Source organism: Diospyros lotus, chromosome 1 (genome assembly GCF_014633365.1).
Source record: "Diospyros lotus cultivar Yz01 chromosome 1, ASM1463336v1, whole genome shotgun sequence".
Lineage (NCBI taxonomy): Eukaryota > Viridiplantae > Streptophyta > Magnoliopsida > Ericales > Ebenaceae > Diospyros > Diospyros lotus.
In genome coordinates, this window is record NC_068338.1 from 33114918 (window position 1) to 33259096 (window position 144179).

Here is a 144179-nt window from a genome sequence, read left to right on the forward strand (position 1 = left end):
GGGTCGAGAAGGTATCGAATTGATTGATTGCACAGAAGGGTTTGAAGGAACAGATATAGAAAGATTTAATATATGTCTATCTAATGTACATCCGAACCAAAATTGAATGTCAAATCCGGGGATATGATCGAGACGAAAACTAGCCGATGGGTGCTTGAATTGAAGCCAAAACACAACAAAAAAAACTTCCTCTCTTCCTCTTCCTCTTCCTCTTCCTCTTTCTCCTTCACCCTCTCTCTACATGTACGTTTCTTCGATGTTCGTTCGTCTCACTCTCTCTACCGCTCTGAACTCTCGCTCGCTCGCTCCCTCTCCCGTGCCTGCCAAGAGAGAAAGAAAGAGACGCGACGCGGAGAAAATGAAACCGAATTGGAATACTCAATTTCACTTGCGTTGGTTTCTCTGATGAGAGGAGCCCATTGTTTCATCATGATGACAATACGACAATGCAAGGGCAATGGACTCTCTCCCTCCCAACGCTTTCGTTTCGTTTCAGGATTTGCCACCTTAAATAAAGGCTGTATTTTTCATTTCTTTAGCTGGTTGTTGCTTAATTAATTAATTAATGGTTAACATTTAAGTTCTTCGAATATTATTATTATTATTTATATTAATTAATACACTTAAATCACACCTCTTTTCTTAATTAATTGCACCCTATTATGTTTCCGTTTCCTCAAATCTTTTTGCTTTTTTTTTTTTAAGTTATAAAATTAATATTAATTAAAATCATAAGATATTTATCGTAGAGTTATGAGTAAATGAAAATCAAACATATTTTATAAGTTTAAGAAAGAGAAAAATGACACTTGTTATGACTTAGAATAAGGCCGCGTTTGATAGTCACTTTTTTCTTGGAAAAATACATTTTTTTCACCTAATTTTTCATTTGCGTAGTGTTTGATAGTCAAATTTTTTCAAGGAACTCATTTTTTAATTTCTTGTCACGTGATAGTCTTTTCCTTCAAATTATGAAAAACAAATTCTATGGGAGAGGAGTTCCAATTTTTCAGGCAATTGGAGCAGCAATTCACTGTGCTCCCGTCTTCATCCCCTCCAACTTCCCTGAAAACTGCAGCGAGAGAGGGACAAAGAGCAAACGAGAGGGAGGCAAGCAAGCGAGCGGCGATGGGTGGATGAGCGGAGAGGCAACGAGAGAGATGGCATATATATGTGTATTTGTGTGTGAACGAGAGGGAGAGCAAGCGAGCGAGAAAGAAAGAGGGCAAGCGAGTGAGCGGCGATGGGTGGGTGAGCGAGAGGCAGCGGCGGGTCTATGTGTGTATATATATATATTTATGTATATATCTATCATTGTATGCGAAGATGTGTATATTTGTATGTGTGATAGTGTATATATATATATATATGTGTGTGTATATATATAATTTTATATATATAAGTTTGGAAAACAAAAAAAATTAATTTTGTGATTTGATTTATCTGATAAAATGATTTAGTTAACTTAAAATAGGTTATTATTTTAATTTTTTAGTATTTTTCAATACAACTTCTTCATTGAATTCCACGAGAAATGTGTCATTTTCTATAGAAAATAATACGTATCAAACATGAAATGTCAAAAAAATGATCAAATTCTATAAAAAATATTACTAATCAAACACCAAAAGATAGAAATTAATATTATTTTTCAAGCAAAAAATTATACCAACCAAACAGATTAAACTTTCAATTTTCAAGAATTTATTTTCTCAGGAATTCAATTCATTGGAATTCATTTTCTTTCCACCCAAATTATACCCTTAGAATCAAACGCACCCTAAATAATTAAACAAATTAATAAATATAACCAATTTTAGATAAATAATGTTACTAGTCTTCACAAATTATAAAAGATTTATCACCCATCAAATCTAGCCAAATTTTACTTACAAGTGAGATGGAACCTTCTTATGGTCACTACTACTGAGACATTGGCAGAGATCCATTGTTGATTGTTGCATGTCTTACCATTGATTAAAAGATTGGAGATAAAGTCTTTTTTGTCTTCTTAAATAAAAGTTTATGCTCAAATCAAATATCAGTGTGATAATTCAATTAATGGAGATGTCCAAAATTGGAGACATTTTAAATGGATACGGTCACAGGAATCATAGAATGGAATTGGAATTGAAAGGTACAAGTAGTAAGTAGTAGGTAGGCAGTGGCTACTGGGTACTGGGTACTGGGCCCTGGCTAGCTAGCTACTGGCTTCTTCTGATGGGAAAATTCTCGTACAAACTCGACGACGCGGACATGTAAGGTGTGGGGGTTATGTTCGATCGGGCCCATCTATTCTCTAATTTTATCTACCTCAAATAAATATATTATCAACATAACAATTTTTTTAATACCATATGTAAATATATAAACTAAATGGCATTTTTTTTCCTATAAAAGCTTATACTCCTCAACACGAAAACATCTCATAGGAGTCATTTCTTCGTTTCTAAAACGTTTTCAAAACATTTTTTATTCCCATCTCGAACCCTATTTATGTTTTTTTTTTTTAAATATTTATTTCTATATTTTTATTTTTTATTAAAAATATTTTTTATTTTAATTTCCGTGCAACCTAACTCCTCACATCCCTCTCTTTGACTGAATCGGGGGGGTAGGTAGCAGTGTCATTCACAAATGTTTTTGGTGCGTAATTGCAATGAACATGAGTGGTCTGACCTGACCCGTGCACCAATGATATTGGAATATTCACTTTTTTTAATGCTTTCCAAATCTAAAATCTATTTCGTATGTTTAATGAAATCGGACTGCTTATTATTATTATTATTATTATTATTATTATTATTATTATTATGCTTCATTTAGTTGAGAGTTTTTGTTACTCATACTCTTTATTGTGCATTATTTAATAATTAATTAATTACGTAACGCGTTCAAAGAAGATGGCCTAAAAAAAAAACAATAGTAGTTACATGTACTAGAAGAATTATTTGATAAAATAATAAATATTTAAATTTATTGACAAATAAATAAATTATAACTGAAATCGATTAATCATAACTTATCATACATGAATTCAGTCGGTTTAAAAAAAAAATGTGTTATTAATGCATTAAATACTTATTTATAAGCATGGGTAGGTTATGAACAAAATTTATATACATATTAATGAAAAATTAAACTTGTTAATTTATATATACACATGTGTACATAATGAGAACAAATTCATGTTAATTTAGCAGAATAATTAGAAAGCGGACAAATTTACATTTCTCTATTTTACTAGACGAGATCCTAATATCAATAATAACCAAAGTTGCAACAAGAAATCTCGAAACATAAAAAGGAATAATAATAATTTTTAGATATGATAGTCTTTTGTCTACCACATGTTTAGGTATTATTTATTTTTTTAACGATGAATGCAAATGGATATTCTCTTCCTTATTTACTAACTCTTATTAATTTAGATATTAATTATATGATCTATTGTCGGAAAAAAAATCTAATTTAATTGAACATGTTTAATTTTATGTAAAAAAATTTAAAGAACAAATTTTATACACTATTTTTGATGTTGATTTAAAACAACCCACTGGGGTTTACCATCCACTTTATAATTAAAGCATGCTTAATTTCTCTCAGTGATAATGGGTTAATGCATAATAATCAAGGTTTGTTTGTTGGTAAGTCCACTCTTTGAGATTAGGTATTTTTAATATTTTATATATTTAAACGAATTGATTTAATTAAAACAAGAGTAACATAATTTAAAAAAAAATATAAAAGTACATACTATAATTTAAAAAATATTGAGTGATATTCATTCTATTAAACATGTGGGGCACATCCCCTGTTGTGCCCTTAATATGAAATGCTGCCAAAGTTAGTTTAATTCAAAAGAGGATTTAAAAAAAAAAAAAAAGTCAGATTTTAACGAACTTAAGAATAGACAACAAATTTAGGAATTGTTATTGTGATGTGTGAAATTAATGAATTAATTATTGGGGGCCAAACCCAAATGTAGAATTGCTTGTCAGTGGACCTAATAATTCCTTTATGAATGTGAAGTCTATTATTGGGACTGGTTGGCGGTTGCACGCAAACGAAATTGGATGCAATTTAAAAATGGAAATGGAGAAATCACACTTCTCAAACAACTAAGAAACGAAAAGGTGAGAAAATAAGTAAATAAATAATATATAAGGGTATTTTTGTAAATATATTTTTAATATAAAAAATAATTATTTAATTAAATTTAAATATAAATTATATCATCTGCTCAAATAAATATAAATACAAGTTCTATTATCTATGAATTATGACTTAATAATTAAAAATAAATAATAAATCTAAAAAAAAAAAACAAACATAATATAATCTATAAAAAAATTTCCACTTCATCATACTTCTCTTTTTCTACACACACACACACATATATATATATATACATATATTTGTAAAATCACAGCTAATATGTAGATATAATTACAATTAAAGATATACACATACATTCACAAAATATATATACATTTATAATATATTCATAGTCTAAAGAGTTAGGAATAGGAATATATATATATATATACATAGTGGAGGTGAGAAGATGGGCAGTATAGCCAAGACAAGAAACATGCTTCTAAATTAGAAATGCATTTTCAACATTGCCGAAAGGCCCCATAGCATTTTTAAAATTATGAAAATAGCCCTTCTCTTTGTTTTTTTTTTAATATTTCGTGATGTTTTAAAATAAAAATATTTTGAAAGTGCTGAAACAAAATTGTTTCCGAAAGGGAGGCCTTGGCCTTGTGGGTAGTTGATTAATGATGGGTTTTGTTGGTTTTGTGTTTCTTAACGAGGCTCAAGGTTGTGACGATTTTTTCGGGTGGATTTTAGCTTCATAGGCTTCGGCCTAGAATTGAAGAATTCAAGTCCGTCACTACTTTTAGGCAGCCCATTTTAGAAGTCGGGCCACAAGCCCTATTCCCACTTTAGAGAAGAAATGGGCCTTAGCCCATTTGCTCAAGTGGGGGAAAGCCCATTATTCTAAGCCCAAAAGCCCATTATCTCCTAAGCCCTAAGCCCACATATAAAAGGCTCTTTGTGTGGCCCATTTCTTGTTTCTTTCCCTCGGCTGAACCCGTGTCTCTCTCTCTCTCTCTCTCTCGTTTCCTTGCTTGGCTGATTGCTTCCTTCGTGATTTTCTTTTGCGGCTGATCTTCAATGGCTCTGTTTCCATGTCGGTCCGATGCTTCTTTCCATGTTGAGAGACAACATCTGTCCTTGTTGATCTTGGTCGATTTGTTGGTGTCGCATGCCCTATTTAAGGGGTTTCGATCATCCATTCTCGATAAACTTTTCTCTTTACTTCGTGCTTTCTACTCTCTGTCTTTGTGACCGATCTACCTTATGTGGTAACCTACTGTGTGTGGCTTTAATCGTTTGGGTGAGAGAGGACTTCGGTTGAGTTCGACCGAGAGGTGTTGGGGTTTTCTGGGCTTTCAATTTGAGGGCTTCGTTGTGGCTTGTGGTTCCTATTTGTTGGAGTTACCAAAGTGGTGAACGGACTTTTCAAATCTGAGCCTTGAACGTGTTTAAAAAGGAAGTTTGTATTTTTTGATCATCTTCTTGTTGTTGTTTTCAGTATTTGTGTATTGTCGTTATGTTCAATTAAATCTGGTTCGATGTTATTGCACTAACCCTTTCTGTTTTGAAGAGATTTTCCGCAACAAGTTTGGCCTTGTCTGTTGTCTTTTGGTTGAGGCTGTGTGCTGTGTTGCTTTTGTTAGTCATGGCATTTCTAAGCTGTTTTTCTGTCCTCATCCCAACTCGTTTCTTGGCTCTGGTCTGTATTTCTCTCTATAAATTTGTCTTCCTTTGTATTGTTTTCAATGAATGCTATGGAATAAAAAGAAACCCACTCGAGTATAATGGAGAAAAGGAAGAAGAAACCATAACCAGGCAACTGATAATATGTTTGGATAAATGTGATTTTAAACTATTAGCGTAAAGTTATGTGTTTGATTTATAAAAATTGATAAACTGTTAGAATTTGATAAAAAGACTAAAATGGACATAATATTGAATAATGTAAATAAAATTTAAAAAAATATATTTTTCAAAAAAAAATTAAACTTATGCCCAATTGTTAAAATACTTACAATTATATTTAATAAATTATAAAAAAATTAAAAATATATAATTTTTAAACTTTATGTATAAATTTAGATTTAATTTATAAAAATCTTCCACATATATATATATATGGAAGGAGGAGGCGACGATGGTAGCTTGCAGCACTAGAGGCAATGGCAACGATGGGTGACGTTGGGCGACAATGGCAACGTTGTGAGTCGCAGTTCAACAATGAAGGATTTTTTGGGTGGCGCTAGGTGGGGATAGTAGTGATGGGCAATGGCTAACGACAACAACCATTGTGGGAGGAGATCCAGTGATGGCAGAGGTAGAAGATAAAGCAATCGACGAGAAGAAACAATTGAAGAAGAAGGTGGGAGGCAAAGGTAGATGAAAGGTATGTCTGAAAATTAACAAAAAAGATAAAGAGTTAAAATAGTAAATTACTTGATCAACTTAGCTTTTAAATAAGTAACTTTTTACAAACATTATCTCCCAATAGCTTTTGCAAAACGCTATATCAGTAGCGTTTAAGTCGGTGAGATGTATTCAAACCAATATTTTAAAAATTAGACCAGAGAGCGAATCGGTCTATTAATTGGGTCACGGGTCAGTTGGTCCGACCAATTAGATCGGAGTGGTCCGACCGGATGATGTCATATATATATTTTATAATTAAATAATATATATTAAATATATATTTAAAATACTAATATTCTATATATTATTATGAGAAATGCTATTATTAACTAATATACAATTAATATTTTATATATGTTATTAAAGAATTAATTAAGAATTAAAATTTTAAAAATAAGTGAGAGGGTGAAAAAAATTAGGGTCAACCCGGTTCCCGATTCATCGGTCTGACCGAATTTTGACCGGGTTAAAGAAGATTTGACTTTTTATATCAAATCGGACCAGATAAGCCACCGATTCCCAATTAAACTGGTCCAGTCCGATTTTTAAAACAATGATTCAAATACCTCACCAACTTTTTTTAACAGCTTATAAGTTATTAATATAGCTTATAAGCGGTTAAACCGCTTTCATAAATGAAACCTTAGCATTTAGATGAGATGAGACGAGACTTAACCTCGCTTAACTTAAAAAAAGATTCTAGGCACCGATGAAAAACACCACTTAATCAAAGTTCAAAGACCCGGGATAGCACTGACAACCCCTTAAATCCAATTAATAATAGCAATGAATCATACAAGACTTAAAAGGAATACATTTAAAAATCAGAAAATTTTAATATGAGGTATAACTGAACTGATGACCCGTGATGGTCCTTTACACAATGAAAGTTCCACCGGGACCAACAACTCCTTTCCAACAACAATGAAAAGTTACTTTTGAGGCATGGATATGAGGACATTTCCTTGCATGCGGAATTGGCTCTTCCAATTTCAGGAGGGCGGGCGCATTGTTCGCCGATGAATGATTACAGCTGCTACATGCTCGTACTGCAGAGAGCGACATATTCAGAGAGAGAGAGAGAGAGAGAGAGAGAGAGAGCTGCGCCCCGCCCCCCCCCCCCCCCCCCCCGGGCGGGCGGCCCAACCTATAATGACATCTGACACCAACTATTTCCGAAACTGGGGGGTTGGCAATTGCGGGTTAAACCCCCCTGCAATAAGAAAACCAGTGGGCTTCGGCTTAGAATTTGAGAGATGAAAGGATGAGCTTACATAACAAATTATGTAAACTGTCACCCCTTTCATTTTCATGCCAATGGGAGAGGATTAACCGTGCATTTGGTATATCGATCCATAAGATTTATATTTATTTTTTCTTTTCATGATTCTAGATCATGTATTCTCATTGATAAAAAAAAGTACGAACTTTAATCAAAATAATATTGCTACATCTATTGCAACATTCGCTACTATGGAATAAAGAACTAATTATGGTATAATTTCCGTTAAATACACACACACACACACACAACCGATAAAGATCTTGAATTAACCCAGAAAAGGGATCGTTGTAATACTACATCGTTGTGTTAACGTGCTATCCCAATCCAAACATAATCCAACATTGTGAATATCACGTAACACTAAATATTTTCTCAAATACACAAGGTTTCAACATTCTTGGACAATACCATTCAGCACATCCGCCATCCACGTAAGTACTAAGATAAATAGAATACCTGGAGTTACACACGGCTAAGGATGATATTAACCATTAACTAGTAGCATCTTCATAGGGTTGATAAAAAAAAAACTAGTAGCATCCCCTAGTACTCCAATTCCAATATGCCTTCCACTTTTAATACACCACTGACCAAGTGACCTTTCTACAGCAGTAGAGATGACAATTTTACTGAATCCTAAGTTTCTTAACTTGTCAAATTCCGAGGGAACTATTTCTCATAATCACACAATACTTTCTTATAATTTATAAATCAAAAGGTGAAATTTTAATCAAGTCCAAAGCTCCGATGGAAATGCATAACCCTTAGATCTCATCAAATTCAGTACAATTGTACGGTACTAACCCAGATAAAACTATAACAAAATTAATGCTTGAAGTCACAGCATTCAACCTAGAAAAGATATGATGAACTCCGCAGCAAACAAATCCAAAACCTAGTTGTACTAGAGCAAAATGAGAACAGCATTTTTCAAGTACGAGGAGGGATTGCGGCTCCAGCAGGGCGTCCTTGACCTGGCTTGGACAGATCATCCTGACATCAAATAAGCACCAAAAAAATCATATAATACAAAGCTAAACATCAATTAAACCACTGAAACCAAGACAAAGCTAGCAGGTTATCATAACTAGACTGGAATTGCAACACAAAAAATCATTGTACAATCCTTCATTGGTGAAACATATATAAATTTCATTTGAAGTGTATGGTAAATTACCAATATCTGAGAGATAGAGATGGCACTCATGAATTCAACTTTAAAGCTCATTCATTGTATATTCAGATGCAGGAACAAAACAAAACTAACCTCAAAAAGGAATTGAAGTAAGAAAAATCATCCTAGATATAAATAACCTAATATGTATCTTGGTTACAATATGTTAAATCAGCACTCAGATATGTATCTACTGCTAGATAAAATATGGATGCCCAGAGAAAATAGAATTAAGTAGCAAAATGATGGTGCAACAATCAAAATATAAGCAGGGAAAACAAAGCCAATTCTCAAAATTGAGGACCCAGCATGATATATATCCACTACTCCTTAAATAAAATATGGCATGATTACCATGTAAACATAAAAATGAATATTCAAATGGATGATTAATCTTGAAATAACAAAAATGTTGCTACAACTGTCATAGAAGCTGCTAAAACATGTCTTTCCAGAAAAATATTATTTTTACAAGGGAATCCCCACACAAGAGGTTCCCCACTTTGTGATGAACGTTTCCACCACTCAAACTCTTACTTTGCAAAGAGGAGGGTTTGTGTATGGTATCTTACCATTGTTTTACAAAGAGACAGCTTCCACAATTTAAACCTATGACCTTCCATTTACAAAAAATATGCATATGCATATTACTTTTATAAAGGAGATAACATTCGATAGAATTATACTCTTTTCCAATGTTGGCAAGCTACAATAAGATTGATGATAGTGGATGGGTCTGCCATGAAATACTCCTAAGCAAAGAAAAGATTAAGCAATTTTGAGAAAATATCCTGTTTCAAATGTCCGTTAGACAGCTTCTTTTCAGTCAACTAGTTAAAAAAATGCAAAATTATGCACAATACAAATCGGCACAAGAATAGTGGGCCAATTTCCCTAACACAATAATAGATATTATGGGAATGACTTAAGAATTGTGTCAGGCCAAATAGCTTACACAATAAAACCATCTATGCCAACAGCTAGAACAAAAAACTAAGATAGCATAAGATTTCAATGAATATATCAGGTGATTGAAACATACCCTGCGTCTGAAGCGTTGTGGAGGCTCACGGTTCCTCCTATCAGTGCGAGAGCGAACTCTGACAACTTTAGAGTGAATGGCACAAGATACACAGTGCTGCATCTTCACATACAGCTTGGGGAGTGTGTAACCTTAAAAATAAAGATGGCAGCAAATGCAATCAATAACCAAAATCACATTGATCATATTAAATATTAGAAAGAATGTAGAATCAGGATAGAAGGGGAAAAGGAAAGGTTACTTTCAAAAGCACAAGCTTCTTGGACATCCCTAACAGCAGCCTGCTCAACTATGTTCCTCACAAGAAACCTCTTGATGGCCTTGTCCTAACAAACAGACCCAAATTAAACACATCAACTATAGTTTTAATCAACAGATAGAAACAACATAATAATAATAATGCTTAATGCCACTAAGTAGGATCAGCTATACAAATTCTAGCTCAGCAAATATTTTTATGTATGTCGAATGCATACCCTTCTTTTTTTTTTTTTTTTTCCCTGAGCGGGTTGGAGTGCAAAAACAAGTACATGAAGTAGCTTTGGAAATTAGGCAGTGATTATTCAAGATTAAATGAATATCAACCCAGATTCAAACCATTTAGCCAGACCATTCCCAATTACACATTTGCAAAAGACAGTTAACAACAAAGCAATTCCAATCACTTAATAAGATACAAAAACAACGTGCAGCTACTACATATGCACTCAGAGGATATGATCTCAAAAATAGTTTTTCCTTCCTAACAATGAGATCTGAAACTGAACATATATATCAACCATGGTGGCAAACACCAGCACAAAAAATGGTAAACTTATGTCAACTATGGTCTCAGACTCTCAATCACAAGGACAACTAAATACAAGGCACCAATCAGGTTAGCTTGTCCTTTTAGAAGGTAAAAATACAAGAAAAAGGTAACACTAGCAAAAGTGATCACGCCAATATAATATCTAATCCTGAAGTAAATCCCAAACCAAATCACTACAATCATTCCCCATCACAAACGTACCTACTAAAATCAATGCAATTGAAAACATGTAAATAAACATATAGTTGTATGCATAAACAAATTCATAAACATTCCTATACATGAACGATAAAATATAAACATATATATTTACATATAGAGAGGACCTTGGGGCAGCATTTGCCGCAATTTGAGCAGCGGATGAAGTTAACATGGCCACGGCCATGCTTGTTGCGGCCACCGTTCCTTCGCTTGAATGTCTGCAAAAATTGACAGATACATAGATATGAATTTGGTGAGATAAGAGATCGATTACAATTTAAAAAGCAGATTCGAGAAATCTCTCTCACCATCTTGATGGCAAAGCCTCTCGAATCCGATGAAACGTGCTCAGAGACTTCGCCTCGACGGCCCTCTCTCTCTCCCTAGGGCTTCTGTATTCTAAGTGCGACAATACATAAACTGGAGTGAGATCGATCTTATATAGGGGGTTGTTTGAAGCCCTAGCTAGGCTAGTCCTTCAGGCAGGCCCAGTCGGGCAGAATAGCCCAATCGGTTCTCTTCTCCTTTGCCAGCCCGTTAATAAGCTCAGCCCATGCGGGTTAAAACGAAAAAGTTTTTTTTTTTTTTTAATAAAAATGTCTTAATCTGTTGTATAATTTTAAAACTTAATTTGAGCATATAACTATTAATAAAATAAATTTAATAATTGTAATTGAATTTTTATACTAAAAAAATTAAAATTAAAGTCTATAATTAACTTAATATTGAATTTATCCCCTCCTAGAAATCGAGCAAATTTTAGATAACCGTTAAATATGTAACTTTATATTGTATATTCCTCTCGCAAACAGTGCAGCTCACAATATTTATAGGCTTAATTAAGCATTTGTTATTCATCCACGACAACAATTAAACTTCAATTGTGAACAAACTTTTATTCAATGGCTTCAGCCTTTTTCCATAGCAGTGAAGAAAATAATTCTCGCATGCTTTGAAGCCTTGTTTCGGAAATAATTCTCATAACGTCCTAAAAATTGTGACAAAATTTATGATTATTAGCGTTCATATCAAAAAATGAAAAAAGAAAAAATAATACAATGTGTACAAAAAGATATTGGACAATAGACAAACAGAGGCAAATATCTTGGGGAAATTCGTACCTGCAACTAAATACAAATGATGGGGGAAAGATATACGTAACATATATATATATATATATAAACTAGCAAAAACAAGTAACTCTCAAGCCAAAGAAAGTGTTGGGAAGATGAAAATTACAAAGAATTAAGAAATATGCGATGAAAAGAGATGAGAGAAGTATTTGTTGAAATTATTTTTATGATATAATTTTAAAACACCATGATATGCGCTCAAATAAGATAAAACAAAGTTTGATGTCAACCTAAGAAAATGATCAGGTCGAATATTTTAGATTAATTGTCTAAAATTGTGATAAAAAAAATAATTAACCAATTAGCATTCATACAACTAACTCTATACAATGCGGTTAAAACTTACATACCTGTTCCCTAAAAACAACATATTCAATTTTACAAGAATATATTATGGTCGAAACTTATTCTTAGTAATAATTTAAAAATAACATCAAAATCCGAGACATAATTACACCCATATCAAGACAACAATTACCCGCAGAGAAAAAGCAAAATCTTGAGCCGAAGATTATAAATCCTCTTCAAGGCTTAGGTCTTAATTTTTCAAGGGAACAATCTCAAGAATTGCAGTCAAGGAAGGGGCTTTTTATAGGTGGTATAATATTTGGACAGCAATAGCCCACAAAAAATATGCATTTATATGGCACACCTAAGTCTTACGAAGGTAGTAAATGACTAAAACTGCTATAAAAGGGATGCTTTTTTTTTTCTTTTTTTGGGTTTAATCACTAGAACAGAATCTGTAGTCTCCTCAAAAAGGGCAAACGCGGTGTAGAGATCCTACCAGCCGCAGCGACATCTTCATACCGCTGGAGACTCAGGGACTAGGCTGAATAACAGGGACTAATAAAAATGGAGAAAAATATTCATGCAAGCAGGTCCTTGTTTTTACTCCACATTGGGGCTTTCTGAACCACTCCATCATTTATGATGCCAGCTTCGCTTTCCGCGCTTATTAGAGGATCAGATTCACTTTCCTTCACCTTGAATCATTCAAAGGGAAGGGGATTAGCAGTGGATCATTTCTTTAGAATATATTATAGTGACAACAACAACAATGATATATTAAGCATTTATAGCATTATGTGGAGCCGATTAAATGAATTATATTTCTCTAGTCATTTCTATTTATGACATTATCTTCTAAAAAGCCCAAGGATGAAAAGGACACCGACTTGGGGGAAAAGAAAAGAACATGAAAATACCTGGGACATCTGTGCTGATGCTTCACTAGCCTTTTGCTGGTTCTCAACGGTACAGTAGTAGGAATAGAGTACCATCCCAATCACAGCAATGAGGATCCCTAGAATGTTCCGCCAGCTGAATGGATCATGAAGCAGAACATAGCCAAAGGCCAATACTAGGCATGTTTTCAGATGTCCGAGGACCTGATAGGTGACTGGAGACGTCTTTCCTATGACCAGAAAGGTACTGAAGTTCACAGAGACTGAGATGAGGCAGGATAGAACGATAAATGCCTGCAAATGAAAGATAAAATAATATTTGAGACAACATCTAGGGAAGAAATGGTACAGAAAAACAGTCTTTCAAATCTCACCAGCACTTGAGGGGTATATTTGAAAGCAAACACATTCTGATTTGTCAACAGCCCATCAACAAATGGACCGGTGATGAATAAAGTGATTGCCTGATACGGACAAGATTGATACAACAGTTGGGTTGAAGAAACTTTGAACTTCTTCTGGATGGTATTGGTCATCTAGAAACAACTGATTAAGGTTTTCAAACAACAGCACAAGCTATATCAATATGTAGGCAAAATAAGAAAAAAGCACAGGTGTAATACCTCAATAATGGATGCATATCTAACCTAGAAACAAGAAGAAGTGCAATTTCTTTTCCCGCAACAAAAATAATTACTTAACTTGCTTAGATTTAAACTCAGCACATGTAAAAGGGAGACGAGCAAGAAAAAAATAAAGGCAGCTGAGGATACAATCTGAGCAACACAGGTAGTAACAACTGCAAGAAGGGATAAGACAGAACCCAGGACATTTAGCTGAAGATCGGTCACAGTTGCAATTCCAACACCCAAAAGAAGGATGGCAAGCGATAGCTGGACCTTTCGACTGCACATCATTATTAATAAAGAGTCATAACACAGAATTGTGACTGCATGCATTATAAACAAAGAGATTAAAAGGAAAAAAGGGAGATTGAAATTACAAATTTATAACCTGTAGTTTTGAATAAAATATTAAGCATGGAAACAAAAATTTTGGAGCACATAGGATTCATGGATAAGTTCAGAATTCCAAAAATAAAGACAGGTGAGTGTTAAAATAACAAAACCTCTCCCCAAGAAACCATAAAAAGCCAACGATGCATATGCAGGTTTAGAAAAATTTTGCATCCTTTTTCCTCTTTCTTCTCTCCCACCTCTTGCCCCCAAGGACTGGCCCTCGGGGGGATGGAGGGGGTATTTGCAGTCATCAGGGAAGCTTCTGAATGCATCCTTCTATCTATTAAAAGGGCCTTCACTTGAAAGATCCCCAAAAACATTGTCCTTCAGCTAGGCAGATGTACTTGCATACAGCAGTCATGTGTTTGTGTGTGTGTGTGCGCGTGTGCATATTAAAGATTTGTTGGATTGAAGCAATAATTGAAGATATATAATCTCCATCCAGTTGTAGCAACTTCTAGTTGTCAATCCTTTCAATTGAAACATTTTCTCAAAAAGACATGATTAAGAGTTTAGTTATGTGAAAAGCAGACTGACAGATGCTCCTATGAGAGTGCAGAAGATATGATGACTGTAGATAGAGATGATTAGCAAGCTAGAATCCATTTAACCGACAACTCCACCCAGTGGGATTAAGGCTTGTTGTGTTTTTTTATTAGATATAGAATGTAACAATAGAAAGCAGCCTAAACTTCCTCCAAATTAATCACATGAAATGATAAAAAATATTTCCTGTAACATGATTTATGATTTTTTTTTGGTTTACATTATCTTGTCAAAAGTCCACTCTCTATATAGTAGTTCATTCTGTTTGCACCTTTCCCTCTTTAGTCTTTAGAATTCTTTTAAGGAAACAAAATAAATATAGAAAACTTTTGGATCATGAAGTTCGTCATTCTGGAGTGAAAGTATACCATGTTTTGCAGTGAGGGTACCAATCTGCAAATTGCTAGGTCATTATTCTTTTCTGGTAATAATTGACCTGCTGCAGATCCATGTCTATATCTTAACCATTCCGTATAAAGACTACCCAAAACTCCATCTTGTCATTCAGATGTGCATAAACAATCATTTCACATTATTTTGGTAAGTCTGACAAGACAACAATAAAAGCAAAATAGCCAGTCAATAGAATCATTCCTGTGCTATCAAAAAACACTAAGATATAAGGCCCTAGCGATTCATGTTTTTGGAATATACATTATAAAAGTATGGAATATTTTCATTTCAAAATATAGATTTAGCAATTAATATTTTCCCTGTTTATCTCCTGGACATTTTTTATTAGAAAAAGAAAAAATTGTCATAGACCAAGGGTGTGATTGTAATTAGAGTGGAGTAGTGGCATTGATGTACTAAAATAGTGAAGGAATAATTTGAATTCCTTAAGGCGTGCGCATGGGCAGTCTCTAACTGCCGCGCCAGCCGTGTAAACCCTCTATAAATACCAGATAAGTCGAGGATGGGGGATTATGTGAGGATTATTCCACAAATTACTTTCCCTCTCATTTCTCAACTCTTCCTCTCTAGCTCTATTCTCTCATTTCCCTCTATTTCTCCTTCTAAATCCTCTCTCGCCTCTGGCCGTTCTTCCAAATTATGGAAGAATCCTAGTCAGACCAACATCTGACATTTGGTATCAGAGCTGACGACCTAGTATAGGAGATGGTCGACGGTACGCGTGCGAAGCAGATGGAGAACAGATTGGATGCGATCGAAATAGGGTTGCGCCAACACCAAGAGCAGGTGGATGACAAATTGGAGACGATAGAGTTGGGAATTTGGAACACTCAAGAGGAGATCCACCGGAGTAGATCGGAATACTCGACCACGTTGGATCGCACAGTGAACGAAATTCCAGAAGAATTTGCTGGGCTCAACCAGCAATTGACAGCAACTTTGAGCATGTTTGCTCGACAGCCATATGTCAGTTTGCCAACTGATTTTCCCCCAAGGACAACATCGGCACCTATCCTGACTTCACTAGTAAACAGATTGCGACCTCTAGAGCCAAGGGGTGGAGGAGATCAAGCTAAATTAGGAGAAGGAGTGAATTATAGGTATTATGGAGGGATCAATCCACCCCATTCCAATCCAAGAATGGAGATTTCGGCCTTTGACCAAGACAGGCCGAGGTGGTGGATACACCGATGTGAGCGGGTGTTCAACATCGTGTTGCTAAAGGTGGGTATGTATGGTTGCTTCCTACTTAGATGATGTGGCAGATGCATGGTTCCAAAATTGGAACCATGGTAGGTTGGATCTGAGTTGGCCAGAGTTTGTTACCCAAATGTGCCGAAGGTTTGGAGAGAAGACCAGATCCAATGTAATTGAGGAGTTTAACAAATTGAAACAGAATGGAACAGTGGAGGAATACCAAACTAGATTTGAGGAGTTGAGGTCCTTACTCTCATTGTCTCATCCCTACTTAGATGAGGAATATTTTGTTTCAAGTTTTATCAGTGGGTTGGAGGAGTTAATTAAGCCGATAGTTAAGATGTTGTACCCCACAACTGTGGCACAAGCAGCTGAACAAGCTCGGCTACATGAGCTCTCAATGGAAACCTTTGCTAGGAGGCATAGGTTGTCGTCTAAAAGCAGCCAGGAGGATCACACCAATGGGAGGTATCACAAGGGTAACAATTCACAATGGCTGAGAGGATGACCCACAGGGAAGGCCATTCAACCTACCGTACAGCCCAGGAACCTAACGATGGACCAAAAGAGACAATTAGGGCTATGTTTTCGTTGCGAAGATAAGTATGGGCAAGGTCATCAGTGTAAGAAACTCCTCCTAACTATGGAAGGACAGGAGGAAGCGGGGACAGAAGGAAATGAAGAGGTTCTTGAGGGGGATGAAGGGGGTGAAATTTCCATGCATGCTCTGCAAGGCCAAGCAGATGGTAGGGTCATTAAGGTGAAAGGGTTGGTCCGCCAAAGGAATCTAGTAGTGCGACCTGCCGCCCTTAGCCTACAATGCGACCTACAAGAAACGCCTCCACTCTCAATCTTAATAGCCAATGGGACTAAGATGGTAAGTTAACTCAAGTGTAGGGGATTCAAGTGGCTAATGAGTGGGCGTGAATTCTTGGTTGATCTGAGAATACTCAAACTGGGAGGGTGTCATGTTATTTTAGGGATAGATTGGATGAAGACAGTAAGCCCCTTGGTGTTTGATTTCAACACCCTGGAGGTCACATTTAATTGGGAGGGCCAACAAGTGACTTTACATGGTAGTCAGGAAACTGGGGAATGCAAGGCTGTATCAGGGAAAAAAATTTAGAAGTTGCTGGAATAGGGGAGTACAACCGTGGGACAATTACATTCCATATATGTTGTGGACGTTGGGGTAAGGGCTGCTGGAGATCAATAGCATGCCTCACACATGGACAATCCCTTGGAAGCTGTGGACAGTCAAGTACATCCTCTTAGACCCATTCACAATTTGTTAATGGAATTTGAGGATCTGTTTGCCACACCCCAAACCCTTCCACCCCATTGAATCCTTGACCACTCCATTCACCTTAAACCCAACAGTGAACCAGTAAACCTAAAAGCCTACCGATACTCTCTTATACAAAAGGTAGAAATAGAAAAACTCATAAGAGAAATGTTGTCCAAAAACCTGGTACAACCGAGCCAAAGCCCATATGCCTCACCAGTCCTCCTAGTCAAGAAAAAAGATGGCACTTGGAGGTTTTGTGTAAATTATAGGCAGCTTAACTAACCATCAAGAATCAATTCCCTATCCCCATTATTGAGAATCTATTGGACGAATCAACCGGAACATCCATTTTTTCTAAGCTTGATTTGACCTCCAGTTACCACCAAATTCGAATGAACCAGGTTGACTGCCCTAAGACTGCTTTTAGAACCCATCAAGGGCATTGCGAATTCTTGGTAATGCCCTTTGGCCTAACAAATGCTCCTACTACATTTCAAGCATTAATGAACCACATCTTTGCTCCCTATTTACGTAAATTCGTATTGGTATTCTTCGATGACATCCTCATATATAACTCCACCCTAAACCAACACCTCTCCCATCTCAAGCTGGCATTCCAGATCCTTAGATTCCATAAATTGTATGTGAAAAGGTCTAAATGTCCATTCGCAGAAGAGACGGTTGAGTACTTGGGTCATGTCATATCCGGACAAGGAGTTAATACTGATCCTCACAAGATTGAAGCTATGAAGTGTTGGCCTCGGCCGAGGACATAGGAACTAAGAGGATTCCTAGGCCTTACCGGGTACTATAGATGGTTTATAAAAGGCTATGGGGTGATTAGCAAGACGCTGACCGATCTGCTAAAGAAGAATAGTTTCAGTTGGGGATCGGAAGTAGAGAAAGCATTTGAATCTCTTAAAGCAGCCATGACTCAGGCCCCAACATTAGCTCTACCAGATTCTTCCAAGGAGTTTTTTTTGGAAACGAATGCATGTGACACGGGTATAGGGGTTGTGCTTAGCCAAGAAGGAAGACCGGTGGCCTATCTAAGCCAAGCCTTGGCCCCAAGGCACATGCGATTGAGTACATATGACAAGGTGTTGCTGGCAGTATTGATGACTGTGGAGAAAAAGAGATATTACTTAGAAGGTAAAAAATTCACCATTAAGACAGACAGACTATGAGAGTCTGAAATTCTTATCCCAATAAAGAGTACACAATCAGTTACAAAGAAAGGGGATCACCAAACTCATGGGATTTGACTTCATCATTCTCTATCGTAAAGGGAAAGAGAATAGAGCAGCTGATGCTCTATCAAGGAGAGATGGCTCAGCCTCCTGTCAGGCCATCTCGGCCTTAGTTCTGGATTAAGTGCTAGATATTACCCACAGCTATGACCAGACTTGTTGGATCAGAGATTTGCTTACTAAGATTGCAGTGCAGGCAACTTCTAACCCTAACTACCAATTAAAAGGTGGACTATTGAGGCTCCAAAACAGAGTGGTTATTGGAAATGACAACCAGTTGAAGAAAAAGATCCTCCAGTGCCTGGATGACTCCCCCATAGGGGGACACTCAGGACTCAATGTAACTTGCTGGAGGGTCAAACAACTTTTCTACTGGAAGGGGTTAAAGAAGGATGTGATCAGATTTGTCATGGAATGCACTACATGCCAAAGGTGCAAACATGAGCAAATCCCTTATCTGGGTCTCCTACAACCATTGGAAATACCGTCCCAAGCGTGGGAACTGATTTCAATGGACTTTGTCGAGGACTTACCAAAATCAGAGGGGGCTAACACTCTATTGGTGGTGGTGGACAAACTGACTAAATTCAACCATTACCTCACGCTGACTCATTCGTTCACAGCTACTGAAGTAGCTAGGAAATTGATGAATTCAGTCTTTAAAATACATGGCTTACCTAAGGCAGTAGTGTCTGATCGTGATAAGGTCTTTACCAGCCAATTTTGGAAGACCTTATTCCAAGGGCTAGGAGTCAAGCTACATCTTTCCTCTGCCTATCATCCTGAAACAGACGGCCAGACGGAGAGAGTCAATCAATATCTCGAAACCTATCTTAGGTGCCTGTGTATCTCCAAACCATGAAGCTGGAGTAGATGGGTAGCTCTAGCCCAATGGTGGTATAACACCAACTATCATACAACACACAAAAGAACTCTTTTCGAAGCTCTGTTTGGATACATGCCCCCCATCATTCCAACAGTAATGCACTATTCCCCCACAGAAACGTCAGTTGATTAGTACTTGAAGGACCGACAAGAAGCTCTACTAACCATTAAGCAGGAATTGGCCCTAACAAGTCAAAGAATGAAGCAGTTGGTGGATAAACACTGAACAGAAAGGCAATTTGAAGTAGGAGAGGAGGTCTACCTAAAGGTCAGGAGGTTCCAACAGCACATTTTCCGCAAGGGCCCCATATCTAAGCTCAGCCCCAAGTTCTATGGGCCATTTAAAATCTTGGCTAAGGTGGGTCCTGTAGCTTACCGTCTCCAGTTGCATGAAGGAATGGGACTTCACCCGGTGTTCCACGTTTCCCTCCTGAAGAAGCCTATTGGGTCGGCAGATGTAGCCAGTAATGCACTGCCAGTACCAGTTGAAGACATAGAGGATGAGGGTGAGCCCTTGGCAGTGCTTGACAAAAGGGTGATCTACAACGACACTGCTCCGTTGACTCAAGTTCTTGTGCAATGGTCTCACCTACACCCGAACAACACCACGTGGGACTATCTCCCTGATCTCCTGCAACAGTTTCCCCGGTTGACAAGGCTACTTTAATTTCTTGGGGACAAGAAATGTTTTAAGGGGGGGAAAATTGTCATAGACCAAGGGTGTAATTGTAATTAGAGTGGAGTAGTGGCATTGATGTAATAAAATAGTGAAGGAATAATTCGAATTCCTTAAGGCACGCACATGGGCAGTCTCTAATTGTTGCGCCAACCGTGTAAACCCTCTATAAATACCAGATAAGTCGAGGATGGGGGATTATGTGAGGATTATTCCACAAATTCCTTTCCCTCTCATTTCTCAACTCTTCCTCTCTAGCTCTATTCTCTCATTTCCCTCTATTTCTCCTTCTAAATCCTCTCTCGCCTCTGGCCGTTCTTCCAAATTACGAAAGAATCCCTATTGTCAGACCAACATCTGACAAAAATATAATGGATAACATCTAATAAGAGTTGAGATTTTGGAATAGCTAAATGCAGGTCAAATAAGAGCTTAGGTTTTACATGATTAAGTTGAACACTAATACAAAATTGTATTGTAGGATTTTTAAGTATTACTAGAATATTGCTTTTACATTAGCATAATGTATATCAACTATCTAAAGATGTGGTGTGGTCTAGCTTGCTCCTATTCTTGTTTACTGTAACATGGTTCCCTTTCCAGAAAGGGATAATCACTCCAAAAAGACTGGTGGTCCTTATTAGTTGGCCAACATTGCCACATCTTATTCACTTGAACTGTTACAGAGTTCATATGTTTTGACGCAAAAAGAGAAAAAGAAGCAGATTCAATATTGAAGGATATGCATAGCCTCGCTAATAGAAATATAGGATTCTTCTTTAGAATAAGAAATTGATAAAAACACAGCCTGCTCAATTAATAGAAGAATGATTAAAACTTGCCTGAATTTCTTCCTGAAGAAGATAGTCTCCAAAATAACTGTGCAGGGAATAATTGCCAGTTTTGTCATCTAAAATGACAAATTAAGAGAGAAAAATTTCAGTAACAGACATAATAGAGTTTTAAAAGCAGAAATACCAACCTCAAGGACATGGAATTGAGCAGGATAAAATCAAGGCAAAGAAAATCTAATGACAAAATATCCAGTACCATTTTCATGCAAGATTGAATTAAAAGGGGTTTGTCCTCGTAACACGAAAATCTTGATAAGACTTTTTCATATTATCTTTACCAAGTATATGCTTGCATAAATGATATTTCCAATAAGCAGTTGGTTCATATGTGATGCCTCTGACAAATCTAGTCGTACTTGTAGCTCCATAATGCAAACAGATTTTTTTTCTCCAGCAAAGAATGAGGGAAATATAAACAGTAGTAAAACAACATTCCATCATTGATGCAGTCAGAAGGTCAAAAGAGTAGTTTCAAACGATAACTTTACCTGGTAGAAACCAACGGAGTTGAAACCCAAGCTAAGATTTAGAAGTCCAATGGAAGTCCCATTTAGGACACCAAAGGCCATCACAGCTCTTGGATCAAAAGGCTTGTGCTCAAACAATTTCATCCATAAAGCCACATGGAGGGAACAAAATGTGACCAAAAGATGCCAGCTTGTCAAAGTTGTAGCTGGAGAAACAAGAATAAAGTTAACGAAAGAGTTTATAGGAAACAGAAATTAAGGTCTAGATGAAATGAATTACAACTAATGAAAAATTTCAAGGGAAAAAAATATCAATGAGGTTTTAATGCTTAAACAGAAACCATTCCTCAAAAAATCTGGTAGGGCTTCTTGGGATGAACTAAGAATATGAAGAAATTGTTGATGAAAGAAATAAAAAATACAACATATTTCTTCTTCAGATAAACTTTATATCTTGAAAAAATATTGAACCATCCATGTATGAAAATGACCTACAAAAAGGCTATCAAATGGATCTTGTAACAAATAAAGAAATTTTAAATTATTTAATTTCTATCCCATGTTCATTGATAGCAACAGTAAAGTTGTTCCTTTGTGACAAAGTCAATGGTTCAAGTTGTGGAAACAGCTTCTTTGAAAAAAAAAAAAGTACAAATGGATTCATTTTCCTTTTTCTTCCTATGCACATATGTTATAATTTGCTAATTCCATTTACATATTTCAACTGTTATTTGAGTTGACTATTCCTTTGATCAATGAGCATGGGATGAAGAAAAGGCATCACCAATGCATAAGACTCCCTGCTTTGCAAGGTTCGGGGGAGGGTAGAATGTAAATTATTAAAAAGTTAAATTCATAAGTTAAATTCATATTTATTAACATGCTGTATTAAAAAAGATAGTTATTAACATTCATTTTCAAAAGTTAAATTCATATTTATTAACATAAATTATTATAGAACAAGCAGACTGTTATCTTGTGATCATTGACAGTTCACAATAACTGATGCACATATACAGCAAAGGAAAAATCAAATACCATAGAACTTCTTCATTTTGAGGATACATTGTAGAATCTAGAACATTAAATACATTCAGCACTCACAATTCAGATTTATCAACATAAAACTATTAAGGAAAGTATGGTGTGTTTAAGAGATATACCTATTCAATAATTCTAAAACCTTTTACTCTCCAGATATTTAAGTGTAACCAAAAAATTAATGATATTCTTTTGTCAGTAAAAAAAAAAAATACATTCAATGCAGGTAAAAAAAAAAACACTTGTTCATTTATTTCTATTTTTGTATAAAAAAATAAAAATGTATCTTACAATGTAAAAAAGGAAGAGATATCCATACTAACGTACAAAATATATAAGTAACTTTAGTATTATGGTATACAATATACAATATGAATATATATAACAACAACAACCCCAAGCCTTAATCCCATCAAGTGGGTCAACTACATGAATTCTAGATCTCCATGCATAGACCTATGACTATATCCTCTTTGGGGCCATTATATCATATATCATGTCCAAGAGTTTCCTTCCTTAACTTTACTTTAGTCTTTCTCTCCCACTTTAACTACAAAGTTCCTTCACTTCATCCATTCACTTCACATGTATTGGTCTTCTTCTCATATTTTCAAACCATCTTAATCGTGAGCCTCACATCTTATCTTTGAAGGAGCCACTCCAGTGTTATCATGTATGAACTCATTTCTTATTTTGCCTTTTCTTTTATGGTTGCACATTCATCTTAATATCATTACATCAACAACACTCATATTTTGTATATCTTGGCATTTAACAACCCAATATTCTGAGCCATACAACAAAGATGGTCTTATAACTATTCGATAAAATTTTCCTTTTAGCCTTAAAAGAATTTTATGATTGCATAATATGCCAAATGAATTTCTCTACTTTGACCATCATGCCTTGATGCTATGAGTAACATCGTCCATATCTACCCTTCTTTTTAAACAATAGATCCAAAACTGATAATTTTTTTGGAATAACTTAATCTCCAAGTTTCCCAATAAAATCATCCACACTTCTATCTTTACTGAACGCACATTCCGCATACTTAATTTTTGACCTACCTAACTTAAAACCTTTGAAATTGTCTAAAATTTAAGGCGTTTGATATAAGAGTTTTAAGCTGGTTGTTGACTACCTAATGCAACCCCCAACACAATATTTGGGCTTCAGACCAATTATGAACAGAAGGAATGCCTTCGACTGTTTGACACTTTTAAGTGTCGAGGGAATTGCTTAGTTTAGTTTTCCATGTATTAACTTCTTGTCACAGGATCAAAATGTTAGGTGGTAAAGCACCAACATGTGCAACATATGGATACAACGAAGATTATGATGTAATGATGGATGTACAACTATACAAAAGGGATAGAATAAAATTGAGGTTATTTGTTGTAATAAGGTTGGAGTGCTCCTATTAAAAATAAGAGTGTTGACACAATTAAGATGACTTAGGCTCTGTTTGCTTGGATGTCAAACATTTTACATTGGAAAATATTTTTTTAATGTAAAATGTTTTACACAAGCTATTTTTTATATTCTTTTCTGGTGTTTGTTTTCTGTGTAAAATATTTTCCAAAAATTAGTTATATGTATATATAAACACACACACACACATATATATATGTGTATGTATAAATCATGTATGTGCATTTGTGTGCACATGTGTGCGTATGTATATGCATGCATATCTATGTATATATGTATATCTGTGTGTGCATGTGCATGTGCATGTATATATATGTGTGTGTGTATATGTATATGAAAGTATATGTGTGTGTGTATATCTCTGTGTGCATATATATGTATGCGTACCTGTATGTAAGCACATGTATGCATATATATGTGTATGTGTGTATGTATATGTATGTATGTATGTATTTATATATATGCATACATATTGTGTATATATATATTTATTTATATATATATACACGTATACATATATGTAAAGATATTTTGACAAAAGAAAAAACAGTTTATTAGCTTTGGTATAAATAGGAAAATGATTTGTGGATTTTAAATTAGCAAGTTACTTTACATCCTACAGTGTAAAATATTTTCATTATAAAAATAATTTCCTATCTTTTTTGTCAACCAAATACCAAAAAGTAGGAAAACATTTTCCACCTAAACAAATGGAGCACTAGTCATGTGAAAAGAAGACCAATAAAAGCTTTTGTAAGGAGAGTGGATGAACGAAAAAGTTTCTAGCCAAAAAAGGTAAGGAAGACCAAGAAAAACTTAATAAAAAACATTTGGGTCTGATATGAATTATAAGGGTCTTACAGAATATATGGTCATAGATAGAGACCATTGACGAGCTAGAATTCACGTAGCTACACTCACTTTGTAGGATTAATGCTTAACATCTTGTTGTATATTAACTTTGTTGCAGTTCATATAAAATTTCCAATATTCCCGACTTTACTATTGCGCCATTTTCATTAGAAAGCGTCATAGTGCTGACACAAAAAAGAATGGATATCCTCCTTGAATAAAATGCAGGCTCACTATAAGTCCACACAGTTTCCATTTTCTGCTAGAAACCTCTCTAAGAAAATATTTGGAACATGCACACGAATAATTTGGTAACAAAGTGACGTGAAGCTACAAGGATACTTTATTGCAAGCTATTAGATAAGATAATTTCCTTTCATCCTACAGACTTTATGACAGGTTCTCAGCTCATGTAAATTGTGTGGCATTATAAGCACAATTGATTTGTCTCAAGGATGGGGGTAGGGAGGTGGAAATAAAGCAACTACATAGAGGATTAACAGTTGTCTAGGTTTTACAATAAGACTAGTTAATACATAGATTAACACAAAACTGTAGACATATACAATAAAATCCTTGATGAATAATCTTCAATAGTAGTCAATTATCAAAATGTACATATATGTGTGTGTGTGTCTAATTAATGATATGACACCCTTTTGCTGCCAACTGCTTGGTCACCTAGGGTCCAACTGCCTTTGCCTAGATAGAACAGAAGTAGTAGTTAAATGAGAATAGCCATGCAAGCATAATATACTGAAATCATAAGCACAATCCATGCTTCCATCAGATTCAAAGAAGTTGCTTGTCAACTCTTTGTTTGAGATATGGTGCTTGAGTCTCGATCCATGAACCATGGCAGTTACTGGCAAAAGTTTATAACCATAAAGTGGAAGCTTCACCCAGGTAGTTACCCTCTTCCTCCTATCACCATACCTAACAATACTAAATCTAGGTATCATCCCCTTTACGATGATAGGAATCACCATCATCATGTTGACGGTGATAACATTCTACATCAAGATGGTGATGCTAGCATTATGAGGAGACATAAGTGAAAAGAGAAACCTTATGGTCTGCCCTTGCTCTTATTGAGAAAAGACAGCACCACTAAAATTATCTTGCTAAAATATAAGCCGCAGGCTGTCTAACGAGATTTTGTATTTGGTGGACACAATAAATGTATCTTGACATTTTAAGAAAACATGTCCATTAGACACAATATCCAGTACAAACAATGTAGGAAAATATAAATGCATAAGTAGAGAATGTTTGCACCATCGGCCCACATGAGAAGATGTGTCTAGTTATAAATTATCTCCTCTAACTACAAATTACAACTTTTCACTCACTTCTCTCCATGTATATCAAGAAGGTGGCCACCATCAGGGTTTGTGAACCTTAATACAGAAACTCCATATGAAACTGATGCACCATGAATTGAAGAAATTTATTTCATCGTCAGTTAATCTCATACTTGTGAGTGAAAATTCTTAAATAGCATTCAGTCCTTTGTTCCTAAATGAAGTTTAATACAAAAATAGAAATGGTACTTTATTCACACATAAGCATGCTTAAATTTGTCTTAATGAATTAAACGGACCACTTAACTTTCTGCTCAATCATTATAGGATGCCAACATAAAGCATGAAATAAATATAATCAGATCAATACAAATTACCAAATCAATAAAAAGGATAGGGAAGATAAAAACCCAAACCCAAACCTAGTAGCATCTGTACAGCTAAAATGATTGATCACTCACCAAAAGTGAAGCCAAGCGTGCTAATAAGCGCCTTGTTGCAAATCACAATCGACACGGATGAAACCACTGACAAACTCAGTGCCCCAGCAGTTCCCAGCTGAAACCGCTGCCCTTCACTCATCTTCAACCTTCTATGCAATAACCCTCTCTCCGATCCGTCTCAGAATCTACTCATGAAACAGCACATCGACTATCAATCAGCACCATCCAAAAAGGACAAAAAGAAAACGATGTACACGGACAGGCAGGAGCACAATTAAACACGAAAACAAACATTACGACCTCATTATCCAAATTTAGCGTCCAGTAATACGCGAACCAGCTCGACTGCAATAGTAAAAACGAGAAATGAGACAGAGAGGAAGAAGACTTTCGCAACTTCAGCATCCAGAAGAATCAAAACCCTAGATCTGCTAGATTTGCTACTCCATCAGCATATATATAACCATCTAACCACACGAGTATGTACATACAAAGACACAATGTGCATACAAATGAGAGAGAGAGAGAGAGAGAGAGAGAGAGGGAGAGACCTGAGATCAGTGATTACAGAGCAAATTGAGGATATTGGTGATTGATCTAAACCGCGTGAGGACGCAGAGGTTAAAGAATTTCTAGGAATGTAAGAATGGTGTAAAATAAAACGCGAATGCGCAGACGCATCCCTCGCGTGTGTGTGTGTTTCCAGCGTGAAATGTGGGGTACGTTCGTAAATATGTTGAAATCGGAGGGCCTCTTAAATTCTGAGACGGGCCTTGGGGTCTGTTCTGTTGAAGGAAGATTCGCCCACCCAAGTTAGCTCCGAAGTCAATACCAAGTGCGATCCTCACCTCCTCACCAATTTACATTATACTATTCGTTATATATAGCATAAGAAAACGAGACGGATAATTGGATGTGCCTACTTCTGCCTAACATTTTTTTTATTATTATTATGATCAAGGTTTGTATGTCAAATTTTATGATTTTATTCATAATTAAGGTTCAAATCTTGATATACTTGCTAGTATGTGCAATTACAGAAGAGAGTAGCAAAGAATTCTATTAGAACAAAAAGATGGAAAGGGAAGCAGTGGTCGGTCAGCTAGCTCTTATTCACCTTCAATGCTGCGTCATGCACCAATGGAGCCAGCCACGCCTCATGCACCAAACCAATGGGTCAAGATATTTTCCACTTTTGCTGGAGGGAGCTGGCATGTGACATTGATCGAGCTTATTTGGTTGCTTGGATTGCGATGTCCGACGCCGACATTACTTGTACTCCCCACGATTTTTTCTTTGGCGTTTTCCAAACATCGCCAGCCTGAGCCCCTCATTTTGCCCAGTCCAGCGAGTTGTCGACAAAAACACTCGCCTTTATATTTATACAATGTTGAAGTTTGGTTTTGCAGCTTAGCGGGAATGGTTTAAGAATTAATGTATTCGTTTGATTTGTTTATCTTCCGAATTTTGATCACACTAAGCTCGAGTTGCTTACGCGACCATGCATGTCACATACTTTACAATTTATTCAACTAATTAAGTTAAAAGTCAAGTTTAAAGAATCACTTGTATCTGTTAATCCACCTAATTTAAAAAAAAAATGAATTTAATACAACACCGACAGGGTTTGATAGTTGATGTGACAATTTAAAATACCATATTATATTGTTTCCTGGTATGGAAATGTCGAGTGGGTGAAGCTGACATCAGAGGAAATGGGTTTCGGTTTGGATTGGGGACTGATATTATCATTAATTAATGTTAAAATTCTAAAGTAGTAGTTCAGATCGGGGAAATGCTGACGTGACGTGTCGGTGTAGCACAATTTTTTTTTTTTTTGTCAAGGTTTGAATTGTGAAGGAGCGCATTGGGCTGATGGTCGAAGCCCAAGCCCATAAGTTCAAGGGCCGAACACTGCATCTCGTAAAGCAATGGACAATGCTTAAGATGCCCAATATGGCAAAGCTCATCATTTTATTATCATAATTTTATTTTAGTGTTCAAATTTATAGGTGTTTATATTGGTGAATGTAATTTGAGAGTTATTTTTTACGTTACGTTGATAGAAAAAGAAAAGGCAAAAATAAATAAAAACCAAGAGTAAGAGAGAGACAATAAGGGATTTATAATAGATTATTATGCTACAATTATTATTAAGAAATTATTAAGCTACAGCAATAAGGCCGGCCTCGCGGGTGCCACTTAGCCATCACAGCTTAAGAATTACAGACCTCAGCTACCACCCTTACACGTGTAAAACAAAAGCACATAAAAAAAAAATGTACATTTTTCGCTTAATTAATCACGCATCCCCTTAATTTAATTGTCTTTAACAGGAAAAAAAAATGGTTTCCTCTTAGAACTGACCCCCTTCAAAAGTCTGGCCAAACTGCCAATTGGAAGGCACCACGTTGTAGCTTGTCACGGTCCTACCGTCACTGGCTGTCAACCGGAAGGACAAGCTTTGGCCATTAAGATAGGAGTTGCTTTGCCAGTTTTGCCCCCAGTTCCTCGACATGGCTTGCCACCCCGTTCGAGACCCCTTGATTGACACCGCATGGACATCTCCTGCTCCGGCGACGTTGGTGATCAAAACCAAGTTGAAGTAAGAGTGGCCGTTGATCGTGAACCTAATCCCTCCTTTCTTCACACACGGCACCCTGCACTCACGGGCGACCAACAAACACCTCCATTAATATTACATGAAGAATTAATGAAATATGGGAGACACGATAAAGATGAGTCGATCGATCATTACCTTCGGAAAGCGACGGGAACAATTCCGGCACGGTACTGGGCTATTTGGAGGAAAGCGGGCTCGGCCAGGTCGAAGTGTTGGAGGGGAGGGTTGCACCAGCCGCCATTGTTGTTGGGGAGGGCGAAGTTGGGGGGGCAGAAGTTGGTGGCGGTGACGGTGATGGTGCCAGGGTGGCACCACCTGGGATCGTCATTGCATCGCATCTCGTAGCAAGCCCCGCAACTGAAGCCATTGTTGAACAACGCCGTGCTCAGCGCTGCAGTGTTCGTTCCGTATCCCTGGCTGTACAAGTTTCCGTATCCGCACGCTCCCCCTGCAAAACCCACAAAATTAAAATGATTTTAAGTAAATAACCAAAGCCGTCTTATGCCAAATTAAGTGATGTTTTTGAAGATAATATGACACGTACCCATCGTGCCTGAGGCGTCGCCGCCGCCGTAGAAGGTGGCGTGGGCGCTCTGCCAGCCGCCGTAGTCGGCATTGGTGGCTTGCCACTGCAGGTGGAGGAGGAAGACGAAGAGAAGAAGCGTCGAGAAAGAGATTTGCTGAGCGGCCATTGGGGCAGCGATGAGCTGAGTTTGTTATTGTGAGGCTTTAGCTGGGGATGGGGAAGTTCAAGTGGCAGCGGCCGCTATTTATAGCAAAAGCAGGAGAGCCCCAAGCGAACTGTGACTCTGTGAGGGGAAGGGGGAGAAACACGTGCACCGGCTCTGGTTGGGTAGCCACCAACCGTGGGTCCCATATTGCACATGCATTTCTCAATGAATTCCCCTCTCCACGTCGCTTAATTTGTCCAATATATATTAATAAACTTTTAACATTTATAAATATTGAGATGACATAATTTCATTATTATAAGATATATATATAACGTAAGAGTTTGAGAAAGATTACATATTTAATCTCCCATTCCAAAATACCATCTTTTATACAATTATTACAAATATCCATATATCAAGATGGATAAGGCTTCAATTTTATATAAAAAAAAAATGGGGTGGAGATAGGATATACATATATATATATATAACATGCTTAATTTATATATATATAGATAGATAGAGAGAGAGGGGGGGTAAATGTGTCTTTTTACGGTGTCATTGGATTATTTATTTGACACCTTTTTGGAATATAAATTTCATTTTCCACCGAAATGCGAAAGGAACCCTTCCTTTGAAGAAAGAATTGGAGGATTCAAAAGATAAAAAAGGCAGATTCGGATATACATATAGAAGATAAGAGGGAGGGAGGGGTTGGGAAATGACGTGGGCAATACTATTATGCGCCGGGGGGGGGAGACATCAAAACGTGATCTGCCCGGTCCGTGCCAGACACTGACTCGCGTCCTCGACCGACTTGCAGCATTAATTAGTCCTGCTTACGTGGACTGACTCTCCCGCAGCAGCTGCACATTCAGCCACGCTGACATGGCCTTTTATTTTTAAATAAAAAAATAATATTTAACATTAGGGGCTTATCATAATTTAAGCTAGATTTACGGCTTAAATTAGGGGGAGGCTGAGGTGAGGTGAGGTGAGCGAGAGAGAGAGAGAGCTCAACAAATTCCATGCATTGGCAGAGAGTTTGAAACTGACGAGCATGGAGTGAGTGAATGATGCCAATTGCAATTGCCAAGAAAGGGGTCCATATTTGCGGCGCCAAGGGTATATGAATTCGTGCCTCATCATCTTCCTCTATCCCAAAATTAAATTTAAAATATTGAATTTCATCTTGATTTATTTATTTGAATTTAAAAAAAAAATTAATTAAAACGTTGTCACCATACCAAACCTGATTTACCCGTTTGTGGTAGTAATTTCATTTCGGAAGACTGTTTTAAGGGCACCTATTCCTTCCACCCCTGCATTTGTTTGTCTTCGTTATAATGGATTACCCGCCAAATGAGCTAAATTAATTAATTAGACGTAATGAAGAAGAAGATGGGGTGATGATAGTGACGCCCATAAACCTTGTTTGGAAATTAGTTAGTAAATTAAGGGTGCGGTGCAGTGCAGAGCAGAGCAGAGCGACATTTGGCACAGATTGTGATATCAATCAATCAAACACACACATATCCATCTCTGCCTAGCCTAGCCCAGTCTACTCATCGTTGGACGCGTGTTCTAAATCTAATCCACTAGTATTTTAACTCACTCGGGCCAATATTTTAGCTAATTATTTTTCAACTTTTTCTTTTCCTATTTATAATAATGTCATGCATTGCATATCCATGAAGAAAGAAGTAACTCCAACCGCATATCAATGTCCAAATAAATATGAATACTAAAACATATGTAAAATTAGTGATTATCATTATAATTTATTCTATATATATATATAGGTATTTACGTTGAGAATCAGTTGATTATAATTTGTAAGTCCGTAATGAAAAAATTAACACACAAATGCAGAGAACATGAACAAATACAAAGACAAATAAAAAATAAGACAATACCCAAAAGAGTTTTTACGTGATTTAACTAGAACGATGCCTATTTCATGATTATTTTATGGGTATTCCGACAAAATAACAGTATTGTATTCTTCTTATCCACCTTATAATGATATTTTGACTCCTATTTATAGTGATGGGCATTTACAATTACATAAAATTTGTTAAATGAAAGGATAATAACAAATGGAACAAAGTGTCCGCATCAATTCCATAAAAACGGGAATGGGGCTCCATATTATCGAGGATTTGGTTTGCTTTAGATAAAATAGATAGGTCCCAGCCTCCGATTGTTCTATGATTTTATTGTTATGCGAACTGAAGGGTTAGGCCAGCGAGCTGAAAGTATCACTGGATTTTCCTTGGTCCCGCGACTTGAGCTCGGGTTAAAGCGATGTGCAACCTTATTTTGACAAGCTCAGCTTTGGGCTTATTGAGCTTCTGGCGATTAGGCCAACCCGCTAGGCCAGTCCATAACAATAGGCATCTAATATTCAACTAAAAATTTTCTTGAATATTAAAACTATTTACATTCTTTCTTTATGGATTCAAGCTATTTGTTTTGGAAATGGATCTCTGATCTATGTTGTTAGGTTTGAATCACACATACTGTAAGTTTTGTTGGTGTATCAAGATAGTTTTATATAGAATTTTGTGGCTTATATGTATGTCTTTTATGAAGTTACTTGCTAGGCTATTTGTTATTTGTGTGGTGTCCCTTCTTAATCTTTATAAGGTTTTTATATTATATTGTATTGTATCAAACTATGTTCTTATTTATACTTTATAGATGGTAATTATATTCTGTATCAATTCCCTATAGTCAAATTGAATTTTATGAAAAATCATATTTGAAATTTAGATGTAATTTTAATGAAGAGACTTGATGCATAGCATTAGTTTATTACAATGACAAAAAATGTTTTGTTTGATTTATATTTTGAGGAAGAAATAAAGATTGGAGGAGGATGGGCGTACTATGTTAACAATACATGGGGCTTATGACTTTGTTGTGTTTCGAAGTCTCTCTACTGTATTCATGAACGTATCACTTTTATTTCATATTTAAAAGTATCATCAAATCCCTGACAAATTTAGAGAAAGATGCTAAAAATCGATACAGAAAAATGACATTATTATTTTAGGTAGCCCTAAGATTACAAAGCAAACAACTCTTGATTAATTAGATTTTTTGTTCATCGAATCTTCATTGCTCTCAAGCAAGATTTGGTTCTTGTCAACATTGAAGAGAATATTCCAAAGCTGCAACTCCTAATCGCATGTTCAATGATAAGGGGGGATCTTTCCAAGATTGTGCTCAAAGGATCTTGATGATGTTAGCAGCTCTCAAGTGGAATCTATAGATGCCTAAAAATTGGTGTATCATTAATTAGTTTCTTGTTAACTTGTCTCTAAGAGAAGATGAGGGCAGTGTTATAAACAAATAACTAACAACAACAATATAAAAAGTTTTTATTCCATTATATGGACTCACCTTATGAATTTTAAGTCTCTAATCTTTTCTCTCTATATATATAGTTTTATCGTTTAAAAGATTCTCATAATTAAAGAAATTAAAAGAAAAAAGGTATGTAAGTAGCTTTTCTTTTTTTATTCATTGGAGGCATATAACTTGAGGATAGGTCAACCAGAGAAGCCCCTTTATGTGGCAACTTGATCTTGATAACGAATTAAAATACTTATCCTTTTGTGCCAAAGAATCTAGTGGATGGAACAGTTCCTCTCTTTGCCCACCACCCAATTTTCAGGGACTGCCATGATGTAAAATGTCCTCCAATATAATTAGTCATGTGTGTCTGCTGGGCTCATTTTGGGGGCAATTCTCATGGACATTAGCACCATGAAAGGCGACTTGGAGAGGCAATATCTATATCTAGACCTGTGAGGGCAACACTATCAGTTCAAATGAATCAGAAAATGAAGTGGATGGGTCACAGGACTGTAGTAAAAGATGGTGTGTCCATTAAAGAGGCGTGGAAATCTTCTTCACGTAGTTTCTTCTGTTGGGTAGGGGACAAAAAAATGACCTTCACAAGGGTTTGTCCACACATGCACTGGACATTTCCCAACAGTTCAGTGGCTGCCTGCTACTGAAAGAATAGGGTCACAAGATGAAGACACTCCAAACTCGCAAGTCCAATTGGTGGTGCAAATGCCATTTCAATGGCGAAGATCGATTGAACCCCACCCATGTGCGTTCTAATGGGAGGTTTTTGAAGATAAAAACCACACATTTGTTTCTAAGGGTGGGGTTTCTATTTCTTGTTTGGTGTTAGGTTTGCTCACCGAGTGTTCCCTTTAAAGAGAGAACCTAACCTCTTGATGTATCTTTAATGGCCACTGGATGTGGAACAGTGGAAGGTTTGGCATCATTGAATAAGTTGCAATCTACATATTCTGGAAGAGTCCCCTACTTTCAAGGTTTTATGTTTTGGCAATTTTAGGGGAAGCTGTGAGACAATTTGCCAATGCACTTGCACCATTATTAAATACTACCACTAACATGGACACCAAGACGTTCTAATTATGATCAAATTGACATTTGAGCTTCCTATCGCCTTGTTTCTATCCTGAATATTAGTTCATACTACCCCACTTATATTTTGATAAAGGAAATATATTTGTTTTTTGCTTCACACACACATAAACTGAAAACTGCTCGTGGATTTTGGTGATTCACTTAATTTAGTATTGAAAGTGATCCTTCAGTCTACAACTGATATTAAGCTCAAAGAAAAGAAAAGGGTTGTGCTAGGTAGGTAATGGTCAACATAAAACTTGTCAAATTAAACAAGTGGAGTTCTAGACAAATGAGAGGCTAAAATTCTAAAAATACATATAATTAGCCCCATCCTGTGAAATTAAAGCTTGTGATTGTTATTTCTGTATATATACTAACTGAAATTGGTACTCCCTTTTGATATACTGACTGAAATTTGAACAAAGAGAACACATAAATCTAATCGTGCAGCGCCAATCCTAGTATATATATATATATATATATTTTTTTTTTCTACATGGCCAATTTTTTTAATTAACATTTTGCCCTCAATTTTATCTTTTTAACTCTCGTGAATGAATGAAAATCAGAGTTCAGCTAACAATCCCCGGTTCCTTCCGTAGATAACCAACGAGGCAACTACTGAAATCCATTGGCTCCGAAGCACGAATCAACATGTTTTATTATTTTTTGGTTTTCAGGGAGGCGTGCAACTTAGGATTTTGGGTTGGTCCCACCGCAGTTACCAGAACATGTGATTCTGGCTATTCTGATACCTAGCTGCCTACATTCATGCATCAAGCACTCCAAATTTGGAAGCACACCAACCAGAGCTTTTAAGTGCCAATGTCTCAGTAAGACACTATTAAGTGACGATGAAAAGGACATCATAAAGAAAGAAAGAACGACCATAACTCTAAAAACAAATTAATTTTTGCTCTTCGTTTCTAAATCAGATCTTCATTACTAAAGAAGGCTTGATTCTTTTCTAGCATTGAACATAACATACAGCTACTTTAGAGCACTACTGAAACTCAAGGAAAAGAGTGGCCAGACATGGCATCATCAATGATGGTACATCTGCACCAAAGAATGGGTGTATTTCTCAAGAGTACTTACTCTAAATCAACTTTCCTTATCTCGGTTCATTTATAGATATCTATGTCCTGCTTCAAGTAAGTTTCATCGTACAACCTGACCTACTCCCCTGATCTAAACCGAGGAGGAGCAGGATGACTTCTAAGGTATACACTACTCTATCTGACTATCTCATGTTTGACACTATTAAAACAATCTTCAGCAAAAGCTTGGATAGAACTTAGATGACGTCTTGAAGGCCGTGAGATCTTCAATGACCTGCCCAGACGTTGCTTGTGTGTCGGCTACTTTTAACTCAGTATTGCAACCCCATATTCGGATTGCAAGCCTCCGACACTTGGGAGATGATTGTCTCAAATAAGTATTATACCAGTCAATAACATCTTTCTTCTGAATGCTGCTGAGTTCGTTTGCTTCCTTCTCAGAGAAGTCAAACATATACCTGAAATAATTGACGAACATCAGGCAAACATATTAATCTTTTAACAGGAATGCTCAAGTGCAATAATATTCCAGTATGAGGCTGTGGTGAGGGTCCCATCAATTTGGTAATTACACTAAACACCTTAACATAAAGGCATCAAAGTAAATAACTGCCACAACACAACATTGTTTCATCTCTCATTATCAAAAAAAAAAAATGATGACTAGAAGATGCTCAAACACTTTAAGCTGGCTGCGACAACAAATTAGAAAAGGAAATGATATCTTTACTGTTTAGATTTCATGGGGAAAAAGCAATAGGTAATAGAAACTCTTTCTCATAGATCATTTGCGTGAATAATCAGCCTAATATTCAATTTATCAGTCATCTAAAAGATTTTTAATACTGATGACAAACAATAGCATATAGGCATTGAACAGACTCAATTGTGCAAACAAAATGGTTAAAGTCCGTTCAACTTGGATAGCTGAAATGGAGGAAAATCTGAAGATGTCATGCCAGGACAATTATCAATAGAACTACCAGATAATTCACTAACAAAAGGTAAAGGTACCATCAGGTAATAACTACCTCGACCTCTGTAAAAAGAAATTCTTAGTAGTACCTTTTATCTACAATTTGACCCCAAAACCGATTTGTTTCATATTGGAGAGAGGGATCCTTCTCCAGCAGCTTTGCTATTAATCCACTTCTGTAATTCTCGAAGGAGTCATCATCAATTCCATCCTGAGAAGCCAATATAAGTTTCAACATAGACATGTACAAAAGCATAACAAAAGAGAAATCTGAATCATCTCAAAATCATGTTATTTCCTGTGTGCCAGTCATTAGCTACTAGATATCCTAAAGGTGAAAGCCAAATAAGATAAATGAAAGACATAATTTTATGCAGCTCAAAAATGACTGTTCATTGGGCTACTATAGCACTGGGTTACATGCACTCTTCAAAGCACTGTTAAATACCCGTCTCATATACTTGACACTGCATCACACATGGTTAGTTGTACATGCACTTGATATATATAATAAAACTATCCATACAACTCTCGTTCTATATTTTTCTTTTCTTTTTTAATTTGGGATATGTGACATAAAACTCTGATTTGATGCATTAGGAACTGCGGGATGTATCTGTCTGGTTGAATTAGATGAGTCTTACACTTCATGCAATCCTGCCCACATCACCTAATTATGTAAGGTATGTATAGAGTACTACACGATTGACAGTGTGCTTGAGCTACCATCAAGTGAGTGAATAAGAAATTCCATGAAAGGACCAAATTATATAATCCAGTTTCAGTTATATGGTTACTTCCTTCATGACCAGAGAATCCCATTCATTGACCTGACAAGATATCAGGTCAGAAGCATCCTATTTACTTCATATTCCATATGAAAGATCTATAAGTGGTTTAATCTTGTGATTTCCATTATGCATGTCATCTGAAGTTTACTGTTGTTGCTGCTAAGATAACTTGGAACTTAATCATATATGCATCCAGATCTTCTTACTAGAGATAAAATAAGCAGAACACCATGGGCAATCTCAAAAAAAGGTTGATGACAAATGAAAGGCATCATATAAATAAAAAGAAAGCACGAGTATAAATAAAGAAGCTGACCACTTACCAACAACTCTTTCAGGCTATTTATGAAGTTATCCACTCTCCCTTGCAAATAGACAGGGTCGTACTCAGAAGATTGAACACGGAAACAAAAGCCTAAAATTCGATATGTCACCCGCAAGCTACACTCAACAACATAACCAAGTTGCTCTTTGGTCCTATATGAATAAAAGAACAGTAAATATACAAAAAAAATCCACATATTATTGAAAGAGTCAAATGACATGCATATAGATTATGCATTTTACATTTAAAAAATGGGTAATTTTGGAAGTGGTCAAACCCTTTTGTGTTGAGACAGTATTCCAGTACCATCTTTAATAAGGAGAGAAATAGAGAGATTACATTCCAAAATCATCATTTTCTATCTGTTTTCTGGACAGAAAACCATTTAGGCATCACTCAAACAAATAAAACCATCGACTTTCCTACATCAAAAGAAACAAGGGGGTGGGGGATGAAATGGAATCCTACTACTCTGATAAAGATTGCAAAAAATTTCATCCCAGTCATACCTGAGCTGATTGAAAAGTGGTTCATCAACAATTTCATCAAAAAGATCTGCCAGTGCTTTCAGTTTCGTCATTTCAGGTCCAACTTCTGGTTCAATTTGAAAATAAAGCTGCAATACAGGAAAAACTAAACATTAGGCAACTAAAAATATAGCAAAATTGATAGACTGAGTAGGAACAAAGTAAACTACAGTATAAAAATTAGCCCATTGACCAATTACCTCAACCACAGAGTTTGTTTCCAGATTATTCTTCACTTTGACATCTCGAACAAGATCAGCACCAGAAGGAAGACACATTACATACTCCTTATGTCTCATTTCAAATGGGAGTGGTTGGACCAAGAAGTTACTATGAACTATATTTGATAAGCTAATTGCTTCTTCCTCCAGTAAATTGCCATGGCAAAGGCCTTCAATATATAGCTGTGACAGGCAGTTTAAAATTGAAACAATTGCCCACTTGACCAAGAAAGCAGAACTCCAGACCATTAATAACAAGTAAAAGAATAAATCATGGGCACATTATTTGGGTCCACCTAGGATCTTTGACTTGGACTTCTTATAACTTGCTTGTAGCATCAATCAAACATAAAAAACCAATATCTAGAGTTTATACCTAACTCATTTTCTATTTGCTTGTTCATGTCACCATTGTTATAGTTCCCAGAGTTTTTTCCATACTAAATTTGATTTGGGTTGAAAGCACATTACTAGAATAAAAAAAAAAAAATAGCATAGTTGAAGGATAGTAAAATAAGGAACACTACTAAACCAATAAAATAATTAGTTTGGTATCTTGTACTCCCAATCTGTCTGCTGCATCAATCACTAGTCACTGGAGAACACTGAACCTGTATTTCAGATTCATGATAGAGATAATTCTTCAGTGAATCTTCTACTCAGATACCAGGCTGATGTAGCAAGAACACACTAGTAGAATAAAGACAAAAACAGAACAATTGATAATCAAAAAATCATGTGAGCAGTGTGGCAGGAAAAAACAGCAAGCAATTTCTTCTGAAAGCTCACACAATCATAATACAAATTCTGAACATCATTTTTTTATCAACATATTTTAACAAATTTGACAAGCAAGTGGTTTTTCTAGTTTAAAGTTAGACGTCACAGCCTATTGAGGAATGGAACCCACACCCAAAAAGAAGGATGTTTTGCTACTTTTTTGCATATAGATCCTTTTTTCTTTTCCAAGTCAAAACCTGGTCAAATTTGAAAGTTGGTTCTGAAGAAGAAGAATTCTAGGAGCTTTGAATGCACACAACCAGCATAATTTTGAAACATGTGCTGAGCAAAGTGGGTTTACATGGACAGTATAGAGCAAAGGGGTCAGCAATGGGGCTTGATGTGTATCTTGTATTGCCTACAACTTAAACCCCAAACAAAATATACCCTAATGAAGACAAGTACAGGGTACAATACAGTATGGAACAGAGACATGAACAGTCCTGAACAACTTTACCTGCAAAGAGTTAAATATATATATATATATAGATATAGATATAGCATTGAAAAGATAATTTACTCACAGACCTGAGAAAGTAGCTCGGGAATAAAAGCCTTCAGATCATCAAGAGACAGATCATTTAGCGACAATAGTTTCTCATCGGAATCCCAGAAACTCTGACAGAGGACTTGCAGTCTCAAATATGACGAATGATTAAGAGGCTTCATGTTGGTGTTTCTTAAAGTTCTCTCCATATCCTCTTTAATGACCTGTCAAGAATCATGAACATAATGCCATAAAACCCAAAAATTGGCAAGATATTCATGTAATCAAGTTCAGGTACATGTACAATATGGACATAGACATGTTTATCACTTTTAATGAGCTCAAATCCCTTGAACCATAGATAATAAGGCGCACAATTTTGTAGAGTTGAGAAAGAAGACAGACTGAAGAACTGGGCTATGCAAAAGCAACTTATACATACCTTGAAACGATCGTCGTTTGGCCAAAAATATTTAGCAACTGCCAAAACTTTAGATAGAAGAACTGGAAGTTTATCATTGAAACCATAGACCTTTAACTCCAGCTTGTCACTGTAAAGAGATACAGACGTTTCTAACTTGGCTACACTGGCCTGCAAAAAGAAAAGATGGTTACTGTCATTTTAGATCTTGTACAGTATATAAAGGCGTTATATCAGGAGACCAAGTTAAAACAGAATGATCATTACTGATACAGTGAAGGAGGTGGGGACATTTACAGAATGGGGAAGCACATGATTGCCTAAATAGCTTACATGTGCATAGACTCAACCACAATATCAGCACTCAAAGCCAAAGAACGCGGGTATAATTCCTGGATATAATATGCTAGATTGGAGCATGTCCATAATTAAACATGAAAAATATGGGGATCTATACTGTAACAGTAATCTTGCAAAGAAAAAAAAAAATAATTGGAGTTTGAAATGCCAAATTCTAAATGATTAGCACATTCACCTATTCAGAAGCACCCCAAAATTTCAAGAATTTGATCAGAAAATGAAAAATGTTACTTACAATTATTTAAAACAAACTCTTGAGAATGTTTGACCTATTAATTCAGTTGTCAATAAAGACAGCTGATTGAGCCAATCAAGTAGATTAATTTTTTTAGGTCAAGGTAATGAGTAAGTTGACCAGCTAATACACAAAGATTAAGACAGATACAAATAGATTTGAACTGAATAGAATGTCTACTATTTTTTGGAAACAAAATATGCAGCCAAAAGAGACATCTGCACTGAATGGAAAATAAACAAACCTGATATATAACTTCATTCAGCTCGTCTTTAAGCAGATTAACAAATAATTCAGTCAAAAGAGAATTCTTCAAATTATTGTATCCTCCTTTTAATGTAATGCGGAAATATGTATTTGCACGGGGACATTTGAAAGTCCTATCAAGCTTGTACCAGAACTTCATTAAGGGTTCATCAACTATACATTTTGGAAAAGCTGCATCTGCACTGGATGCCTTATCAGCGCGAATGGAAAAATCACATGGGATGAACTCATTCTTTACAGGCAGATGCAGGGACACGTCAATTTCTGAAGGATCACTCCACAATTGCAACAGTGATGGAGGAATATCATCCTCTATATATCTTGATCCGAACCATGGTTCACACTGGAAGTCTGAAACAGCAAAAAGAAAGAGAGAAAAAAGTTTTAGTAGCAGCTAGCAGATCGAACTTTAAAGAAAAGTTTATTGTTCAAGCATATTCTTTTCTTGTCGAACTAGTGGTTTACATCAGAATGCCCACATTAACCCAAAACAAAGAAAAAGAGGGCTTGAAGCTTAATGAGTTCTTAGAGAAATAGCAGAACAAGATAACAACAGACAAAATTCATTCAAAAGCAGGTGGTAAGAACTCATCAAGATAAGTGACTTCATTTCAATCTTCATTACAAGATTACATTAATGTGCGCCTTCTATTTTCCTATCACATCTATTTACTGTAATACTTGGACAAGTAGAAACAGCAGCCCAACAGCTTACCAAAAACCTTAAGGTACTTGTTTACAGAACTATCCTGCACATCACAATTTGCCACCAAAACATCCGCTCTCAAATCCCACTGTCTAATTATTCACATACTCCTACTTCTCCTTTGCAGTATATGCAAACAACATTCTCATATCACTTAATGGTAGGTCAATCAGCAAGGTCTATAGCTCAAAGCCCACGATGTACGGGCACACTCAATAATTTTCAAAAAAGAACATGAAATGAGTAAGGGAACTTCTGTCCCCTTTTTATTTGTAATGCTATTCAACAAGGAAACAGGTATACATGAACATCAAAGTTCCACCAAGCATATTCTGTGTTACCCTATTCTTAGAACAATCATAATCCAAATATGAATAGAAGTGACTGTATCCAGTCAACATCTCAGAATGTGCAAATTTGGCTGTTTTAATTTTCACGTAATGCCCTGATGGATGTGTAACATCCTGTTTGATTTGAAAGAACAAGGAAGAACTAGGTAAGAAAAGTAGCAAGAGTAAATCAACAGTTGTCATAATGAATCAGCTGAAAGAGGAAATTATCAAAGGTATTGGTTGAGGTAAAAGTTGACTTAAGGATCAATTGGTGGTGGAAAGTGCCACGGTGGACTGAGACTGGAATGCTTGTATCGACTGTGCACCTAACAGAGAAAAGAGAGAAACAAAAAAAAAAAAAGAGGACTCTGAAGGAAATGCCAACTTTGAGGATTAATTTGAGGAGTCCAAAGAAGGGGGATTTACACCATTTTTTATATGTTGTAGGCTACACTAAGTATATTATAAGAAGCAAACTTTTATATATTTTGAATATAATTTGCTGAAGGAATTAAATGGACGGCTTGAAATATCTGGGTCTTTGCAATTAAGGAAAATTAAGCAAGATTAGCCTAACTTAACCTCAAGTGGAGAACCCCAGCCCATGCTAGAACTTATGAGAGGACTCTAGAAGGGCGTAGATAATGCCAATTCAGCTTAAGCAACAGCTAAATGGCACAGATACGGGTGATTAGTCAAGTAGCTACTAGGTAGCAGCAACAGGAGCAGCTACCCACCTGCCTGCTTTACCAGCTTCCTTCCACCTGCTCATAAAGCATTATAAATAAGGCCCTCTTGCATGATACTTTGGTCCATCCTTGAGCTAAGAATCAGCTGAAATTAGAGAAAGTGAGAGAGAAAGAAAGACTGGGAAATTTTTGCTGAAGGATGGAAGGAGAAGCTGAGGAAAGAAGCATTTGAATTAGTCAAGGTATGATTCGTGCTATGGTGGTCTTAATTGTTGCATTTTGCAAGAAAATGCATTATTAACATGGCAGTATTTTATTACATTACAACATGATTATTCTTGTGTGCAAGTGAAACTATGCATGAGCTGTGTTGTGTGTGGAAGGTTCAAGGTCTTATGTAAATCACCCTTGGGGCCTGATTGTGAATATCTTGTGAGAGGTTAGCTCACCTCTTGTGAGAGGTTACCCCAGGTGAGCGGCTGTGGAAGGCCTTGGGGGGGGGGGGGAACACATCCAGGGGTAAAAAAGGAAAAATAAGGCCACCACCTGTCATGTGTGCCAATGCTTTGTCACTTGTAAGCCTTCGCATGTTCTTATTGAGTATACTTATGCTAGGCATGCCAAAATTTTAGGGCAAGCACTGAACCAATTGAAGATAAACTGCCTTCTATCACATGAAATATAGATGAGCAGTAATTTGCTCAACTATGAAGGCAAGGTCAGAAAGAATGTTTGATGCAATGGGAAAGCACCTGATACCCTTGGCTATACAGAAAGCTGCAAGGGGACAAGGGACAAATAAATTCACAGGTAGTTACCCACATGATGCATACTGCCCTAGGTTGACTAAATCTGCGGAGAAAACTACCAAGTATATGTCAATTTTCATGAATCTCTATAAAGAAAACCACAACAAAGCAGTCACAACTTCCATAGGTTGCAGATGTCAAAATCACATGCCTTTTAAGGGAAAAAAAATTTGGCCCACTTCAGTCGCGGAGCCACATGTAATTGAGCGCCCAAGTTTGCAAAAAATTCATGCAGGGAATGAAATTTGTAAAACTGTTTCAAAGTTGCCCCTCCCCCTAAATATAGCATATATGGATCAATTTGTGAAAAACGAAGTCACGAGTAACCAAAGAGAAAATGGTGAATTATTATATGGTGTTTTAAAATGCTTAGAACCATAAAAAAAGTAAACATGAAGATATAAACGGGGGTACTTTCCATAAAATTTCAAAAGAGTATTAGTAATAATTTTCTATATTCCTTATATACATATATATTTTTTTGAGAAAATATTGAAGACTTGAAATTAACCCCAAAAAAAGAAAGAAAAATAATAGACAAAAAGAGTAGAAAAAGACTAATAGAAAAACTCACAAAAACTTGGAGAAAAGTGATTGAAGAAGGAATAACTCTTTTCCCCTTAAAAATTTTATCAATTGTATGGCAAGTTTACTTTTAATTATGAAATGAAAGGGAAAAAAAACTCATTTTTATATTAGTAAATTTTATGTTATAATTAAAACTCAGATTTTTGGGATAAATATTTTAATTAATTATAGTTCTAATACTAAGTATATGAATTATATTACTAATTAATCGATATCTTCAAATTATATATATTTTTAAGATAGAAAATTTGTTTAGTAGGTTATATTTACGGATAAATTTTTTAAGAGGAAAGCAATGGCAAATCAACAATCTGTCTCTTAAAAAATCTGGTGGTCAAGATGATGAAAAATGTCTTCAAAAGATGCAAGCTAAGATAAACTTAAAAGATCTTCTATTTAATCCTTGATTAAAGATTAAAATGTCAAATTATTATTCAAATAAGTAATACAATATACATAGAACATATTTACAAAGGAGACTTTGTCCAATCTTGACAATATAATTTTCCACAGAAAAAATTAAAAATTTATTAAATATTATTAAGCTCTTGGTTTAGTGAGTTTGATAATTAGTTGGAGTATAGCACAGGAAAAAAATTAGTGAGTCAATTAAATATGTGATTGTTCTGATATTAAGTTAAAAAAATTGCCCTTTCATAGGGGTATGTATGAGCTCTGTCGCCTAATTTATGTGAGTTGATCCTTCCATAACTTAAGTAAAGAAATTGTGTGGCCCTAAAGAGAGGCAATTTCAAGCTCATCGGAATCTTTTGGTTTCATTGGGAAGGACCTGACAATATTCAGAAATTCAGATTGGAACAATTAGTTAAGTTCACTAATTGATAACAAAAATAATCTAGCTTACTCGGAGTCCAAACACCATCTTATAACCTGAAAGATAGCATCCAAACGCATGGGAATCAACTCATCACCAAGGTTGTGCCAGACCCAAGGTTCCCATCAATACTATTACTTGAAAACTACATCATTGTAAGGCTCAAGCTAAAAAGCAAAACAATTCCTACAAGTTTTTGCATTCTTTCCCATGACACAGACATAATCCAAAAACATTAAAACACCCATGTTAAAATTATATAAGCAAAGGATAATTTAATATATCAGTCAATGCTACAGGAAATTTACCTTTTGACTTATTGAAGGACTTTGATACCACATCAACCCTCATGTTCTCTGGTCTGAAGAAACTCAAAACATGATTGATCATTTCCTCATCCCATAACTTGTAAGCATAGTCCCCAAAAATAATATGTTCTGGTGGATAAAGAAGCATATTCGCTGCAATGAACAATTACCATCAATCAACTGACAAGAAAGTGGACTAAATGAAAAACCCTTTAACATGACATAGGGGGTAATGGCCATACATAGGATATGTCTATGGATTGAGATGGTTGGAGATCTAGAAGTCATGTAGCCAACCCACCTAGTGGGATTTAGGTTTGTGATTAAAATTATTTTGTAATTGTAGACCAACTAGAAAGTAGTAGAGATAATTATTTTGTAATTGGGGTAAGCAAAATATTTATGTTGGAAGCAAGGCCCCAAGAGGTCAAGCCAAGCATGTTCTATCATAAAGAAAGAAAAGAAATATTTCCTTTCTTTATTATTGTTATTCTTGTTGTTAGTTTTTATTGTTGTTGCCCTTCTCATTTTCCTCTTTTGACTTTTTCTTCTAATTTGGTTTAAGGTAGGACATAAAAAGCAAAAAGATATTCACAGAAATCCTGGGAACTCCATAAAGCACCAAGTTTGCAGTTTAATGTTCTCTTGCACATGAAAGAAAATTGTAGGAAAGTACTAGAATGTGATATGATGATATCATAAATAGGTTATTCTTAAAGACTCCAAAGTGATTCTATTTGAAAACATAATGGACATGTATACTAGATCTCATTTCCAGATCAAGAGAAAGCAAACAACTTATGGCCTAAGTATAATTGCTTACTGTTGAGTTGTATATAGAGATAGTTAGCATGATGTCATGGCTTATATCTGATTATGTCATGATAATTGTATATATATGTGTTTCATCTCTTAGTTTGTAACTAATAGAGATATCCTTCAAACCATCTCTCTCTCTCTCTCTCTAAATTCTCACACGATATCAAAGCCACCAATAAGAAAATTATAAGTTGCCGCTATGTATCCTTCTCTAGCGGTCTGTAGACCCTAAACTTCTTTTCTCTCTCCTTATTGTCTCTGGCAAGACCAAATCTCCACTATCCCGCCATCATTTGCCAACACCATTGCCACCATAGCGTTCACTGCCATCAGATCGGTTCAATCCCAGAGACCCATCATCATCGCCGCTGTCACTCGCCGCCCATCAACCCTCCGCCTAGCAACTACCCGTGCCACCACCTCTGTTGTATCGCTGGCCTCAAATCGGCCCAATCCCGGAGCCCCACCACTGCCACATGCCCCCATCAGATCTGTCAGATCTGAATCGTCAACACATGAATCCACTTTCCGTCCATCGCACCCACTTTCCCCCACTGTCGTTGCGTCGCCAGCCCCAAATTGGCCTAGCCTCGAAGCCCCGCCACCGCCACGCACCACCAGACAGATCTATTGGCTGAGACGTTTTTGCCTCGATCTCTCTCTCTGGTGCTCCAATCGCGACGCTGTCACCACCATTTGACTCGTCTCCCTAAGTCCATCCAAATCCAGGTGGTTTCGTTGCCGTTGGCTATCATTCTCGCACGCCTCTATCGTTGCTCCTTCCATCTCGTTTCAAATCTAATTTGCAATCCTCAACATGTTTGACCTCAATCAAATCACTCCTACACATGGTGAGTCTATTTTAACATATGCTATCTCTCAACCCTTTACCATTTCCAACATAGAGACCCCTGTTATCAAATCTGACAAGTTGATAAGGTATGCCAACTATCTCTCATGGACAACCTCTCTTAAGCTGTGGTTCAAGGGGCAGGGACAAGCAGACCATCTCACCACGAAGGTAGATGATGTCAATCTAGCCAACAAAGCTAGATGGGAACAACTTGATGCTCAATTGTATAATATTTTGTAGAATTCCATTGATAGCTTTGTTTTGCAACTCTTTCGGCTGTTTGAAACCTGTTATGAGGTTTGGATGGAAGCCGTTGAATGTTATACCAGCAACATTTAGCGTCTATACGTAGTTGTCCACACTATCAAGAACATCTAGCAGAGTCACTCTATGGAATCCTATCTGGGCCAAATACGTTCGCTCATGCAGAAGTTTGAAGCTCTTCTTCCATACTCTGATTCCAAAGTCGCTCATGATTCTCAACGGGAAAAACTGTTCATGGTCCTTACTTTATCCAGTCTCAAGCCTGAGTTCAAGCCTTTCCGCCATCAAATCTTAACTAGGTTCACTAACCTTACTATGAAAGATACATACAAAAGATTGCTCAATATGGCTGGCAGTTCTTCCTCTATTGGTACTTCTACAGGTACCCCTCCCGAGGCCTCTGTTCTTGTGTCTCAGACTTTAAGCAATAATCAAGGCTGGTCCGGTAGCCGCTCTCGCCCTCACTGCAACTTTTGCAAAAAGAAGGGGCATGAGGAAGATAAGTGTTGGAAGAAACATGGTCGACCAACTGCCCCTCCTGCATCTTAAACATCCTGAGCGGCTCATATTGCCCAGAGTGCCCCTAGTCCAGCATTAGGCCCTCCAATGGTAACCCCACCAGCTACTGATTATGAGGCTTTCTTGAAGTTATAAGCGTCTCAATCATCTACTGGTCATCCCATGGCTTGTGTTACTCAAACCCCTTCTATTGGGCCGTGGATTTTGGACTCTGGCGCCACTAATTTTCTATCTTTCAAACACTTACTGCTAAAATAAAAACATAGTTTGGAGTTTCTATACATGCTTTCCATAGTGATAATGCCCCTGAGTACTTTCCTTCTCAATTTACTACTTTCATGACTACTAATGAAATATTACATCAATCTTCCTATCCTTACACACCTTAACAAGATGGTGTTGCTAAGCGTAAAAATCGCCATCTCATTAAAACTGCATGAACACTACTCTTACATGCTAATCTTCCCACCAAATTTTGGGGTGATGTTGTTCTTACTGCTTGTTATCTGATCAATTGCATGCCATCTTCTGTGTTACAGGACCAAATACCTCATTCTCTTTTGTTCCCAACACAGTCACTTTATTTTGTTCCCCTTCATGTATTTGGATGTATCTGTTTTGTGCTTTCTTTTTCACCTGGACAGGATAAACTTGCTGCCAAATCTCTCAAGTGTATCTTTCTAGGCTATTCTCTGTTGCAGAAAGGCTATAAGTATTACTCTTCTGAGTTGAATCGCTATCTTATATCTATTGATGTCACCTTCTTTGAACAACAATCTTTCTTCTCAGTTGCTCAGCCCGATTCAAAAAGTCTTGATCAAGTATTGCCTATTCCTTTTTCTTCTCTTTCGTTGCCCTCTTCGAGTCCGTCCGTCTCCTCCTCTGTGGACCCTCCACAACTATCTTTAGGTCCACACTCCACGAATCCTCCCCTTCTTACATATCATTGTTGTCCTTAGCCTATTGCCGACGCCAGCATTCCTCCAGAACAGGACTCTCCTGACTCACACTCTCCATCAGTGGTTCCTCCTGCCACGGATCCTGAGCCAGCTAGCCTTCCTGTTGCTCTCCGCAAAGCTACATGGTCCACTCGTAATCCACACCCTCTTGATAATTTGTTGTGCTATGAGCGTCTGTCACCTGCTTTTAATGCCTTTGTTTCAAGTTTTTCCTTTGTTCATGTTCCTAAAACCACAGGTGAAGCCATGTCGCACCCAGGTTGTCACCAAGCTATGTTCGATGAGATTGAAGCTTTACACTCAAATGGTACTTGGGATTTGGTGCCTCTACCTCCAAGAAAGACTATCGTTGGTTGCCAGGGGGAGTTCACTCCAAAAATGGGCCCCGATGGACAGGTGAATCATCTTAAGGCTCGCTTGGTTGCCAAAGGCTATACACAGATCTATGGGTTGAATTACAGTAAGACCTTCTCTCATGTTGCTAAAATGGCCTATGTTCACCTATTTCTCTCTGTGACTGCTATGCGTCATTGGCTGCTCTATCAATTGGATATTAAAAATGCCTTCCTCCATGGTGATCTACAGGAAGAGGTTTATATGGAACAACCACCTGGTATTGTTGTTCAGGGAGAGTTCAATGTAGTCTGCAAACTCAAGAAGTCTCTCTATGGTTTAAAACAATCTCCACAAGCGTGGTTTGGAAGATTCAACACTGTAGTTCAAACCTTTTGTCTCATCCAAAGTGAAGCTGATCATTCGGTTTTCTATCGACACTCCTCTTCTTTATGCATCTACCTTGTGATTTATATGGATAACATTGTTATCACTGAGAGTGATCAAGTTGGCATACAACAGCTAAAGGAACATCTACATCAACACTTTCAGACCAAAGACCTAGGCAGACTTCGGTATTTCTTGGGTATTAAGGTTGCACAATCAAGAGATTATATCTCAATTTCTCAGAGGAAGTATTCCCTTGACATCTTAGAAGAAACTGGAATGGTGAATTGCAAATCGACTAATACTCCAATGGACCCGAATATCAAACTCTTGCCAGAACAGAGGGAGCCCTTTTCAAATCCCGAAAGGTATCAAAAATTAGTAGGCAAACTGAATTATCTCACCGTCACTTGCCCTGACATTGTTTTTGTTGTGAGTGTAGTTAGTCAGTTCCTCAGTTCTCCATGTGACTCTCATTGGGATGTTGTTATCCGGATTTTACGATACATCAAAAGAGCATCAAGTAAAGGGCTACTCTATGACGATAAGGGACACACAGATATATGTTGTTATGCAAATGCGAATTGGGCAGGATCTCCTCCTGATCGTAGGTCAACCTTTGGGTATTGTGTTCTTATGGAAAGAAATCTAGTTTCTTGGAAAAATAAGAAATAAAATGTAGTAACTAGATCAAGTACAGAGGCAAAATATTGGGCTATGGCTAATATAACTTGTGAGCTCATCTGGCTTAAGCAACTCCTGCAGGAATTTAAATTTTGTGAAGTGTCCCCTATGAAGCTTATTTGTGATAATCAGGTTGCCTTGCATATTGCTTCCAATCCAGTGTTCCATGAACGGACCAAGCATATTAAAATCGACTGTCATCTTATTAGAGAAAAGTTGGTTGAAAGTGTTATTGTTACAGAGTTTGTTAACTCCAAATATCAACTTGTAGATATCTTCATCAAGTCCCTAAAGAGTCCTCAGGTAGAATATATTTGTAACCACCTTGATGCATATGATATCTATGCTCTAACTTAGGGGGGAATATTGAGTTGTATATAGAGATAGTTAGCATGATATCATGACTTATGTAATGAGGTAGCATGATGTCATGGCTTATGACATGATGATGTCATGATAGTTGTATATATATGTGTTCCATCTCTTAGTTTGTAACTAATAGAGATATCCTTCAAACCATCTCACTCTCTCTCTAAATTCTCACACTTACATTTTCTTGAAACAAGGGACACAAAATGGAGGAAGTTTGTAGCAAAAGAGGTAGAAGAAGATCAAAGAAAACTTGGTAGGAAACCCCTAAACATGACATAGGATATAATGGCCTTAAAGAAGATATACGTATAAATAGATATAGTTGGAGGTTTAGAATTCATGCAGCTGACCCCACTTAGTGGGATCAAGGTTTATGATTGTTATAACAAATCCAAAATGATAAAAAAGGAGAATAACCCTTAAAAGGAAAGTAACAAATAAATCCTTAAATAAGGTATATTCTAAAGGCTGAAGCGAGCAACAAGTAGCAAGCTCATTGCAACTAATTATATTAAGCAAGTTACAACATCATAAGTTAGGGGGCTCACAATTGAATAAAATACATGAAAGCAGATGGAGCTAAACAGAATGAAGAGAAGAAAACCTGCAAGTTCTGCAGCATAATCATCCTGAGGCTGTTCCTCCGCAAATCTGAATTCCATAGTTCCAATATCCTGGAGTTCCTTGAATATCCATTCTTGTGGAGAAACTTGACGCAATAACTTAAGGTACTGATAAACATAGGCAATGATCTCAAAGATCTGAACACCAGCATAATACAACAAAGCAGTGATATTAGTAAGACAGGTTCAAACAAGAAAAAATTACAAGGGTGGTAGATAAAGCATATGTACTCGGCAACAAATGGGCAATGAAGTATGAGTGCGCTAGCTATAAAATGGTCTGTCCTACCAAGAGGCTACAAATTAGGACCTAAGACGACAGCAGCCCACCATAGTTAGGCCCTAGGTTTACAATATTAATATGGTCAACACGTGGCCACACTCAAGTTACAATGATCAACATTTCTTAGAATGCCCACTTATCTCTTTGTTGTTGTGTCCTCATTCACCCTTGTGGAAACAGCCTCTTTTTTTTTTTTTTTGGGGGGGGGGGGGAAGGTTGCATGCAAATATGACCCTCCCCTGAGCCTTCAAAGTGGGGAGCCCTGTGCACAAGCGGTGCACATATTAATTTATACAATGTTGCCAATTGCTATATCTACATATGGAATTTCAATAAGTTTTACCATTCTAGAAAAGGGCCACATAAAAAAAAGTCACTAGTGAGAGCTGGCCATTTTAATCAGAGGGAACTAGGCATGGACCCTCCTGAGGGGCAAAAGAAGTTCCCTTTGATGATTGCTTCTTTCTACAAATGAATAGTAGTACTTAATATCAATTTCTGCAGATGTCATATTAGTAGGACTTTAGCAACTTCAGACATAGGAAGGAAACTGTAAGGCAAGAGATAATAACAACCGTTCACACAGCCTTACCCCCCCCTCTTTTTCAAACAGAAAAACAAATGAAGTGAATAAAGACCAAGGAAGCATATTATTATACCTTTCAAAATGGTAAGCAGTGCTTATGAAGAGAAAACATACAAATGAAGCATGAACCAATCCACTCCAAGAAAGATGGGTTGGCTAAATAGTTTTATATCGGATATGTAACTCAAAGAATTATCCTTTCTCCAAGCTAAAGTCATTATGCAAAAGATGCAATGACCTTGTATGTGAACCACAAAAAGTAATTGTTAATGAATCAAAAAATCTGTCTTTAAGTGCTGTACTAACTTCTGAGAAGGAGAGGAGTGCATACCAGAAGAATCAGTAAAAGGAATAAATAACACCTACCTTTTCCAAGCCAGAGTCAGTAAGGCATATAGACATGCCAAAAATATAGGCTACCAACGATCGGTGCATTCCTTCATCCCACACACCGGCTGATATAGAAGTTATCCACCCTCTTGCTTTTAGAAAGAAATGCAAGCTCCCTTTGGCCTCTGAGAAGAAATATTAACTTGTCTTCAGATACAGAATTCATGCTTCAAATATATTAACCAGAAATAGCAATTACCATGTTGCTAGAGAATAGAGTTCCATTGGCTTAAAAGAAAATGAATTCAAAGTATTTCATTAAAATACTATCAAACCCAATGACATGAAATAAGATAATCAAAGCAGGGAAGACAAATATTTGCCATAATTGCAACCAAAGTAGAACATGCCATGAGAATACATACCCAAATTAGAGCAAGCAAATTTTCATTCAACACTTCTAATTCCATGAGCTTTGAAGTTCTCATTTTAAAACTTGACAACTAAATATAACTATTCAAATAGTTATTTTCTGTAAATTGTACCAAATAATAAAGGTGTAAAAACCAAATAATATCTATGTAGAAGCTGACGGAGATGTATAACACAAAAACTACAAGGAATCATAGGTTGATGTAAGATTTTTAATCCCTAAACAAAAATTATGGGAATAATCATCAACCAATCATCCTTGCTTAGCTACTAACACAAATTTTAGCTGCCTTAATTTTTTCAAAGTAATGGACAAAAGAACACGAACACCTAGCTCTATTGCTAAGCACAACAACAATAACAACTTTAATCCCTCTTGGTGGGGTTAGCTGTATTAATATTAGCTCTCCTTATCTTTACCCATGGCCTTATTATATATAAAGCCATTAAATCCCATGTCACATCGAAGGGTTTCCCACTAAGTTCCTTTTGGTCCTTCTCTATCTCTTTTGCTACAAACTTCTCCCATTCCATTTGTTCACCTCACCAAAGGTGTCTATTGTACTTATTCTCACATGTTCAAACCGTATTAATTGCGTCTTCCACATCTTTTCTTCACTATATGTTAATCCAACCTTACGTATAATTCTATTTCTATGGCCACATATCTACATCTTCACCAGTTGCGTTCATATTTTACAGACTTTGATAGTTAAGCGCTCGACATTTTGAGGCATAAATAAATAAAATTTCATAGTTGTTTGATAAAACTTTATTTTTGAGATTTAAAGGGATTTTTGTAATCACATAAAATGTTGGATGCACTTCTTCACTTAAATCATTGTATCTTGATCGTGTGAGTAACATCCTCAACAATCTCCCCTTATTTTTTGAATAATTGATCCTCCAGCTCTATTGCAAAGAAATGAAGGGAAATTTATTGGTTAGATATTAAAGTTTTTAATTAGCTACGTTAAAGATAGAACTCAACTCAATTTTACTTAGCAATATATATATGTGTGTGTGTGTGTGTGTGTGTGTGTGAGTGTGTGTGTGTGTGTTGGAAAATAGTTTAAATTAAGTAAATGATTTAAACAAAATACATTAGTTTAAATTAATGAGTTGGAAACCCAATAGGCTTGGCCACCCAAAAGAAATACATTAACCGGAGAAATTGCACATTAACTAAGACTCCAAAAAACATTCAGAAATTAGAAAGGCATTCCGAAAGACATTAGTTGAAATGTCCAAAGGATTTTCCTTCAATATTAAAACATTCCTAATGAAAATGTCTATACACTATTATAGATCTCAGGTTGAGAAGTACTTATTTCCCTTTGGTTAGTGGAAAACCATGGGGAAACAGGACCGAATATGAGCCAAGTTGAATCCCAAAGATAAAAGAGTTATTGGATCCCTTGCACAATGGGAGGCTCCAGCTATCTTCAAAAAGGTCATAGCACCTCATAGCAAGAGATCTGACTTTTGTTTCAATTATACTTTTATCTAACAACACTAGTAACAATTCTGATTTTCTAACAATATATATATGTGTGTGAAATAAACAAGCCCTAAAACAAATAGAAAATCCCAAGAATGAAAATTTTGTGTTGTACAACTCCCACAGCTAAGTAATTTTTTAAAAAAATGAAAACTAAAGTGGAGCAAGGATAATTTAAGAGGCAACTAGGGATAAAATGGGAAAATCTAAAATAGAAATTGTTACTGTGAAAAGAAAATAGAAAGATCATTAGAGAGCTAAAAATCCTGACAAATGGAGGAAGCCCCATAATAGATGAATCATAGCATTACAAAGTATAGTCTGGAAGCATATCCACACTTGAAAGGATAGGAATCACAATGTTCATTGTAAGTTGACTGGCTACAATGCAAATTGAAGGAGCATGTTAGAGAAAATACAAGTAAATATACACAAATTCGTGATAGGCAACCCATAATATTCTGCTACCAGCAATGAGGACAGAATAGGAATTGAAATAGGAGAAGGCCAATTGGTGCATGTGCAGCCTAACAAATTCAGTTAAGGGGTAGAATGGGAAGAGCAAAGAGAAGGGGGCATGTGAGGGCAACATATTCCTATAAATAAGAGAAGCAAATAGAGTAGAAGGGGGGAATATTTTAGTGAGGATATTGGGAGAGTGTGGACCTCTCAAAAGTCCACTTTCTTTTCATTTTGTTAATTTCTTGGCTGGAAATCCTGATAGTTGTTGATAATTGCTAGCTGTTTGAATTTTTCTAATTGGGTTCCTATCAATTGGATGCATGAAAAAGTTCAAATGTGATCAAATACAACAAATTTGAAACAAAAACAAAACCTAGGACCCTGATTTGGATTGGCAACATGCCAGAACTATCTGTTTTTGAGCTTTTAAATGTTCAAAAAACATCAAATACAACATCTAAGGGAGTAGGAGTCATAAATTGAATTGACAGGACAGACCAATCTCATTCATCCTAATCCTTTACCAATCTGATGAATATATGAAAATTAACAAGAAGATTGAGATGCTAAATGGGAGCATAGATAGTGCAAAACTTCGAAAAGCGGCTATAAGTGAGATCATTACAACCTTCTCGAAATAAAGACCAACGCAAATCTTAGATGAATATATCAAAAAAAAAAAAATTCTTAAAATTGTGGAAAACAGAAGAATCCCAATTTCAAATTGGACAAATTTTATCAGAGAAATCTGCCATAACTTGTGGAGGTTGGGTCAGATTCAAACAGGATAAAAAAAATCACTAAATAAGCATTAAAGAAACACAATTTCCAGCCTTGACCAAGTACAAGAAAAAAGATGCTATATTAAACTAAATAATTTGATAAAATGTACTTACCATGCCCAATGAGATGAGCCAGGTAATCCTCTGGTTTTCTCAAATAATCATCTCTGAGGGATGGCAATGTCCACGATAAATTAAGGATATGAACATCTTTAACTGCCTCTAACTTGTAAACTTTACCAGCTTTCCAGATAGGAAGTTCCATCCTGACATCATGCTTTAAGGGAGGACCTCTTTTGACACCACTAAATAATTCAAGCACCCAGCTCTCAAGAATATCTAGAGTCTCTGCAACATTTGAAAGAACAACATTAACATAAGTAGATAGCTGACTGAATAAGTTGATCTTTCCCATAGAAATTTATTTCTGTTATGTAGTGGCCATTCTTCTATTTATTTATTTTTTCCAATGGTAGATAACTCTAATATTTCTGATATAGTTGAAGAAGTTGGTCATGTTACTTGAAAATAGTCTTGCAAAGGATCTTCAAGAATGCACAAATAAATTTCATGATCTCCATTAGAAAAAAGGGATTCAATGAGTTCCAACTCAATTTTGGAAAAAGAAATAAGGAATTGTCACTTAAAGACCCTTATAGAAGAAGATTTCATGACATAACTTAGATTGCTTCCAGCAACCTTTACCCTAGAGCAAATGCTACAAGAAAAGTGATGTCCATGAACTCCAACTTTAGCAATAAATTATTGTCATGATTTGGATGCAGGCAGACATCCAGGCCCTTGATGCAGTAGATTACCACTTTTACTTTCAATTGTTATTGCTATTTTTATTTTGCTACTTTTACTTTCAGTTGTTTTTATTTTATTTTCTGGATTGCTATTTCAGCAATAGGTATAGGCTTATATTCAGCAACAGCAGTTATGTACTAACAGGCAGTTACGTACAGTAACAGTAGTTACATCCCACTTCCTTTCCACTACATCACTATCAGTAAAAGGTGCTATACAAGCCACCCAATTACTGGTTTTTGGATCATTATTGGAATATCAGAAGTTCAGTTTCTCTCTTCTCTCTTCAATTCTCTCCTTCAGTCCCTCCATCTGCAGAAATTGACGTTAGTACTGGTGGCCAGGCCCATACTTTTCTCCACACCTAAAACATAATCCAAGCTGTTTCTTTTGTTCCACAGTGAATGGCTTAACCAGGTTGGGATTTGATAGAGCCTTAAGATTCAGGTTTTCTCTAGGTACTCCTGAGTTTGCAGCTCTGGGATTTCATCCAGTTGGTTGACCAATTACAGGATAGCCCTAGAACTGAATTTTATGCTTCCTGAAAATAGCTTCCAAAGCCAATTCTTGCAATCTTGCCTTCTCAGCAGCCTGCTTAATGGTTGCAGGCTGCATCAACTTAACCATTGGCCTCAGTTCATTTTTTAAACCGCTGATAAAGGTAGAAACAAAATACTGCTCAGTCAAGGCAGGTTATGCATTCAACATTAGGGACCTCTATTGAAACAATTCCCGCACTTACACACTCTAAGATATCCCTCAAGAACTGACACTCGCTCACACGAAAAAAAGGACAGAATTTAGGAAACAAGAAACAACACAGAATTCAACACACACACAAGACAAAGAAGATTTATCCTAGTTCGAACTCCTTTTTTGGAGAACCTACGTCCAAACTAATGAGGATCTTTCTCTTCACTATCTTGAAAAACACAAGAACAGATTACATGTACTGCACTCTCACACACAGCTCTATGCATAAGCTGTCTAATCTTGGAGATTACAAAGCTATACACACTTTCCTCTCACATACACAGCCCATACTCATTTCTCTCGAGATAGAATGAAAATCAATGTATCGAATGAGACCCCTGACCCTCTATTTATAAACCATAGAGAGCAGAACTTACAAGGACAGAACCAGTAGCTGCCTTATACATGTGGCGATTACCATTACAATATGTAATTGATGGTCTAACGGTCTTCTAGAAACTCCTCTGATACCCATATCCTTTTATGTTTCTTTTCTCTCTTGAGCCTCAATACTAATATAACACAAATGCTTTAACAAATTCTCCACCCATTTGCATTTGATTAGGCTTCCTCAGGATAGATACTTGCACCCTTCTATTCTCGCCAAGCTCTTCTTTATTCAGCATCTTGGACTACCTACAGTAGCTTCATACAATGCTTCAGCTTTGCAATAGGTACAGCCTTTGTGAACATGTTAGCCGCATTCTCATCACCTGCAACTTTAGTTAGCTTTACATCTTGATTCTCTATTATTTCCCCAATAAAGTGGTGTCGCACATCTATGTGTTTTATCCTTTCATGATGTGCTTGGTTCTTAGACAAGTGAATGACACTTTGACTATCACACATCAGGGTGGCATCCACTATAGTCCTTAGGAGCTCACTGGTTAGGCCTTTTAACCACATAACCTCTTTTATAGCTTCAAATATTGCTATATATTTTTCCTCGATTGTAGATAAACCCACCACATGTTGGAGGCTTGATTTCCAACTGATAATAGAATTTCACAACTTAAATACATATCCGGTTGTGGATCTTTTTTTTATCTAAATCAACAGCATAATCAACATCTGAATACCCTAGGATACTTGTTGGTTCTCCCATATCAGCTCCACCATAAGAGAAAACCATGCTACTAGAACCCCTTAAATACCTAAATACCCACTTAATAGCATTCTAGTGTATTTTACTTGGATTTGCCATGAATCTACTCACTACACTCATTGCATGAGCCAAATCAAGCCTTGTGCACACTATGCTATACATTAAACTACCCACTGCACTAGAGAAGGGATTACCACTCATCTCCTTCACACTTTCCCCATCCCTAAGACATTGATCTGAGGATAATTTAAAATGTTAAGCAAATGGCACATTCACTGCCTTAGCATCTACCATTCCAAACCTCTTAATTAGCTCTTCTAGATAGCATTTAAGAGATATGTATAATATTCTTTGTTGTTTATTTCAAGTGATTTCAATCCCTAGAATTTTCCTTGCTTCCCCTAACTCCATCTCAAATTCTGACTTTAATTTCAGCTTTAGATGCTGAATTTCTTGCTTAGATTGACTTACTATGAGCATGTCATCCACATAAAGGAGTAAATAGATTGAAACACAAGATGAAATATGTTTAACATAAACACAACAATCAGAGGAACTTCTAATATACCCTTGGTTTAACATAACCATATCGAATTTCCTATACCATTGCCTTGAAGATTGCTTAAGCCCATAAAATGATTTCTTAAGCAAGCATACCTGCTCCACCTTTCCTCTAGATTCAAAGCCTTTAGGTTGTTCCATTAATATCTTCTTGTGAGAAGTCAGAGGTAGAACTCCAACCTGAAAAGTCAGTTTAACAAATGGAGAGATCCTCCTCCTTATATATAGCCCAAGTCTCCCTTGCTGAGGCGACGTGGGATTCTCACACTTCTCATCTAGGTCTCCATGAAGAAAAATTGTGGTTACATCCATTTGTTCTAATTTTAGGTTTAGGTGAGCTGTTATGGCAAGCAACACTCTAATTGAAGTATGTCTCACAACTGGTGAAAAAACCTCATTGAAATCTATACCTGGGACATAGGTAAATCCTTTAGCCACTAACCTAACCTTATACCTAGGTTTTGGATTAATCCCAACCCCTTCCCTGATCCTTCCCTGATCTTATTGAGCCATTTACAGCCTAACCAGAATCCAAGTCTGATTCTTTCTCAAGGATTCAATTTCAAACTCCATGGCCTCTATCCACTTTTTTGATTCTTTAGATGGCACTCCCTCTTCAAATGTTAGAGGCTCCTCTCCTACCACTTCAGATGCACTTGTTAGTGCATAAGATACTAGGTCTGAAAAACCACTTCGACTCCTTCTATGTCTATCCCTAGCCACACTATACCTAGAGGTATCCGGTTGGTCTCCTAAACTAAAGTCTGCATCATTCTCTTCTTCACTTTCCTCATATTGTGCAAAATCTTGATCATGAGGATCTTCCTGAACATTTTCAAACACTATGCCTTGAATTTCCGCATCTATAGACTTAGAATTTTCCCCTAAGTCTGGCTAGACCTCTATATTTACATCTTTCATGGTAGCCCCTTCATCAAATGTCACATTTCTTATGACCATAGTTCTGGGCCCTTCTCTCTCAAGGTTTCACAATCTATAATCTTTGACTCGGTGGGGATATCCTACAAATAAGCATTTCTTAGCCTGAGGTTCCAGCTTGCCTTACTTCACATGAGCATAGACTAAGCAACTAAACACCCTAAGGTGTTCTAAACTTAGCTTATGACCTGTCCACCTTTCATAGGGGGTTTGAAATTGTAGCTGATGGTGATTTGTTGATCACATAAGCTGCAGTTGATACTACCTCCCCCAAAAAAGATTTGGACAAATTTGCGTGGAATAGCATGCATCTCACTCTTTCTAATAATGTTCTATTCATTCTTTCGACCAATCCGTTTTGTTTAGGGTTTCCTGGGGTAGTCAAATGCCTAATTATCCCACTCTCTTTGCACATTTGAGTGAACTCTTTATTGCAGAATTTTAGCCCATTATCTATTCTAATGGTTTTGATAGTCCACCCTTTTTGGTTTTCTACCATTTTCTTCCATGTCCTAAAGGCCTCAAAGGTATGATCTTTTGACTTTAAGACATAAACTCACAACATTCTAGAGTAGTCATCTATAATGGATAGAAAATACCTAGAGCCTCCATGGGTTAAGGTTTGAGATGGTCCCCACAAATCTGAGTGTATATAGTCTAATGGTGATTTTAAGGAATGAATTGCTTCCTTGCTGAATTTAACTTTAACAGCTTTGCCATAGATGCAAGACTCACATTTATTGAGTCCTACAACCTGGCCATGACCTGGAATGCCTTGCTTGGCAAGCTCCTTGAGCCCTTGCTCGCTAATGTGTGACATCTTTAGATGCCACAACCTCGCCTGCATTTGGGCATTGCTGCTTGCTACAGCAACTTCCCCACTCAAAGTGGTTGCTTGCAGAATGTATATATCATTCTACAACACTGCCCTCATGCATATTAAGGATCCTTTGGTGATTTTCAAGACTCCACCCTCACCCTTAAAGTTAAGGCCATTCCAGTCCAATTCACCATGAGAAATTAAGTTTCTCTTAAGTTCTAGGACATGCATTACTGTTGTTAGGGTCCTATATGATCCATCATACATTTTTATGTCATAACTCAATTTTAACAAGGAAATTCTCTCGCGATTCAATGGGAATCGGGAATTGAGGGTTCAAACAAGAGAATTAGAAGAATGAAGGGAGAAAATTAAGAGATTGAGAGAAGTTTGGAGGGAAAAGAGAAACAATACTTTTCCATTCATACCCATTCTGGTCACAAGCTTGGTTTATATACCCAGCCTTGCGCCATATTTGAATTACAATCACTATTTGAATTATTCTCTAACTACCTTTTGATCTTTATTACAATAATACCATTCTCTAACTACCTCCTGCTTATTACAAGAATGCCCTCCTCTTAATGCTCCCAACTCCATTACCAGGACAATTGCCCCCTTGCTTGAAATGCTGCTTGTCCTCAAGTAGGTCAAAGTAACTAGGCTACCCCGGGAAACTGTTGTAGGAGATCCAGCAAGTGATGTATTGTTCTTCGGATGGAGGTTGGACCAGTGCACCAACACCTATGTGATTGGTGCCTTCTATTTGTAGATAACTCTTCTCCCGACAATAGCTATAGGTTCTGCCCCCTGTTGGCTATTCTGGGCTACTGGAGGCAGGATGGGACTCACCGGGTTGTTACCAGAGGAAGGTTTAAGGAGTGACACATGGAATACGGGATGGATGGAGGACTCTCCTAGGAGTTGTAACCTGTAGGCAGCCTTTCCCACTTGCTCAATCACTTTGGTAGGGACTGTAGAACTTTGGGCTGAGCTTGTTTACCTTGTGGGGTGATATGGTTTTCAACTGTGCTTGCCTCAACTTCAAGTACACCTTGTCCCCAACAGAGAAATCCCTCTCGCTCCTTTTCTTATTAGCGAATTGTTTCATCCAGTTCTGTGCACTGACTAACTCCTTTTTTAGAGTTTACAACATCTGTTGCCTTTGGACTAGGTAGTCATCCACTGTGGCCACTAAGTTATGGCCCCCGCCCAATGGTAAAATAGGTGGTTGGTACCCAAAGAGTGCTTCGAATGATGTCATTTTTAGGGAGGAATGATAACTGGTGTTATACCACCATTGTGCTAGAGGAAGCCACTTATGCCACCCAATTGGGTACATTAAGCATACACAACTGAGATTGGTTTGTAAGCATTGGTTTACTCGCTTCGTTTACCCGTCGATCTCCGGGCGATAGGAGGAAGACATATGTAGATGGGTTCCTAGGGACTTCATGAGCTCTTTCCACAGCAAGCTTGTGAAGACCTTATCTCAGTCTGAGACAATCACTTGGGGCAGACCGTGTAGCTTACCCACCAGATCTAGAAACACTCTAGCCATTTCTTGTGCAGTAAATAAGTGAGTTAAGCTCAAGAAATGAGCATACTTTGTAAATCTATCAACCACAAGTAACACACAATCTTTATCCTCTAACTTTGGCAACCCTTTCACAAAGTCCATGCTGATTTTGGTCCACGCTTGGTCTAGTATAGGTAGGGGTTGTAGCAACCCCGGAGGGTGAATGTTTTCATGTTTGCATCTGCTACAAATATCACATATTCTTTCACTACCTTCTTCAGCCTCGGCCAATAGAATAGTTGTTTCACCTTGTTATAGGTATTTAGCTCCCCCAAATGCCCCCCCACGGAAGAATCATGTAGAGTCTTCAACACTCTTCTCCTGAGGGATTCTTCCTCCCCAATCACCAATCTTTCTCTATATCTTAACACCCCATTTTTAATAGTGAAGTTCGGTCTACTATCAGGGTCAATAGTGAGTTGCTCCATCAGCGTTTTAGTCCACTCTCCTTGACTATAGTAGGAAGTCACTTCCAAAAACCAATCAGGTGTTAAGGCAATGATAGTAGTTGCTCCCCCATCCTCCAAGCACCTGGATAGAGCATCTACAGCGTTATTCTCATACCCCTTATGGTATTGTATTACATAATCTAGCCCCATTAACTTCGACATCCCTTTTCGCTAGAGGTGCGTATGGAGTTTCTGTTGCAACAAAAATTTGAGGCTCTCGTGATCTGTCTTTATTATGAATCGACCCCTTCTAGGTAATGCCTCCACTTCTCTACTGCTATTAGGACAACTAGGAGTTCCTTGTCATATACACTTAGACCCAAATGTTTAAGGGCTAAGGCCTAACTAATGAAAGCTAGGGGTCTACCCCCTGCATCAACAATGCTCCCACTCCAAAATCACTTGCATCTGTCTCCAATACAAATGATTGACTAAAATCAGGGAGACCTAGCGTGGGCACCTCACTCATAGCTATTTTCAACTTTCCAGAGGCTTCTTCAGTTTTATCATTCCAATGAAATCCATCTTTCTTTAGCAATTCTGTTAAGGGTTTGCTAATGAGGCCATAGTCCTTCACAAATCGCCTATAGTACCCAGTAAGGCTCAAGGCTTTCACATTGGCAAGTCTTGGCCAAGCGGTCATGGTTGCTAGCTTTTGGGGGTTTGTACTCACACCTGCACCAGAAATAATGTGGCCAAGATACTCTACTTGGGGTTATGCAAATGCATATTTAGACTTCTTAATGTACAACTTATTGAGCCTGAGGACTTGCAGAGTGGTCCTTAAGTGCTTTGTGTGTTGGGATAACGTAGGGTTGTACACAAGGATGTCATCAAAGAATACCAAAATGAATTGGCAAAGGTAGGGCTCAAATATTTGGTTCATGAGAGCTTGAAAGATTACTGGGGCATTGGTTAATCCGAAAGGCATTACCAAAAATTCGTAATGCCCTTGGTGGGTTCTAAATGCGGTTTTGTGGATGTTATTAGGGTGCACACAAATCTAGTGATATCCAGATCTGAGGTCAAGCTTAGAAAAAACCTTGGCCCCATGTAGTTCATCTAATAAATCTTCAATAATCAATATAGGAAATTTGTTCTTGATGGTAAGGGAATTGAGTTGGCGGTAATCAATGCAAAACCTCAAACTGTCATCTTTCTTTTTTACTAGAAGCAAGGGTGAGGCATAGGGGTTGGTGATTGGCCGAATGGTAGAGGAGTGTAACATTTCTTTAACCATTCATTCAATCTTCTCTTTTTTGTTTTGGGGAATATCTATAGGATCGAAGGTTGACTAGCTCAACATTGGGTTTCAAATTGATGGTGTGGTCTATAGGTCTCGGGGGTGGTAGAGCCCTAGGTTCCTCAAACAAGTCCCCAAACTCATCTAGAGTAAATTAAGAGAGTCTAGTTCAGTTACCTCCCAAGGAGTATGAGCTACATCCATGGAATTAAGCAAGAACAGCTCCCTTCTTTCAGTGTCTCCTTCCAATTCCCAAGCATGTATGGAGAAAAGTTGTGTTACCTGCGTCCATTTGTTCTTAAGCAGCTTATGTAGCTTCTTGCCTGTAATCATCTTACAGGTCCCTATCTCCATATTACCCATAAGAGTCATCTTCTTTCCCCCCTTCTCGAATGTGACTTCCATCTTATTAAAATCAAAACAGATGGAACTGACCTCCCTCATCCAATCAACACCTAAGACCATGTCACAACCTCCCAATTTGAGAAGGCATAAGTCAACCTCAAATTCTTCCCCCTGCATCTGCCAACAAAAGCCCACACACACTGATTTGCACAATACCTTCTGGCCACGGTGACCGATAGAGGATGGGTCCTAGTGAGGCTGCACTTCAACTTCTTGGTCATTCTCTCATCTAGGAAGCTATGGGTGCTTTCGTTGTCAATGAGGATCATCAAACTATTTCCCCTTGCTCTGCCTTCCACCTTGATGATCTTATTAGTGGTCACTCCCCTTAGAGCATGTAGGGAGATCTCCACCTTCTCCTCTCCTCCTTCTTCCCCTTGACTGACTTCTTCCTCGACGTTTTCTTCAGTGCCATCCAATAACAGTAACTATCGTTTACATTGATAGCCGGGTGTATACTTATCTCTGCATCGGAAGCAAAGTCCAGCCAACCTCCTCTGTTCTCTCAAATTTCCTGCGAATGATTTGGAAGGCGCTGGAAGAGCCAACCCCTTATTGCTTTGTCCCCATGTGCCTCCCTCATTAGTTCCTCCACGGTTGTTTTATTATTGGGGCACCCTCTGCCATCCCTTGTTCACCCCCTTCTGCTTCTTGGCCAACGCTTCCACCGTCATTTCCTGCAACCTGGCACACTCCGTGGCCTGTTGGACTATCATTGGCCGGAACATCTTAACAGTGGGATGGATATCTTCGTTCAAGCCACTAATGAAGCTTGACACGAAGTACCCCTCGGTGAGAGTGGAGTTTGAGATCAGCATGAGGGCCTTTAACTCCTCGAACCTCTACTGATAAGCTTGCACCATTCCCCCTTGCTGGAGCTTATTGAATTCCTCCACAACGTCCGTCATCCCCTTCTCCCCGAATCCACACAAACCTTCCACGAATTCCTCCCACGTGCATTCCTCCCGAACACCTCTCCAACTCTGGTACCATGCATCACTCATGTCATTCATGTAGGCTGCCGCCACTACCACCCTCTACTGTTCAACCACATTGTACAGGCTGAACACCCTCTCACAACGCCGCACCCACCACCTGAGATTCTGGCTCTCAAATAGAGGGATCTCCATCTTAAGCATCAGCGAACCAATCAGATTCGATCTGGTCGCAGTGCCTTGTCTCCTTACCCCTACATTCTCCTCCATCACCAGCTACTCCATTGCCAAATCCATCGATCCCTCCGATCTAAGATTTCCTCCTTGGCTATTGAGAATTGGCTCAGATCGTTCAAAGGGAGGGAATTTAGGTGAGATTCTTACCTGAGTTTGGTGCGAGAGCATCAGCATGAATTGATGCATTTGATCCTTGAAAGCCTGACTCTGCTCTCTCATTTGATCCTCCAATTAAGTGGCATGCGCTCTATTCTCCTCGTGGCACACACTTACCACCCCGTCGATCCTCCGTTCTACCAAATTCTCAAACATCTCCATGCGATTCTGCATCTCGAACACCATGGACGACACTTGCTGGAGATGCGCCTCTGCTTCATCCTCGTCCCATCAGCCATGGCCTGATCCAATCGCCCAAAAACTGTTCTGATACCAAATTGTCAGAACTCAATTCTGATAAGGAAATTCTCTCGCAATTCAGTGGGAATTGCGCGGGAATTGAGGGTTCGAATGAGAGAATTAAGAGAGAGAGAAAGAAGTTTGGAGGGAGAAGAGAATCAATATTTTTCCATTCATACCCATTCTAGTCGCAGGCTTGGTTTATATACCCAGCCTTGGCGCCATATTTGAATTACAATCACCATTTGAATTATTCTCTAACTACCTTTTGATCTTTATTACAATAATACTATTCTCTAACTACCTCCTGTTTATTACAAGAATACCCTCCTCTTAATGCTCCCAACTGCAGGACCATGACATTTTAATCTTATGTCACCAATCCTTAATACCTTAAAAACCTTTCCCTCATTTATTTCTTGATAATTTTGTAGCTAGTGTCTCTTAGGAGTCATATGGTATGAGCAGCCGGGGTCCATAAGCCAATCATCACACACTAACTCCACCATCAGCACTACCCCTATCACGAAGATCTTTCTTTTCCTTGGGACAGTTCCTCTTAATATGGCCCTCTTCATGACAATAATAGCATTTTATAGGGTTTTTTCCAATTCTTGATGTAGACCGTGAATTACCCCTTCCGCTAGGATCTCGTTTAATACTCCTAAATATGGAAATTAAGGCATCTCCTGGAGAGGATTTTCCTTCTACTTTGTTTTACAATTCCTTAGAATTTAGGACCGCTATTACATCATCTAATGATAAGGTATCTCTACCGTGTTTTAGAATGTCAACAAATGTCTCGTATGATGTAGGTAAGGAGTGAAGCAAGACCAATGTCTTGTCTTCATCGTCATACTTAACATCTATGTTTTCAAGATCTAAGCAAAGTTTGTTAAACTCATCTATGTGATTTTGAAGCTTTTGACTATCATGCATTTTAAAAGTAAAAAATCTTGCCTTAAGATAGAGACGGTTGGACAGGGATTTGGTCATGTAGAGGCTCTCTAGCTTGAGCCAAATTTTAGCGGTTGTCTTCATCTTGGACACCTCCCTTAGCACCTTGTCACCAAGACTTAGGATGAGTGTGTTGTACGCCTTCTTGAGTATCTCCTTTTTCTGTTTTGTTGTGTAGGTCTTTGACATCTTGGCTTCTCCCTCTAGTGCCTCCTCAAGGCCAAGATTGCCGAGGAGTGCACTCATCTTCATCTTCAAGAGGGCAAAGTCGTTTTGCCCATCAAACTTCTCAATGTCGTGTCTTAAGGCGGATGAAGATGAAGCCATGGTCTGTTGATGAGTCGTGTCTCTTTCCCTTGAGTCTTTATTGAAATCTTGATTATGGAAGACGGTTGCTCTAGGATATCCCTCAAGAACTACACGCTCACTCATATGAAAAAAAGGACAAAATTTAGGAAACAATAAACAACACAGAATTCAACACACACACGTGACAAAGGAGATTTATCCTAGATCGAATCTCCTTTTTTAGAGAACCTACGTTCGGACTGATGAGAATCTTTCTCTTCACTATCTTGAAAAACACAATAATAGATTACATGTACTACACTCTCACACACAACCCTATACACAAGCTTTTCTAATCTTGGAGATTACAAAGCTATACACACTTTTCTCACATACACAACACATACTCTTTCTCTTAAGATAGAATGAAAATCAGTGTATTGAATGAGACCCCGACCCTCTATTTATAAACCATAGAGGGCGGAACTTACAAGGATAGTGCTAGAAATATGCTCAAATTAAGGGAATGTTTTATGTAAATATAGTAAGTAAAAGATGTAAATTAGAATGCTGTCTATATTTAGTTTATTTCTTTCCTTCTTTGTTCATAATCCTCTCTTTAAAAGAGGATGTTGTTCTTGCTTATTTGTATAAAATCAAGCTATTTTATCCTTGATTAGTTCTGAGATGGTATCACATCCTCAAATTAAGTCTCAGCCATTCACTACCTAGGCCTTTGCCCTTTGCCATAACTTGCGACCGTCAGAGCCTCTCTATTGGCCGCTGAAGCTCGGAGCTGGCCACTTTTAGTCAACCGGTTGCGGCCACCCAGATCGCCCAGTCGTCACTGCTCTCGGGTCTACTGGTCACTGCTACCCAAGGTCGTCTCCTCTCCATTGTCAACCGCCAAGATCGTTTCTACTTCCTGCGAGTGCAAGTTCCCTCTGGGCGAGATCGTTTCAGGAAGGAGACACCCACTTCGATTGGGTCTGTTGGGTTTGCTTCAGCCACCAATTGCGTGCAGCCTCTCTGCCTTGACCGCCTACTGCTTGCTTCAGCCATCGATTGCTTGCGGTCTCTCTGCCTCAGCCACCTACTGCCTTGGCCATCGTCCAGATCTTGGTAACCCTATTGTTTCTTCTTGTCTTTTTTTTTTTTCCACTCCCAAGTGATAAACTATGTCGGTAGTTACTTCTGAAACTACCCAAAACCCTACTGCTACCATCCAAACAAAAATTCCAGCAACCCAGCCAAACCATTCTAGCACCCATTATGTCCAAATCACCACCATTCGTTTAAATGGTGATAATTTTCTTCGCTGGTCTCAATCTGTCCGAATGTATATCCGCGGGCAAGGAAAAATTGGCTACATCACGAGAGACAAGAAGGAACCTGCAATAGATGACCCAGCACATTCCATTTGGGATGCTGAAAATTCTATGGTCATGACTTGGCTGGTCAATTCTATGAATGAAGATATTAGTTCCAATTATATGTGTTATCCTACTGCTAAGGAATTGTGGGATAATGTAAATCAGATGTACTCTGACCTGGGTAACCAATCTCAGGTTTTTGAGTTAACTCTGAAGCTGGGAGAGATTCGACAAGGAGATGATTCTGTTACTAAGTACTTCCATTCTTTGAAGAGATTGTGGCAAGATCTTGACCTCTTCAACACTTATGAGTGGAAATCTACTGAAGATTGCAATCACCACAAGAAAATGGTTGAAGATGGTCGTATCTACAAGTTTCTTGCTGGTCTTAATATCGAGTTTGATGAGGTGCGAGGGAGGATTATTGGCCGATCTCCCCTTCCTCCTATTGGTGAAGTATTTGCTGAGGTTCGAAGGGAAGAAAGTCGAAGGAGTGTCATGCTTGGCAAAAAAATTGTTGGTGAGTCGATTGAAAATTCTGCGTTGTTTACTGATTCTACTGCCTTCAAGGCTGCAAATTACCAGCATAGAAGCAATGAACGGCCTCGGGTCTGGTGTGACCATTGCAACAAGCCACGCCATACTCGTGAGACCTGCTAGAAAATTCATGGCAAACCTGCAAATTGGAAGAGCAACAAGCAAGGAGACAAGGGCAGTAACCGTGGGGTCCCTACTGCGAATGAGGTTGACACAAGTCCCTTCAACAAAGAGCAAATTGATCAACTCTTGAAGCTGTTACAATCCAGTTCCTCATCTGGTATTCCCAGTGTTTCCTTGGCACACACAGGTAAAAAACCTAAAGCTTTTTCTTGTCTACATTCCTCTCCATGGGTTATTGACTCTAGAGCCTCCGATCATATGACTAGTTCTCCTTATTTATTTAATACCTATCATCCTTGCTCTGGCAATGAAAAAATCAGAATTGCCGATGGAAGTTTTTCATCTATTGTAGAAAAATGAATTATTAAACTAACCGAGAAAATTAATCTCAATTATGTCCTTCATGTTCCTAACTTGGCTTGCAATCTTTTGTTTGTTAGTAAACTTTGCAAAGATTCTAACTGTCGTGTTACCTTTTTTGAATCCCATTGTGAATTTCAGGACCAGAACTTGGGGACGATGATTGGGCGTGCTAGGATGATTGAAGGTCTTTACTACTTTGATGAAATTTCGTCTGGTAATAAAAAAGCTCAGGGCTTTAGTAGTACTAGTTCAATTCCTGTTCACAATACAATTATGCTATGGCATCTTAGACTAGGACATCCTAATTTTGCCTATTTGCAACGTTTGTTTCCTGAATTATTTAAAGGAATGAATTGTTCTTTTTTTCAGTGTGAAAGTTGCATCTTAGCAAAAAATCATCGTTCTACATATTTACCAAAACCCTACCAAGCATCCAAACCTTTTTATATAATTCATAGTGATGTTTGGGGTCCATCTAAAATTTCTACTCTATCTGGAAAAAAATGGTATGTTTCCTTTATAGACGATCATACCCGTTTGTCTTGGGTTTATTTGATGCACAAAAAATCTGAAATGGAATATTTATTCAAAAACTTTTACACTATGATTGAAAATCAATTTCAAACCAAAATAGGCATTTTACACTCTGACAATGGCACCGAGTATTTCAATGAGCACTTGGGGGATTTTTTGAAAACTAAAGGTATTCACCACCAATCTACTTGTCGACATACTCCTCAACAAAATGGCATTGCTGAACATAAAAATAAACATTTACTCGAAGTAGCACGTGCCATCATGTTTTCCATGCATATTCCAAAATACTTATGAGGTGAAGCTGTTTTAACAGCATCCTATTTGATAAACAGGATGCCTGCTAAAGTATTAAAATACCAAACACCCCTTGAGTGTCTAAAAGATTTTTTTCCCAACACTAGATTACATTCGGACCTCCCTGTCAAAGTTTTAGGATGTACTGTGTATGTTCATATCCCTGCTCAATTTCGCTCAAAACTTGATCCTTGGGCTGTCAAATGTTTTTTTCTTGGGCTATACCTCTCAAAAAAAGGGTTATAAGTGTTATGATCCTCTCACAAAAAAGATCTGCGTGAGTATGGGTGTCTCCTTTGTTGAAAACAAACCCTATTTTTCCAAAAAATTCCTTCAGGGGGAGAAACATGAAGATGAAGACAATTTTTGAGATGTTTTTGTCCCTCTTTCAAACACAATCTGTCCTACTCAAGAATCGCATGTTTCTGATAATAGTCACGTAGGAGATTCTAGTTCCTTGATGCCAAGTAAAGGGGTTTCTCGGGTAGGGGGAGAATTACTACACTGATCATCGTGATCTAAATTATAAGCTTCAGCTTTATACCAGGAAGAGATTTCATCAAATGAACAAAGACTTGAATGTCAATCCTGCACAAATCAATCTGAAAACCTGAGAAATGGCACTGTAAGTTCAGGAAATCCCACTTCAACATTTAGTCCACCTCCTTCCACTTTACCTAATAGTTCTCAAGTTGATTCTTTAACTATTTCCAATCATTTACCTACTATTTCTGATCTTGATGTTCCTATAGCAATTAGGAAAGGTGTCAGAAGTTGCACTAAATATCCTATTGCTAAATATCTCTCCTACCACAGACTATCAAAGAATCATAAGGCTTTCACATCTAGGATTTCACACTTGTTTATGCCAAGGAATATACAGGAAGCTTTGGATGATCCAAACTGGAAATTAGCAGTTATAGAGGAGATGAATGCTCTAAGGAGAGGTGGTACTTGGGAGATAGTTAACCTGCCCAAAGACAAAAAAGTAGTAGGGTGTAAATGGGTGTTTACAATAAAATGTAAGGCGGACAGGAGTGTTGATAGGTACAAAGCCAGACTGGTGGCTAAAGATTTCACCCAGACTTATGGGATTGATTATCAGGAGACCTTTGCCCCTGTTGCAAAAATAAACTCTATTAGAGTCATGTTGTCTCTTGCAGTAAATTCAGATTGGCCTCTACACCAACTTGATGTCAAAAATGCATTTCTTAATGGTGATCTTGAAGAGGAGGTCTTCACGAGCTTACCACCGGGATTCGAAAATAAACTTGGGAGTGACAAAGTATGTAGACTGAAGAAATCCCTGTATGGTCTCAAACAATTCCCAAGAGCATGGTTCAAACGCTTTAGAAAGGCAGTTACCAGTTATAGCTTCCTTCAAAGTCAGGCAGATCACACTATATTTTATAAACACTCAAAAAATGGTAAAGTTGCAATTTTGATTGTTTATGTTGATGACATTATTTTAACCGGTAATGATGAGACAGAGTTAGCAGTGCTCAAGTAGAAACTTGCAAAGGAGTTCCAAATCAAGGACCTAGGGATCCTAAAATACTTCCTTGGAATGGAGTTTGCAAGATCCAAAGAAGGCATCTTTGTTAATCAGAGAAAATATGTTCTTGACCTTCTTGAAGAAACAGGTTTACTTGGTTGCAAGGTGTCAGAAACTCCCATCGAGCCTAATGTGAAACTATATGCTGCCAAAGCTGAAGAAGTAAAGGACAGGGAACAATATCAGAGACTTGTGGGCAGATTAATCTACTTGTCTCATACGCGACCTGACATTGCTTTTGCAGTAAGTATGGTGAGTCAATTCATGCACTCACCAGGGCCAGAGCATTTTGAAGCAGTCTACAAAATCCTAAGATATCTGAAAGGGACTCCTAGAAGAGGCTTACTGTTCAAGAAACATGGCCACCTGCAAGTTGAGATCTACACTGATGCAGATTGGGCAGGAAGTGTTAATGATAGGAGATTTACTTCAAGCTACTGTTCTTTTGTTGAGGGAAACCTAGTCACTTGGCAAAGCAAAAAACAAAATGTGGTGGCTAGAAGTAGTGCAGAAGCAGAGTTCAGAGTTGTTGCTCATGGAATCTGTGAGGGAATGTGGATCAAAGGGATACTTGAAGAACTGAAGTTTCCTCAATCGAAACCAATAAAAGTCTATTGTGACAACAAGGCTGCCATCTCTATTTCTCATAATCCAGTGTTACATGATCGTACAAAACATATAGAAGTGGACAAACATTTCATCAAGGAGAAGCTCGATGCTAGAATAATATGCATGCCATATCTTCCAACAACTAAACAAATTGCTGATGTTTTAACTAAGGGTCTTCACAAGAAACAATTTGATAAACTTATTGGCAAGCTAGCTATGGAAGACATCTACAAGCCAGCTTGAGGAGGAGTGCTGGAAATATGCTCAAATTAAGGGAGATTTGACTTTGATCCTAGAATATTCTAGGATTTATGTTTTATGTAAATATTATGTAAATATAGTAAGTAAAAGATGTAAATTAGGATGCTGTCTATATTTAGTTTATTTCTTTCCTTCTTTGTTCATAATCCTCTCTTTAAAAGAGGATGTTGTTCTTACTTATTTGTATAAAATCAAGCTATTTTATCCTTAATTAGTTCTGAGAGATAGAACTGATAACTACCTTATACATGTGGTGGTTACCGTTACAATATGTAACTGATGGTCTAACGGTCTTCTAGAAACCCCTCTGACACCCGTATCCTTTTCTGTTTCTTTTCTCTCTTGAGCCTCAAGACTAATCTAAGGCAAATGTTTTAACAACCTCAATTCCTTAAAAATGGATATGGTATTCTATCACCAATCCCTCCTGTTTCAACTTATTAAACTCTTCAGTTGCATCCGCCATAGATTTCTCACCAAACCTATCACAAAATGTTGAGAGGTTTGCCTCCAGTTATACTAGAAGATCATTGAAGACAGCGGCTTATGTCGGCTAGGGGGTAGATAGGCAGTTAGAAATAATTCCTAAATGTTATTAGTATATGTTTGGGGGTTAAAACAGTAATTACCTAATCCCAGTTGGGTTATATTGGGATGTCTGCCTACTCTTATAAATAGAGGGCAAAGGGTAGCCGATAGAGGGTCAAAAGTTCTCATTTTTGTTTGTAACGAGTATTGATCGTTCTGAGAGAAAGGCTACAGTTTGAAAGATAGCTTTGTAATCTTGGGGAGCGAGGTCCTGTTGTACTTGGGAAATAGAAGGAAGGGATCTCATATGTGTACCGATCATTCATACTAAATAAAGAAAGTTGCTCGAGGGGGTGTTTTGACTGCTAGATGTAGGGTTGCAATTCTTGCGATCCGAACTAGGATAAAATCGATGTCTTGTGGATTGATTTTCTGATTTATATCTTGAATTGTGAATTCTTTACTTTCTGTTTCATTTAGCATATGTTACTGATTAATCCGAGAGTGTGGGAAGAGTATTCGTGAGTGATCAAATAATTTAAACTTGCCTAAACCAATAAGTCTAAATCAACACAAAAGTCTTCCACAAATTCTGTCCAATTTGTCTCAACCCTCACTTTGTTCCACCCTTGAAACCATGCATCAGTCATGTCATTGAAGTAGGCTGCTGCAAGGTTTATTTTCTGACTTTCAGCTACATTATAGTATTGGAAAAACCTTTCACACCTCCTAACCCACCACCTTGGTTTAACACCTTCAAACATGGAGATTTCCAGCCTAGATAGAGGTGTGTGTTGGTGATTTTGGTAAGATCCCCTTACCTGGACAGCCTGATTTATTTCTGGCTGTTCCTCATCTTCTTGTGACATGCAAGGATGAGGAGGAATGCCCGCTCCTATCAAGGTTGGCTCTAAAGTGCCTACTCTTGTCAAGATTGGCTCTGAAACGGTTTTTGGAGGGAAATCTTCCGGCAGGTTGGCATCTAAAACATTTTCAGAAGCCCATCCAGCCTTTGGCCAACATTAGCAACTTCCTTCTCCAGTGACTGCACAGCTTCTTTGGTGGCAGTGTTGGTGGTAGTGTTCTCCTCCCGGCAACGACTCAATTCTTCCTGAGTATGCTGCAAACCCAACTCCATGGTCTCCAACCTCGCCTCCATCTGCTTCGTGCAGGTTCCCTCTGCCATTTCCTTAGTCAATTTCTTCTGATCTTCCTCTAACAGCCAAATGTAACTGCTTCCAGAAATTCAGTAACCGCCTCTGAACTCCTTCCAGAAATCAGTAACTGCCTCTGATCTTCTTCCAGAAGCTGGTAACTGCCCCTGATCTGTTTCCAAAAATCAGTAACTGCCTCTGATTGGAGTCAACTGCTAGGGATCACAGCTGAGGACCGAGTGCTTTGATACCAAATTGTTAGGAACCCAAGCCTGACTGTAATTTCTTCGATGGGAGAATTGAAAGAGAGGGAGAAATAGAGAGAGATGAGGGAGAAACAGGGAGAAAATTGGAGATGACAGAAACTGAACTGCTGATATTCCATTAATGATCCAAAAACCAGTTCTCAGGTGGCTTGTATAGCCCCTCATACAGATAGTGATGTAGTAGAAAAGGAAATGGGATGTAACTACTGTTACTGTACATAACTGCCTGTTAGTACAAAACTGCTGTTACTGAATATAAGCCTATCCCTATTGCCAAAATAGCAATCTAGAAAATAAAATAAAAACAACTGAACGTAAAAGTAGTAAAATAAAAATAGCAATAACAACTGAAAGTAAAAGTGGTAATCTGCTGCATCAAGGGCCTGGATGTCTGCCTGCATCCAGGTCGTGACAATTACAAGTGCATCTAACCTACAGGCATTTACTACTGTCACTGCCTCAACTTGTACAACACTGGGATTGTCATCATCACAACCTCCACCAATGTTTACACCACCAGTTCCAACATTTGAGCTAAAGCATTAGTACACAAGGGTGTGTCACCACAACCTTGAGGGGGCTTCTAGTTTTATTTATTTATTTATTTTTTACACATAAGGTTCGTAATGCAACTACCCTCAACCTGATCGCCAACCATGATCCATGGAAATGTCTCGGGATACTATTTTGGCATTTTCAAAACGTTTCGTGTACCGAAAGGCCAAGAAATATCAAAAAAATGTTTTGGGGCATTTTGTAATATTAGGAAAATATCATAACGCGTTTCTGATATGGAAATGCATTTCCATCCATAAAGAGGTTAGGGACAGAATACAAATTCTATCCCTAACCATTTTATGTTTGATTATTTTCTTTTTTTAAATTTATTGTTTGTTTTGAATTAATAAGTCATAGTTCATGGATGATAGAACTTATGTTTATATTTGTTTGAATGTATTATGAAATTTATGTTAATTTATTTTTAGATTGAATAACTATTTTTTTATGATTTTCAATAATAAAAATTATCTTTCCAAAACTGCCCATATATTTTTTTTATTTATGCGTTTCTCCCGCATTTCCGTTTTCTACTTTTTTTAAAAATGTTGTTTTCCCGTTTCTATTTCATATCATATTTGTTTCCATTTCCGTTTCCGTGCAACTTAGATCATCAACACACAACATCAATTTCAGTTTCTCTCCAGCACAATCGTGTCCTACTACTACATTGTAAGTCCTTCGACAATGACTACTCCATTGCTAACCCTAAAACCTTGACCTTGTGGTTCAATTCTTAAGCACCCTTAAAAAGTTGGACTTAAAAGTAATTGAAACAACAGAATCTATGACTCTAAAGATTTAGTTCAGCAAAATCAATCTGTCATCTTTACTTGCTACAATTTACTTTTTATCATCACACTCATGCAAATCAGCAAACAGATATACTGCAATTTCATTGATATCAAATGTTTCACACAAAAACCTTACCTCCTCCAATCACAACTAGCTTCATCAACCCACCATGGTAATAATCATTGTACAATTTCAGAATTTGCTCCCGCAAATTAATTCCCTTCTCCATGGCGTCAACCAGGCTTTTCTTATTGCCTTCCATGTGGTCGTCAAAGAAACTAATTGTTCAGTATAAAATATGCATCAGTCTAAAACAGAAATTGGATAAGGATTATGCAAGCTTACCCCAAAAGAATTGGTTAAAAGGATGTCCAGGTGCTGATGTATGACATTGTAGTTGCTGAAGACGACAAGAATCATTTTGCAGAACCTGATTAAATTCTATAATTGATTTTGTTTCACATTTTCAAATGATATTTTACAATTAGAAGAGTATTAGCGACCGAAAATAAAGGAGATGAGGTAATGATAAATAGCATATCTTTTGCCAAGCAGAACACATTAACTGGGAACACACCTGAATCCACTGCTTGAACTTCTCGATCCATCGCTTCAGCTTTAACCAAAGGTGAAATAAAAAATTGCGAAAATCTGTAGAACAATATAGGTCACATAAATATATTAATCATCTTTCAATCCATAATTATACACCACAGGAGGAGGGTGGGGGATCAAAAAGAAAAGAGCTTGCACAAGATTAGGATTGGCAATTGTTATTCAATTTCAAAGAAATTAGGCGCCATGCACATCAAAAATAACAGTTAAGCCTGTATTAATGGTACTTAACTTTGTTCCCCATTCACTATCAAGGATTCCCCAAGAATATTTTCATCCATTCATAGCCCGAATTTAGCCACTTTCCCTTTTGTGACTCCACCATCAAGTTTTATGGACTTGAAAAAGTTTTAAGAACATAAAGTGCATTTACCATCTTTTTTGTTACAAGTAAAATCTTCTCAAATCCCAAAGAGATCCACCAGTATAAAAAGAAAAGGCCAAACGAAAGTAACCCATACACCTCCTGAATTAGGAATCTCTACAAGCCTCAAAATTGGCTAAGCATTGGATTAACTCTCAACTTCAAACTTATAAGCATAGGCAACAAAAATATAACTCTTTTATCATATCACAGTGACCTCAATTTCATGTTTATAGTCTTTTGCTTCAACAAGGTTTGTGACTGGTAAGTCATGAGTTCCTCTTTTGTGTCTCGCATGTCATGGATTTGAGTTATGAAAACAATCCTTTTAAAACAAATGTCATGTTGTGTATAAAAATGACCTCTCTCTATTGCTGCAAAGCAGGGATACTCATGCAAGATTGCTCCTTTGTGACTAGTCGGTTGGCCTTGGTAAGGTCACTCGCAAGGCAAGGGTAAAGTTGGTTTAGTATCACTATCATTGCTCCTTTGTGTCTATTAGGTCATGCGTTACTCCTTTATGACTAGCAGGTCACAGGTTATGCTTTTATAAAGTAGGGTAAGGCCACATGCTAAAATGACCCTTCCCAAAGCCTCACAAAGCAAAGAGCCTCATGCACAGGGGACACCCCAATCTTCTGCTTCAAACTCAATCTCAAACCCGACTTTTGCACATTAGACATCTTGGATTGTGATTTCAAATCTAGAAGTCTTCTTCTACCTCAAACTTTTATTAATTTCCACCATTGAGATAGTTTGAAAAAGAAAAACAAAACAATACTCTGAATCCTAAACAATTTACCCAAAATAGATAAGGAATAGGTTCATTTATATATCCAAAATAAGGTAGAACTAGGTTTATTTTATATTTTATTTTCATATCTTAAGAATTTTAGTTATTAAATTTCTAGAAGGACTCTCTCTCTCTCTCTCATAATTAGGAGAAACAATCAAGAACACACAAGTCTTGAATTGCTATTGAATATACAGATTTCTGATTTCTCCTTCTCTCTAGGAACCTCTCTACTCTCTTTCTCCCTTGCTTTCTTCTTCTTATCTGCCTTTTTCTTCTTTCTATTCTCTTATATTTCTTCTTCCTTCCTTTATTCTCCTGTGGATTTTATTCCTTCTCCTCAATTCAGCATCAGGTGGCTTCAACTCAAAATCTATTTAGATTAATCCAACAACCATTCCTACATTCATTGAGACTTTAATTTGGTTCATAAGATTAAGTTAAACACATAAATGAAATGCAACATCAAAAGGTTCCTCAATTTCAGTCTAAAAATATTTCTTCTTGGTCAAACCTTCTTAATTTTCTTGTCACCAAAATGTGCTTCCCCTATTATGTGTGCAAATATAAAAATTCCTGAAAACAATAGGTGCTAATTAGAATTATAAAGAAAGGAAGACTTCAAGTAAATGAAAATCACAATGATATACTGGTCAAACGTGCTTAAACAAAATAACAAGGGATCCGGTAATTGAATCCTCAAGACTCAGGATCAGATTTGACTTTTTCAAACTTTGTGCAACTCAATAGAAGACCTGGGAAAAAAAAGAAGATACGTACAAAACAAGATATCCTACAAAAATAAAGAGAAGGACTATAAACATCATATATATACATAACTATAAGTTTACCTTCTCAAGGCACCCTTGAGAAACTCCCGTTTAACTTCAAAATGGTAGCAAGTATGCTCAACTTCTGTGAATGCATTTGAGGAACCTCCATGCTTGGATAAATAACTATCATACTGGCAAAGAAAATAGTCAAAAGGGAGGGCCTCGTGGCCTTGGAGTCACTACTAAACAATTGATATCTTAATCTATTAGGTAATAATGAAAAATAGTGTGGAACACACATAATTTGCAGATAATACATTAGCAACTTTATTAATGATATATTGGTATATAATGAGCATATATGACATGACTTATAGGCAGAATGGTTGAAGCGAAAACAAGAAAAAGGACTGACAGACCTCATTTTCTTTTGGGAAATCAGTACTCCCCATGAAGAGCATATGTTCTGCAAAAACATATGATTTCTAGGTAATGATTCAATTGCACATTCATGACAGGTAAATTCAAAAGAACAAAGAAGAATACAGAAAACAAATACTGAATTGACCACATATGAAAATGAAATGGAAGAAACAGAGGCTTAATATAATTGGCCACACCAGCCAAAAACTCATTAAATTAATACTAAAGACTACTCATATTGTCCCCCATCAAAGTACTTGCACCTTATAATCAGTAACGTGAATTTTAGCTAAGCAAGGCTACATCCAATGAAACTATTTTGTCCTCGGGAACGTCCGTCATCACCACACCCATGCATCCTCTTTTGGCCATTTACCGGTACAGGACTCGCTAACATAGTAAGTATAGTGTATTTAGCGTGTATGCATATGCAACTGTATATAACTGCAAATACTTGGAATGAGCAGCAGGACAATGAAGAAACCTAGAAAATGTGCAAGTCCCTGTGCCTCGAGTGGGTCAGAAAAGCTGCCTATTCCGACACACATTGCTGCTGCCGCCTGCATAAGTTAACTAATTATGAGAAGGCCACAAAAGGACAATGTCAACTAAAAAAACCGAATCAATAGAAACTTAAGAAACAGGGAGAACTTTCCATGCGGAGTACGAAAAATTTGACTCTCGATACTAACTGAATTCTATATATAAAAACTACAACAAAGTTACTTATCACTCAAAATTGCAGACAGTGTAAAGAAAAGCAGACCTGCTTAGTCTGAGATGCGCCACCCTTTCCTTCTGTTTCCGCGTCGTTTCCATCATCTTCGTCAGATTCACCTTCTTCTTCATCGTCGTCCTCTTCCTCGCCTTCACTCTCTTCACCATCGCCATCGTCATCGTCCTCCACTTCTTCTTCATCTTCATCTCCACTAGCTCCGGCATTGTCAGGCTGCCCGACAGGTTTATCAGAGCAAATCTCTGGATCGTGTACGAGCAGAGCACAGAGACCATTTGGAAGCTGTATGTATCTGTACGATCGCCTGTCCGTCGGCGGCTTTATCACGATATCATCGGACGAGAAAGTGCAACCTCCAACCGCCATACTTCCGATGGAGAGAGAGAGAGAGACTCACCCGGCGTATTATAAACGCGCGCTCCCTCTCCTCGGCTATATCCTTTCTGGTTTATAGATTCAAGTAGGGCTCCTCGGCCTCCAATTTCTGGATCCAGATCGGGACCCTTGTTACCCATTCGGGATACGGACAAATTTTGAAACTGTAAAAATATAAATATTATTTAGTTTAACATATTTTACATATAATTACAAATTTAACTAAACATACGTTATATACAAAATATTTGATATAAAATTAATTAATATTTAATACATTTTAGTTGAATAAATTTGGCAATAAAAATTTGACCTATTGTATATAAGATTATTCTATATTACCTAACACATTTACGGACGGACTTATCAAATGAGATCAAAAAGACCCAAAAACCCTCGTCTAATCTTCGCATCTCACTTCTCCCTTTGCATCTCTCCTCTGTCACTTCTCCCATGGCCGCGCGCCCAGCCCTCGCCTCCTTCCTCTCTCCCTTCTCCCATAATTGCACGATCGTCGACCATTAAGCCTCGTCGCTTCATCGACTGTCACTGCATCTAGGTTAGTGTTATGACTTCATCATTACTTCTGGGGTAAGGAGTAATTGTTGTTATTGGGGTGAACTCCTTATGACAAAATACCCAAATGACTCAAATGTTTAATTGGGGTCATAATGACAAAGTCATCGAAGTTCACCCCAATCAAATAGAGTTTAAAAGACTCAAATGCCCTCGACCCTATTTTGTAAGCCTCTTAACGAGGCTTTCTAATCATGTAGTATAACTCTTATATATAAGTAATGTGTCAAATATATATTTTAATTTACATATAAAATATATATAATATATTTTACAAATATAATATTATAAATATATTATTTTATAATTAAATAATATATATACATTACATATATATATGTGATAATTAACATCTTTCTTCAAAAAATACCCTCGCTCTTCTAAAAAAAAACTCTCACCTTCTCCAAGAAACTATTTTATTTTCTCTCTCTCTATTTTCTTCCCTTCATCTGACATGACTCACATCTGCTTTTAAGGCCTTTACTTTTCGTCTCTATGTCGTCTTACACTCATACTTTATTTATCTTCCAACAACTCTTCCTCTCTCTCTTATCTCTCTCTTTCCCTTATTGCGCGACCCTTGCCCGCTTGTTACCATTCTTCTCCAGTCTAGTAACCGTCGCCTCATCTCTAGCCATTGACTCTCTTATCGCCTCGTCTATCGTCACTACATCCTCCATATCCCTCTCTCGTCGTCGCCATTAACTGCACCTCCACGAATTTTTTAGTCGATTTTTTAAAAAAGTCGACTAAAACCCATTTTATACTTTTTAGTGTAATAATTCGTATATTAATCCAAATATTTGAAAAATACGCAAATATAATACTTTTAATAAAAATATGAAATAATTTGTGTATTATATGCAAATAATAATACACAAATTATTTGGTGAATTGCTAACAAGAATTGGGGCTCTTGTCCGTCAATTAGATATTGCACGACACGAAAATAAATGGTTGTGCACTAGATCACATAAATGACAACATGACTTGAACCTAATTATAATTTTATACTCTCATGCGACTATCACACGATGTGATTCGCCATTGTGTCTAAGGAGTGCGATTTTGTTCACCCCCATTTAATTGGGGTGAATTTTGACCCCGATTAGTGTTATGACTTTGTTAATTTTAAATGTTTCTTTCTCGTTCTCTCTTTTTTTTCTCTTTTCTTTTTCCTCTCTCCCCTCCTCTCATTTATTTTCTAGCAATTCTCTTGTCGTCAACTATCTCATCACCTAAGCGTCAATCATCGTTGCATCCTCTATAACGACCTGTTCCCACCTATAGGCACTATCGATGAATAATCAACCGGATTACTCACATACAACACCAAACTAATGAATAGATGGACTATGTTTCATTGGAAAATGTTATAGGTGGAGATTAGGCTTCGTCCTTCACTTCGCTCCACTTGAGGAGTAGGTTCCAAAACATAAAAAGAAGCACAGCGAATGGGACCCGAAACCCGAGTGAGCTTTACATTTCTTCAGCTCACCCACAACAAGCCAAAGGTGACTCAAGTACAAAACTAGCACATTAAATATCTACTGAATACTGGGAATTTATGGAAAATACCTATTTGATCCTTACCTGATCCTAAAACTTGGCTCTACCAAACAAGCCATTATCAACCAAAAGTCTACACAATCGTATATTACATTATACTAATTACAATAAACTAGATGTCATCCAGTGCCTAATAACATACACATTCATCCACAAGTATATATATATACATATCACCACCTAAACACTTATAAGAGATAATACAATTCACAATACGGGCAACAATACTAGTCGCCACTTCAACCTCTCAACATAATCCATGCTTGCATCTGGACTTACAATGTCTACAACACGAAGTAAAATCTCATGAGTCACAATGACTTAGTAAGGGTGCAAATGAATGTAAATAAGATAATATATGAGATGCAATGATAAGTAAGAATGCATGAATGGCGAGGCCTCATTGCCCTCCGAACCCATCTATTTAAGGCAACCTCCCAAATTACCCCTAGCATGCATCTAGTATATCCCATTGCCATAAGACTCCACTAGACCACCTATAGAACATGCACAACACACAATTGCGCACAACACACAACTGCACACAACATATATTTAATCATATTACCAAACATTCGCAAGGTCGTCACTCTTGGGGTCATCCCTTATCTGGCTCGAAGCCTTATCTTTGCCATGGAGAGAACGCTAGCTCGAACTTCGAACTCTTCTAAGATCACCGTCTCCTCGGTCGACCTTAGATGCAACCACACATAAACCCAACCATACACCAGACATTAAACCAATGCATTTATTTTCGTTATACATCGCAAAACCAACCCTTGACAAATTTTCAAACAATCCCAACTTAGGGTTTTATCAAACCAACACTCATTCTACATTATCACACATAATGGAATTTAATCGAAAAGAAATTTAATTAATTTACCTTACCTGATTTGGATGAAAAGTCCAGCCAACTACGCACACTGGCATTATCCAATGGGAAGCCACTTTGTGCTCAAAATCCCATTTTCGAGCCCTTGGCATGCTCCTCGAGCCCTAAAATAATTTCCATAACTTTCTTCCATTGTTTTGGAATTTTTAGATATTTTCTCCATTTTCTTTTTATTTTATTTTCTTTTTTTTTTCTTTTCTTATTTTATTCTCCTTCTTCCCATCTCTTTCTTCCTCATGTGTCCGACCATCCTTACGTGCGCCAGCGACCTCTTGTGCATGCTATTGTTCACCCGCTACCTGATCTCGCCGGCAACCACCCCTCGCTTGCACCCATTGCCGCCCGCACCCAACGGCCGTGCCATCACCGGCCTGCGCCGCCTCCACCGCAGCTAGTAGCTCCCACGTGTGCACCAGCCATTGCCATGGTCAACCTCTGCTACAGCCTCCGCCATCGCCGGCCATTGCCTTCGCTTGTGATTCAAGCCGCCACCAGTCACTACTAGTCTGCCTCACATTGGCCATGGCCGACATCGCTGCAACAACCATGGCCAACGCCGCTGCCTCCCGCTGATGCCTGTCGGCCAGCCACCATAATCCCAGCTCTCCCTTGATCTCGATCTCTCTCAAGCTCGGCCCCTTCTTGATCTCTCTCTCTTTGCTTCATTCTCTTGGCCAAATGGTTTAGCAGACCAAATTTCTGGATCCAATGCTTTTTTTTCAAACTTAGCCCCAACCCATAATTATATATATATAATTATTACACATTAATCCTCAAAATCCCCATTAATTCCACTTAAGAAAATTATAATTACACTTGAGAATTTTGTAATTGCCCTTGGACCCTCTACGGCTCTAATTTAAATACCATCAAGTCACATAAATTCTTGATTTATCCCAAAATTAATAATCAGTCTATTACTCGATAAAACCAATTACGTCACTGCGCTTGCACAAGACCTTATCTCAGCTTGAAAACGTTTCAACTTGACTCATTCATAAAACTGGGCCACCTTTTGGCTCCTCTGACTTACCGGTAATTTCCCGGTTGCCCCTCACAAATATTCGATTCAGCCAATAATTTAAGCTTATACAGCAGGTGTACCGGAAACTATTCATGATCTAACTTCTTTTCAACATCATTAGTCTCATCTCGAAATACTCGACAATCCCTTACCCCATTTTCTGGACATCCAAGTCCTAGGACATTTCCTGTCATCGATTTGACAATTTATTACTTTACTTCTCAAAACTACCCTTACGGTCCATCGGACCGCTCAATATCCAAATTGCCATAATGCCCCTCTCCTAGGGCACCATCATTTAATTTTCAACTTTTTTCTTAAAGAACACTCTTGGAATTTTATCTTATTTTCTAACACCAGCAACACAGAGTGTTACATCCTCCCTCATAGTAGAGAGGCAACGAGATAGTGAAAGGTGTGGCGGTGATGGTAAGAAAGTCAGTGATGAGAGAAAGTTGTTGAAAAATAGGAGAAAGAAAAATAAGGTGAGTTTGGGAGAGATCCATCTTAAAATCATTTTTTTGTATCCCTGTATTAACTAGATGTTACATTCACACCAGTTAAGAGAATGAACAAAATCACTTTTTTTGTACATGTGTGACGGTAATGACAGATACTTTGCATGTTCAGCTTACACTTAATTGCAATGATTTTTAGAATAGATAACAGTGTTACGTGATACTGTTGCGACTGGGGTAGGGAGGAGAAATTGAAAATAAATGTAAATAATTTTTTCTCAAAATAAATGGTATAAAAATAAATATTTCAACATTTTTTTTTAAAGAAATTTTTAGTTTTCATTTGTTGATATTATAATTGGTGTATCAATTTTTTGCCTGAAATATGGTAATAATGTGGTCGAGAGTCAAGAGGCTCTGCCAAACTAGCCCAGATGATCAATAATTACAAGGAGAATTAGAAAAACAAGACTTCCACTAAGAGAAAAATGGAAAATATAATACTTTTCAAATCTTTGCAAAACTAAGATTTTTTGAATAAACAAGGACAAAAATACTTTTGTCCCTTTCTTTCTCATTAATTAATTGTTTTTTTCTATTTTTAATCATGATTCCTTCACACCACCATTCATCACCGCATACAATGGAAGACGTCATCGGAGTTAGATTCTCCTAGAGACACAAAAGGCCATACTCATTGTTGTTAATATATTTGATTCACACATAACACTTAAAAGTAGGGGTGTGCAAAAAAATCGTCAAACCGCGGAAACCGCCCGCACCAAACCGTGCGATTTTTTGGGGGTGCGGTTTGGCACGGTTTGAGAAATTCTCAAACCGTGCGATTTGCGGTTTGTGGTTTTTTTGGTTTGGTTAAAACCAAACCGGCCAAGTAGTATATTAATAAAAAAATTAAAAATATCTAATAATTTAAAAATTAAAAAAATAAATTAAAAATATATACTTTATTGACCATGAATTATATTGTGGATTTTTGTGTTATTTTTATATTATGAGCATGTGGTTATGTTGTAGATTTAAAACTTTTAAATTTGTATTTTTTATTAGATAGTAACTTATTTTAGTTTTAAACTCCAAGATACTATAAAAATTTAAAAATTATAATTTTATGCATTGATTTTTATGTTTTAATTAAAATTTTATAAGTTAGTGAAGGAAACACCAAATGAAACAATAAAGAAGCATCAAACCGCGGAAACCGCACCAAACCGCATCGCAAATGCGGTGCGGTCTGGTGCGGTTTGTGCACACCAAACCAGACCGCGTGGTCTGGTTTAATGCCAAACCGCACATGCGGTTTGGCTTATTAAATCCTTCCTAAACCGCCCAAACCGCACCGTGCACACCCCTACTTAAAAGTGGAGTGTCTCATAAAAGTGAATAACAAGTTGCAAAAAATTAATGCTACTTCGTAATATAAATCATTTTATGTTTATATGTAATTTTTGTTATTATTGATATATATTTAATAAATCGATATCTATAACATACATTTATAACTAATATTTGTTGACAACCGTATTCTACGACAAATATATACAATTGATATATTTGAACTGATATTTTTGTATTGATATCTTTGAACCGATATTTTTTAACATGTATATTTGCATCAATATCTTTAAATTGATATATTTGAACCAATATATTTAAATCGATATCTTTTAATAGATAAATTTGAATCAATATCTATCACCAACCGATATATTTGAACACATATCTTTGCACAAATATCGTTGAACTGATATTTATTAACAACCGATATTTAAAATTGATATTGGATAACCTTTGTACTTGTTTGATAGAGAACTTGCACAAGGTGAATAAAAAAAAAAAAAAAAGAATAGAATAACAATTTAGTTGGGGAAAGCAAGACGCACAGTCGCTGTGTGTGATGGATTTTGAAAATATTTTTAGCAAATTAATTAACGAGAAAGAAGAAGCACCATTAAAAAATAATAAAAAAAAAATAGAATAACAGCTTAGGTGGAGAAAGTAAGACGCATCGTGTAACAAACTTTGAAAATTTTCTCAACAAATTAATTAGAGAGGAAGAAAAAGTGTTATTGAAAATGAATAAAAAAAATATATCAAAATAGCAGCTTAGGTGGAGAAAATAATATATACAACCACTATGTGTGACGGACTTTACAAATTTTTTCAGTAAATTAAGCGAGAAAGAAAAAATGCCATTGGAAAAGAAGAATAAGGAGAGAACTAATTAAAAAATATTTTTTTTTTGTTCAATACACATTCAAAAATTATAATTTTACAAAAATTTATAAAGTGTCGTATTTTTCATTGTTCTCTCGCGTAAGTCTTATTTTTCCAAATTTCCCTTACAAATAATGTTATATTTACATATATTAATAATGTTATTGCATCTTATTAATTTAAAAACCAATTGAAGTATTTTTCGCGTAAATTAATTAAAAAAAGTAATTAAAATACTTTCTCCCCGTCCCAATGCTTCTAGCCGCCGAATTATTTTTGCGAACATTCGTGAACATTTTGAGGACTTCATCCCTAAATCTTTCACAAGTTAGGGTTTTGATTTGTCGTTTGCGCTACAATTTGTAAATGGACGTCGATGTGGCCCGTTGGATTTTCGAGTTCCTCCTCCGGCAACCGGTGGACGACCGCACGCTGAACGCTCTACTTCGTGTTCTGCCACTGTCGAACGCGAATTCGAGTTTGAAGAAGGCAATGCTACTGCGAAGAATCGAGTCGGAGATTGCAAAGCGCTCGGTTTCAGAGAAAATTCTCACGCTATTGGAACACATCGAGCAGTTGGAGTACGAAGAGGGGGTTGGGGTTTCGGAGGCAATGAAAGGGGCGTATTGCGCTGCTGCCGTGGATTGCACAGTGAGATTTCTGGATGAGAGCGAGGGCAAGGGCAAGGGCAGGAAGTATTCTGATGCGGTGAAAAGGATATGGAGAGATAGGGTGTGGAAGATGGAGAAGTCGGAGAAGGTGGGATTAGTTTCGGAGGGATTGTTGAGTTGGAAGGACGAGGTTGAGGCGGCGGTCGTGGATGCCAGTGTTGGTGCAAATGCGCAACTAAGGAATAGGGTGAATGACGCGTTGGAGGATGTACAAGCCTATGTTGCAGAAGCGTGGGAGAGTTTGGGTCCGCCGTTTCTTGAAATGGTGACGGAGAAAGCGATTGACCATACAATGACGGAAGAGTTGGGACGTGGCAATGACCAAATGCGGGATCCAGTCGGAGAGAAAGCACCTTCTTTGCCGGATTCACGGCAGGATTTGACTGCCACTAGCGTCATTAGTGGTGATTTTTCTGAGCTTCATTCTTCTTTTTATCTCTTTAAGCCATAATTCATCACCGCGGAGTTATATTATGATGATATCGGGGTTTTCTTGGTAGATACTAATTTCATAAGGTGAAAACCAAAATGAAAAAAGAAAAGAGGGAATTTTCTGTGGTTTTTGACTTGTCAATGATAATGAATGTTCTTATATCTTGCAGCTTTTTAGGACGCCTTTGGGTGTTTTTTTGTGTCCTCTTTTCTTCCATATTCACGAATTACAATTTGTAATATTGTTTATATAATTTTTTGGCAACAAAATTGAAGAAAGAGGATATGTTCTCTTTTAGTGCTTATTTTCGTTAATCCCTTCATTATAAAGCCATAATACACCCATTGGCTTTATGTGACCTATACTTGTTTGCCTTCGTGTAGCACGACGGCTTTGCTTTTTTCCATTCACATTTAGTTGAGTAGACATTTTGTTGTTCAAGTGTTAAAGAGTATTTCGCAGCACTCCCTTAGATTCTCTCAACTCAAATAGCTCACCCTAGGCACTACCACACTCAAGAACACATCGATATTTGAAACACATAAGAGAATAACAAACACAACAAGAAAAACGCAAGGATTTATCCTAGTTCGGTCTCAAAATGAGACCTACGTCCAGACTGCTAGAGCACCACCAATCCACTATCTTGATAACCCTTAGGATGATTACAACGGGACTCTAAATTCTACCCAGCCCATATGCCCTGAAAGCTTATCAGAATTCTGAGATTACAAGCTATACCTAGCCTTTCTCTTTCACTCTCTCTCAATCCCAAACACAAGACAAAAACCGGAACATAACCTTCTCGGAAAGAGGTGCACTAAAGCTGATCTCTATCCCTAGCCCACGATCTATTTATAAACCATAGAGTCGAGGGTTACATGGAAATAACCAACTGCCCAATTGACCGAAACTAACTAAATTGGTCATTGGTCTGCTGCCCTTCTAGAAACATACTTTCTAGAAGAGAGATTAATTCTAACTCCACAACAAAAAAGAAACATGCAGCAATACAATGATACCGATTTACATCTATACTAATATAATACAAATGACACAACAAATTTTCCATCCATTTGTACTTTGATTAGTCTTCTTCTTTAGTCTTTCACTATCTTTCGCTGCACTGCCCCTTCACTTTCCTCCTGGATCTATTTGCAAAATCCTCATGCAGTGCTTCAGCTTAGCTGTAGGAACTGGTTTTGTAAACGTATCTGCAACATTGTCTTCCCCTGCAATCTTGGTTAGAAAAACAGTTTTATCTTCAACTATTTCTCTTATAAAATGATGTCTTACATCTATATGCTTAGTCCTTTCATGGTGTTGGTTTTTTGATAAGTGAATGTCACTTTGACTATCACACATCAAAGTAGCCTTAACTTCTACCCCTAGGAGCTCACTAACTAGACCCTTAAGCCACACAGCTTCCTTAATTGCATCTGAAACAGCTATGTATTATGCCTCGGTAGTGGACAATGCTACCATATGTTGCAAGCCTGACTTCCAACTAATTGCAGAGTTCTACAGTACAGCCTAAAGACATAGTCGGTTGTGGATCTCCTTTTGTCTATGTCAGCAGCATAGTCGGTATCCGAGTATCCTAGGATGCTAGCTTCCTCTCCTAATTTAGCTCCACCATAGGTTAAAGCATTGTTTATAGACCCTTTGATGTATCTGAACATCTATTTCACTGGCATCCAGTGAGATTTTCCTGGGTTTGCCATAAACCGACTAATGTCACTCATCCCATGTGCCAAGTCGGGTCGAGTACACACAATGCTGTACATGATGCTACCTACTGCACTTGAATAAGGGATATGATCCATTTCCCTCTTCTCTTCTTCATCTTTAGGGGATTGATTTAGAGATAACTTGAAGTGGGCAGCAAATGGCAGACTGACTGCCTTTGCCTCAGCCATTTTGAATCTAGCTAACAACTTTGCTAAGTAGGATTTCTGAGAAAGATATATCTTCCTATGATGCTTATCTCTTGAGATTTCCATCCCTGGAATTTTTCTAGCTTCCCCTAGCTCTTTCATTACAAATTCAGCCTTCAGCTTTTTCTTGAGAAGTTGAATTTCTTGAGTGGACTGACTTGCAATGAGCATGTCATCCACAGAGGGCAAAAAATATATGGAAATATTAGAAGAGATATATTTAAAATAGATGCAACAATCATAGGAGCTTCTAAAATACCCTTGGCCTAACATGACCGAATCAAATTTCTAATACCATTGCCTTGGGGACTGCTTAAGTCCATACAAGGACTTTCTAAGCAAGCATACTTTCTCCACCTCTCCCTTAGCTTCAAAACCTTTCGGTTGATCCATCAAAATCCTCTTCCTCTAAGTCCCCATGAAGAAAGGCGGTTTTTACATCCATTTGCTCAAGATATAAGTCTAATTGAGCAGTGATAGCTAAGAGAATTCTTATTGAAGTGTGTCTCACAATCGGAGACAACACTTCATTGAAATCAACTCTCGGCACTTGAGTGAAACCCCTAGCCACCAGCCTGGCCTTAAACCTAGGCTTAGAATTCTCTCCTGCTCCCTCTTTAATTTTATACAGCCATTTGTAGCCTACCACACGCTGTCCTCTTGGTTTTTCAACCAATTCCCAGGTGTGATTCTTCTTAAGAGATGCAATTTCAGATTGCATGGCTTCCAGCCAGTTATTTGCATCCTTTGAGGCCATTGCCTCTTCATAGGTAAGAGGCTCCTCTCCTTTGGATTCTGCAACACTATTGAATGCATAAGCTACTAGGTTTGAGTAACCATACCTTTGGGGAGGCCTACGGGATCTAGGCTGCCTATCTCTTGTCACGTTATACCTATCAGGATTAGGGAGTTCTCTCAAGCTTGAGTTTGCGTCGCTGTCACCTTCTTCCTCTTCCATTTGGGAAGATTCTTGATCTTGGTCATGGTTACTTAAAGGTTCAGGATCAGGAATCTCATGTTCGAAATTTGAGACATCTTGAGTCAGATTTGGGGTTGCATCAGGAATCTCCACCTAAATTGATTCTTCAGATTCTTCCTGATTAGGCTGAGTTTCATGACTTCCTAATTTTATGGTAGAATCTTCATCAAATGTTACATCTCTAGTAAATATGGTCCTTGGTCCATCTGATTCTAAGTTCCATAGCTTGTAGCCTTTAACACCTGATGGGTAACCAATAAACATGCATTTCTTAGCCCTAGGTTCTAGTTTACCTTGCTTTACATGAGCATATGCTAGGCAACCGAAAACTCTAAGATGGGCTAAGCTTGGTTTATGACCGGTCTATTTTTCATAAGCGGTTTGGAGGTTGATAGCTTTTGAGGGTGTTCTATTAAGGACGTGGGCTGCAGTAGCAACCGCTTCCCCCAAAAAGTCTTGGGTAATCCTTTTGATTTTAGAACATATACCCACAACATTCTTGAGAAATCATCTATGATTGATAGGAAGTATCGAGAACCCCCATGGGTTTTTGTTTGGGCTGGACCCCATAAATCTGAATTTATGTAATCTAGGGGTCCTTTAGATGAATGGATTGCTGTTTTGCTGAATTTTACTTTGGCTGCATTACTTAAGATGCAGGATTCACATTTATTTAATTCTAGAGACTGCCCTAAATCTAGAATACCCTGGTTTGCAAGTTCCTTGAGCCTTTGCTTACTTATATGTGACATTCTTAAATGCCATAGACTTGCTTTGGATCTAGAATTAACGCTAGCAGTTGTAGCTTCACCACATAAAGTGGTGGCCTGCAATAGGTAGATTCCATTATTTAAAACAACCCTCATGCAGATTAAGGATCCCTTTGAAATCTGGATAGATCCACCTCACCTTTAAACTTAAAACCATTTCTATCTAGCTCTCCAAGAGAAATCGGGTTTCTCTTCAAATCAGGGACATACCTCGCTGATGTGAGGGTTCTTAAGGAGCCATCATGAAGCTTTAACCTAATATCTCTTACTTCTTGAACCTTACATTCATGGTCATTGCCAAGCAAGACCTTTCGACCATTGATTTCCCTAAAGTTTTGCAACCATTGCTTTCTTGGGGTCATGTGAAAAGAGCAGCTAGAGTCAGGACCTACTCTAGGCTGTCTGAACATTCACTTACAATTAGAGTTTCCGAACTATCATAACCGGAGTCACAATAGTTTGCTCCTCCTCCTGAATTTTCTTTATTAGCTAAGTCCTTCTTTCTCTTTGGATAAAGCCGTTTAATGTGTCCTCTTGCTAACAGTAATAACACTTGATTGGGCCTTTTCCATTCCTAGATTTGGACCTTGATTTTCCCTTATTCTTTTGGTCTCTTTTAGTACTTCTTGACCTAACAGATAGAGCATCCCCTGGTGACGATTTATCATTCATCTTGAACCTAAGTTCTTTGAATTTAATGCACCTATGACATCTTCTAATGTGAGCTTGTCTCTGCCATGTTGAAGGATGTCTACAAAATTCTCATAAGACTTAGGCAGAGAGTATAAAAGGACTAAAGCTTTATCCTCCTCTTCATATTTCACTCGAATGTTCTCTAAATCTAGGCATAGCTTATTAAAATCATCTATATGATCATGCAATTTCTTGGATTCTTGCATTTTAAAATTAAAAAACCTGGCCTTTAAGAAGAGACGACTGGACAACGTCCTTTGGAGGTAGAGATCTTCAAGTTTCTTCCAAATTTTTGCCGTTGTCTTCCACTTCGAGATTTCCCAAAGTACTTTATCTCCCAGGCTTAGTATCAGAATATTATAAGCCTTTTTGTTGATTTCTTTCTGGGCCTTTTCTTGTTCTTCAATCACCACTGGTACTTCTTTCCCAGTAGTTGTGTCTGTTGTCTTGGCTTCTTGTTCCAGAGCTCTTTCGAGTCCTTGACTACACAGAGAAGAGCTTCCATCTTTATCCTCCATAGATTGAAGTCATTTGACCCATTGAATTTTTTTATGTCAAATCTGGAGGTAGACGACGCCATATCGATTTCTTGAGATGAGCGAGTTTCCTTGAGTTTCTTGAAAATCTTGATCGCCGAAGAAGACTTCTTGGCTCTGATACCACGTTGTTAGAGTATTTTGCAGCACTCTCTTAGATTCTCTCAACTCAAATAGCTCACCCTAGGCACTACCACACTCAAGAACACAACGATATTTGAAACCCATAAGAGAATAACAAACACAACAAGAAAAACGCAAGGATTTATCCTGGTTTGGTCTCAAAATGAGACCTACATCCAGACTGCTAGAGCACCACCAATCCACTATGTTGATAACCCTTAGGATGATTACAACGGGACTCTAAATTCTACCCAGCCCATATGCCCTTAAAGCTTATCAGAATTCTGAGATTACAAGCTATACCCAGCCTTTCTCTTTCACACTCTCTCAATCCCAAACACAAGATAGAAACCGGAACATAACCTTCCCGAAAAGAGGCGCACTAAAGCTGATCTCTATCCCTATCCCACGATCTCTGTTTATAAACCATAGAGCCGAGGGTTACACGGAAATAACCAACTGCCCAACTGACCGAAACTAACTAAATTGGTCACTGGTCAGCTGCCCTTCTAGAAACATACCTTCTAGAAGAGAGATTAATTCTAACTCTACAACAGAAAAGAAACATGCAGCAATACAATGATACCGATTTACATCTATACTAATCTAATAGAAATGACACAACATCAAGCTTTTCAAACATTTGAGTTATTCAATTTTATTGACAATGGAGGATTCTTGTTCACTATTTCAGAAATGCAGAAGGGTATTTTGCTGCCTAGGCGAAACCATGTTGCTGGAAGACGCTCTAGAAGAGTGATTTCTGGGACGTCTAGAAGAGTGAAGATCTTTGACGAGGATTTGGATGCAAGGGCATCATCCAACAATTATGGCTTCCTGCCTACCCCTGAAATTGATAAAGTACGTCAAGCACTTAGAACCAGTTCTTTGGAGTTACAAGAAGTGGTGAAAGATCCTCTTCCTGATGCACTGCAATTTGCTGGAAAAGTAATGTCTTGCATAGAGAGGGAAGTAGGACAGAATAAGGTAGGTGTAGATTCATCCAGTCCTTCAGTTGGCAGGAGTGCTGAACAGGCAAAGGCCAATGATCCTAATATAGGTAACCAATGTGCCGGTGTCCAGAATATTACACCTAAACCCAGCCTAATGGCGCAGAATAGTACTGCCCTCACTCATGAGGTAATTATTTAATGTTTTTATCATTCTCATCTCGTAAGTTTGTTATGAACTTAGTTGCAAATGGGTTTCTTTGATCAAGTTTTTGGTATCCAGTTCAATAACACAAAATTACATAAGCACAACAAATTATGTATTGCTACTTTTCATCATTGTAATGCTTGTCATTTTTTGATTGTCGTGATTTGATTCCATCTGCTAGATTTGTCATTTAGCACCAATTTATTCCAAGTTACCACTTGCATATAGATTGCTGTTCAGTTCATATATCTGCTTGAACTTTTTAGCTTTTGGACTTTGCTTCAAGATATCGGCAAAAGCTGTAACTCCTTTTAAGCGTGTGAATTAATTTCCATGTGTGTGTTTTGATATGACTTACAAAGTGGTTTCAAGGTCTCCTGTCAGCATTCATCACCTTTTACCATGATTGCATTAATGCAGTTTTCAGCAAGCTTCCCCTACTTGATCTTGAAATTATTGTATCATTATGTATCTGCTTGTTGGTATATTTAAAGTTAGGAAGCATTCAGAATCTTTAGGATTTTGGGTTCATTTTTTCAAATCATTATATTTTATGCATTCAAACTCTTAGGTATGATATGAGTTATAAGGGCGTTATGGAAGATATGTCTATAGATAGAAATTATGGGTGAGCTAGCCTTCAGTAGCTGACCCCACCTAGTGGGATTAAGCCATGTTATGTTGTTGTATTGTGTTGAATGCATGATATGCATTATAGTGGCCTTACAAAAGATATTGCCATAGATAGAGATCATCTGGCAAGCTAGAGTTCGTGTAGTTTATCCCACTTTGTAGGAATGTGTGATTAAGGCTTGATATGTTCTTTCTTTTGTTGTATGTAGTAAACTTGACTTTACTATGGCATTTCACATATATTATTGCCAGTCTAAAAGTAATTATATGATCATGACCTAATAATTAGTTATACTATCATCAAATCATGTAGCTTTCAAAGTGGTAAGTGGAGTTAGTTATGAAATAGGTATAGTCACTTGTTGGGACAAAAAGAATAAATTAGATAGCTAAGAAAAAGTACTAATTGGTTGCCTTAAAAAATACTTCTGAACGTATTCTGATCCTTATGAGTCTGCTATAAATTCAGAAGTTTCTTTTATTGTCTGGAATCTGAGATAGGAACTTGATTTCTTATGGGTAAAGAAATAAAGAATCACAATACTTACGCCTTTAGGCAGAAATATCTACCACCTTTATCTTTATTTATGTTTTGATAAGTATCATGTGCCACCTTTATTATATGATGCCATTCAAATGTGCTGAAGCCTGATATGATCATAACTACAAGGTCTGCACTGTATCTCCAGGCCTTCTCGTTAAAGGATTATTATTTTTTTAAATGTTTTCATGTATTACTGGAAAATGGGTCCTTTCAATCCAAGATGATCCACTATCCAAATTAATGAGAATTGAGAAATGTAAGAAGTGCCCCTTCAGTGTTATGTTTACATTTAAAATTTACAAATGTATTGTGAAAGTACTTTGTTTTCACAGTGGGATGATTCTGCTGAAATGTTAGCTGAAGTTTCACCTGAGAGCAGTGGTAGACTTCATTTGCCTACCTCAAAGACAAGGGTTGTTTCTCCATTGAAGAAGTATGAAATTACAAAATTTGCAAGGAGGAGAAGAAAAAATAGGTGGAGTATACTTGAAGAAGACACTTTGAGAACTGGTGTGCAGAAGTAAGTCATTCTTTTGCATCTCTGAAGCTTTTTCTGGAACTTAATTTATCTGAAGATGAAAGAAACATATTGTCCAATTCGGTTATTGTACTCATCAGGTTTTTTCATATAAGTGAACATCTGTATTATGTTTTCCTTTTTTATCCATTGAAATGAGTTTTTTAATGCTACGTCGTATATTATCATTTTTATATGTAGAAATTGTTAGGACCCCTGTTAGTCATACTTACCAGAGGCTTAGAAGGAGGGGGGGGGGGGGGGGGGGAATAGGGGCAGCCAAGGAAAATGACTCAAGGGCAAAAGAGTCACATTCGGTTAGGGAGGGAACATCCCCTCACGTGACTACAATGGACTGAGGATTACATATAAAAGGGAAGAGGGAAGGAGAGAGAAGATAGGTAGAGAATTTGGAAGGAATCGTGGGAGAGAGAAGGCCCTCTTGAATAGGTCAATTTTGTTTTCCTTTGTTTGTATACGATCATGGCTACTGCTGTAAGCCTCTGTAATCGAAAAATTCCTACTGTTATATTGCTAAATTCAATCAATAGAGAGAGGTTTCTATCAGAAATGTCTACTTTGTTCCTGAAAATGATCCTAGTTTTGCTACCCAGAGAGAGATGAGTTAAGACATTGGGAAGAACATTTGTTTTTGTTTTCTTTGAGGTCTGTTTTAGGCAAACAATTAGGTAATATGTTTGTATGTAATGCAAATTCCATCATGTATTTATTTATTTTTGATAGATATTTATTTTCCTTTGAAGGTATGGTAAAGGGAACTGGAAGTTGATCTTGAATTCATATCGTGACATATTTGAGGAGAGAACTGAGGTGAGAAGATTATGGTCATTTACAGTGCCATTTGATTTTATGTTCATTCTCTTTCTATTCAATATTGGATATTATTTGGTTAGGGTGATTTGAAGGACAAATGGAGAAACATGACAAGATAATGATTGAAATGTAGTCTGCAGTTGCTTCTGTTGAGGTATGCCCTATTGTGTTGCCTTTCTCCTTCTGTAACACCTAAGTTTACTGGAGTCATTTAAAACATGAAGAGTTGAGGATAAATTCCCCTTAGGTACTTTCTAGGATATTTGTTAATCATGTTCTAATGTTCCTCTGTGACAGGAAGGTCATAGTTTTGAGTGTGAAAACACTATTTGCAACATAAGGGTAAGATTGCATGCAAAAATGACCCTCACTCAATCCTCATGTAAGGGGGGAACCACATGCACTGGAGATGCCCTTTTTATGTTCTACACGTGCAGTCCATGTCCTACAAAGAGGTTCAAAGTTGATTTTGTCTTTATCGTTCTCATGATGGTTCCTGAAAGTTGACTTTTGTCTCAACAGTTATCACATCTAAATAACTAGAAGGATAATTGCTCAAAGTTGAGTTTGTCTTCACAGCATTCTAGTCTATATGATAGATCTTTTGATAGATCTTCAAAAGATAAAGAAAACATTTGAGCATAGCAAGTACGCCAGATACTCAATATATTGCAGTGTAAAGGGCAACTCAGTGCATAAAGCTTCCTCTGCAAAAGGATCAGGGAGTGTACCCTAGATTGCAATGGAGTAATCTTTTTAATGCTGCTCTAAGACCACCCTTTAATGCAGTGATTTAATTTGTTATGATTATACTTTTATTGGCTGTTAATGAATTCCATGATGAGCAGCACACCATGTTTTATGTTTATGACAAGATGGCCTCTGAAAGATTACATTCAGATTAGGGCTCACTATCTTCTAGACATAAGCATCTCTGCCTGCTTATCTAGGATCAAAGGCTCTCTTTTCTTCTATGGATTCATATACTTGAAAGACTTCTTAAGAACTTCAGGTCCACACTATTGGAACAATAAGACTATGTTCTTTTTGCTGTTTTCAAGTCATTTTTAGTTTTTGATTTTCTGAAATAATGAAAACGGGTTCTCTTTATTATTTTTAAAAATGCATTTTTGAAAAAAAAAAAAAAATTGTAAAGAAAACTCAAAACAACAAAAGATTGTTTCGAGTGTTTTCATTCAAAACAAACTCTAAACTCAAAACACATTTATTTATTCATATTTTATGATTGTAATGGAAAAAAATATTACAAAATTCATTAACTTTAAAAAATATATATATTTAATAATATATGAACATTAAATATTTTTAATTTACTAAATAATCAAATTTATTGAATAAAATATCATTAAAAAGTTATTTTCAAAATTTCAAAGAGAACGCGTTTTTCAATTTTTTATTTTGAAAAATAGTTTTTCAAAATGACAAAAAGAACGCGTTTTCAATTTTTTAAAAATAGATTATCAAAATAGAAAACTGAAAATGAATTCAAAACTTAAAACTGAAAATGGAAAAGTAAAGAGAACACAGCCTAAGTCTTTGCCTTGGTCATTGAAAAGTATTGCTGCTGAAGAAAGTGGGTTGTAGTAGTTTGTCTGAAATTGTATCTTCAGCATGTCATAAACTATTGTTCAATGTAATGAACTGTCACGGCCTGGTCGTGACTAGTCGTTCTACTAATTCCGAAGTGAATGAGGAGCAAGAACATAATAGAGTAGAGAAAGAAGGAAGAGAAACGAGAGGGAGAATAGAGAGAGATGTAGAGGAAGGTTAGAAGTAGGAAGAAATTCAGATTCTATTTCATGATAGTCTCTCCAGAGAGCCTTGGAGAGGATACACACTAGTCGGAGGTAGGATAGGCTTGCTATAGTAGATCCTATTTCCTCTTTCGGTTACAACCAACCTTTTTGTCTTATTCGCCTCATTACACGTGGGCCCTAAGGTCAAACTAATTCTCAATAGAAAATGACAGTAAGATAACTAAGAATTACAACAGTAAGAAATAACAGAAATTACAACTATGAAGAAATTTAAAAAATTGAACAAGCTGGGTTCATCTCGTGACAATTCTCCCCCCTTAACAGATTTATTGTCCTCAAGAAATCCCGAGGAGGTTGGCGGATCTAGGAAACTGTTTGAGTAAATCAGGCAAGTACTCCTAGGAGTTGTTTTCTGCTGAGCTCCCCTTCCATTTTATCAACACTTGAATGAGTGGGGCTCCTTGATGGTAAATTATCCTCTTGTCCAGTATAGTCTCCGGCTCTTCCACCCTATTCCCTTCATTTGGCAGTGAAGGCAATGCTAGGTTCACCGGTTCAGTACCCACTGCCTTCTTCAAGAGGGAGACATGAAAGACGGGGTGTATGTGGGATTCTTCAGGGAGTTGTAACCGGTAGGCCACTTTCCCCACCTTAGCCAATATAGTAAAGGGCCCATAGTATCAAGGACCGAGCTTAGATACTTGCCCCCATGTGATTGATTTCAGGTGAGAATGTTTCAGTCTCAAATACACTTTCTCCCCTACTGTAAACTCTCTATCGCTTCTTCTCCGATCAGCCACCTGCTTCATTTTGTTTTGTGCAGACGCCAATTCCTATTTCAACTGCCATAATATTCCTCTCATTTGTTGTAAATATTCCTCAACCGAGGCTGTAGTGGTGTGATCCCTCATAGCTGGTAAGAGAGGTGGTTTATATCCAAAAAGAGCCTCAAATTGTGACATTTTGAGGGAAGAGTGGTGGTTAGAGTTATACCACCACTGAGCTAAAGTCAGCCACCGATGCCACTCCTTAGGTTATAGGATACACATACACCTCAAATATGTTTCCAAACTTTGATTCACCCTTTCAGTTTGCCCATCTGATTGAGGATGATAAGCTATTGACATACTCAATTTAATTCCCAGTGCCTTCATGAGTTCTTGCCACAAGAGACTTGTAAAAATCTTATCACGATCTAATATTATCGTCTTAAGAACCCCATGCAGTGCCACCACCTGGTCTAAGAAAACCCTGGCCACCTCTTTGGCTGTGTAGGGATGGGCAAGCCTTATAAAATGGGCAAGTTTGGTTAACCTATCGATGATTACCAGAATGCTGTCCCTTTCTTCTGACTTCGGCAAACCCTCAACAAAATCCATTGAAATACTAGACCAAGCCTGTTCGGGTATGGGCAAAAGTTGCAGTAGTCCCGGGTAAGCTACATTTTCATACTTGCATCTCTTGCAAGTGTCACAAGCTAGCACAAACTCTTTCACTTTGTCTTTAGCTTTGGCCAATGGAAGAGTTGTTTCACTCGTAGGTATGTGTTTTGAATCCCCAAGTGTCCCCCTATTGGAGATTCATGTAGGGCTTGCAAAATCTTTCTCTTGAGGCTGACACTATTGCTAATTACAACCCTGCCTTCATACCTTAGTAATTCATCCACCAATGTATACCCCTCCTGTTCCTCGGATCCCACTGCCAATCTTTCTAACAACTCCTTCACCTTTTCATCCCTTTCATAGTTGCATATTACCTTTATGCACCAGTCTGGAATTACAACCATCATAGCTGCATTACTTCCTTCTTCATGACACCTCGAGAGTGCATCTGCTACCTTATTCTCCTTACCCATCTTATACTGGATTGGGTAGTCCAGGCCCATTAACTTGGCCATCCCTTCTTTTTATAGCTAAGTTTGAAGTTTCTGTTGCAGTAGAAATTTCAAACTTTTCGTGATCGGTTTTGATCACAAACCTGCCTTCTTCCAGGTAATGCCTCCATTTGTCCACCGCCATTAATACCGCTATGAATTCCTTCTCATATATGCTGAGCCCTTGATGTTTAAGGCTCAAGACTTGACTTAGGAATGCCAACGGCCTTCCCTCCTGTACCAGTACTGCCCCAACTCCAGTCCCACTTGCATCCGTTTCTTTCACAGTCCCAATACTGTCACCCTGCTCATGGCCTCCTTCAACTTCTCAAAGGCCTCTTCTGCTGTAATATCCCAACTGAACCCCCCATTTTTCAGCAAATTTGTTAAAGGTTTGCTAATGGTTCCATAGTTCTGTACAAACTGACGGTAGTATCCGGTTAAACCTAGAGATCCCCTTAGGGCCCTAAGTGAGGTCAGCCTTGGCCAATTTATCATAGCTTCTACCTTCCTTGGGTCGGTGCTAACTCCTTCCTTTGATATAATAACTCCAAATACTCCACCTACCCTCGACCAAATGCATACTTAGATTTCTTAATAAAGAGCTGATTAGATTTGAGAATATTAAGGGTAGTTCTAAGATGGTTTAAGTGTTGATCAAAGGTAGGGCTATAGATAAGTATGTCATCAAAGAATACAAGTATAAATTTTCGAAGATGTGGTTCAAAAATTCTGTTCATGAGGGATTGGAAAATAGTTGGGGCATTGGTGAGCCCAAATGGTATCACCAAGAATTCAAAGTGCCCTTGGTGGGTCCTAAAGGCTGTTTTATGGATATCTTTAGGTTTCATCCTAATTTGGTGATATCCCAAACGTAAATCCAGCTTAGAAAAGTATTGGGCATGATGAAGTTCGTCCAAAAGGTCCTCTACCAATGGTATGGGAAATTTATCCTTAATGGTCATGGCATTAAATTGGTGATAGTCCACAAAATCAATATGATCCATCTTTTTTTTTTTTTAACTAATAGGACTGGAGAAGCAAAAGGACATTGGCTAGGTCGGATGATAGCTTGTTGAAGCATGTCCCTAATCATTTTTTAGATCTCATTTTTTTGAACTGGGGGGTATCGATAGGACCTACTGTTAACAGGTTCCATGTTGGGTTTTATATGGATGGAATGGTCAAACAATCTGGTTGGGGGTAGAGATTTAGGTTCAACGAAAAATCCTCATATTCTATCAGCAGTTTATTAATGATCTCTGAGTAGTGTACTTGATCTGGACTTCCTTGGGGTGTGCTGACAATTAGGCCGATCTCACTCTGTATCGTTTGATCTCCCGGCCCTTCCTCCATGGCCACCATTGAGAAAAATTGTACCTGCTGATTCCATCTTCCTTTGAACACTCTTTGTAGCTTTTTCCCAGAGATCATCTTACAATTTTCAGTCTCCTTATCCCTAGATAAAGTCATCCTCCTTCCTTCCTTCTCAAAGGATACTTCCATCTTGTTAAGATCAAAGCTGATGGGGCTTACCCTTTTTATCCAATCTACTCCAAGGACCACATCACAACTCCCCAATTGTAGTAGCCTTAAATCTGCCTCAAACTTCTGCCCTTGCATTTCCCAACAAAAGCCGTTGCAAGATAACTTGGTCAACACCTTTTGGCCATTGGCTAGTGTTCTAAAAATCGGCCTAGGTGCCTAGCCGCTGCGAATATGGCCCAGTTGGCCCCTCTAAGCGTTGGCCCAATTAATCGGGCGGTGGGGGCGCCTAGGCGGCCCAGGCGTCGCCTAGCCGACTGGGACGCCTAATTTTTGGGTTTAAATCTTACCCTTCATCGATTTCGAAGCCTCTCTTACTCCTTTCAGCCGTCTTGCCTTCTCATACTCCTCTCAGCCCAAGGCCATCGTTGCCTCAACGCTGCTAGTACCTCTCGCTGCCTCCAGCTCCATTGTGACCTCCTCATCGCCTCTATCCCTGTCAAGCTCCATCTTGGTTGCCACGTCCTTGCTGCGTCAATGCCGCCGCCACTGCCACTGTCAAGCTCCATCTCTGCTTCCGCTTCTGACTCCTCCCTCTCTCTCTCTTTCTCTCTTGCATTGTTGGGTGTTAGTTGTTAGGGTTTATTATGTTATTTAATTTTCTTTTCTATTTATATGTTAGATATATATATATATTCTTTTCTATTTATATGTTAAATATATTAGATATATATATTTTTCTATTTCTATTTATATGTTAGATATATATATTAGATATATATATATTTTCATGCCACTTTCAACTTTGATTTAATTGAAAATAACATCAAGTTATATCACAAAGTTAAAAAAAAATAAAAAAACCAACAGTTTACCTAAGCCCGCCTAGGCGCCAGGACCCAGGCCCCAGCCTAGCGCCTAGCGCATTTTAGAATACTACCATTAGCCACTGTCACACTCAAGGGAGGTGTCCCTGCAAGCGGGCACTTCAACCTTCTAACCGTGCTTTTATCAAGAAAGTTGTGGATACTTCCACTATCAATTAGGATCATGAGGTTACCTCCTTTGACTTGTCTCTCCACCTTAATGATTTTGCTGTTAGCTACTCATTTCAAGGCGTGAATGGAAATCTCTCCATTATCTTCCCCTTTAATGTCCTCGCAATCCCCTTCTTTTATCTCTCCTTCGTCCTTATCATCATTCCCTTCTAGTAGTAGGATATGTCTTTTGTATTGATGCTCGACGTGGTATTTATCCCCACAACGGAAGCAGAGGCCAGCTAACCTCCTCTGTTCTCTCAATTGATCCCCAAGCGACAGTGAGCTTGTGCCCACTCCACTTCTACTCCCACTGTTTACCTTTACTAGCTCTCTAGTGTATCTTTTTCCCCCCAAGTTAGAGGCTCCAACAACCATTCCCTTTGTTTGCTGCCTTTGTTTTTTTAATAGAGCCTCCACCGTCAATTCCTGTAGACGAGCACTCTCTGCTGCTTGTTCTACAATTTGAGGCCTCAACACCTTAACCATCAGCCTAAGCTCCTCATTGAGCCCACTTAAATAGCTAGACACAAAGTATGTTTCTGATAAATGGGGTTTATGTTGAATCATGAGAGACCCTAACTCCTCAAAATGTACTTGATATGATTCTACACTCTCGGTCTGTTTGAGCTTATTAAACTCTTCTATGACATCCACCATGCTTTTTTTCCTGAATCTTTCACATAGCTTCTCTGAGAACTCCACCCAAGTACAATCCCTTCTCAGCCTTATGCACCCTTGATACCAGGCATCAACCACCTCATTGAAGTAAGCTGACGCCAGTGACACCCTTTGTCCGTCGGGAATGTTATACCAATCAAACATCCTCTCACATTTTCTTAGCCACCAACGGGGATTCACTTCCTCGAATGTGCAAATTTCCACCCGGGGCATGGGAAATCTCGATTGGTGGGGATTACCCGGATCATTCCTTCCTTGGTTAAGTAATCCTTCTAGCTCCTTCTCGGGGTCACCCTCAACCTCCAAGGCACCTTGTTCTCTAATTGCCCGATTCCCCTGTAGAATTGGCTCTGTTCTCTCCCTAGGAGGAAATTAGGGAGATATACTTGCCCTATTATGGTGGCCAAACATTAACATAAACTGCTGCATTTGGGTGGTCAGATCCTCTCGCACCCGCATTATGGAGCCTTCAAGTCTTTGCTTCAGCCCTTCCATGGAATTCTCTACCTTACAATCCATTGCCACAATCGCTTCATGACTCCGGTTGGCTCCTAACTCCAATTGCTCTATCCGATTCTGGGTGTCAGTCATAGTCGAGCTAAATTGATGTAGTTGCAACTCTAAGGCCTTCATTCGAGTTCCCTCCGCCATCATCTTTATCCTAGTGTTCGGCTGAGGATGGTGGCTCTGATACCAATTTGTCACAGCCTTGCCGTGACTAGTCGTTCTACTAATTCCGAAGTGATTGAGAGGAAGCAAGAACAGAACAAAGTAGAGAAAGAAGGAAGAGAAACGAGAGGGAGAACAGAGAGAGATGTAGAGGAAGGTTAGAAGTAGGAAGAAATTCAGATTCAATTTCATGATAGTCTCTCCAAAGAGCCTTGGAGAGGATATACACTAGTCGGAGGTAGGATAGCCCTGCTACAGCTGATCCTATTCCCTCTTTCGGTTACAGTCAACCTTTTTGTCCTATTCGCCCCATCACATGTGGGCCCTAAGGTCAAACTAACTCAAAAAATTTGAGCAAGCTGGGTTCATCTTGTGACATGAACAAAATTAAGTTCTTTAGGCAACAAGATATTGCGGTGATTGTTTCTCTGTGGATACTTAATTAGATGTGTTTCCTATGAGTAGTTTGAATGCAGATGGCTATTATATTTTCAGGGGGATTTGACTATTACCAGTTTTCTTGTGTGTGTTGTAGTTTAACTTTTCAGATTCTTGTGTTTAAATTTCATTTATAGTTCAAAAAATGGAAACTAAATCTCTTATTTGATTTTGACTGTCATCTTGAAAAATTTAAACACCATAAAATCCCGTTTGCTAAATTTATTATTAGTTTTGTTCTTATAGTGATATTGTTGTCTTTCTAAGTTAACGTAATATAATTTTGTTCTGCATATATGTACATATATATTTTTTGATTTTTTTTTCTTAATATATTCAATTCCTTGTAAAAGTACATGTTTTGAAAAGTTATTGAAGAAAATCTGAGTCAGAAAATGGAGAATGAAATGAACACACGTAAACACCAAAATAGTGTTTCCATATTTTGCTTTTTTTTTGTTTTGAAAATGTGTTAATTTTTTTGGAAACAAGAACACCCAGTTAATGGTTTTTATTGCCTTTTTACTTTTTGAATGAACACAGAAACCTCAAAACAACAAAGGAAACTAAAAAGGTTCCTAAACTTGCCGGAGTTTGTCAAGCCTAGCGCTAGCAGGCGACTTGTTTCTAGCAGCTGAAGCTTCTGCCAAGAGTTTCTCTTCCCTGAGCTCTTTAAATACTCTGGATGCATATATGAAGCTGAAACTCAAGTTTTGTGTGCTCGATGGCTTAGTAGCTACCTTTGTCCAATTAAATTGTGAATTATGAGTCTGTAAAGATTGTAAGTATGGCTATAATCCGAAATTTGAGTCTGTAAAGAAGTCCATGTAGAAAAGGATGCTTTGATAAAGAAATAATACATCGCATAGTGTGTACCATTCACAGTTTTCCCTCCGACAGAGGTCTTCACAGGATAATGAATGGGCAAAAGCAAGTGATATGCCACACATGATAACAATAGAACTTAATTGTTATATAGCTTGCGGTATTCCCAGATGTTGAAGGGTTTGATCTCGTCAGTTTTAACCTTTTTCCTCTAAATTTTCTTTGCATTAGTATACTCATTTAGATTTACCAATTTACCATCCACCATAAATTCTATTTCTAGTTTTTAATTATTTTATAAATGGATAATGGATTTGATGATGACCTCATAATGCTGCGTGTTATGGTACAGCACCGGTCTGACCAAAGAAGGATTTTTCCTTAATAGGATGCCAACGGAAGAGAACAAATAAGAATAGACCTTAATAGGATGCCAATGGAAGGGCAATTACAGACAACGATCAGAACCCTCTTTTAAATGGAATTTTTGCCAACTATCACCATGCTTGTGCAGCATTGTGAAATCAGGGAGTCTGCAGCTGTGTTGTGGAGCTGCTTTCACTGACAGAAAATGGAGGGCTTGACTCAAGCCCTTGTAAGCGACTAACAGAGTCAGTTTGCTCAGGGGGAGCCTGGACATTATTAGGCGGACAAGTGCAGCAACCTGACTGGCCGGAATTGTGGAATGGCCCCAACTGGGCGAGCACTGGAACTGATTTTCTTGGGATCGGGAAGAGGTTAGCTGCCGTAGATGGGGAGGGCGAGGCAGCAGCTGTAGGGCTGTAAGACATGGGTTCCAAGGTTGATGGAGAAGGCAAGGGGCTGTATTGCAGGGTTGATGGGGAGTTCAATGGGGTGTATGCCACACGCTGTGCTGCTGCTGAGCTGAAGGATTCAGATGGAGTTTGCTTATCTCCAGTGGCTATCTTGAACCTGTCAATCTCCTGCTTCAGAGCTTCGTTCAGAGCTGTTCACAACCAATCATAAACTAGGATTAGCTTTTGAGGTCTGTCAGGCTAAAAGGAACCAGAAAAAAAAAAAAAAAAACAGAAGATATCTAAAGCAAGAAAAGGACTCGATCAATTTGGTGCATTGAATGGACATAAAAGCTGCACCTAGAAACATTCCAGCATTAACCACTAGAGTGGTGGTGAGACTTGAAGTGCTTGGGAAAGGTTTCATATTCGAGTTTTATTTAGCATCTTCTCTCCTTTGTCTTCTAGAATCTGTTTGGTCGGTTTTTATGAGATTTTCCAAGATTTAGAGGGGAAGAGGCTAGTGATCCAGTCATCAAATCAAACCTAATGAATGGAGGGTAAGCTTACTACTTTTGCACATGGATGTCAACTAGTATTCGGACTTGCCTCTGGGAAGCTGCTTGCTTCCTGCTAGAAACATTCTTGCAGCTTCCCCACTAAAAATATTCAAGTAAGCTGCACTAAGAGCATGTATCTTGCTCATCTAACTTAAGAAGCCCTAATAAATCATAACTTACCTTCGCGCAACTGTGCCTGTTGCTTCATAGCCTGTAACCGGATTTTGAGCTGAGCATTTTCCGTTATCAGACATGTTGTGTCTCTCTGAATAGCAAAACAGGAAAGAAATCGGATTACAACTATAGCTTAGCTAATTTCAATGTTGCTTTGTATGTTTGCATGTACAGAAGTGTGTTTCTCGTAAAACAGATCTACAAATTAGCTGGCTATTAAACTAATGACACACCAAATCAATTAACAATTTCAAGGAAGCAGAATGCAGTGAGGTAAACCCGGTATATTGTGGCCAATGAATCCTTGGCACACTGGCAAAGGTAGAGAGGCCTGAAAACTTAGAACTTCTAGATTCAAACCCTGCCATATGCAGGTTTTTCATCTAATTTATTATTACCTTTATTTGTATTTATATTTATTGTTTATGAGTTGTTATAGTGTTTTATTGGGTATATTCATGCGGTTCATATTATTGCTGAATGAAATTTACTTGTATATATATATATATATATATATAAAAAACCTGGTATATTGTGAGTTGTGCAGAGAGATTGGTTGCTTCTGTTTGAAGGGACTGAACTCTTCGCTCAAGTTCTGCTATATAGCGAGCCTTCCTCTCCTTCGAACGCGCAGCGGACTGCCTATTTGCCAAAATCCTGAATTTCTCACAGCTAAACATGTCAGCAGAGCTCCCTAAGATAATTGATGTCAAAGGGTGATGACAGCGCCGGCCACAACGTTGTCGGGTAGGCTTAATTGCTTAATTTGCTCAACGCTTGTGGCTGTTTATATATTTGTTTAACAACAAACATGCCAAAAAATCTATAAGGTTGGGTTTGAAAAGAGAGTTTTTAAATGATGCCATTTCAAAATTGTGATTTTAAATATTTGTACTTTAAATTTTAAAATAATATCTTTGGAATCGTCAATTTATTTTTTTTAATTTCTTGAATCTAAATTTAGGATAAATTTAAACTTCAAATTAAATGTTTTCAACAATTAGGTAATCTAACATTAAATTTTAAATTTCAAATGACAGTATTTAAATTAAACCTAAATTTAAACAAGAAGTTGAATATAAAATTTTGGCCATAATTTTATACGAAAATGGACGTTAATATTTTGTGTAGTTAAATTTGCTGAAAATGTAGGTCGAGGAGGATGGAATTAATATATCAATTTCATTCCTTGTTCCTTTTAATTTTAAAGCAAAAGGAAGGTGGAATTAAAATTCGGCCAATCTATTATATTATGTTATATACTGTAGAAAGAATGCACAATGAAAATAAAAAGGAATGTACATATAAATGTATAACTCGCACCTCTTGACTCGCTTGGGGTCAACGGCCCAAATCTCGGCCAACTTTTCCGTGGAGATTGCATTCTTCACCTCATTCCTTTCCCCTAAACCCTCTAACAAGCTGCTATTTGGTTGTCGGTGCCTCACAATCTTCCCCGACCCACCACTGCCGCCGCCATTGCTTCCAGCACCATCATGATCCATCAAGTACCCGCCGCAGCCGCCGTCCCCAGTCGTCAGCTTCTGGATGTCGAGGAATGCGGAGACGAAATCATCCTCCGAACCCATCTCCCCCAGGCTTCCCTGTAGAAAGCAGCCGTCCGAGTTTGCACGCCGGTGGTGGGGGTTGAACCCCATTATCACAAAGGCCCTAGCCGCAGAGAGCGACGGCGACTCGAGGGTGGAAGCATTCTGAGAAGAAGCATTATTAGAAGCCGTATTATTATTGTTATAGTTATCGTAAGGGTTGGGGCTTGGTTGGCCTTGCATTTCGACAGGGAAATGCGTGGATTTACATGCTATTTTCTTTGAGACCCAAACGAATGGGGTTCAAAGAGAGAAAAAAGAAAGAAGTTTGGCTTGCTGTTTCTTTCGTTGTGGGTTCAACATGGCAGAGAAATGGTGCGCAAAGGTGGTTGCCGGGCCGCACCTGGCCGCGGCGCAGGGCGGCAATGCGGTTCTGGGGGGAGGAATTGTTGCGGAGACGCCAAAAGCTTGGGGCCGTTTCAGCCGACAACCGTCGAATCTGGGTGGTTTGAAGGATTGTGTCCGTATGGCACTTGCCGTCGAACATAAGGGACCGTGTAGGGATATTGTTTGTTTCTAAATAAAGAAACTCGAAGAAGAGAACGTAAAGAGGGTACCTAAAACCTACGTTTGAATCTTTTGACTTTTTTTCTCTATTGGGAGATTATGCTCATTTATTTCTCTATTTTTAGAGAAACACTGGAGAGATTATTAATTAATTGGTGCCGAATAATTCCGTATAATTAATTATCACTTCATAACAAGATTTATCTTTATTTGGTAGAATAATAATTTTTACTAAGTTTTGTCTCTAGACATGAAAGAGTAATGTGTCCAAAACCTAAATACCTTATAATAATAATAATAAAAAAGTTATGTGACCAAAAATATAATTCATTACTTTTTAATAACTGACTAATTAAGATATTAAAACATTCTCTACTGAGTCATCAAATAACCTACAACTTTTAGGGTATATTAAATTGCATTATTTATAAAATTCTAAACTTAATAAAGAACTTACAACTGGTGTGTGTATGGGCTTCAAGCCCACTATTAAGAAGTGGCACAACAGAGAAGTTCTTTAATCTAGATGTTTCAGAAAAAGTAAGGATTGTTAATTTGTACTTTTTTTTTTGATTTTTTAATTCTAATATTTTATTAAATAATTAAATCTTTCACTATAAAATATAGAATTTAATTTTAAAAATCTTAACTTTATATTATAAATTAAAAAATATTTCAAATTTTTTCTAAAAACAAATATTATGACTTTTAAAAATATTAAATGCTATCTAAGATATATTAAGTTATAAAATCAAAATAAGAAACTAAAATTTATTTTTTAAAACTGAACTAAACTTAATATTTTTATTCAATTAAATATATAAACAAAATGTTGCATGCTTATACTGATACACACGTATATTCTGATATGAAAGTCTCTGCAATTTTGTAAAAATTAAGGACCTCTTCGTTACAACTAAAATATCACTATCACTAGCGAAATATGCCTTTGCCGACTCTAGTTGATAGCATAATTAAATAATATTAGGAACGTAATTATCAAGAAAACCCAAGTAACGAGAGTGTCGTTTTATCTTATTTGGTTTTACCTTTTTGTTGTTTGGAACACCAAATGCTGTTTTGTTTTAATTGTTTTGTCTTATATGCCGTTTTGCTTGTTTATTTTGTTTTTGTTTTTAAGATTTTAAAGTCATTTGATTGTGGGGTTTATGTTAATTTTAATATTATTAAGTGATTTTTGGATTTATATTAATGTATATTACTCTAATTTTTGTTAATAGAATTTGATAAAAAAAAAATTTGAATCATAATAAGAATTAAAATTTAGTAATTGTAGTGACAAAAATTAGAATATAATAATTAATTTATTATGAAATGAAAAGCAATTATAGATACAAGAAATGTAATTTACTCTATTTTATTTTATTTATTTTTGTAAATTATAATTAACCTAACTCTACTACCTAGCATCTTATTTTGTGAACTCTAATTATACGCAGTCTCTGTAAGCCCAAAAATCCGTTTACAATTCCAAGGAAAAAAGTTTCATTACAATGTTAATATTTGTAAAATTAATGCTAATGATATGTTTTCTAGTACATGGAAACATAGGTAAAGATGTGAAGCTAACGTACAAACACTAAGAGCAGGACAGATAGATACAGACACCGCTTGCTCATTGATTGCCTAACATATTGTTGCAAAAATTGAAGTTAGAATAGAAATAAAACGATGATAACAAAAATAATTAAGCTTGCAGCATGAAGTCATTCTTTTAAAGGTAAATTTCGTTATACATAATAATGACTATATCAAAAGCGACTATTCTCAGGATATAACAAGCTTTTTTTATATTACTAACTATATAGTAATAATAGTACAATGTGATAGGAATAACAAAAGAAATAAAATTCAACAAATATTAATACAAAAGAAGAAGTAATATTAGAGAGTTGAACAATCTTAATTTAACAACTTCAGTAGTAAATTGAATTTGTCCAATTTTATTAATAAAGTCCAATTTCAATAGTAAATTAAAATGTCACGGAAGAAGATATTGAAAATTATAAAGAAATTAAAAATTATAAAGAAGCAAGAGGAAAAAGAAAATTCTGGTGCTATCAACCAAGAAGGCTCTCCAGAGGAATTGCCAACTTTGATAATTTGACAAAGTGGAAGAAGGAAAGGGAAGAATCTGGAGAAAGAGTTTCAACTATATTATATATATATATATAAATATTTTTAAAAATATTATTATTTTTATAACACACACAGATATATATATCCATCATAGAAAGATTGGTAACAAGCACATAGACAGCAAGATTGGAGAAATTAAACAGGAATGGCAGAAGAGATGCCCTTGATTGCCTTAGCCGTTATTACTTTGGTTTCTGTGTTTTTTCTTTTCAAGTTTCTCAAGAAAGGATCAAATGGATCCAAAAATCTCCCAAGAGGCTCTCTGGGTTGGCCTCTGATTGGCGAGACACTCAGCTTCCTTCAGGCCCAGAAGGAAGATCGCGGCCATGAATGGATCAGCGAGAGGGTGTCGAAATATGGTAAAATATTCAAAACCTCTCTAATGGGTGCCCAAACCGTGATTATCGTCGGCCAAGCGGGTAACAAGTTCATACTTGGCTCTGATGATGAAGTTCTTGCTGCCAAACAACCCTGGACGGCGTCCACCATTGTAGGAAAAAACAACGTCATGGAGCTCACCGGGCGAAGGTGATTAACTAATTAATTCTAAGAAAATATATGTTCATGATGGGGAATATTTTAATAGAAAGTTTTTTCTCTTCTATATATGCTTACAGATACAGATTAATAAAAGGAGCAATGGTAAGCTTCTTGAAGCCAGAAAACCTGCAGAACTACGTCAAACAGATGGACGATGCGGTCACCAGTCTATTACTAAGGGAAACAGAAGAGGAAGACACCATAAAAACTGTTGTTTTCATGAAGAAGCTCACTTATAACATTGCTTGTAACATCCTCTTCGGCATTCGGGATGAGCACACAAAGCAAATTTTTTCCGATGATTTCATGCTTGCTCTGAAAGCAGTCTGGTCTCTTCCTGTGAATTTCCCAGGCACCCTTTACTGGAAAGGGATGCGAGCCAGAGAAAGGATCGTGAGCCAGCTTCTGCCCATTCTGGAGAAGAGAAAGGAGGATCTTTCAAAGGGGGTTTTAAGTCCGACGGACGACTTAATTTCATGCTTGGTGGCGTTAAGAGACGAAAATGGAGAAGCCATTAAAGAAGAGGAAGTTGTCGATAATATTATTTTCATGATGATTGCCAGCCACGACACTTCTGCCATTCTTCTGAGCTTGATGGTGTGGAAGATGTCTCGAGACAAGCAAACATACAATCAAATCCTAGAGGGTGAGAAAATATATAACATTAATTCAATGTGATTGTGTGCGTTTAACTAATTTCATTTACATTTCGCGTGGCTTTAATTCAGAACAAATGGACATAGTGAGGAACAGAAACGGGGCAGAAGATCAAAAGCTAACATGGGTTGACATACAAATGATGAAGCACACGTGGCGAGTTGCCCAGGAGTTGATGAGGATGATACCGCCTGTGTTTGGTACCTTTAGAAAAGCACTCAAAGACACTAACTTTGACGGCTATGACATCCCTAAAGGATGGCAGGTAATTTGATATCTCTGCATCCTTAAAATACCTTTCCTAATTAATGAAAGCACTTTTTCATTATATATATCATTAATTGTGATTATTATTAATTAATTACAGTTGTTATGGGTGGCCTGTGAAACTCACATGGACAAGGATATCTTTGGGAATCCACAAGAGTTTGATCCAAATCGTTTCAACAAGCCGTCTAAACCGATACCTCCCTACACTTACGTCCCATTCGGAGGAGGGATGCATACCTGCATAGGAAACGAGTTTGCAAGGGTTGAAACCCTGACCACCATCCATAGGCTGGTTACCATGTTCGAGTGGTCTCAGATTTATCCCGACGAAGGCTTCACTCGTCAGCCAATGCCTTATCCGGCGATGGGTCTTCCGATCAAGGTCCGCCCAAGATCTACTCCATTGTTATGAATATGGTTTCTGTCGTCGTCAGTCGAACGGTCGCACCTCGGCATATATATTGGCTTCTATTACAGTCGACTAGTTATTGCGCATTGATGGAATCCAAAGTTAACTAATTACTCATCAATTAAGTGTGCTTATGAAGATTTCGAGATATATATTAATTTGTTAACGCTATGTCTGGATTTTGTCCTTCCGAGGAGATGAATGAATTATGAGAGAAATGGCCGGCAGTGAGCTTTGAAGAAATAAGGTTTTTCTTATTAAATTACGGAAAGGAAAGAACTATGTTTTTGACAGAGACCAACCGGCCCCCTTCTCCTATAACCTAGGACAATGCTTGACGGACGAATGGTTTGACGCACGGGTTGACGAACCCGATTTAAATTACAAGTTTAACCCTTGCTGAAAATTACAATTTAACGTAACCCCAATGTCTTTTCAATCCTCGCGCCAAGAAATGCTATCTATCTTAGGGTTTAGCAACATCCTCACAACATCTCTCACGCTCTCTCTCTTACCGACTGAAAAAAGAAATCTCCCCCTCTCGCCTCACTCGATTTTTCACACTCTCTCTCTTACTCTCCAGTCGAACTCTCTTACTCTCTCTCACGCTCTCTCTTACCGATTGAAACTGCCAGCGTCTCCCCCTCTCGCTTGCTCTCTCTTACTCTCTCCGCTGTCACCATCATCGTCTGGAACCCTATTGCTACCGACGACGAGATCTCTCTGTGTGTGTGTGTGTGTGTATTTGTTAACCAATCTCGTCTCCTCCTGTCGCCAGTGACGAGGTCTGATATTCGGCGGAAGCAAGAACCCTAGGTATATTTTTATGTTGCTTGTATATTTTTATGTTTCAGCCTCTAATGCCTATTTTCCTTTGATATTTTTATGTATTTTTATGATGCAAGTGATATTATGTTTATTCTGTATGTGCATTACTTAGCTACTAACAGACATTCTCATATCATCTACTGGAAAACTAGATGTTGGATGTGCAGATTTAGTTGAGTCATATCTGCTGAGCTCACCACCAGCAAGCGTTAATCTCACTGGGTTAGTTCCAACATTCATATTGTTTCTCATGTTAATTACTAAAACAAAACAATGCCATGTCTTTGTTGCAATAATTGTGAAAACTTGTCTGCATAGCTACCTATTATAATCCTTTTTTTTTTTGAATGGGCTATCATTTCTATTAATTTTCGTGCTTAGTATTATTATTACGCAGACATAACTTGGTAAATTGTTTCTGAGGTATGGTTGAGATAGATTGCTTGGGCTTGGTTGTCTTGGTTTGCTGTTAATACAAGTTGTAATGGTATGCTTAAAAAGACTTAGGAGTGTTAACGATTTTGTATATTTATGCAGCCTTTAAAATTGTGCAGTGCTTTTGCATATTTTAGAAGACAATCAATTTAATTTTAGAAGACGAAGGAAATCAACAATGAGTGACATAGGTATGTTCGATTTTTTCAGTATATTCTAATATGAAGGAAACCAACAATAATATATGTAATATTATATTCTGATATGATATTTTTTTTTTTTGAAGAAGGAAATCCTATTGTGCTTGCAGAATCATTCGAAGATAATGAGGAAACTTTCGTTAATAATGAGGAAATTACCGAAAATAATGAGTGTACTGCGTTAGAAGAAGAGAGTGATCTTGTCCCTAAGGTTGGAATGAAGTTTAATGAGGAGAAAGACGTTTTTGAATTTTACAAAAGATATGCTTACGATGTGGGTTTTCCTGTTAAAAGAAGGAGTTCGAGGAAGGGTGATGACGACGTTCTAAGGTATGTGGGATATGCATGTAGCCGAGAAGGAAAAAGAAATATTAAAGGTAGCACCTCTCTGAATCCTCAACCAACTGTTCAATTAGGGTGTAAAGCTAGGATAACAGCATGTTCAAACGTTTTAGGAACATGGCGAATAACCATTGTCCATCTTGAGCATAACCATAAAACAAGTCCAACCAAATCTAGGTTATATCGATGCAACAAACAATTAAGTGAACATGTCAAGCGACAGCTTGAAGTTAATGATATAGCTGGAATTCCACAACTGTTGTTGAAGCTGGTGGATATGAGAACCTGACGTTTGTGGAAAAGGATTGTAGAAATTACATTGATCAGGTGAGGAGGTTAAGACTTGGTGAAGGAGATGCTGCTGCTATTCAAACTTATTTTTCGAAGATGCAAGCCTTTTGTCTGGGTTTTTACTTCAGTGTGGATTTGGATGAAGATGGCAGATTGAAGAATGTCTTTTGGGCTGATAATAGGTGTAGACAAGCATTTAAGGAATTCGGCGATGTTGTCACATTTGACACCACATACTTAACCAATAGATACGACATGCCGTTTGCTCCATTCGTTGGTGTAAATCACCACGGACAATCGACACTGTTTGGATGTGGTATTATTTCCAATGAGGACACCAGGACTTTTGTGTGGTTGTTTAGGACATGGCTTGAGTGTATGGAGGATCATGCATCTGCAGGAATAATCACTGATCAAGATAGGGCTATGCAAAATGCTATTGAGATAGTCTTCCCTAACACAAAGCATAGATGGTGTCTACGACATATATTAAAGAAGTTACCAGAAAAATTTGGTAACCATAGTTGTAAGCCATATATTCTTTCAGGCGTACATGAGATGGTGTATGAATCACAGAGTCCTGAAGAATTCGAGCAGAACTGGAATATCTTCATTGAGAAATATGCACTGCATGACAATGATTGGTTGTCTGGACTTTACAAAGAACGATGTCGATGGGTCCCATGTTTTGTGAGAACTAGTTTTTGGGCAGGGATGTCAACAACGCAGCGGAGTGAGGGTATGAACGCATTCTTTGATGGATATGTACACTCGAAAACCTCATTGAAGCAATTCGTTGAACAATATGAGCGAGCAATGAGGTGTAAAGTTGAAAAGGAGTTTCAGGCCGACGTAAGATCTTTTTCTCAGATGGTCCCATGTGTATCGAGATTGGCCATTGAGAAACAATTTCAAGAAGTGTACACAATCGCAAAATTCAAAGAGTTTCAAGAAGAGTTAACTGGAAAGATTTATTGCTCGATTGTGTCTACTGAAGAGGGACCGCTTGGTATAAGGTATGAGGTGTGAGAAGATATCATAATTGATGAAAGAGTGAAGGAAAAAAAGTTTTCAATTTTTTTTTGAGAAAGATAGTTGTGATATTGTTTGCAGCTGTCACATGTTCGAGTTTAAGGGAATAATTTGTAGACATGCTGGCACAATATTGATCCAAAATGGTGTCAGATCCATTCCTGAGAGATATATATTACGGCGATGGAGGCGAGATGTTAGTAGATCCTACATGAGGGTGAAGATCAATTACAATGGTTGGATTAGTATGCCTAGCCAATTAAGATACGATCAACTGTGCAGTGCATTTGCCAAGGTAGCAGACAAGGTAGCAGACGACGAAGAACGAACTCGGGCAACTATGGAGTGGATCCAATCTCAATTGAATGCATTGAGCATATCCAATGCAAATCCAAGCTATGGTGGTAATATATATGCTCAACACAGTATGCAAGAACAAGTTCGTAGTTGTGGAGAGATAGCAACGGCTTCAAGCAAGCAAATAATGGATCCGATATGCTCTCAGAGAAAGGGAGCCCCTAGGAAGCTTCGCAGGAAGGGCCCATTGGAAACACGTACAAAGAAAGCTAAGGTATGGGTTTTATATATTTTTTCTTGCTTCAAGGAAAGATGTTGTGATTGAATAATACATTTTAATAATAATTATTTTCGTTTGATGTCTAGGTAGGATCCTCAAAATCAAACAAAGCTAATGCCCCGAGTCAAAACATTGTCGAAGATGCTTAAGCTTTCAATCAAACTTTTTCACAAGATGCACAGTATCAAACGCTTCCCCCAATCTCCCACTCACAACAATTGATGGTAAGTAGTTAGATAAAATTTGGGTCAAAATGTTTTCACATTGTCTTTTAGGTTGATATGCATGCATCTTTTTACAGCTAGTCTCTTGGAATGCTTCTCACGGAGTGCCTATGGTGCCGACCTCTAGCAAGGGTCATCCTTGTATGCCAATATACCCGCCCCATCTACAGCCCGATGACAACCCACCAGAATTTTGAGGTAGGTTACCCTGTTTTTGGTAGTTGCAAATATTGAACCTGTTTTAATTTGACAGATGGTATACTTATGCCACTGAACCTTGAAGCATTATTTTAATTCGACAACAATTCAAAGCTTCAATAGTTACATTTTATTTTGCAAACATCTTTTCTTTTCTCTACTTAAATTGCAGTTGCTTCAAAATGATTGAGGCATGAATTGTTAGAATTGTTCTCTTGAACCTGGATCTCCTATAGACTTTAATTTTCTCTATTTTTCTAGAAAATAAGTAAAACATAAAGTAAGATACAAGAATTGATTCACAATTAATATTTATGCAAAATGCTGTACGTTGTTTTCTACCCCCTTCCCTCTTCCAACATAGCTTCAGAAACTGCAATATAATAAAACAAGAGGTTCTGTAACTAATGATAAAATATAGAGAAATGTTTTTTCCTTTTTCTGCTTGATGAAACAAAGGTTTTGTCGATTTAAATGTAGACTAATGCCATAATGCTAGTTAACTATTACAGCAAGATTTACAGGCTAGCACAACAAAAGATAATTCTTAAAGTTCAAATTCTTATGCATCAAGAATCCATAATTGCCTTTTTACATTCTATAGGAGGTGGAATTTGTACAACAATCAGAAGTGCTATTATTTGGTTCAATCAGTCAGAACTTGCAAATAATGAACCTGTAACCTTTATAAAGGATAAGAGCTGCATCATTGGTCCCTATGTTGCTGATAATGTTTGGCTGTCAATTCTGAAGTTGCTTATGATCTTTGAGATCCATTTAAATTAATGTTTCAATTTTTATTCTGATTGAAACTTCCTTAACTTACATGAAAACTTACTCCTGTACTTTTACATGAAAACTTCCATCTTTCCCTATTGGATTTCTGGCTTCTTTCATTAACTTACTCTTGTACTCTCCGTCTGCAGGCCATGCATTTTCTGCTCTTGGAAGGAAAGAGTATGCTCTTCAGAACAAGCTGCTTTAGCTTCAAAGGAACAACCTTGAGATTCAGTTCTAGCGTCTTGGTATACTTAAATATGCAAGTCTAGTCCCTTTTCAAAGTACAAAATGGTTCAATAGGTGAGCCATTGGCCACCAGTGAAAATTAGGTAACAGGTCATGGGGCTCATCTCATCTCCTTACATTGTCTTTGTCTTGAGAAGGTGAAGCCCTTGTTTGTTTTCTTGTTAGTGACTTCATCCTAACAAGGACTATACCAGTTGTGTTTCATGGGAGACCCAGTGCCTGTTTGTGTTTGGTTATAGTTTTTGTATTTTCCTTTTGGTTTTTCCTGTTTTTATTTTTATTTTTTAATTAAAAGATGCCCTTTTATATTTTATATTTTAATTAATTTTTGCCTAATAAAAGTTATTATTTTATAATTAAAAAAATTACAAATTAAAATAGTAAAATTAATCTGTTATTTTATCTCTTAAAAAAATTACAAATTAAAATATTATGTTGTAGATATATAAAACTTTTAAAAATACACTTAACACATTGAATAATTATTGTGAAAAGTTCCATTATTATTGAGAGAGTAAATGATTATAAAAGTAAATATTTTTAATGAATGTTGATTACATCAGACTCACCTTAGATTGAACTAAGTCAGAACTAGAATTTATAAAAAATTTAGATTGAAAATTAGATAGATTAAGATTGATTTGGTTTATATAATTTCTTTTCTTTTCTTACCAATTTTAACACAAATTGGCCAAGACTAGTCTACAGATTGGCCAAGCCAAACCTAACCCATGTAGTTGACAAGGCAAAGCTTGGCACTAAGGGACAAATATCTCGTTTCATCTCTTGCTAGTCCACATAGCAAGTGTATATGTTCACATATAGATAGTTTCAACCTCAATTGGCACTACCCTCTGCAAACATGAATTTTTTGAAATATTTTGCACAACATTCCCAACAGCATAACAACTTGAGAAATTGAGACGTCCACTGTTTTTAGATGAGGTATTCTAAATTTCCAATCATTTTATCATTTCAGGAACAAAAAAATAAATATAATTGACATATTATTTTTTCTCGATAGAATGGATATATTTTATGTAAACACATATGAAGGCACAAATATGTAATCACTAGCAAGCAAAATTTCATCATGATTTTAAGTCCTTGATACACAAACAAACAACTTGCACGTAACAAGCACATTTTTACTAACATAGATTATCCTTTACATTAAAGGCAAATACCTAAATCTACTGCCATCGTTTTTCGACAGCCATACAATTAATAAAAAAACAACTCAATCCTAGCACTATTAGAACCCTAACAAACTTTATTTCTTTATCATGAAACTTTATTTTCAACTGAAAGTTCGCTTCCTGAAGCGTCAATATTTTTTTTTCTCCTTAAAGCTTTTTCTTCTAAAGCCCTCACTTGTTCTTGAAGTAATCTCTCATTTTCATCACTATTCTTTTCGTTACGTTTTAACTTATCCAACAAAACTCCGCATAATTTTTTCTCACGACTGGTTCGTTCATCATCAATCCATTGAAACCATTTGCAATCATCATCCTGTCCACCAAACCATCCAACAATCAATTTTAAGAAAATCATTAACAATTATTTCATTTATAAGATAAAAATTACCTTCCAAAATCGACATCGCAAGAATCTCCTTCCAGGATTAGGTTTAGTCCATGAAGTCAAACACCAAACAGGCACACCATGGTTACACATGATTCCTTGATGCTCGGTTGAAGAGTTAATTGAAGCTTCACCCATTTCTAAATTGGACATCATCTTAACTAAAATATTTAAATTTACATCTAATTGTTAGCTTGGGCTCCAAAAACAATCAAATAAGATAATAACACAACTATCCCAGACCAAACTGAGAAAATTAATTGCTAGAATGCCAGCTAAAATATGTTAGAATACTACAAATCAATCCTCTCTAGAAAGCACTAGATAAATAAACACCATCTAAGAATAGTAGGGCCTAGTAACAACATAATAGATAAATTTATTCTTTTAAAAGACAAGTGTAGCAAACACACTCATGCATACAAACACGCAAAGAAAGAAGGAAAAAAGCAAAGTTATAAATGTAAATTACAGGCATTCAACAATCACAGCATTCAAAGACAAAGAGCACAAGATTTATAGTAGCTCAATGCCAACTCTCACCTGCAAGATTGATCTTGATCTTATGTTCCACTATCCAATATCGAGTTTTTTCTCACCCAATCACACTTAAAAAACTTGTCATCCCTAGATTCACAAGCTTTAAGCAACCACTCCAACACAATGGTGAGCAACCACTTGCCTTCAAGCCAATAAATTTCTTTTTTTTTTTTTTGGCTGAAAAATCAATAAGTTTTTAAGTAGGAGTAATAGGATCATTCACACTTTAGACAAGATAAAGCACAAATATGAACAAGAATGATAAAACGTTGCAACCTAATAATGAAGATTCAGGAGCTTTATCTTATTCTTCAGAACTGGAATATCAACACAATAGCAAGCCTTGTTTTCTCTTAACAGGAATGTTCTTTCAACATTAGTAAACATAGAGCAGTATGGTTGAATGTGTTTGATACTGTGTGTTGTGTCTTCAAAAACATTTGATGGTCGATTATCTTTATTCGGTGACCTAAGTACCTTAACTATTGATATTAATAGCTGACAGATGGTCCTTAAGTTTACAAGGTATATTTTCGAGCAGAAAAACAGGGAGCATAACTGATCATCTGTTTGTTCAGATTATTGGTTGCCTTTTGAAAATAATGACCAAAATACCTCCACTATTTTGGTATCAGAGAGAGAAAAAGAGAGAGATTACCGTCGGCAATGGGGGAACAGATCGTGAAATCAGAGAGAGAGAGATTACCATCGGCAATGTCTTTATAGCCCGTGACAGTGAGGACGGAGAGCAAGCGAGAGCCCTAAATCATAGAGAGAGAAAGAGAGAGATTACCGTCGACAATGGGAGAACAGCCCCTGAAATCAGAGAGAGAGAGATTATCGTCGGCAATATCCTCACAGCCCGCAACGGTGAGGACGGAGAGCGAGCGAGAGAGAGAAAGAGAGTCGTCGGCAATGGGGGGTGAGGACAGAGAGAGTAAGAGAGAGAGAGAGCGGGCGACCTAAACCCTAATTTTTGAATTTGGGCGAGGATATAGTGTGGGCGAGGAACTCAAAATTGAACCCCAAGTTATCACGAGATTTTGATACTAAAATCTCGCGATAAATCGGGTTCGTCAACCCGTGCGTCAAGCCGTTCGTCCGTCAAGCATTGTCCTATAACCTATCATTTTATTGGGCAAGGCGGCGACTGTGACGAGGAAAATGGCAATGAGAGGTGATTACTGAAGAGGGAAAGGAGATAGATTGAAGAGAGAAAAGGAAGGGGCAAAATGGTCATTGAGAGATGAGATAAAGGGGTAAAATGGTGATTCAAGTCCTTATAAACCCACATATAAAAGAACTTTGCTACATGTACATCATTTTTGTACATCTTGGGCTACACAAGGGGTATTATGATCAAAATACCCTACGCCTCACGCGCCTTTATGCACCTCATGAGGGATATTTTTATCATTAATACACCTTTGTGTAGTCTAATTAAGGTGTACACAAAGGTGTACCAATAACATTATTCCATATAAAAACCCTATATATATAAATAACATTATTCTTTACAAATTTACATCATCACCTACACTTGTTAGCATATTTGCAAATGCATTACAAAAAATAAAATAAAAATGAGATAGGGCTAAATTCCATTTTCACAAATTTACATCATCACCTACGCATTTTTACATAACAAGTCTCGTTTATTATAATAATAGAATTGGTCACTCTCTACTTGTAATTTGGAAATCCCCAGCTTTTAGGCCATCATCATGCCCAAAGTTATCACCAAGCCCAAAACATGAGGGGAAAGTGCTCAAATTCATCTCCATCTCCAACCACCTGTCTATCTATCCTCAAAATTTGGTTGAGCTTCAAATGATTCCCTTGAGATGATGAGCTGAAATTTGCTCCATACTACATTTTGTATATATTTTGTATGTATTGAAATATTGGGTAAATTATATTTTATGTATTTGATTATTAATTTTTTATATATGTGTATTTAATTATTTTGTGCATTTGATTATACATTTCTTTATATGTAAATATTTGATTATTTTGTGTATTGATATATATTTTGTGTATGCATGTATTTAATTATTTTGTGTACTTGATTATTCATTTTGAGTGTATTTGATTATTTTATGTATTTAATTATTGATTATGTGTATGTGTGTATCTCATTATTTCAATGTAATGTGTATGTGTGTATTTGTTCATATGTGTACATGTGTATTTGATTATTGATTATGTGTATTTAATTCATTTTGTGTATCACATTTTTTTTACATGTTTCAATGTAATGTTTTGAAGTTGATTCTAAAAATAAATGTTAAAGTTACTCAATTAGATTATTTTATGTTGTATTTAAAGTAATAATTATTGTATCACAAGGAGAGCATTTATTTTTGTGATTTTTTATGCAGTTTGACTAATTAAATTTTGAATTATGGAAATATTTCAAATAATTTTGTTAAATAATAATTTTTAAAAAATATTAGTAAATTTATTTACAAATATATTAAATATTATAAAAATCTAATACCGCCATATTTATTATTAAATTATCAAATAAATAATAAATTTTTATAGTAATAAAAATTATAAGTAAGGTAAAATAAATAGAATTAAAATTTATTAATAAATAAGTGAGATATAGAGTGAAATAAAAAGGATAATATTGAGTGTGGTTGAAGCATGCACAGTTTTTTAGGAAAAATCAAATTAGTGATTAAATTGTTTATAATATAATAGGGAGTGAGATAGGAAGAAAGGTTGGCTGCTCTCTATTCTATTCCCTATTATATTATAAACAATTCACTCCCTATTATGATTTTGTGTCTAAAACTATGCGTGCTCCAACTACACTCCTTATTATTTTATCTATTTTATTTCTTATTTTATTTATTTATTAATAAATTTTAATTATATTTATTTTACCTTACTGATAATTTTAACTACTATAAAATTTTATTATTTATTTTTAATTTAATAATAAATATGATGGTATTAATTTTTTATAATATTTAATATATTTTTAAATAAATTTACTAATATTTTTTAAATAAAATTATTTAACAAAATTGTTTGAAATATTTTCATAATTCAAAATTTAAGATTTTAATATGTTAAAATTAAAATTCCAACAACGTTCATATTACTAGACAAAAATAGTCAGTTCTAAGTGAGCTTCGAGTTAGCGCTCATGAGAAATATCATCAATACTAAACACAACAATAATTAGATTAAAACCAATTCAAGCGAGTAAGACAAAAAATAAAAAAACGATAAAATAAATTTCAAGTTGGTTGTTCATAAATTTCACTTAGGGCCTGTTTGATTGCCCTTAATTTCCATGAAAAATGATCAATTTCCATCTAAATTTCAACTTTTAACATGTTTGATTGCACATATTTTTCAGGTAATTAAAGTTCTAACTTTCGATCACGTGACCATCTTTTCCAGCTTTTGAAGGAAAATGAATTCCAGCGGGAGGTGTAGATCAAATTTTCTCGACAATTAGAAGCCCGCACTTGCTCGACGTCTTCCACCCCAGGTTTCTTCTTTCCCATTCGGCACCGTGCTTTCCCTTTGTTCGTCGCCATCTTTGCCGAAGACAAGCTTCGATTTCGAGTTCCAGATCGATTTAATGGCAGAGGGAGAGAAGGAGAGAGAGAACTCACTGAAGTTTGGCGGATCGAGCAGCAGTGGTAACGACGGATCGGCCGGCAGTGGTGAGATCGACGATTGAGGAAGGAAGGGAGGGCTGGAGCGACAGTGATGGGGGCCAATGGCGGTGCAGCAGCATTGGCAGTAGGGGTCAACGGTAGTGGCAAGAGGGAGAGAGAGAGAGAGAAAGTGTGAGAGATGGTAAGAGATAGAGATGGCGATGGCTGCTGCTTGGAGAAGAGGGTGTGAGAGAGAGAGAGAGAGAGAGAGAGAGAAGAAGAAGAAGAAGAAGAAGATGAATAGGCAGTAGACCGTGGGGGAAGGGCGGGCAGGGCTGCAAGGGTAAGTCATTAAAGGGTTTCTTGGGTTTTGGTGTTGCACCGGGGAGGGGTTGGTGGTGGGGTATCCAGAAAAATATAAAAATATTAAAAAATGACTCTTGATAAAAAATTAAAATAATTGTGTATAATATATGAAGATGTAATAATAAAATAATTATGTATAATTTATTAATATATGTACAATTATTTTGTGTGTTTGATTATTTTTTTATTTTTTTTTATTTTTTGTATTTGATTATTTTATGTATACGTATCTAATTTATTATTTTTTGATTATTTTGTGAATTTATTATTTATTATTTTGTGAATATACCTGTATTTTATTATTTTAGATATTTGATTATTAATTTGTGTTTCTGATTATTGATTATGTATATGTATGTTTATTATTTTGTGTATTTGATTATTAATTTGTGTATTTTTTAAAATTTTTCTCTGAAAAATGGTACAATTTTCATGAAAAATAATGACTATCAAACAACAAAAATTGAAAAAAATGCTTATTTCTATGGAAAATAATAGCTATCAAACACCGAAAGGTAGAAAAATATAACAATTTTTAGGTAAAAAATTAAGTCAATCAAACACCTTCAATTGACATTTTCCTTGGAATTTAGTTCTAGGCAATTCAATTACCTAGAAAGTATTTTTTTTCCACATAAATTCCATGTTCGCAATCAAATGCACCCTTAATGCCAACTCCATACATTAATAAAATGAAAGATATACATACATTAATCCTAACTCCATTTACAAATTTGGAACCTTACACTTCATCTTTTCTGAATAGGCATAAACCCTTTCGAATATCTTTGTTTTATTTGATCGTTATCGTGTATAGCATCCGTACTAATATTTAGCCATACTGACACTAGTATAAAATCCTCTTGCATTGATAAATTTTTTGTTTGTACCTTTCTTTGAGTGTTGACTTTGGATGAATCAAATTAGTATGAAATGGCCGCCACATTTGCATACTTGTCTTGAATATTTAGGTTATCAATAAGCAAATTTGTGTATTATTGTTTATTATTATTCCCTTCCATAGCAAACAAAAGGCAATTGATTAACTTGCGTAAAAAATCAGAGAAAAACTACAAAGAGATTAAACCAACACTCTCATTATGATACAATAACTACTATTTTAAATACACAACTAAATAATCTAATTGACTAACTTTGACGCCCATTTTTAGAATTAGGTCCAAAACATTATATTGAAAGATTTAAAAAAAATATGCAACAAATTTTATGTAATTTGACTCTACAGTAAGATAATTAACTAGTGTGCAATTTTGTATAAAACAACTATAAATATATTTGACACAGTTCTCTCTAATTTAGATATTTGGTCATTTTTGTTTAGGAATTCATTTAATCTAAACATGAGATTATATTTGAACACTTAATACAAAAAATAATCAAATGCAATTATACACAAAAATAAATAATTAAATACATAAAATAATCAGATATACATATACATATAATCAATAATTAAATATACAAAATAATCAAATATGCACATACATAAACTCAATAATCAAATACACAAATCAATAACTAAAATACACAAATACACAATATCACTAATTCAATACAAAAATAAATGCAAAATACCCCAAATTCACATACCAGTGTTCAATCAGCTCGATGAAGAAAAAGATGTCATCACTGCTACTGTTGCTGGTTCTGCTCCTCTCCGCTACTGCCGAATCTAGTTCTTTCTTCGTCGCCGCTGCTTGTCGTTTTCGCTTGCAACTTGTCTTCTCCAGCTGATTCAACCTTCGTCGCGTCTAGTTCTTTCTCTTCCCATGTTGATTGCTGTTGGGGGGTGGGGGAGATATAGCGAGGAGATTTCAATCACTAACTATGATGAGGCTTTTCAAGATTGTCAAATTTTTGGCAAGAAAAATTGGCTATAAGGAGCTCCGTTGAAGCTGAAAATCTTGATTTGACTGCTTAAATTTTGGCTTGTCGTGCAAATTTTGCTACCCTTGAAGATAGCCTTAAGCAATTTCAATTGACGCCATCAAATGTCGCCAATGCTTGCATAATTAAACTCAACTGATTCCATATTTGGAATCACGAATCACAACCCCTAATCCAGCTCCAAAGTGCCCCATCAATAAAGTTTAAAACCTAAACACCTAAACACCTTATAATAAAAATAAAGTTAAGTTTTGTCTCTAGACATGAAAGAGTAATGTTGTTTGGTTTAAAGGCTTTCAGTTTATCTCCACCTTGAAGCATCAGACTAATGGGTGAACCCACACTCTCACATTTGTGTAGCATGCTCACATTCTCACCTTCATTGCTCGTGTTGGTTAATTAACCAACTCCGATATGCAGCAAGCCCAAGCAGTGCTTGAACTTAGCTGCAGTCACTATCTTTGTTCCAATGTCAGTTGGATTATCCTCAGTAGGCACTTTAAGGATTACAACAGTTCGATCACTTACCTGATTTCTTACAAAATGATACTTTACATCCACATGTTCAGTTCTTTCATAGTAAACATGATTTTTACATAAATGAATAGCACTCTAGTTATCAGAAAATACCTTATACCTTGACCTTACTTTGTAGCAAATTGATTTCCTGCAAGAGACCTTAAAGCCAAATGGCTTCCTTGAAGGCACTGATAACAACCACATATTCTGCCTCAATGGAAGATAGAGCAACCAAAGTCTGCAACTATGACTTCCACCTAAGGTAAAGAAGTATGCTGTGGTAGACTTACAGGAGTCTCTATCCCCTGCAAAATCTGAGTTAATTTACAAATCCACTAAGTCAAGAGTATCACCTATTTTCTCAAAATTTAAACCAACATTCAAAGAACTGTTAGTATATTTTAGTACATGTTTTAAGGCTTCCCAATGTGCTTTTCCAGGGTTAGACATAAACCTACTGGGAAGGGATATCGAATATGCAAGATCTGACATAGTACTTATCATTGAGTACATTATGGTTCCAATCACTTTGGCATTTGGAATGTTTTTCATTTTAAGAATTTCTGATTCAGATGATGGACACTGAGTTTTAGACAAGATAAAATGTCCAGCTAAGGGAAAACTAACAGGTTTGCACTCATGCCATAGCAAATTTTTGTACAGCCTTAAGCAAGTAGTCAAGTTAGTGTATTTTCAAACTGTTTTTACTTCTATTTCTCTCTACTATCATCCCCAAGATTTTCTTAGCAGATCCTAAGTCTTTCATATTAAAATTAATATTTAATAGAGACTTTAGTTCACATATTTTTGATTTAGACTTGCTAATTATCAAGATATCATCAACGATAAACTGGGATATCAGATAATATATAGTAAAAACAACTATCATATTTACTTCTATTAAAACCAATCTCAGTAGCAAAATTATCAAACTTTTTGTACCATTGCCTAGGAGATTGTTTTAATTCATACAATGATTTTTTAAGCAAGCAGACACGATCAGGATGATTAGTGTCAATGTATCCAGCAGGTTGTTCCATGTAAATGATTTAATTAATGTAACCATATAAAAATGCAGTTTTGACATCCAATTGTTCAAGTTATAGGCCAAAATGCACTACAATAGTAAGCATCATATGTATAGTTTTAAATTTTACTACTGGTGAAAAAATTTCAGTGTAGTCTATTCATTCTCTTTGTGAAAACCTTTATCTACTAGTCTTACTTTAAATCTTAGAGGGTCAAATGGTGACATTCTTTCTTTAAGTTTGAACAACCATTTACATTTAATTATCATCTGCTTATCAGGCCTTGGAACTAGTTTCCAAGTCTCGTTGACCTTTAAAGAGGCAATTTCATCATCCATTGCTTATTTCCACTTAGTGCTGTCATGAGAGCTGATAGCCTCTTCTTAACAGGTAGGCTCATTGCTCCTCATTTTCATTCCAACCACTAGGGCACAATACACCAGGTCTGAGTATGCATATCTAACAGGAGTCTTGATAGACCTTCGGACTCGGTCTCGGGTGAGTTAATAATTACTGAGGTCTTGTTGAGGAGTGTCATACTCCTCAACCTCAGGGTCATCAGGTTGGGCCTCGTGATCACTATCCTGATCAGAGGTTTCATCTTGAGTTAGGGCCGGGCTCATCATGAGTGTTAGGGTTTGGAGAGGTTGTAGCAGCATGAGGATTGTAACACCCCGCTCTCCAGGAAGGCGTTACGTAACGTAAGATTCGGGGGATATTTTTTTTTTCCAACAAACAACAGAAACTCAACATAAACCGTTCCCTGAAGATCCCGTTACACCTTCTCAGTATATCAACTATGAACCATCAATAACTAAGACAGGTTCACCAACACAAATGCGGAAGCTAGATCGAAACCTTAACAGGTCATAACCGAAACCGAAACCACTTTATTTATAAAGTTGCACCAACGCTTATATGATGTTCTCAAAATAAGCAACATAACTAAAATGACGTAATATAAAACATTCTCTAATCGCCGTCACTCCTCGGCAATTCCTTTTCCCTTCGCACCGCTGCCTTCACCTGGAAAGTTTAAATATTCCAGGGACATAGTCCAAATTAGATGCTGAATCATCTAAGTGAGAGTTCAAAATCACATTTTTCATGAATGAATGCAAGACATGAAATAAACCAATACACTCGGTAAGCCCTAGCCCAAGAGAATCCCACGCGCTTAACCCTACCACGGGAAAAGAGCAATTCCTCTAAAAGCTATGCCACCATACCGACTCGATGACACGACGCGATTCTAGCTTAAATGGGGCTACCAACGCATCTCACCAGAATACGTTCCCACCTTAAGTATCCAGGAACCACCATACAATCCCAACTCCAAAATTTCACATGGACCACCTAGTCATCCTAGTGCAACTTCCCTGGCCAAACGGCCTGGCACGAAAATCAAGGCGGCTATCCTGACATGCACACCAGCATCAGATACCCCTATTATTCTGTCACGCTCTTGGAGAATTACGGCTACACTATCCAGACAACATCCTAGGCTGACATCCCATATGAACAACACTGTATGGACCACCTAGTCGTCCTAGTGCAACTTCCCTGACCAAATGGTCTGGCATGGAAACCAAGGCGGTTATCCTGACATGCACACCAGCATCAGATACCCCTATTATTTCGTTACGCCCTTGGAGAATTATGGCTACACTATCCAGACAACATCCGAGGCTGACATTCCATACGTATACACAAAACTCAAGACAATGCTACATTTCACAATTCAGTGCATCATATAAACAACATTTTATAAAATGCAATGCATAAGTTCAAAACATTTAGGGACGAACCTCCCTCATAAAATAAACCGTCACCGGTTTCCGTTTGCATGCAACAAAACCATTTTGTATGAAATCACACACATGTTCAGATAGAACAAGCACAATAAATCAAGTTTTGGGGGCGAACACTCACAACTTAAAACCAAGTTTTCAGGTAGAACACTCACTTTGAACAAAACTTAGAACACCTTAAATCTTGTGTCGAACCTCGACTTTTGTGTAACTCCTCAAGTCTTTTAACCAAACCACCTCCTTACACGTCCTCACGTGCTACTCAAATGCTCTGCCCGTGTGATGCTTTGCGTATGCTTAAAAAGCCATCTATTCACTAAACCCGAAACACTTTTGTCTAGCACGAACTTCTCAAGATTTCGAATGAGAGAATCCTTAGCCATGAACCCCTATTTATAGGTTTTGGAAACTTAGCCACCAAGAAACATATATTCTGCAATCATTTCAAATCTTCCAAAATCTTTTCCAATCATTCCAAATCTTCTACAATCATTTCAAAATCTTCTAATATCTTTTGCAATCATTCCAAAATCTTCTAATATCTTTTGCAATCATTTCAAAATCTTCTAATATCTTATCCTTAAAGTCATCATGAGCCTTCATCTTATCTTTAACGTCATCATGAGCCTTCATCCTTATCTCTAAAGTCATTTATGAGGATTTTCTTGAATCTACCAAATGCCCATAATAAAAATGTTTCAATAAATACACTTTGGCCCGAACTTTTGGATAATTGCACTTAGGCCCTTTTCAACATGGTCCTGGACTAATTTTTAATTGCATTTTAGTCCCTGAAGAATGGGTTAATTACGCTAATGCCCCTAATTTTTAGGTAAATTACACTTTTACTCGAATCTCAAAAATTACAATTTTGCCCTGGCTCAAAAATTAAACTTTTATCTCCAAACATCCATAATCCCTTAAAACATCATATTTTCTTAAGTATTTGAATTTAAAAATCTCGAGTATTACATCCCTTACGATCATTCGATTTTCTCAACTTGATAGATAGCTGTATCAAAAACTATTTTCGATCCCATTTCTTTCATCACCAAAAATCATAACTCAAATCACTCGTCAATACTATACCATTTTCCTTGGCTATCTAGGGTCTGGGGTACTCCATTCGTCTAATTCGACAATTACTTAACTAAATTCTCAAACTAATTTTTAGTTCTTTGAACTTACTTGACACTTTGCAACATGGGGTATTACAAGGATCCTGTTGCTCCACCTCAATTTGAGTACTGCCACCTGTCACAAAGTCATTAGGGCTGCTAGGTCTTGGGTTACCTTCAGTATTGCTAATCTTGCATGGGAAGATTGATTCATTAAATATTACATCTCTAATTATTATGATTTTAACTCCACCTGAAGTTCTGTCCTATAGCCTATAACCCTTAGTTCCATCTTGATATCCAACAAAAACACATTTAATGGCCCTGGGATCTAGTTTTCCTTCTGATTGGCGAGCATTAGCCTCACACCCAAAAACTTTCAGATAGTTTAAGTTTATTTTTCTCCTAGTCCATTTTTCTTCAGGACACTTAAAATTGATTACTGTCAAAGGGATCCTATTTACTAGGTGAGCTGCAATAGATAGGGCTTCTCCCCAAAATATTTTAAGCATTCTAGCAATAAATGAAAGCCATTTAACCTTTTATAATAGGGTTTTGTTCATCCTCTCAGCAACTCCATTTTGCTGAGGAGTGTTCCTTACTATTTTATGCCTAAATATGCCATGGGTTTTACATAGCTCACCAAAGTCCCTATTACAGAACTCTAATCCATTATCAGTCCTTAGAATTTTAATCTTTCTATCTATTTGATTTTCAACTAAGGTTTTCCATGATCTAAATTTTTCTAGCGCTTGATCATTAGTTTTCATTAGAAATATCCAAACCTTTCTAGTGAAATCATCAACGATAGACAAAAAATACATGTTACCACCATGTGAAGGGACTTGGGAGGGACCCCAAAGGTCTGCATGCAAATACTCTAGGCATGCCTTCGCTAGGTGAGTTCCCTTTGGGAAGCTTAGCTTGTGTTGCTTACCTAGTGTACATGGTTCACAGAAGCCTAAGGAATCTGCAAACACTGGACCAAAGTACCATTGGTTGGACAGTGCTTGTAGCCCTTTCTGGCTCATATGGCCAAGTCTCAAGCACCAAAAATCTATTATATCAGATTTAGCTATGCATGCAGATGGAATATGACAATAAACATTTAATACATATAAACCATGTTTCTTTGTACCAAAGAGAATAAGGTCATCCTTTTTGAACACATGCAGAAAACCATTTTCAGCTTTATAAGAGGCCCCTAATTCATCTAAGGTTCCAAGAGAAATCAAATTTCGTTTTAGCCCAGGTACATATCTCACATCAGTCAATATTCTAATCTTATTATCATGTAATTTCAGAGTGATGTCACCTATTCCTTTAATATTACATGAATGATTATTTCCCATAAAAGTAGTATTAGTCTCTTTAGTGCTAAAGTTTTAAAACCAATCTATATTTGGACAATGTGAAAAGAGCATCCTAAATCCACAATCCATTCTTTAGCAGTTGATGTACAAGAGACATTTAAAACTTTAGCTAAAGTGTTTGAATTACTGGCAATTACTGTCACATTCCTTCATTGTTTCTGTTTTTTTGATAAAATCATAACAATATTTCTTATTGTGACCATCTTTTCCACAGTGGTAGCATTTTCATTTAGATTGCTTCTGTTTTTCTTTCTTTCCATTTTGTTTACCCTTAGGTCCTGAACCCCCATTTTGATTGTTGTTAAAACTATTTTGCCCCTTTTCAAACTTTTCCTTAACAAATAGATTGTTCCAATTCCCTAGTCTTAATTCCAAATATTAATTACAAGTTCTAAAGTAGGCACAATACCAGTGTACTGTAAATCATGTTTAACCACATTATAATCATCAGGTAATGAATTTAATAATATTATTGCCTCACTAGTATCATCTAGGGCTTGATCAATCCCCCTTAACAACAATGTAAGTTTAGTAAATTCATTTATATTATCATCCATAGATTTTGATGCATTCATTTTAAAATTGAATAGCATACCTTTCAAATAAACTAAGTTAGGAGCAGAAACAACAGCATACAAAGATTTAAGTCTATTCCATAAATCAATGGGGTTAGTTATACTGTCTACCTTCTTGATCACAGTATCCCCCAAATAGAGAAATATCAAGTTGAATGCCTCATCCCTTATCTCATTGGTTCTAGCTGTTTGCTCATCGGACCATTTTCTATCATCTGGTTCTAGTGCAATAAGCATTTTGTGATGAGAGAGTAATACTCTCATCTTCTTTTTCCAACTACCGAAATCTCCCTTTCCATCAAATGTTCCGATTTCAAATCGGGTTGTTTGATTAGTGGTTAATTTTATAAAAATTTTGTTATAATTATACCCTTCTTTGATCTTAAAAATAGTTTAAATTAGATATTAATATATATTTTATGGTTATATGCAAGTTTAAATTGAAAAATGAATGAAATGAAATTTTAAAGTAAAATTTAATAATAATAATAATAATATATAAAATTATATATAATACATATACATCATTATATGCATTCATGTAATATATATAATATAATATAATATATATATATATATGTGCCATGTGTAATACATATATATAATATATAATTTATTAATAATATTAAATTATTTTTATTTTTTTTAGGCATGAAGAATTAAAGCCCATGAAGATTTAAAGTCCATGAAGAATTCAAATCCATGAAGAAATCAAGCCCATGAAGAAATCAAGCCCATGAAAAATTAAAGTCCATGAAAAAATCAAATCCATGAAGAAATCAAGTCCATGAAGAATTCAAGCCCATGAAGAATTAAGGCCCAATTTGAGCAACCCATGGAGAATATTATTTGGAGAAGGCCCAAGGATTATTTTTAATCCTAATGAAGATTAAAAACCAATTTATAGAAATCTATTTTTATTTTGTATGTGAGAGCTTTATTAGGTGTGTTTTTTAGCTAAAATCCATTTAACTATTAGGTGGATATTATAGCTAAAATCCATTTAACTTTATGAGTGCTTTATTAGGTATGTATTTTAGCTAAAATCCATTTAATATTAGGTATGTATTATAGCTAAAATCCATTTAACTTTAAGTGTGTGAGTGCCCATTAGATATAATTATGTCTAGTTGAATAATTGAAATTGTGTGGTTTGTATTGCATCTTGTGGCCTATAAATAGATCACTTGATTGCATTTGTAAGTGTGATTATTATTCTTGAATCAAAGTTTAGTTATTTCCTTAGAATTCTCTCTTTGAGAATTGCTTTTGTTCTCTCTCATTTTCTTTAGTATTTTCTCTTGTGATCTTACTTTCTTCCTTTCTTCCTTTCTTCTTTTAAATTCTTATGTCATTTATTATTACTTTATTATTCACCGCCTAAATGGACGGTTAGTTTATGCCTTTAAATTCTTGCAATTTTAATTCTTGTATCTACCGCCTAAATGGCCGGTTAGTTTTCTTCTTTTATTAATTCCTGTCATTTAAATTCTGTTATTTAAATTATGTCATTTAAATTGTTGTCAATTAATTTAATAGAGATGAGTAGCTAAATCTAATCTTGGGTTAAGGCAAGGACAGTGTCTAACGCCAATGATTCCCAAAGAAAGCTACGCTTTAAATGAGTAACATTGGTTTTAAACTTCAATATGAGTGTGTTTTGATTATTGAAAAAATCACTAGGTTTGGATTGGAGCGTAAGCCTAACTTAGAGCTTTCATGTCACGCATGAGAGTTACTAGAACTGGAAACGCTATCATACCCAAACCCGGATGATTAATTTAGTTGTTTTGTGTATTAATTGTAATTGAATTTATGGTAGTTTCTTAAATTAGAATCCCGCATATCATGTATGGGGATTGCTTAAACTAGAGCTATCATTATCTTTAATTGCATTTAATAACAAATCCTCATATCTGAAATTAATTAATGTTGCTAATCTTTTATGCTAATATTTGGGAATCAACGGGTTGGCACTGAAATTGTCTTAACTCAAGTACTTTCCAATTTCATATTCTCACGTTTAGTATTTATTTCAACTTTTGTCTTGCTTTATTTTCTAGTATTTGTTTATCTAAAAAAAATATAAAAAATCATGTTATCAATCCATCTAAATGCGTGTGCGTGTGTGTGACATTCTTTTTTTTCTTTTTGCCATAAATAAATCTCTCAGTGGACGACCTGGACTTATCCAGAAAGTATAAATTTAAATTTGAACTACAACTGCACTCGTACACTGACGAGTATAAACCTCTCGCCTAAATAAATAAATAAAATATAAAAATTTTTATTGTTTTGTTTTTGTGTTTTAATTGCAGGGTGAGAGTGCAGTCAAATTTTGGCGCCGTTGTCGGGGAGATTGAGGCAAAAACAAAAAGAAAAAAAAATATAAGAATAAGCATCTCCTGATAAATTCGGTAACTCTGTTTCTTTTTACTTTATTTTTATTTGTGCATAGTGTATGATACTTAGTCAGGTAAAACTGTAGAAAAATCAGTCACTCATGTCTCAACATAATGAGAACATGCCACTTCCACAGAACATGTCTGCACGTGGTAGTGACCACGGTGACCTGATCCCATTGATCAGGAGATATCACCGCCTTAGGGAGTAACTTCATCACTCCAAGGCAACAACCCCCACATGCATTATTCTTCCCATCAACCATCATAGGTTTAACTTCAAACCTGGCACAATCCAATTGTTACCAACTTTTCATGGCATGGATTCTGAAAAAATCCATATACTCATATGAAAGAATTTGAGGAAGTATGTAGCACTTTCATGGACCATACAGCAAATGAGGATGTCATAAGATTAAACTCTTTCCATTCTCACTGAAAGATAAGGAAAAATATGGTTAAGCACTCTCCCACCTAGATCTATAGGAACTTGGAGAGAAATGCAAACAACTTTCTTAAAAAAAATACTTCCCTGCCAACAGAACTGTACTCTTCAAAGACAAATCATGAACTTTGCCTGTAAACCAAATGAGAATTTTGCTCAAGGTGGAAAGGTTTAAAGACCTTCTTCACACTTGTCCGCACCATGCTTTTGAGCAATGGAGAGTGGTCAGTTTCTTTCATGATTCACTCACTCCCCAATTGAAAATGCTAGTTTCTACAATGTGCAATGGAGAATTCTATGAGAAGACTCCAGAAGAAGCTTTCCACTTCTTTGACACATTGGCTGAGAATACAAGGAACTGGGAAGTTGGTCCAACATCTGCTCTTGATTCAAGAGAAAATCCACAACCTAGAGGGAGATACCAACTGAAGTGAGAGTGACGATTTAAATGCAAGATTAACTGCTTTAACAAAGAAAGTTGAAAACATGCAACCAAAAAAGGTGCAATCTGTTAATCAAGTGGAAGTAAAGTGTGCTGTGTGTGATGCAACAGATCATTCAACTGAAGAATGTTACCCTACCTGCTTTCAAGGAGGTATTGTATGGACAGACTAATAACAATCATTCACACAACTTTGAGGGGAGACAAAATCAAAATCAGAGTGGAGCCTATTATGGGAATAATCAGAACTACAATTCATACCATCCCAATAATAGAAATCACCCTAATTTTCTTGGAGAAATGATTCTGGAAATCATTCTCAACTCCTTCCCTACACAACAACACACCTTTCAACAAAATCAAGGTTCTTCATCCAATACTTACCAACCTCCTCATAGGAGATCTTTGGAAGATACCTTGCACCAGTTCATCCAAAGTCAAACAGGTATCAACAATCAGGTTGCTCAGCTTGTCAAAAATCAAGACCAAACAAATAGAGCCATAGAAGACATTAGGAGCAGTTGACCAAGATAACACAAACATTGAGTGTGAGAGAACCCGGAAGGTTTTCCATCCCAAAATAATCCTAACCCAATTAGGCAAACCAACCAGGTAGAAGCTTCAAATAGTGAAAACAACACTCATGAACAAGTGCAAGCAGTGACTGCCCTAAGAAGTGGAAGAATAATTGAGAAACCAACTGATCCTAGGATAAACCAACATGTTGATGAAGAAAAAGAACCAAAAGATTATGAATCCACCGTGAAAAAAAATGAAAAAAATGAGAAAAATGAGAAAAATGAAAAAAATGAGAAAAATGAAAAAAAAAAAGAAGATGAGAAAGAATTCAATACAGGCCCAAACCACCTTTTCCACAAAGGTTGAATCATTTGAAAAAGAGCAACAAAATGCAGATATATATGAAGTGTTTAAGCAAGTGAGAATCAACATCCCGCTGTTGGATGCAATCAAACAAACACCTTCATATGCAAAGTTTTTGAAAGATCTGTGCACTGTCAAAAGGAAAACAAATGTGCATGAAAAGGCATTCTTGACTGAACAAGTCAGCGCCATTCTCCAATTGAAAACTCCTCCAAATACAAAGATCCAGGCTGTCCAACATTACATGCATCATAGGAAGTCAAAAGGTTGATCGGGCACTCTTGGATTTAGGAGCTAGTGTCAATTTGTTGCCATACAGTGTGTATCAACAGTTGGGATTAGGTGAGCTTAAACCCACTAGAGTGACCCTTCAGCTGGCTGATCGATCAGTCAAAGTTCCACGAGGATTGTGGAGGATGTTCTGGTACAAATCGATAAGTTCTACTTTTCAGTGGACTTCATCGTTTTGGACACCCAGCCGCATCAGGGGCTCAACCTCCTGTGCCAGTCATCTTAGGTCGACCATTCCTTGCCACATCAAATGCCATCATCAAGTAGGAATGGTGTGTTAAAGCTATCTTTTGGGAACATGACTGTAGAAATGAATATCTTCAGGGTAGCCAAACATCAGGACACTGAGAGTGAAGTGGAGGAGGTAGACTTGATCCAAACACTGACAATGACTGTTTTGAAGAGTTCATGAGAAGACCCAAAGAAGGAAATCAAGATCTTGAAGAAATAAAAGAAGTGGAAGTCATAAGCAAAGAAAGTGAGAAGCCTACATGGATGCCTGGTTTAGAGCCATTAAGAAACTTGGACAGTAAGCTCATGGCTCCTGATAGCCATCAGTCCACGCCTGAGAGAAAGCCATTGCCCAGTGATTTGAAGTATGTCTTTCTAGGAGAAGGGGAAGCATTCCCAGTGGTGATCTCTTCAAGTTTGACACCTCAGCAAGAGCAACAATTGATAGAAGTTTAAAAGCACACAGGAAGTCATTAGGATGGACCATTTCAGATTTGCAAGGTATTAGCCCTTTGATATGTACTCATAAGATATTTTTGGAAGAAGGAGCAAAACCAGTTAGGCAAATGCAAAGGAGATTAATTCCCAACATGAAAGAAGTTGTCAGAAAAGAAGTGCTTAAGCTATTGGATGCTGAAATAATTTACCCAATCTCTGATTCTAAGTGGGTAAGTCCAACACAGGTAGTACCCAAAAAGTCTGGAGTCATGTTGTAAAAAATGAGAACAATGAACTGATTCCCACGCGCAGACAGGATGGCGTATGTGCATTGATTATAGAAAGCTCAATTCTGTGACAAGGAAAGATCATTTTCCTTTGCCTTTCTTGGATCAAGTTCTGGAGAGAATAGCAGGCCAAGCCTACTATTGTTTCTTAGATGGCTACTCAGGGTACAATCAGATAGAAATTGCACTAGAAGATCAGAGAGGAAGACAACTTTCACATGTCCATTTGGGACATTTGCATACAGGCGCATGCCATTTGGGTTATGCAATGCTCCAGCCACCTTTCAAAGGTGTATGATGAGCATTTTCAGTGAAATGGTTGAGCAAATTGTTGAAGTGTTTATAGATGACTTTTTGTTTATGGAAGTAACTTTGAGGCCTGTTTGGAGAATCTGAAAAAGGTTTTAGCAAGATGTGAGGAAACAAATCTGATACTCAATTGGGAAAAATGTCACTTCATGGTGAAACAGGGCATAGTCTTGGGGCACATCGTTTCATCTAGGGGGATGGAGGTAGACAGGTCAAAATTGAAACAATTCAAAAACTCCCATCCCTAGGAATGTGAAAGAATCAGAAGTTTTTTGGGACATGCAGGGGTTTATAGGAGATTCATTGCTTTTTAGCACCATAACAAGACCCATGTGCCATTTGTTGTCTCAAGATGTTCCGTTTGAATGGAGTCCTGCCTGTCAAAATGCTTTTGATAATTGAAAGATGCACTCATTTCAGCACCTATCATTCAGTCCCCTGATTGGTCCCTCCCGTTTGAACTTATGTGCGATGCTAGTGATTTGCGGTAGGAGCTGTGTTAGGGAGAGGAAGGATAAGAAACCTCATGTGATATATTATGCTAGCAAAACTCTTAATGAGGCACAAAAGAATTACACCACTACAGAGAAAGAGTTACTAGCAGTTGTCTTTGCCCTGGACAAGTTTCGATCTTACCTCGTAGGGTCACTAGTGATCATTTTTACTGATCACGCTGCTCTGAAGTATTTGTTCACAAAGCAAGATGCAAAACCCCGTCTGCTCCGATGGATCTTACTCCTGCAAGAGTTCAACATTGAAATCAGAGACAAGAAGGGAGTAGAAAATGTGGTGGCTGACCATTTGTCAAGGATTCCAAGTCAAGATCTCACACAATTTGATGAACAATTCATGACAATTTCCCTGATGAGCAACTGTTTAAAGTAAATGTTATTCGTGCATCATCTGTTGTCCCTTGGTATGCCGACATTGCGAACTACCTGGCAACTGGTCTGATCCCAGACCATTGGAGTAAGCAAGATAGGCATAAATTCTTCAGAAAAGTCAGAACCTTCTTTTGGGATGAGCCCTACCTCTTCAAGTATTGTCCTGACCAAATCATCCGTAGATGCATACCGATCATGAGCAACAAAGTGTCATCAATTTCAGTCATACTCTTGCATGTGGAGGCCATTTTTCTGTCAAGAAAAACAGTTGCAAAAATTTTTCAGAGTGGATTTTATTGGCCGACACTGTTCAAGGATGTGTACAAGTTCTGTTCAAATTGCGATCGATGTCAAAGGTTAGGAAGTTTCAAGGAGAAACATGATGCATTACATACACGATCGCACCAAGTGTTAGAAGTTTTTGACTGTTGGGGTATGGATTTTATGGGCATTTGTCAATTCATTTGGTCATGAATATATCTTACTTGCTGTTGACTATGTGTCCAAATGGGTAGAAGCAATCCCGGCCAGAACAAATGACCATAGGACTGTCGTGAATTTTTGAAAGAAAACATATTCAGTCGATTTGGGATGCCACGAGCAATCATCAGTGATGGGGGTTCCCATTTTTGTAATAAAGTTGTGGCAGGATTAATGAAGAAATATGGTGTACTGCATAAGGTTGCAAACCATACCATCCCCAAACCAATGGTCAAGCCGAGCTAGCCAATAGGGAGATTAAGCGCATATTGGAAAAGACTGTTGCTGCTAATCGTAAGGATTGGTCCTTAAGACTAGTAGACGCTCTTTGGGCGTATAGGACAGCTTACAAAACAATTTTGGGAATGTCTCCCTATAGGCTAGTATACGGTAAATCTTGTCATCTGCCGGTGGAAATTGAGCATAAAGCATATTGGGCAATTCATAAGATCAACAAGAGTCTAACTGAAGCAGGCTTATCCAGGAAGCTCCAATTGAATGAACTTGAGGAAATTCGGAATGAAGCATTTGAAAATGCACGATTGGCCAAGGTTCGCATGAAAGAGTTACATGATCGGCACTCATTCGAAAAAGCTTTCAGGTAGGGCAACGGGTACTCTTGTATGATTCTCGATTGCATCTATTCCCAGAAAATTGAAGTCTCGATGGGTCGGCCCTTTGTAATCAAGTCCATCTCAGGATATGGGGCATTTGAGATAGAAAATCTGGAGTCAGGACAGCTTCTAACAGTCAATGGTCATAGGTTGAAACCATACCAGGGTAGTGTTGAGGAGAATGAAGGAGTTGTGGATTTAGATGATCCATCATCATCTGATGAGTAGGGAAAGTTTCCTATCGTCTGGGAATCTGACGTTAAAAGACCACCTTTCCATTTAGGTTAAATGGATGTTTATAGATCTGAAAAAAAATTAAAATAAAAAAAAATAATAAAATTAAATAAAAAAAAGAAAAAATAAAATAAAATAATAAAGAATTTATATATAAGTTGTTCATTTTCTGCATTACTTAATTAACTTTGATTCAAATAGTGTTTCTCTGTGTGCAGTCTAAATAAAATTTTTTGCATACAAGTTCATGCATTGAAGACCACCAGGTATGCCTATCTTCTATCCTTTTATTGTCGATTGAGGACAATGCGCAATTTAAGTTGGGGGGTAAGGTGTACTTGATTTTATTGGTGTTTGAACTGATCCATTGTGCAAAAAAAAAAAAAAATAAAAATAAAATAAAATAATAATTAATTAATAATAATAAGAATAAGAATAAAAAAAATTAAAAAAAAAACAATAAAAAATAATTATAAAAAAAAAATTTTGAATTGAGAGACAGAATTGACGCTGGTGGTAGCTATCTTTTCTTGGGCAGTGCAATCACACTGCCCTATAAAGGATAAGGCACACTGCCAAATGTTGAAAAATGAGGCACCAAGCGTTGAAAAAGAGACGCCAAGCCTGACCCTGTAATTATGGCATGCCTCGAGCGAGAGTGTAAAATAGTGATGGTCATTGCTCTATAAGAGACTCCATATCTGTATAAGGCAAAGCCACCCTTCTTGAGCTCAGTCTTCTCTCCTTTGTGTTTTTCCGATCAGGTACTCTCATCCCTTTTGTAAAGTTTATAGTTCTTTACTTTCTTCTTAGTATAGTTAAAAAAAAAAAAAATGGATCTTTATCTCTCAAAAATTCACAAGTACTATCCATCTCTCCGCAGAATGATTTGAAAAAAATTTATGTTGCTAGGTGTGAAAGACTTAGGTTGTTGATGCTTAATAACATCCCTGAAGATATTCGTTGGCTGATCGAAGCAAAAGTTCGATTAGCTGGTGAAACTTCACCTAGTTTTAAGCATTTTCCAGGCTTAGGGAAGAGTAGTTTTGCGAAGAAAAGAAGAGCGAAAAGGTGAAATGGTTGTTACAATTGCTGCTCGATGGACTGTAACACACGATGCAAATCTGTGGGGTTTACGTCCATAAATCGAGAAGATAAAATTAGTTTCATAAAGGATGGACTGAGTAAGGAGTCTCTGGATGATATCCGATTGACTCTTGAGACGCATTCGTGTGGAATAGTGCAAAGAGAACTTCTTGCTTTATGGACCAGTTCAGAAGTGACCACCAACGCTATAGTCTTGGGAATCTGACTAAAAACGACCCTGTTTGCCAATCTATAGAAAATTGGATGGGAAGCTTATCCCCACTTCATAGAAAGTGTTTAAGCCGTTTCTGGACGTAAAACAGAGGAAGATGTGAGCCACAATCACAACTACTTATATATACGCAAGATTTTTTTGTATTTATTTCCTGTTGAATTGTTGTATAGCTACTTTTGATCTCCAAACTTCTTTTCAGGACATACAAAAGAAACAAACATGGAAGGGCAGTTCGTTCGTCAAATTAAAACATTTGTGTACTTTGTGGCTCTCAACTGGGGAGTGATATTTGTTACGCATTGCAGCGAACGAACTTGGTAAAAAATTAGGAGAGAAAAAATTTAATTTGGTATATGGAGGGGGAAGTCGTGGATTGAATGGTTATGTTTCACAAGCTATGCATCTTGGAAATTCATCTGTGGTAGGTATAATGCCAATCCCTTTAGCTGAACCACATATCTCCGGGATTACACGCGGTCAACTTATAGAAACGACTTCTATGTCTGAGCGATGGCTTGTAAGATTTATCAGTCAGATGCCTTCATTGCTTTACCAGGAGGTTTTGGAACACTTGAAGAATTTTTTTTTATAATCTCCTGGGCCAAGAGTAATCTCCATACCAAAACCATTGGGACTTTTAAATGTTAACCATTTTTTCGATGGGTTACTCTCTTTTCTTGATCAGGCTGTGGACCAACAGTTCATTTCTCGTTCAGCAAGAAAGATTTCATTTCTGCATCCCCATTGATAAAGCTATTAGGAGAAATTACATGCTTATGTTCCACAGTACGATCCTCATGAGCCTCGGATAGACTGGGTCTAAGGCAATTAGTAACAAGCGCAAAAGGGGTCCGATTAATTTAGATTTATCACTGTGAGAAATGCTCTTTAATAAGATGGGGAAGTATGGAGTACTTTTTGTACTCTTGAGACGCATCTAGTTATTGTACAACTCGCAGAATTTTTTTGGTTGTGTTCTTGAAAAAAAAAAAAAAAAAAAAAAAAACAAAAAAAAACAAAACTGTGGAATGTTGTTAGCAAAGTCTTTGATAAGATGGCTGAGTAAGGAGTACTTTTTGTACTCTTGAGACGCATTTTGCTTATCTTATGACTTGCATGAAATTTTTATTTTGGTGTGAAAATATAAATATATATATGGTGTGCTCATTTGTTGTTTAAGTTTTAGCAGTTCACAGCAAATCTATGGACTTGTGGAGTTACAGGTATTCCTAACAACCCTGATTTATTACTGCAATTCAAGTTGGGGGGTGTAAGGTCTAGTCATGAATCATCTGATTTATATTTAACTGTGAGTTTGTAATTACTAGTTTGTAGTCTTGTGGGAATTGATTGTCTTTATCTACTCTTATAAAAAAAAAAAAAAAATATTATGTGTTTTAAATATGCTATCCTAAAGCTTTAAAGTTATGCACTGATAGCGGGTTTAAGTTTACAATACGAAACATGAATGCATTGATTTCTCATTTGAAAACGTTTATGCATGAGAATAAGTAATTTACATTCATCGAGGATTCAAAATTTAAATATTGATTATCGGTTCATAAAGTCAAAGGTAACAGTAATTAGCTGATTAGTACACTGTATGATCCCTCAACAGAAGTGGAGACTATTACCCAGCAAGTGTTTGAGCCTAATAACCGTTAATTCTGAGTGAATATAACACTTACTCTAAATATGCTCTCTTGTTTATCTTATCTTTTCAATGGCTTCAAAATATCAATTCGCTTTGAATGTCTAGTATGATAGCGGATGAATTTGACTGGTTTCAAACTATGAATTAGATGACTGAGAAGCATGATAGGGGGATCAATTTCTTTCATTTTGAGCCTATTTTTTTTTCTTTAAATCAACCTCTTGTTAGCCCATTTGAGCCATTTGTAGTAACTTCTTTCGTTACCCTTGTTTAACCCATAACCATATGAATTTTATCCAATCTGGTGTGATTTTGGGAATTAGTCTGTTTTATTATTTTCATATTTAAAAAGAAAAAGAAAAAAAAAAAGAAAAAAAAAAGTGAAAAAAGGGGGCAAATTCTCTTAGTTATTCAGCATAACTGTTTCAAAATGAATGCTAAAAAAAAAAAAAAAAAAAAAAAAAAATTCC

The 144179-nt window shown here is 36.9% G+C and overlaps 9 protein-coding genes across 15 annotated transcripts in view; 3 read left to right on the plus strand and 6 right to left on the minus strand.

Moving 5' to 3' along the window:
• Nucleotides 1-475, minus strand: part of LOC127813096 (uncharacterized) — a 17767-nt gene extending 17292 nt beyond the window's left edge. For both annotated transcript variants that reach the window (XM_052353866.1, XM_052353856.1), the window contains exon 1: nucleotides 1-475. This exon is cut by the window's left edge and continues 390 nt beyond it. The gene's annotated coding sequence lies outside the window, so the exon portion shown is untranslated.
• An 8069-nt stretch (nucleotides 476-8544) lies between these two features.
• Nucleotides 8545-11479, minus strand: LOC127795044 (40S ribosomal protein S26-1-like). Its single transcript, XM_052326464.1, has 5 exons — nucleotides 11338-11479; nucleotides 11155-11247; nucleotides 10259-10343; nucleotides 10018-10148; nucleotides 8545-8794 (listed from the first exon to the last, which is right to left on the minus strand). The coding sequence occupies exons 1-5, from the start codon at nucleotides 11338-11340 to the stop codon at nucleotides 8732-8734; spliced, it is 375 nt and encodes a 124-aa protein (XP_052182424.1). The 5' UTR covers nucleotides 11341-11479; the 3' UTR covers nucleotides 8545-8731.
• A 1147-nt stretch (nucleotides 11480-12626) lies between these two features.
• Nucleotides 12627-27734, minus strand: LOC127796066 (UDP-xylose transporter 3). 2 transcript variants are annotated; one of them, XM_052328134.1, is made up of 9 exons: nucleotides 27571-27734; nucleotides 27320-27447; nucleotides 27038-27204; nucleotides 21967-22151; nucleotides 21467-21534; nucleotides 14123-14255; nucleotides 13724-13885; nucleotides 13371-13643; nucleotides 12627-13148 (listed from the first exon to the last, which is right to left on the minus strand). In XM_052328134.1, exons 3-9 carry the CDS (start codon nucleotides 27156-27158, stop codon nucleotides 13032-13034), a joined length of 1059 nt encoding a protein of 352 aa, XP_052184094.1. In that variant the 5' UTR covers nucleotides 27159-27204; nucleotides 27320-27447; nucleotides 27571-27734; the 3' UTR covers nucleotides 12627-13031. The 2 variants fall into 2 exon arrangements, with proteins under 2 accessions (XP_052184094.1, XP_052184086.1); XM_052328126.1 differs by having other exon boundaries at nucleotides 27320-27364; nucleotides 27571-27733.
• Nucleotides 27735-29141: 1407 nt separating this feature from the next.
• On the minus strand, nucleotides 29142-30383 carry LOC127796089 (expansin-A4-like). The gene is made up of 3 exons (XM_052328148.1): nucleotides 30187-30383; nucleotides 29778-30090; nucleotides 29142-29679 (listed from the first exon to the last, which is right to left on the minus strand). Exons 1-3 carry the CDS (start codon nucleotides 30332-30334, stop codon nucleotides 29376-29378), a joined length of 765 nt encoding a protein of 254 aa, XP_052184108.1. The 5' UTR covers nucleotides 30335-30383; the 3' UTR covers nucleotides 29142-29375.
• Nucleotides 30384-35677: 5294 nt separating this feature from the next.
• Nucleotides 35678-80292, minus strand: LOC127796078 (nardilysin-like). The gene is made up of 19 exons (XM_052328145.1): nucleotides 79843-80292; nucleotides 79561-79636; nucleotides 79073-79119; nucleotides 78732-78844; nucleotides 76686-76759; nucleotides 76454-76549; nucleotides 76244-76363; nucleotides 55793-56026; nucleotides 52538-52686; nucleotides 51284-51440; nucleotides 45490-45642; nucleotides 41200-41573; nucleotides 40382-40531; nucleotides 39981-40163; nucleotides 38652-38855; nucleotides 38434-38540; nucleotides 37923-38076; nucleotides 36898-37019; nucleotides 35678-36290 (listed from the first exon to the last, which is right to left on the minus strand). Exons 1-19 carry the CDS (start codon nucleotides 80176-80178, stop codon nucleotides 36047-36049), a joined length of 3093 nt encoding a protein of 1030 aa, XP_052184105.1. The 5' UTR covers nucleotides 80179-80292; the 3' UTR covers nucleotides 35678-36046.
• A 6909-nt stretch (nucleotides 80293-87201) lies between these two features.
• LOC127804565 (uncharacterized) lies at nucleotides 87202-109274 on the plus strand. Of its 5 annotated transcripts, none has more exons than XR_008023686.1 (7): nucleotides 87202-88019; nucleotides 93781-94226; nucleotides 95754-95941; nucleotides 96703-96769; nucleotides 96853-96926; nucleotides 107595-107794; nucleotides 108537-109274. XR_008023686.1 is itself a non-coding variant. In XM_052341441.1 (6 exons), exons 1-5 carry the CDS (start codon nucleotides 87311-87313, stop codon nucleotides 96889-96891), a joined length of 1449 nt encoding a protein of 482 aa, XP_052197401.1. In that variant the 5' UTR covers nucleotides 87202-87310; the 3' UTR covers nucleotides 96892-96926; nucleotides 105277-106032. The 5 variants fall into 5 exon arrangements, 1 of the variants encoding a protein (XP_052197401.1); XR_008023685.1 differs by lacking the exon at nucleotides 108537-109274 and adding an exon at nucleotides 97070-97227 and having other exon boundaries at nucleotides 107595-107891; XR_008023684.1 differs by lacking the exons at nucleotides 107595-107794; nucleotides 108537-109274 and adding exons at nucleotides 97070-97227; nucleotides 105277-106032.
• LOC127790336 (transcription factor RF2b-like) lies at nucleotides 105973-108837 on the minus strand. The gene is made up of 4 exons (XM_052319832.1): nucleotides 108371-108837; nucleotides 107572-107704; nucleotides 107054-107138; nucleotides 105973-106525 (listed from the first exon to the last, which is right to left on the minus strand). Exons 1-4 carry the CDS (start codon nucleotides 108835-108837, stop codon nucleotides 106083-106085), a joined length of 1128 nt encoding a protein of 375 aa, XP_052175792.1. The 3' UTR covers nucleotides 105973-106082.
• A 2165-nt stretch (nucleotides 109275-111439) lies between the features above and the next one.
• LOC127787922 (taxane 13-alpha-hydroxylase-like) lies at nucleotides 111440-113455 on the plus strand. Its single transcript, XM_052315999.1, has 4 exons — nucleotides 111440-111849; nucleotides 111939-112507; nucleotides 112590-112783; nucleotides 112886-113455. The coding sequence occupies exons 1-4, from the start codon at nucleotides 111467-111469 to the stop codon at nucleotides 113198-113200; spliced, it is 1461 nt and encodes a 486-aa protein (XP_052171959.1). The 5' UTR covers nucleotides 111440-111466; the 3' UTR covers nucleotides 113201-113455.
• Nucleotides 113456-114638: 1183 nt separating this feature from the next.
• Nucleotides 114639-118309, plus strand: LOC127790405 (protein FAR1-RELATED SEQUENCE 5-like). The gene is made up of 7 exons (XM_052319955.1): nucleotides 114639-114651; nucleotides 114747-114990; nucleotides 115245-116309; nucleotides 116407-116896; nucleotides 117204-117267; nucleotides 117380-117382; nucleotides 118251-118309. The coding sequence occupies exons 1-7, from the start codon at nucleotides 114639-114641 to the stop codon at nucleotides 118307-118309; spliced, it is 1938 nt and encodes a 645-aa protein (XP_052175915.1).
• Nucleotides 118310-144179: the final 25870 nt, after the last annotated feature.

Excerpts from the sequence above, each read along its gene's own strand:
- LOC127796066 (XM_052328134.1), bottom strand. The coding sequence starts at position 27,158 with ATGAGTGAAGGGCAGCGGTTTCAGCTGGGAACTGCTGGGGCACTGAGT. Across the intron at positions 22,152-27,037 it reads CACGCTTGGCTTCACTTTTG|CTACAACTTTGACAAGCTGG; the intron begins GTGAGTGATCAA and ends TTGTTTCTCCAG. Across the intron at positions 13,886-14,122 it reads CTACCTGTGTTGCTCAGATT|ATGACCAATACCATCCAGAA; the intron begins GTATCCTCAGCT and ends AGTTGTTTCTAG.
- LOC127795044 (XM_052326464.1), bottom strand. Across the intron at positions 10,344-11,154 it reads GCGGCAAATGCTGCCCCAAG|GACAAGGCCATCAAGAGGTT; the intron begins GTCCTCTCTATA and ends TCTGTTTGTTAG. Across the intron at positions 8,795-10,017 it reads CACAACGCTTCAGACGCAGG|GATGATCTGTCCAAGCCAGG; the intron begins GTATGTTTCAAT and ends ATTTGATGTCAG.
- LOC127787922 (XM_052315999.1), top strand. The coding sequence starts at position 111,467 with ATGGCAGAAGAGATGCCCTTGATTGCCTTAGCCGTTATTACTTTGGTT. Across the intron at positions 111,850-111,938 it reads ATGGAGCTCACCGGGCGAAG|ATACAGATTAATAAAAGGAG; the intron begins GTGATTAACTAA and ends ATATGCTTACAG. Across the intron at positions 112,784-112,885 it reads ACATCCCTAAAGGATGGCAG|TTGTTATGGGTGGCCTGTGA; the intron begins GTAATTTGATAT and ends AATTAATTACAG.
- LOC127804565 (XM_052341441.1), top strand. The coding sequence starts at position 87,311 with ATGGACGTCGATGTGGCCCGTTGGATTTTCGAGTTCCTCCTCCGGCAA. Across the intron at positions 88,020-93,780 it reads TGCCACTAGCGTCATTAGTG|AAATGCAGAAGGGTATTTTG; the intron begins GTGATTTTTCTG and ends TCACTATTTCAG. Across the intron at positions 95,942-96,702 it reads TTGAGAACTGGTGTGCAGAA|GTATGGTAAAGGGAACTGGA; the intron begins GTAAGTCATTCT and ends TTTCCTTTGAAG.
- LOC127796089 (XM_052328148.1), bottom strand. The coding sequence starts at position 30,334 with ATGGCCGCTCAGCAAATCTCTTTCTCGACGCTTCTTCTCTTCGTCTTC. Across the intron at positions 30,091-30,186 it reads CGACGCCTCAGGCACGATGG|GGGGAGCGTGCGGATACGGA; the intron begins GTACGTGTCATA and ends TGGGTTTTGCAG. Across the intron at positions 29,680-29,777 it reads GTTCCCGTCGCTTTCCGAAG|GGTGCCGTGTGTGAAGAAAG; the intron begins GTAATGATCGAT and ends CCGTGAGTGCAG.
- LOC127790405 (XM_052319955.1), top strand. Across the intron at positions 116,310-116,406 it reads GAGGGACCGCTTGGTATAAG|CTGTCACATGTTCGAGTTTA; the intron begins GTATGAGGTGTG and ends TATTGTTTGCAG. Across the intron at positions 116,897-117,203 it reads CACGTACAAAGAAAGCTAAG|CTAGTCTCTTGGAATGCTTC; the intron begins GTATGGGTTTTA and ends ATCTTTTTACAG.
- LOC127790336 (XM_052319832.1), bottom strand. The coding sequence starts at position 108,837 with ATGCAAGGCCAACCAAGCCCCAACCCTTACGATAACTATAACAATAAT. Across the intron at positions 107,139-107,571 it reads CACAACTCACAATATACCAG|AGAGACACAACATGTCTGAT; the intron begins GTTTTTTATATA and ends TTTGCTATTCAG. Across the intron at positions 106,526-107,053 it reads ACAGGCACAGTTGCGCGAAG|CTCTGAACGAAGCTCTGAAG; the intron begins GTAAGTTATGAT and ends GGTTGTGAACAG.
- LOC127796078 (XM_052328145.1), bottom strand. The coding sequence starts at position 80,178 with ATGGCGGTTGGAGGTTGCACTTTCTCGTCCGATGATATCGTGATAAAG. Across the intron at positions 40,532-41,199 it reads TGAATGAAGTTATATATCAG|GCCAGTGTAGCCAAGTTAGA; the intron begins GTTTGTTTATTT and ends TTCTTTTTGCAG. Across the intron at positions 38,541-38,651 it reads AAACAAACTCTGTGGTTGAG|CTTTATTTTCAAATTGAACC; the intron begins GTAATTGGTCAA and ends CCTGTATTGCAG.